The 106,174-nt window shown below is 39.8% G+C and overlaps 12 protein-coding genes across 16 annotated transcripts; 9 read left to right on the top strand and 3 right to left on the bottom strand.

Annotated features, from left to right (window-relative positions):
- Positions 1-5,856: 5,856 nt before the first annotated feature.
- Positions 5,857-12,666, top strand: LOC110058758 (uncharacterized). Its single transcript, XM_020765416.2, has 4 exons — positions 5,857-6,128; positions 6,225-8,107; positions 8,829-10,022; positions 10,617-12,666. Exons 1-4 carry the CDS (start codon positions 6,104-6,106, stop codon positions 11,697-11,699), a joined length of 4,185 nt encoding a protein of 1,394 aa, XP_020621075.2. The 5' UTR covers positions 5,857-6,103; the 3' UTR covers positions 11,700-12,666.
- A 1,494-nt stretch (positions 12,667-14,160) lies between these two features.
- Positions 14,161-32,429, top strand: LOC110058768 (ATP-dependent 6-phosphofructokinase, muscle type-like). Of its 2 annotated transcripts, XM_089271961.1 has the most exons (26): positions 14,161-14,508; positions 15,161-15,274; positions 16,384-16,457; positions 16,874-16,951; positions 17,759-17,860; positions 18,270-18,357; positions 18,846-18,901; positions 19,366-19,475; positions 20,207-20,251; positions 20,779-20,821; positions 21,104-21,169; positions 21,692-21,787; positions 22,089-22,181; positions 23,855-23,980; positions 24,383-24,447; positions 25,088-25,178; positions 25,617-25,763; positions 26,018-26,088; positions 26,598-26,685; positions 27,246-27,398; positions 27,902-28,066; positions 28,457-28,518; positions 29,113-29,224; positions 29,749-29,851; positions 30,624-30,729; positions 31,175-32,429. In XM_089271961.1, the coding sequence occupies exons 1-26, from the start codon at positions 14,469-14,471 to the stop codon at positions 31,290-31,292; spliced, it is 2,412 nt and encodes an 803-aa protein (XP_089128087.1). In that variant the 5' UTR covers positions 14,161-14,468; the 3' UTR covers positions 31,293-32,429. The 2 variants fall into 2 exon arrangements, with proteins under 2 accessions (XP_089128087.1, XP_089128086.1); XM_089271960.1 differs by lacking the exon at positions 14,161-14,508 and having other exon boundaries at positions 14,941-15,274.
- Positions 32,430-32,949: 520 nt separating this feature from the next.
- LOC110058736 (uncharacterized) lies at positions 32,950-40,269 on the top strand. The gene is made up of 5 exons (XM_020765394.2): positions 32,950-33,210; positions 35,135-35,203; positions 35,942-36,202; positions 37,723-38,190; positions 38,808-40,269. The coding sequence occupies exons 1-4, from the start codon at positions 33,058-33,060 to the stop codon at positions 38,167-38,169; spliced, it is 930 nt and encodes a 309-aa protein (XP_020621053.2). The 5' UTR covers positions 32,950-33,057; the 3' UTR covers positions 38,170-38,190; positions 38,808-40,269.
- A 1,928-nt stretch (positions 40,270-42,197) lies between these two features.
- On the top strand, positions 42,198-48,761 carry LOC110058778 (uncharacterized). The gene is made up of 4 exons (XM_020765436.2): positions 42,198-42,441; positions 45,059-45,145; positions 46,030-46,317; positions 46,875-48,761. The coding sequence occupies exons 1-4, from the start codon at positions 42,289-42,291 to the stop codon at positions 46,944-46,946; spliced, it is 600 nt and encodes a 199-aa protein (XP_020621095.1). The 5' UTR covers positions 42,198-42,288; the 3' UTR covers positions 46,947-48,761.
- A 73-nt stretch (positions 48,762-48,834) lies between these two features.
- On the top strand, positions 48,835-57,868 carry LOC110058735 (uromodulin-like). 4 transcript variants are annotated; one of them, XM_089272033.1, is made up of 6 exons: positions 48,835-50,754; positions 53,373-53,698; positions 54,050-54,199; positions 54,875-54,997; positions 55,473-55,607; positions 56,375-57,868. In XM_089272033.1, the coding sequence occupies exons 2-6, from the start codon at positions 53,386-53,388 to the stop codon at positions 56,740-56,742; spliced, it is 1,089 nt and encodes a 362-aa protein (XP_089128159.1). In that variant the 5' UTR covers positions 48,835-50,754; positions 53,373-53,385; the 3' UTR covers positions 56,743-57,868. The 4 variants fall into 4 exon arrangements, with proteins under 4 accessions (XP_089128159.1, XP_089128157.1, XP_089128158.1 ...); XM_089272031.1 differs by having other exon boundaries at positions 48,835-50,777; XM_089272032.1 differs by lacking the exon at positions 48,835-50,754 and adding an exon at positions 50,786-51,410.
- Positions 57,869-60,260: 2,392 nt separating this feature from the next.
- Positions 60,261-67,939, top strand: LOC110058724 (uromodulin-like). Its single transcript, XM_089272119.1, has 6 exons — positions 60,261-60,333; positions 63,274-63,615; positions 63,967-64,116; positions 64,792-64,914; positions 65,390-65,524; positions 66,309-67,939. Exons 2-6 carry the CDS (start codon positions 63,306-63,308, stop codon positions 66,674-66,676), a joined length of 1,086 nt encoding a protein of 361 aa, XP_089128245.1. The 5' UTR covers positions 60,261-60,333; positions 63,274-63,305; the 3' UTR covers positions 66,677-67,939.
- Positions 67,940-74,439: 6,500 nt separating this feature from the next.
- LOC149104269 (uncharacterized) lies at positions 74,440-79,621 on the top strand. Its single transcript, XM_089272068.1, has 3 exons — positions 74,440-75,273; positions 77,700-77,846; positions 78,382-79,621. The coding sequence occupies exons 1-3, from the start codon at positions 74,955-74,957 to the stop codon at positions 78,741-78,743; spliced, it is 828 nt and encodes a 275-aa protein (XP_089128194.1). The 5' UTR covers positions 74,440-74,954; the 3' UTR covers positions 78,744-79,621.
- A 1,166-nt stretch (positions 79,622-80,787) lies between these two features.
- LOC149104268 (uromodulin-like) lies at positions 80,788-87,007 on the top strand. Its single transcript, XM_089272121.1, has 5 exons — positions 80,788-82,323; positions 83,408-83,554; positions 84,681-84,731; positions 85,300-85,386; positions 86,254-87,007. The coding sequence occupies exons 1-5, from the start codon at positions 81,993-81,995 to the stop codon at positions 86,622-86,624; spliced, it is 987 nt and encodes a 328-aa protein (XP_089128247.1). The 5' UTR covers positions 80,788-81,992; the 3' UTR covers positions 86,625-87,007.
- Positions 87,008-89,656: 2,649 nt separating this feature from the next.
- LOC149104267 (uncharacterized) lies at positions 89,657-91,497 on the top strand. Its single transcript, XM_089272203.1, has 2 exons — positions 89,657-90,282; positions 91,280-91,497. The coding sequence occupies exons 1-2, from the start codon at positions 89,952-89,954 to the stop codon at positions 91,495-91,497; spliced, it is 549 nt and encodes a 182-aa protein (XP_089128329.1). The 5' UTR covers positions 89,657-89,951.
- Positions 91,498-92,497: 1,000 nt separating this feature from the next.
- Positions 92,498-92,965, bottom strand: LOC110048244 (uncharacterized). The gene has a single exon (XM_020754036.2). It carries the CDS (start codon positions 92,963-92,965, stop codon positions 92,498-92,500), a length of 468 nt encoding a protein of 155 aa, XP_020609695.2.
- Positions 92,966-93,075: 110 nt separating this feature from the next.
- Positions 93,076-94,412, bottom strand: LOC149104266 (uncharacterized). Its single transcript, XM_089272202.1, has 2 exons — positions 93,836-94,412; positions 93,076-93,494 (listed from the first exon to the last, which is right to left on the bottom strand). Exons 1-2 carry the CDS (start codon positions 94,410-94,412, stop codon positions 93,076-93,078), a joined length of 996 nt encoding a protein of 331 aa, XP_089128328.1.
- Positions 94,413-99,371: 4,959 nt separating this feature from the next.
- Positions 99,372-100,665, bottom strand: LOC149104265 (uncharacterized). The gene has a single exon (XM_089272089.1). It carries the CDS (start codon positions 100,050-100,052, stop codon positions 99,372-99,374), a length of 681 nt encoding a protein of 226 aa, XP_089128215.1. The 5' UTR covers positions 100,053-100,665.
- Between the last annotated feature and the right edge of the window lie 5,509 nt (positions 100,666-106,174).

The following is a 106,174-nucleotide window of genomic DNA, read 5'->3' as shown; positions in this document are numbered from 1 at the left end:
TCGCTGAAAATAGTCGCAATTTAGAACAGACTGTCTGATCCGAGCTGTAACTGACCTCTGTGTATGCTGCCTGCGTGTGAAATAAATTTTGTCTTACAAGTCTACTTGTTTATTTATCGCTCTTTCCTTGACCATCCCTCCCATTAGATTTTGCCGGCGAACAGTTCTCTATGCCATTTAACGAGGTTTTTTTTCCTTTGTTTTGGGAAGAAATCCAAAATAAGTATAAATAAAGTGGACAAGGCTTAAACCTTTGGACAGGGGAAACAAGTAAAAGTAGGATACCCAAATCCCTAGTGATTTGGGTATCCCCTTCTGAAGTGTTGGCTTGCAATCATTTCTTTAATTCAGGGTAGCCAAATCGACCGAAGATAGAAAGGCAAAGCAAACTTGCAAAGTCGAAAGTCAATCAAAAGAGAAAAGGACTAGAAATGCTAAATTGTAAGGGATACCCAAATCCCTAGTGATATGGGTATCCCCTTCTGGAGTGTTTGTTTGTCCTCGTTTCTTTAATTCAGGGTAGCCAAATGAACCGTAGATTAAAAAGGCAAAGCAAACTTTCAAAGACAAAAGGCGTAGAAGGGGGGAAAAGAAAAAAAGAAATGCAAAAAATTAAGGGATACCCAAATCCCTAGTGATATGGGTATCCCCTCCCAGAGTGTTTATTTGTTATTGTTTCTTTAATTCAGGGTAGCCAAATCGACCGAAGATACAAAAACAAAGCAAACTTGCAAAGACGAAAGTCATCCCGATGTGGAAAGGACTAGAAATGCTGAAATGTAAGGGATACCCAAATCCCTAGTGATATGGGTATCCCCTCCCAGTGTGTTTATTTGTTCAAATAAACATATTGGAAGGGGATACCCATATCACTAGGGATTTGGGTATCCCTTACATTTCAGCATTTTGATCTAGTCCTTTCCTTATTAGAATTAATTTCGTCTTTGTAAGTTTGCTTTGCCTTTTAGATTTGGCTACCCTAAATTAAAGAAACAATAAGAAGCAGGCACATTGCAAAGGCAAGTAATAGGAGAGATAATCAAGGAAAGAGCGATAAATAAACAAGTCTGAGACAAGGTTTATTTCAGACCAGACAACATACACAGAGGTCAGTCACAGCTTGAGACCCGCATGTTGCGTGACGGCCGTATCTCAGTGTGCCCGCTCGCATATTGATTTTATTCAATGGCCGAACTATCCGAGGTTTAGAATGCGCCTTTCTTGTTTAAAATGACGTGCATTTCAAAGGTTATCGATAGGCACTAAGCGCATGTTCATACAAGGAGCTTTGGCGCGTGAATACGGTTTTGTATGTCGTTATACTAATGAGGACTAGGATCAGACAGTCTGTTATAAATTGCGACTATTTTCAGCGACGTTATGTGTTTATATCAAGGTTAGGAAAGCTTTTATTTACTGAGACAAAGCTTTGTAAGAATATAACTGGTTTTTGAGCAGAATTATGGATGATTTCACTTGCCCCAGTCTGTGGCATTTAACGCTGTCAGTGTTTTGGGTATCCCTACTGGGGATACCCAAAACACTAGGGATTTGGTTACGGGGGTACCCAAAACACGGGGATACCCAAATCACTGTGACACCGCGTTACCTTATCCAACGGAATGAGCAAGACGGCCACTTTCTACTCCAGGCTCTCCAGGCTCCGGGCTCCGGGCTCCTCCAGGCTCGACTTCCGCCGCTCTCTCGCCGCACCAATCTCTACTCCTGATCTCTACAAAGGTCCCCCCCTTTTTTTGGTTTTTTTTGTTGTTGTTTTCTTGTTTTTGCTTGTATGTTTGTTTGCTTGTTTTTTGTCCCGGTGGACGGTCCGCACATTCACTCTTACTCTGTTATAGGTAAATGCTAGAAAACTAAAAACTAAACATAAAACTAGCAAGAAAAACTGACCGATGCAGGGAATAAATAAAATTGAATTAAGTTAAAATCAAATAAAAATGAACTGAAGAAAATTAAACAAAATAAAAATAAAATGAATATTGAACAGAAGCGAAATAAAAAGTAAAAATTAAAGCAAAAAAAAAATATAGTAAAATGAAATATAATAAAATACAAATGATATTGGAAATCAAATCACAACGCCTTTGATTTTCTATTTCTTTTGGCACATTATTATGAGTGCGTTTCTTTAAGAAAATCCAAGGATTCTTCGGTTCTTTTGACGCACCATGATCCGAGTGAACTTGGATTAATCTGTTTGATAAAGAAAAGCAAACTCCGTTTTCGGATTTAAGAATCCAATCTTGGATTTTCTTAAAGAAACGCACCCTATAAAGTTGACGGGAGCAAGGCAAGCGTGTCGAAGTAAGTTTTTACCTACCGATCGTGACTAAAACATCACACGAGTACATACGAATAACATACGAATGACATACGAGTAATATACGAGTACATACGAGTAACATACAGACACACGTTAACATACAGGTTATATATGGATTTTAAATGTACTTATGTTAAGAGAATAACCCAAATCTGCAAATTTGAAAGAAAGTTAGACTATTTTATCCCTTACTTGAGGAAAGGGAGAAGGGTTCAATTCATTAAATGAAAAAGATTCCCCACCCCCCCCCCCCCCCCCTCCCTCTCCGTAACAGCACACCACACACACACCTAAATTTTACTATCCGATTACTTCGAGGAAAATAATTCTATGAGACATTTGGGCGCGCTAAATCTTGTGTGCAATCATCGCAATCTGCATTTAGTGAACTTGTAAAAAACGTCGTATCATATCTTGTTTGCGTGTGTGGCACGTATATGGCGTAATTAACCGCGCGGCCATGGGCCGAGCGCGGTTCATGGTTTACCCGTGGTTTGTTTTTTCGTCTTGTATGCGACCAGAGCCAAGCTTTCACTCGGCCAAATTTTGAGTCACGCAACCTGTGATGTTTACTCGCCAAAAGCTGTTGAAATATTAATAAATCTCATCTCCGATACTGACTTTCGCGGGAAAAAAATTAAAAACCCAGCGTTCGTCAAAAATTATATTTTTTCAGCAGAAATTTCGCTCGGAACATATACATATTTATATTCGTTTGAATCATCGATGAAATGACCTTTTTCGGATATTTTTTCCTTCGGGATCAACAAAAACCTCCGATTACAAAATCACGCCGAACCCACACGTTGCAAAAAAATCTCTTCGAAACCCTGATTTCGAAGCGATATATCACTTAAGCGTTAATAGCTACCACACATTGGCAGGCGGTAAATCTATTCCTTAACAATCCAGCTTTATCGTGTTAAAATTTCATAGAAATCGAACAAAACCAGAATTAATTAGAATTTTTTGTGACCTCACTCCCTAGACTTGACCTAACAAAGGAAGCCATGGTCGCCCATAGCAACCGAAAAACACGAACATAACAAAGCTGACGTTTCGGCCAAAAAACTCCAGAATTATCGGCTGAGAGCTTAAACTTGAATGGGAACATCTCTTTCGAACTTTTTTCAACTGATTTAGACGAAAGACTGGCCTCGGCGGACTACAAAAAAGACCAAGAGAAAAAACAGAACAAGACAGCAGAAAAAGCCGATAATATTAATTCATCGCGTGGCTTTCGGCACGAAAACGAAAATACAGCTTACTTCTGGATAAATTCAGTCTTAGAAGCCAGCAACTGGTCCCAAATTACTTCCTGTATCCTTACAAATGTCTTGACTTCTATCTCCGAAAGATTTGGCCGCAATTTTTGAGCAAATAAACATTTCGTCGACGGTGACCGCCATTACGTTGGCTTGCATACTAAATAAGCTAACTTGACAAAATTCTCCCGTGGGGGGATATGACGAAAAGAGCTGAAAGATGGCCTATAATTGGCTAATGATGAGATCATCCCACTGTCCAAATGTGGTGAGAATCGAAAGTAACGCCAATTTTCTGTCACGTTTTCAATCTGTGGTCACTGGAGTGACCAAAATCGATACATCGGTCGGGATAGAGTTTTATTATTAAATTATATGACTTGTGTGACTACTTTACTAGCCCTTTACTCGTGGAAAACACCAATTGAATTTAATCATGACTTTTAAGAAAGAAAGCTGTTGTTAATAGTGTTATTATCGTGTCATTTATATCGCTCATGCCCATACATATCCCGAAGAAAGTTCTACAAAGATTAAGACCATTAGGTCATCGGAGATTTGTCAATGGCTACCACTGATGGTGCAATAATACAGTTTGTGTTGATCAAGTGATGTGATGTCTACAGTAAGAAAAGAATCATCAATGACTACTTTGGAATGTGCACTCCGTTCCGACGGTAGTGCTAAGCAAACAGTTAAATTTTAAAAGCGCGGTTATAAGATCTAACAGATCTTCTTGTTATGTATGTGACACACGCGGTCGCGTGCGTTTGCAAAACATGACTCGCGCACATGTAAAAATGTAATGTAACAAGAAAAATGGTACGTTTCGTGTTTATTACCCTCCTGCCATCGTATGTTGCTCCTATGCAATCGTATCGGTAACCAATGTATCCATATGTAACCTGTATGCTGCCGTATTCGTCTGTATGTATCCGTATGTTACTCGTATGTACTCGTATGTTACTCGTATGTATTCGTATGTACTCGAGATAGGGCGGGTCCGATGGAAAACATAGCCCGCCGGAACAGACGATTGAGGGCCGGATAGAGCTTAGAACACCGCGATATATATGATCCGATGACCGCAAATTGCGAGGGCGAGCGTGGAGCACAAGAAAGACGTAACGAAATATAGCGGCATTACTTTGGACCAAGAGAGGATTATTAGAGTAGCATTTCTCCAGGTCTGGCACTGATTTCCCACATAGTATAGTGTAAACAGTTCAAGAAGATGTCACTCTGGTACACTAGCATGTAGCAGCATTCTTTGACACAGCATTAATTATCGATGGAGATAAGACACCTTTCTTTGTTGTCAGACATCAAGATAATGAACACATGAAGACCGCCTACGTCGAGATCCAGAAGAACGTCTGGCTCAAAACAATTTGTACGAAAACATTTTACCCGACTTCAATGAAACATCGCTGTTGGAACAATTTCAAAGCTTAATTTGGGAAGTAAAATAAAAACAAAATCTCACGTTCCAGCTCATAGAAAAGGAAACATACCGCTTTGCTTTTCGGATAGACTCAATACAGGAAACCACCAAAATAGTGATTCTTTGATCTTCTTTTAATCCTTGCCCCACTGCAATTTTTTCAGCAATAATAGAACATCGCTGCTAAGTTTTAGCAGCTACGTCAAAATTCGTGCATCTTGAGAAGGTTAGCTTGAATTTTTCAAGTTCGTCGTTTGTAATCCGTGTTAATCTTCTCCATCCTTAACCATCCTTCTTCCTTTACAATTTATTATTGTCTGTTTCTTGTTTTTCCATCTTAGCTAATACTGTTTCCACTTTGCTTCAATTTAAAGATGATTTTGTTCTTAGCTATAACAACTCAAAATAGTGTGACTGAGCTCTTTTAAACTAGAAAAACAGAAGATAGAATCTCACATTTCAATACAAAAAAACGGAAAAAAATATTTTCCTTTTCGGAAAAAGAGCCACTTAATTAAAAAAAAAAAAACACCAAAATAGTTTGGCATGAATCTTTCTTTGTTTAAAATTCCATGAGACATATGTTGCAATATACGCTGACGTTTTACAAAATGTTTTCTTCTTTTGCGCTTTTACATTATTTTTGTACCTCCTATTACTTCGAATTACTTTTTTTGTGCTTTTACTTTGAGTCCCTCTCAAAAAATACAAAACGTTGATAATTGCGGTTTCTTGAAATATCGTCTGGTATGTTTCCTCGCCCTTTCCTTGTCAATCACTTCAATGCTTTCGCCACAATAAAACTCTTCTCAGTTTACGAAAATATTACAGCCGCTCGCTCCGAAGCCCCCAGGTGACATAGGCTTCAGTGTAGCAGTTTACTGAAGAGAGACTATTTGAAGAGGTAAAAACGCGTTTGTTTTACAGAGGACATCAGAAGTACAGTTTGGATGCCAAAGAAACAACCTTGGACGCGGGACACGTTTCTGAAAAGGCTTTCTATCGACGTAATCGCGGTTCAAGAATCAATGTCAATAGCGCATCAGCTGAACAATGAAAGAATTTTGGATGTTACTTGGTAAGTCAAATATTACTTGTTTCTCGACTAGTTTTGTCTGTGTAGTTGCCTAGAATCTCATTGCCGCTTCATAACAGCTTCACTTCTTATCTCTAGGTTTATTCTTCTACTTTACATGTACAACTACACAGAAAAGCTTCGCAATTGGAGTGACACCTTCGCTGAGAAAGAACAGTTTGAGTGCCTCAACTGATTTTCACGATAATTTAGAAACCCTTGATATAGGTTCTTCTCCATTCCTAAATTTAACACAATCGGCGTCCTTGTTAGAAACGACGAGACTTTCGCTGAGCAGGACGATTATCGCGACAAATAACAAAGCTAATGAGGTTTCCACTGAAATAAAAGAACCGATTGTGCCTTCTTTATCATCAACAATTTTTGTCCCTCACACAAGAACAAATGAAATCGTCAACAAGGTCTTATCTAGGGACGTGTCACCGGAAAAACGTGCGTCGAACTATTCCTCGCTAAATATGCAAAGTGGCTTTTTTAGAGCAACAGAACATAGTTCAGCGATATCGTCAAAGGCCTCTGTTGGAAAACCGGAAATTGCTCTAACTACGTCCGAATTCAGTGGAATTATTTTACCCTCGTGGTCGGTAGATAAGAAATATTTGCCGAATTCTCAAGCAGGAGATAAGTCTAATGGGTACAGCTCTCAAGGAGCTTTGGCGAAATCAGCTTTTTCGAATGGGCTCAACTCCCAGACGGGTCAACTTTCAAACTCAAATTCTATTTTGGGGCGGATTAGCATAGATTACAATGCATCTGCGAGCACTAATGACGGTAGCAGATTGTTTACTAGAGGATCAGTGTCGCTGGTAAAGCTGCCTAGAACGCTTCTCCTTAGCTTGCAAACCATCTGGAAAACCACGGATTTAAATCCCAGAACATTTCAAACAACTCTTTTGTTTTCTGACAAAGCCGACACTTCTGGATCCGGCGCCACACCAACATTCGAGACCAAAACAAGCACATCAATAACTACAAGAAAATTTTCTAGCATTTCTGGAATGTCACAGGCAACTTTGTTGGCTAAAATGACTCAAGACGAAGGTAATATCGCTTCGGCGGCTTTTCTAACGTCGCGTGCAACAACAACAAACCAAAAAGTTGCGAGTTCTCTTATACATTCTGATATTCAAAAGGACAATTCTCTTGTCTCCTCCGTTGTGATGGCTTCACCGTCTTTGTCAGGCAAAGCCAGAGAGGTGCCTTCTCTGTCTCCTTGTGCCGCGATGACAGTTTCAATAACTCCTATGACACATCAAGACGTCCCCAGTAGTGTAAACAGCAAGTTGTCTTCAAGACCTGAAAATGAATTCCGCACATTGACCATCAGTGAAGAAATGGAGAATTCCAGCCAAACGTCTTTCACAACAATGCATAGCTCGAGAATTAGTGCATCGGATTCTCCGACTAGAGACAGTGCTTCGATTTCTCAAGACGAGAGCGCAATTTCTGTACCGCGAGGTATGAGAAGTTCTTCACACACTACTTCTCCTTTCGAAAAGACCACCCGTTTGGCAATATCGAGCTTGCAGGCTCAATCCCTGCAATTAAAAACAAGTGAGGTAAAATTGGAAATGTCTTTCGCAGATTCAGCGAAGTCGTTCATCTCAAGAACTTCTTCTAACGTAAGTCCATCTTTACAAGCGTCTTTGAAAGCCGTAAACATGACATCGTCCTTGAAAGCCGAAGATATGACAGAATTTGTAACCCAGTCTATGGTACAGCCCACAAACTGGATTCCTTTTTCAGCTTCTCAGGAATTTTCAGTGTTGAACACTGACAACAATCGTAAAACATGCGGGATTTCTGGGAGTAGCTCATTACACGAGAAGAGAAGCTCAGCCGTTTCTAACGTCCCCAGCTTCAGCCCTTCCTCTTCGACGCCCCTTGATAAAAGCAAGTTACAGACATCCTCTGCAGTTTCAGCCGCCTCGCCAAAGAGTGAAAACACATCTGGAGTAATTGTAAGTATACTTGTTATTGGTGTTCATGTGTTTATGACTTGAGTGTGGGGGTTAACTTAAGGTAATGTTTGGATGGCGGGAAGTGCTCAAGTGATCGAACTCAGGATTTGTTCTTATTTTTTGTTTCGCTTGACAAAATGTCGGGGAACCCTAAGATGGACTGGCATCCCATGTCTCGGCAGGAGTTCTAGGGGACAGGAATGTTTCCGTGTGTTTATCGAGGCTTTAGCTGATTGGCTAAGCTACTCACTATCTATTCTGTGATAGATAGTGAGTAGCCTAGCAATGTGCGCTTGTTAACAAATTGGCAGCCGCTTATTTGCGTTTTGGAAGTGTCTGTTAAGAGGATTTAGACATAGTTTTGAACGATAAGCAGATTTATACTAAAACGCTCTAAAATTCGCTCTAGATTTCTATGCGTGATAGTTGACTTGGGCCACGCGATATCGCGATAGAAATCTTGAGCTCATTGTCTAATAGTTGAGTATTAGAAACATGAATGTAAGGTTAGGAGAACGAGAAATTTTTGCGGGAACACGAGCTGCAGGCCAGTGTTCAATAGCTCTCACTGGTAGACTGTTCACAGCCTTTTTATTTCTAGCGTCCAGTTCTCACGCGATACCATCCGTGCATTCAACGATCGAATAAAAATACTAGAAAATAGAGGACTGTGAACAGTCTAATCACTGGCGGATCTGAGAGCATTTAATTTTCTTTATAGATTTCTTTACAAGAAGAAAGTGCTACATCTAACAGAGCAGCTAGCACACGGTCGCGCATCGCATTCTACTCAACCCAGACGATATCATCTGTATCTACTGTGAGCAATACTAACGTCTCCACAGAATCCCCAACGACCAACGCGAGGACCTCGAGTCGTATTAAGCTGCCTGGCGTTGCGAGTTCTGTTATGCAGTCCGCGATTCAAAGAGAGACTTCCCTCCAATCCTCGGTTGTAATGGCTTCACCGTCCGTGTCAACCAAGGATAGAGAGATATCTTTGCAGTTTTCTGGTGCCATGACAACAATTTCAACGCCCTCTATAATTCAGTCACCGTTTGCTGGCAGGACAAACAGCAAGTTCTCATCAAGAACTGAAAGTGAATCCCGCCCATCGAAGAGCAGTCATAAAGCGAAGACTTCTTTCCTGATGTCTTTAATAATAGAGCCTAGTACAAGTGACACTGCGACAATTCCTATAGACGAAGGGACCACAACTTCTGTACCGCAAGGAATAAGAAGTTCAGCCGTCGTATCTACTCTTGCTGAAAGGTCTTCTAGTCTGGCAGTATCAAGCTTGCAAACTGAATCGCGGAAAATGACTTTCGCAGATTCAACGAAGACTCCCTCCTCCAGAACTTCTGTCAAAGTAAGAATTTCTGTACTGGCAACTGAAGACCTATCTTCCCTTTCTTTGTCCTCCACGAGAACCGAAGCAATGACGGAATTACACACGCAGTCCCCGGTAAAACCAACAAAGTGGATTCTGTTTTCAGCCTCTGATAAATTTTCGTCATTGAACACTGACAGTTATCATAAAACATGGAGCTCTGGTAGTTCGAGATTCAGTGGACATGAAATTCGCTCCTCCTCCGAAAGTGAGAGCTTGGCCATGACGAGTAAATTAGCTGCAACTTCGGCTTCTTATTCCCAGACCTCGTCACAGATCCCATATGAGGTAATGTCTGCTGCCACTGCTACTAGCGTCGAAACTAGCGTCATCCTCACACGTTTATCCTCGCGCATGAGCAGTCGTCCTATGCCTTCAAACAGAAAATCGGCCGTATCGGAAGATCGCAACTTCAGCACATCCGTGAGTTTCAGTGCGTCAACGCTTCTTGAGAAAAGCAAGTTACAGACTTCCTCATCTGTTCCAGCCACATCACCTAAGAGTAAAATGACATCTGCAGTAATTGTAAGTACATTTACTTGCGTGGGGAGGGGCCGGGTGGAGTGGGTTTAAGCTTTTGAACTCCAGGGTTGTTCTCGCTCTGGATTCACTCCATGTATCATTGCTAAGTTTAATATGCACAACTTTAAGTTACTTTAGTCGGTTCTCAATCAGAATTGCGCACTTGAAGTTTTCGATGGTTTTTTAGTCGTGTTTTTTTTTTTCCGAAACATTTTCATTCGTGTATTACTCCTCTTATTAACCGGATAACAAAGCATACTCGGGAACGTCGTTTCTGTACACACCACCCTGCGCTTGATCCGTAATGCTTTCACCACTCGGGACTATATCCTCTCCACTGCGGCCTTCTCACTCGGTGTATAAGGGGCATATACAAATAGGCACCGGGTAAACCAGACACAATTTTCAGGGGTAATCCCCGATGGTATAGAGTAGCGGTACGTCTTGTAGTCCTTATTAAGAAGGTATCGGGGGATCAGTTCTTCATTTGTATGACCTCTCACTACCCAGCTTTGCATTGGTATATCAATCATAAAAAATTACACAAATTAAACTATAAATACTAGCTCGTGTGTGTGTTTTTAATTGCCTAACCAGGTTCCTGTACCAAAAAGCAGTGCAACATCTTACAAAGCATCTAGTACACAGTTAGGCGTCACAGTCCACCCAACGCAGACCAGATCAACTTCAGCAACTGTGGCTGGCAACATTTCCACAGGACCCCCCACAACCGCGGCCAGTGACACTGGTCATATTAATTTACTTATCGTAGTTGCCATCATCCCGAGCATTATCCTGTGCGCCTTTTTTGCCGCTGTGCTCTTCTTTCGTCGAAGCCGCAAACGAAGAAACAAGGCTGTCTACTCGATAAAGCTGGAATATGCAGACGAAAACAACGGATTCCGTAAAAGATGCGTGAATAGTCGCCTGGATTTGAGCTTAAAAGGAATCCACATCGACTTGGAATTTCCAAACGCATCGAGTGATCGCGAGCGACGCGCAAGTTACGGACGGGAGAGCCCGAGATATTCCCGCGGGTCGACCTTGAGCGAGACACAGATGCGAGAGTTGCAGATTCTGTCGCAAGAATGTAGAGAGAATATGGAATGGATCAGCGAGGTTATTGCTAGAGAAATGGAGGCTTCGATTTGCGGTCGAATTCAGCCTGCTAATCGAGAAAGCGTCTACTCTGTCAAGGAAAAAGAGAATTATGAACCGAGTGAAAAAGTGATCAGAAGGGAATCTTCCAAGAGGGGAAGGGAAAGCGTCAAGTGGAGGGTACCTGTTGTACAGCGTCGCGATTCGGACGATTTTGATCAACGAGATTCCATGTGTACAGATGACACGACACTGTTCCCTGAGGAATGGAAAAAGAGTCATGAAAACTCTGAAAGATCAACGCGTCACAACGATGCTGAAACGCGAAGGAAGAGTGATAAAAAGCCGAATCCAGTGGCGAAGGAAAACGGAGATGAAGCCAAACTAGACAAGGAACTAAGAGTACAACTATCTAATAAAAATCTCGACGAGCTTCAGAGTCAGGATAATGAAAAGAAGGAAAAAGAACTTCACGAAAATATACCGCTCACTATTAATTTGAATGCTAAGAACGACGATTCAGCTCACGTCACCCAAGGGAAGCGCCCGTCCCCTCGACCGCAAAGATCTGAAACATTATGAAACAATCAAAGCGGTTAGAAACGGCATCCGTTTTAATTTTTAAGCTCAAAGTGTGTTTTTTTTTTTTTTTTTTTTTTTTTTTTTTTAAGGTTATAGAGACTTTTATTGTACATAATCACGATGTGTCTTTCAATGCTGGGACCAAGCAGATTGGTATGAAACATTTTGTATCGAAATGTTAATTGAAATATTTGTATCTTTAGCGATCCGGTGGCATAAGTCGGTTTTATTAACTATGTGGCTTAAATTTTTAAAAGTTAAGATACAGTGTGTCGTGGCCTGGGCCGGGCCCCCATCGACCATCCCTAATGTAGACCCGTCTTTAAAGGAGCTACGTCACGGTTTTCGCATCTTAGAAGTTAAGCCTAAATTTTTCAAATTCGTCGTTTGTAATCCATGTTAATCTTGTCAATCCTTAACCATCCTTGTTCTTTTATGTTTTATTGTTATTTCTTTGGTGTTTTTCTATCGTAGTAAGCTGTTATTTTCAGGTTTTCTTCAATTTAAAGGTTATTTGTACATGCATGGCCAAACTACCGTGACTGAGCTCCTTTTAACAGGTGCAATGCCATTGGTGTAAACTTTCTAGGCAGTTAGATCAAGCTATATCCTCGAAGATCCAGGGGCTAGTTGGGACGATGCGATATTTTCGCGCGAAAGTTTACTTCAAAAGCGGAACAGCCCCACTCTTCCGCTCTTGAAGTAAACTTTCAATTGAAAATATCGCTCGCCCGAAAATATCGCATCGTCCCGACTAGCAACCCCTGGGTCTCTGCGAGGATGATCATGCTAAGGTTATGCTTGCCAATTCCAAATGATCAAAACTACCTTTATAAGATAGTAATGATAATAATAACAAAGACGAAAACAATCTGCCGAGTCCATTGTGTTGTCAGGTCACCAAAGTGACTAGAATGAAACCTAGCGTTGCTTTTAATAAAGGTGACTGAATGCTTGTATGTAACAATCTTGGCTCAAGATGTGATATCGAAAACCCGATTAACATCAATTTCGGAATTAGAATCTCGAGCTGTAACCGAGATTGTAGTAATCCGCCTTGTTAAAATGCGTTTATCGCAGGAAATATAATATCACGTTAAACCACAGTTTGGAACAGTGCCTCCCAGTCCCATCTCCTCCCAAGTGCCAGTGCAAATTTATTATATGGCTTGCTCCGTGCTTACCCTACGTGGCATGCTTTTACAGGGGCGGATCTAGGGGGAGGGTGTAGGAGGTGCGGCCCCCCCCCCCCCCCTGAGATGAAGCCTTTTTTTTTCGTATTCGCTTTTAAAATTTGCCATTGCCATTCCTTAGTGGTGCACCTCCTCCTAAGAAAAATCCTGGATACGCCACTGTTTTAGTTAAGTATGTCTTGTGCTAGTGCGCACACCATAATAACCAGGACTGCTCGAAGGTAGCAAAACAACTCAATTGTAGGGAAGACAAATCAAAAATCCTTGACGTGCATGCTAATTTACGTGCAGATGTCTACTCATTCCAATAGTTATGGACTTCTGCACAAAGGCTACGTTCGTAGATGGGTAGAGAAATTTTCCCCTGAAATGTTTACATTCGATATACATACATCAGTCATTAATTTCCTTTTCTCTAAACCTAAGAAACCTGGTCTTGGATCAGGGGAAACTGGTTTTAGGTTTAGAAAAAGGTTGGTTTGGGTCAGATAAAAACTCAAAACTGGCTTTGTTTTGGAAAAAGTGTTCTTTGACTCGAGAACTGAGAGCCGCATTTGTCGTAGAAACCAGTTGAAAAGGCTGCCTTTCGTCATTCAAATGATTGGTTTGGAGTCAAAACAATGCTTGTTGTCCATATACTTTGCAATAAAGCGGTTTTGGGTCGGGAAATCGGTTTCCCTCGCACCAAGCAAGGCGAAACATAAAAGTATAGCCGACACATTAACAGCGGTATGAGAAGACTGGAAAGCGAATCTATTGTCGCTGTTTGCCGATTGGGCGAGCAGCGAGGATTTGAGGAGGCCCCACTCGGCCACTTCAGGTTCCGGCTTTCAGCCAGTCCCTTCTCGGCCCTTCCATCCCCGTTTGGACCCTTCCAGCCGGAGCCTGTTGACAGGCTACTCAGTTATCAGCACTTGATATACATAATATACATACAGCTGTTATCTCTTCTTTTTCCCCTTTTTGTGCTCCTCGTTTTAATGAATAATTAAGAAATATGCATTAGAATTTTAACACGTACCAATGCCTGAATTATTTAAGAGTGCTTTTTTGTTTTCAAATTCACTCCATACATTGAAATTTTTTGTCTAAGGAGAACTTTAGAATTAAATTTGCTACGTTTTAAAGGGAAGAGGGGTTTAAGTGAATACATAAGCTGTGGTATCAGATGACACTTTTAATAAAATGCATAAATAAAATGTATAAATAATTCGCAATGCTTTTGAATTTTTTAACTCGTATGCTAACAATAGAGTTTATTTATGGGATCGAATTTAGATTTGATGTGACTTGCAAGCCAATATTTTACCGAACGACTTCGGGGTCATTATTTTGAATCAAGAACAGGCTTTTTTTATTTGCTTTATGTTCGATTTTTCTGCCACCCTTTATTTGGACGCAAATAATTTGTAGAGCACTTATTGCGAAAAGTCGTGTGACGTTTTTGCAGACAATTCATGCCATTTAGAATTTATTATCAACAAGAGTTTTGCTTATTTCTCAAGTTCACTATTTTATAAACGCCGGGGAAGCGATGCTTAACTTGTAAAGGTCTGATGGTACTTACAAGCAGATCATGCCTCGCGGACGAGTGATGACAGAGGCAAAGCGACAAGGTATGTGGAAAATATTTTCTCGTTTAATATCATCGTTTCCCTTTAGGCATATCGTACTTCGCTATAAATAATCGCTGTGTGTTGTAGAAAATGTGTTGATACATATTATAATATTTCTGCAAAAATCTAGAGAGGAACTTTGCTAGCTGTGGTGTTTCCTTGATTAGCGATTCACTTACGCACCGCCAGCGAAGAAGGCCAACGCAGGAGCTCCTGGCCAGTGACAAGATCGCTCTTAAAAGAAAGCGAACGGAAAGCGGTATAGTCTACGACTGAATTATTTCCAGCGCAAAAAATAACTTCTAGATGTTACAAGGGATACGAAATTCTCTTCAAGCTTAAACACCTGCTCTATCTTCGGAAAACTTCGTGCTACATCGGCGAGACTCGGTGAGGCTCCCGGAGTGAAAGAAGTTCCGCAGAGCAGTTACCATCGCGGGCATTTGGAGTTCCCCCGGCAGTCAGAAAAGGCATGCAGGAGTGCATGTTTCGAGCCGGCCCAGTGTAAATATTAGCTAGAAAATGTCTCAAGTAATTTTATATCTTTTAACTGAGCTGACTAGGAAGCTAAGGGAGCTGATGTTTGCTTCTGGAGCTCAGAAGATGGCTCTTAAGCGCAAAGCTGAGGATACTGAATTCGATTTTCGCCTAGACGAACCAGATGCAAAGAGGGAGGCTTATGGTCGCTCGCGCTTGCCAACTTTGGTGAATGTCGACGGATCCGGTCAGTGTATTGCTGTTTTGACAAGCGGAGGAGATGCACAAGGTATGAATAACACAAGCGATTGTACATTTTAATTGATAGTGTTTTCTGCGCCCGAAATATACAAGCTTAGTATTGTTCGAGCTATACCAGCAAGAAACAGACGCGAGCTTTATAAATACTGTACGGAAAATAAAAACAAGAAATGAATTAGAGAGTGTTTACATTTTGTCTGGCTTTAGGGAAAAATTTACCATTTATTCTAGTTGATGGCTGCTGCGTACGCTGTTTATAACCTTATAGGAAAAAACAACAACAGTTCAGACATATTGTTATTAATTTTTCTGCACCGGTAAAATGACCTCAAGCTAGGGGAACAGCCGGTTTCCAACTCTGGAAGACTGTTGTTTAATTCTTTTGAAAGGAGATCTAATTCGATTGTAATAAGATAATTGGCGTGTTGTTTTAAATCACTTTAGAAGTTATATCCTTTTCTTCTCAATATTGGCTGCCATATTTCTCACTGTTGTGGAAACAGCCATAAATTTCATGATTTATTCATTAATTTAATATAATTATGATAGTGTACATGTACATGTATTTGGAGATCAGTGAGTGCAACTTTCCATATTGTCAAAGCTATAATGTATAGTTAGGAAATTTTTGGACTATCCACATTTCACTAGAGTGGAGATGCAGTCAAGCCCAATGATTGGCATGATGGACTCCAGATAGAGCGACCTGGGACCAAACCCTGGCTGGGGAGAAGGGGGCAGGGTGGTCATTGCATTGTGTTCTTGGGCAAGACACTTTACTCTCAAAGTACCTCTCTCCACCCAGGTGTACAAATAGTTACTGGCAGGGGTTAATCTTGCAGTGGACTAGCAGTACCTTCCCATCTGTAGGGGGGGTTGGGGGGGGGGGGGGGGAGCAGAAATATTCCTAGTCATGTGATTCTACGCAATCTAAGACAAGCTCTGGCTGTACCCTAATCCTAAAGGACCTAAAGAAGTCTGCAGATTGTAGGCTGCATTTGCTGCACAGACACACCTAAATTACTTTAATTAACTGCAGTCAGTGCACTTTATAATATGCTAATTTATTTAGTGCATGGAGTAATAAATTATGTATTGATACTAAGTAAATAGTTAAAGTATACTGTCTTTCTTTAGGGATGAATGCAGCTATCAGAGCAGTGGTACGAATGGGTATTTATGCTGGAGCTAGAGTATTCACTGTTTGGGAGGTGAGATAGATTTATTGTTATTATATATTGAACATGATCCAACTCTTTTTTGATTGCCGGTTTACTGTATACATTTACATGTAATTCTCTAAATCAGTGTGTGCTAGTTCCTGTAGCATGAAGCAACTAGGAGTATTTCTACCCCCCCCCCCCTCCCCGGATGGGATGCTAGTCCATCACAGGGTTACCCCCAGCATTAAATCCACCAGTAACCATTTGCACCCCTGGGTGGAGAGAGGCACTGTGAGAGTAAGGTGTCTTGCCCAAGAACATAACACAATGACCCCAGCCAGGGCTCGAACCCGGACCGCTCGATCCGGAAATGAGTGCACTAACCATGAGGCCACCACACCTCCACATGTACCAGACCATAATGAATTAAACTTTTGTTCCAATCATGTGTTTTACTTATTCAGGGTTACCAGGGTTTGGTAGATGGTGGTGATAACATTAAAGAAGCAAAGTGGGAAGAAATGTCTGGAATCATTGAACTGGTATGAGTTCACCCAAATTTTCTTAAATAGTGTGATGTAAATTTAATTTTTTTTCAGCTTGGCGTATAAAATTGATATGCTAAATCAGTTAATTCAATTCTTTGTAGCATTATCACACTCTCCTAAATAGGTCAGCTACATTGTACATATAATGCAGGGTAGTTTTGGACATCTTGTGGTTTTAATTGTTATTTCATACAAAATCCCTAGTGGAAGAGAGTCTCTCAATAATGCATGTAACAGAGTGCAAAGAAAACCATTTTTTGAGCGTGCCTTTTAGGCAAGCTGTAAACAGATAAAGTACAGTTGTACGGTGTAAGAAAAATTTTGAGGGGCCAGTGAGAATGACTATTGGGCTAACTGTGCTTGGTGACTTCGCCCCTGCCCTCCTTCCCTTTCTGGTAAGTATGAGGTAGGTATCATGGTTCCACTGTTTTTTGCAGTGTGACGGTGCCTGGTGGTTGCTGCTCACAGGGTTGTCATGGTTACCCTACGTGCCCGGCTCTTGTGCTCGAGGCTCCACTATCTTTCCAGGCACCTTCCCCAAGCTCATGTATTGTTGATGAGTTTAACTGATAGTAATATGAGTTTCCATATGAATTTTCTCCAGAAGAAACAAGTGAAGGAGAGAATCCATTCACCCAACTGCTAAACTCCCATAGTCCCAGGCTGTCATGCATGACTCCCTTTGTACATTGTGTGATAGATGGGGGTTGTCCAGTGGAATTTTCTGGGCACTTACCTGTGTGAAACAAAGATCGCTCTTTCATTTGCTTTTTAGTAAATCCTGTATGAACTGAATTTCAGGGGGGAACCGTGATTGGAAGTGCAAGATGCCAGGACTTCAGATGTCGTGCAGGACGGCTGAAAGCTGCTAAGAACATGGTGACTTTAGGAATTACTAACTTGGTAAGTGGTAAATTATTTGCTATAATTACAACAACAACAACAACAACAACAACAATCTTTATTTTGTGCCCAGAAAAATTTTACAATAAAAATAAATACATGCAATGTAAAAAAATAACAATGAAAAACAGAGCACAGCCACTTAGAAATTCTTAGTATATTATATAATTCCTAAAGTGGTTTTGCAAACAACATTGTAGGAACTGAATGCAAATGGCAACAGGTTTTACCTGAGCAAGAAAAAAAGAAGAATGTGTGGAGTGATGGAATCTTCAAAGTTCAAAAGAACATGATTGTGTACATATCCTTTTAATTTCCACTTTCTGTCTGTTGTGTACATGTACACTGTAGGTTGTTATAGCTGGTGGCAGGAGCTGTGTGTAATTTCTACTTTCTTTGTGCTGTGTAGGTTGTTATAGGTGGTGACGGCAGCTTGACAGGTGCTAATCTTTTTAGGCAGGAATGGCAGGGACTGCTGGATGAGCTTGTTAAAACTGGTAAGTTATGATGCAAGAAGTACCCAGCATTTGTTTTACATTATTTTATGCATTTATGAGCAAAAAAAATCACATTTTTTTTCTAAAAAGAAATCTTTAACAGTGGAATAGTAATTCAACATAGTTATAGAGCAGACATAAAAAATATGAAACAAAAAAAGTTTTAAGTAGTAAAGTTTTTGCACTGTGCTAGACATTGCTAAAATTACGTGCATGGGCATGCTATAAACTGTACATGTGCGTATACCATAAAAAAAAGTGTATTACATTACGTACAGTCACACCTCTCCTAATAGACACCTCCTGTAGGAGGACACCTGCCATAAGCTGGCACTTAGTAATGGTCCCAGCCACATACAAGTGCTTTGTTTTTAATGTCCCATAAGTGGACACCTCTCTTAAGCAGACACTTTGCTGATGGAAGGTTTGACTGTGTATATAATTATTAAGAATAGATATTTTAAGCATTAATTGCTTTCTCTTTCCAGGCGAAATTTCTGAGAAAATGGCAAGGGAAAAAAATTTTCTCAACATTGTTGGAATGGTGAGATCCATTTCTCCTTGCACAATTTTAATATTTAGCTTATTAATTGCATAACATATATTAAGCTTACTCAAATGGGGCATGGGGTGGGAGGGGGCTGGGGGCAGACAGTGCTCGTCCTGACTCTAACCTTATGGATCATCTCACATGGCCAGAGATGGGAAGGGTGGCAGGGCTCCTACTACACAATTTCTAAGTTTCATCATCATATCTGTTCAAAAATACTTCAAGTTCTAGATAGTGGTGGTTTTCACCCCTCTCTGCATCCCAACCCATTCTGAACAGGGTTACAGTCAAGAATGTATAGTTTATATTAATTAGTTATAATTTTGATTCATTTGATGTTAGTAGTAGTACAAGTAGATGATTGTAATACATGTACATGTATTATTGTTAAGTCTACCTTTTTGGTCCAGCCCACCTGGTTACCTTTTCTTCACTGACATTGTACATGTATTTTTAAGGTTGGCTCAATTGATAATGATTTCTGTGGCACTGATATGACTATTGGAGCAGACTCAGCACTTCATAGAATCTTTGAAGCAGTTGATGCAATCATGACAACAGCCTCAAGGTGTGTAGTCATTGCAGTTAAAAAAAATTGTGAAATAGTAATTTATTACATACTGTATAATTTCCTGTTGTACATAGCATGCTGTTTATCACTCTAAATTGAAGTCTGTCGTGAATAATATTGTTACTGACAACAAAACTCTGAAAGTTATTCGTCAAGAAATGCTGTAATTCATTAGCATACAGCTACCCCTGTGAGCAAGATTCTGAAATTGATCAAATAGCATGGCAGTGTTGTCATAGGCATAACAAATTTACACAAGGTCAGAAGCCTTCTTTGTAACATGATACATGTAGTATTTCAGCAATTATTTGTAACATACACTGTAGCTGTAAAGTAAGTAAGAAAATTTTGTTAATAGTTACAGATTATAAACGTCACATCAATATAGACACCCTTCACATCTGATACAGAGAACCTTGCAGGTTCAACTAAGAATTTTGCATAAACATTTGGAGTGGAATGATGAAATGTAATTTTTAGTGTTGCTTAAAAATTACTATAAAAATTATGGACATTGTAGAGCAGTTTTCAATTGAGAGCCAGAAAACCAAAACCAAACCAATTACTATACTTACCAATTAGACTACTCAGCCAATCCAAAACCATAGAAAAACCAAATCCAACACCAACTTAATTGCCTAATTACTTTTGGCACTCAAATGGAAACTGCTTTATGACTTAACTATACAATGTAAAATTATTGAGTGACGTCTTGTCTTATCTTGTAGCCACCAGAGGACATTTGTTTTGGAAGTGATGGGAAGACACTGTGGGTATGTTTGATTATACTTCATAGGGTTTTTAAATCCTGTTTACAAGCCATGTAGTGTCTCATTCAAACAGGAAAATATGTTCCTTTTCCAACAAACTTATTTTTTATTCACTTTAGGCTATTCTAGACAAAATTGTCCCTCAAATCATCCTTCCCTACTGATGTAATAGTTCATATAAATTAAATAAATATGGTTTATATTATTTTATACTTAGTGATGTAGGTTTAGCTTCACTTTCTCCTGGTTAGAGTCTTCTCGACCCAAGTTACACATGCGAGTTATATTCATGTGCAGTCATGTAGGCCATAATAATATTTATTAAGTAGCTTTCAAAGCATTTAATATATACAAATTCACCAAAGAACATTAATTTTAAGGTCCAGGGAGTTGATAATTATTTTCATTGGTCAGAATATATTTGTGCCCAAGAAATAGCACAAGAATGATTTAACTGTTTTTTGAGTTTCATGTCATTTGACTTTGTTTTTATAATGGCTTATAACTAAAAATGGTGCTCTTTTCCACAGATATCTGGCTCTTGTTACTGGCTTAGGAGCTGGAGCTGACTATGTAAGTGTGTTTGTTTGATTTCATCACACAAAAAAAGCTAAATAATGAATAAAAAAGGAAGAGGTGTACAATAATTAGAAAGAAAGCATTGTGGGGAGTAGTGGGGAGGGATTGGAGATTCTACTGTGCATGCATTCTACTTCTATAACCGTGAGTACGCAATAAACAAGGTTTAGATCTGTGATTTCACAACAAAGGGCATGTTTAGCAGCTCACGAGGGCTTAGTTACATGAATGAGATGAGCATAAATTGCAATGTTGTTTTGTCACTGTGGACGGCAGGTCTTCATTCCTGAGTGGCCTGTTGAAGAAGGTTGGGAAGACAGAATGTGCAAGCATTTGAAAAAGGTACTAAAATTAATGATCTTTTTCCAATTTCTATTAAAAATGAACTCATTTTACTTAAAGAAGTGCTCATCTAAAAGCACTTGAGAAGTGTTGATATTGGCCCGCCCTAATCTTGATGAGAAGGCTATTCCCATGGCTTTTCTGTACAGATTATAACTAGCATGTACTAGATAGTGTCTGGTAACAAATAGTTCGGTTTAGCCCTCTGCCAATGTTGAGTCTTTCATATTAATTACAATATCCCTCATTTGCTAAGCAGCCTTGTTTCACACTCTCGGGAGCAACAAACTGTAGAGATTGCAAAGATTACAAGTTAAGAATTGCTTGTTAATGAGTGAATCTTGAAATTTAAAAAAAATTACTTAAATGAGTAAATGCTTGACCAACAGATCCTGTTAATATTCATGCAGTGGAATTTTTGTAGCTCAACCAGCATGTGTCAGTAGCAAATTTTGTCTAATCTCCTGCCCCAAACAGATTTAATGAAAGAATAAATATTTAATATTTTCTTCCACAATGCAGGTCAGGGAAAGTGGTCGTCGTCTGTGTGTTGTCATTGTAGCTGAAGGAGCACAAGATGTTGCTGGAAATCCTGTGAAGTCTGATCACATAAGGGAGGTGAGATTATGGAGATTTCAATCTGTTCTTTATTGATCAATGACTGTTAAAATTGCAATGCATAAATTGCTTTTAAGATTAAAGATAGAGTGACCAGAAAATAGATGAGGTCAAGTTTGCGAAAAGTTGAATGTGTTTTAATTTTTATGAACTTAATCATTATCACTGATGTGAGAAACAATCATGTTCTTGATTATACATGTACAGTATAGGTTGTTTGAGAGGCCAAACACACGAATGTAAGATCACTCTGATGTTTGTGTGTATTTTGTTGATGATTTGTTTAACATTTGTTTTGCAGCTAATCGAAACAAATCTTCAACATGACACACGAGTTACTATTCTTGGACATGTTCAGAGGGGTGGAGCTCCGTCAGCATTTGACAGGATCCTGGTAAGTTTAGAGAACACAACCAGCCAAGGTGGGTGATCCAATACATGTGTACCAATAAGAATCAGTGGTAAGTCTCTTCAGCCCAACTGGGTCACACCTCTTGGCATTTAACTCTGGTTTCTATAGCGTGAAGTGACTAGGCTCACACCTTTGGATGTAACTCTGGCTTCTATAGCATGAAGCAAAAGACTCTCACCTCCAGGCATTATCTCTGGTTTCTACAGCATGAAGCGACTGGGTGTATTTCTGCTCCTGTTGGATGGGGTGTTAGTTCATTGCAGGTTAATCCCCAGCAGGCTTTTAACCAGATGGGCCTCCAGGTGTCCCGTGGACAACCACCTATATTAAAGAAAATCGTTTTATTTTTCATATGTTGTCTTATAAATTGTTCATTTGAGCAGGCCTCATAGTACATTTTGGACGGCCACTTTTCAGCCTAGTCCCCAGCATCCTGACAAGTTGGCCCAACAATAACATTTGCTGGTATCCATTTCTACTCCTGGGTGTAGAGATCATGTACTGTGAGAGAAAAGTGTCTTCCATGCATTGATCCCAGCCAGAGTTCAAACCCAAACCACTCAGTGTGGAGTCCAGTACACTAATTGTTATGCCACCATGGCTCACGATAATTATTAGTAGGGAAGATTAATTTGTTGTGAGTTTGTTTAGCAGTTTTCCAGAGGCAGGGTCCAGGGGCCTCACAGTTAGTGCGCTCGCCTACAGATCAAGTGGTCCAGGTTTGAGCCCTGGCCAGGGTTATTGTGTTGTGTTCTTGAGCAATCTGATGCTATACTCACAAAGTACCTCTCTCCACCCAGTACTGGGTGAATGTAAAGCTGTGAGGTCATCCTGCAATGGACTAGCATCTCATCTGGGGAGGAGTACACAGAACTATTCCCAGTTGCTTCATGCTACGGAATCCGAAATGAGTGCCAGCCTGATGGGCCACCTGGCTCATAATGCAGACCTTTTGTTTGGTAGTGGCTTTTCATTATGTCATTAATGTCAGCATCTAGTAGACTAAACCAAACATTCTTAAATTTCAAGCAAAAAGTTTACAAAATTAGTGTAAATGATGTGAAACCTTGAAAGGGTGCTGTATACTGAGTAGCAGGTCAACTGCAATTGAATTACTTCAATCTTCAATCAACCAGGTTAACTAACAACAATTGTGAGAAGTTAAGATATGATATCAATTGTTGATTGTTATACATTGAACTCGCTCTCTCTTTTTTAATTGGCTGAAAACATACAGTGAATTTTCGAAGTCAGCGTCTGTGATGTCATCTAGCTGCAGATTATACAATAATCATGTCAAGGACACTCAAAATCATGGGTAGTCATGTCATGTATGACCTCTGTGCATGGTTTTTAAGGGTAATCATGTAAAGTTTGCGGGCTTTGTGTTGCTTGCTGTCAGTGAAGAAGCAAAAACATGACTTCCCTTTTTTTCGTTCAGTGTATAATAAAACGGTTATTACAGTAGATTTGGTTTTTGTGATATCCAGAATAATCAAGGTCTTGGTAAGGGTTATCAGCCCCTACATTGACCTTGATTATTCTGGATACTACAAAAACCTCATCCAATAATTGGTTAAATATTGTTTTTCATACTCTTCCACTCAGTAGATGTGTACTTTATTTAAGCATTTCTTAACTTGTCTTTTTTACAGTCCTGCCGCATGGGTGCGGAGGCTGCCCTTGCTGTTCTGGATGCCAAACCTGAAACAGCACCATGTGTTATCTGCCTAGATGGCAATAAACTCAGTAAGAGACCATTGATGGAATGCGTAGAAAAGGTATATATGTGCATATTTGTTTGTGTCATCACCAAGTCTGAGTCACTTAGGTCCTCCAATTAACATCGGGCTGTAATGACAGACTAGTCATAGTCCAGCGGCCAAGAGCTGTGGGAGATGAAAGTATCAAATGAAGGTGTTGATTAAGAAATTTTAGGAAATTGGCATGACTTTTCCAGGGAAATCCAAAACAACTGACTTTGGAAGGTGAAGTTCTCAGCAAATCCAGCAACTGAGAAAAAGTGATGTTTCAAGCTCTCATACGACAAAAAGTTGCAATTATAAAAACAAGAACAAGAACACAGATGATTTTGCGTTCATTTTCCGTCTAATGCACCTGCCAGGGAAATGTTTGAATGTTCTGGAAGACAAGTACAAATACATGTTTGTATCAAATGGCAGACTATTGCAGTGAAGGAAGCAACCAAGGCAAAGAACTTTGAGGAAGTAGTCAAACTAAGAGGAAGGTACTTGTAATAACCATTTACTTTTCCTTCTCTATTGTGTGCTCCCACATAAAATTCATTCATTTATCCTCTGCTGAACACCAATTGTTTCATTGAAGTAACTCGCTATGGATCAACTCATATACAGTTCAAGCTTGTAGCATGTTAGCTGCCTTTGTGTGTAGGTATTCGCTCAGCCCTATGGAGCAGCTCCGTAGTTAGGAAGTTTAAAGAAAACCACATTGACAACGGCAACGGGATCGCCACCAAACAAAATGTTTAATGAGCAGTTCAATGGCTGTACGCGTGCGGTATAATTCTTGGTACATTCCTTTGCTGTACTCTGCAAAACAACAGCGTGAAATGGCCAAATTCTGCGTTGTCCGGAGAAAAGAAGCAAGACGGTTACATAATTTTCCGAACTAATTTCTATTTGGAATTTGGCACTGTGTTCCATAATCAATTTCAAGATAGCTTTGGCAAAGACAAACGAACTAAATGACGTTAGAATAGAATATTGCGAGATTCGTTATTAAAGTATAAATTTTTGTGAGAAGAACGATTTTGCAACCTGCATGCAGAGAAAGGGACTTTAAGGCTATTTTTGCATTTAGCTAAGATTACCTTCAGTTAACTGCTGTGTATTTTCTTGTTGCTTCAGAACCTTCAAGAGTAACATAGAGATGTTCAAAGTGCTGAAGGAAGTTGGACCCCCAGCATCCAGCCAGTGTGATGTGTCAGGGTCTTGCAAAGTATGAAATGCATGTACCTAATCTTGTAAACTATTGGAAATCTGGAAGGCTGTTTGACAAAATTAATGATCAATCATCAGTCATTCGCATTTCTTCTAGACAGTGTCAATCAACGCTCTAAATCCAGTTATCGTCACAGTTTAACTTGCATTGCTCACTCCCTCCCTCCCTCCCTCCCTTCCCTCTCCCTCTAGCCCACTCATCTCCCCCCTCTTTGCCCCCTCCTCCAGGCTCAGTCTCCAGCCGTGGGTGTTTTGGTGCACACCGAAACTCCCCCAGCTGGAGATTGAGCCTACCACTCCTCCTCCCCCCTCCGTTCTCTTGTTCCATCCTCTCTTCCTTGCTCCTTCTTTGTCCTGCATCCCTTTTTTTGTGTGTGTCTCCTAATTGGACCCAGACCTCTTTTTGTTTCTTAAATATCTGATTTGTCTTTGCTAGTCTGGCTACACCCTGGCAGTCATTAACATTGGTGCCCCTGCTGGAGGCATGAGCACTGCTGTACGTTCCTTTGTTCGGTTTTCACTCTATCAAGGACATTCAGTACTGGGAATCAGAGATGGTATCAACGGACTCTTGGATGACAGGGTAATACAGTTCAACTCCACTATCTCGAACTCTAAAGCTAAACGAACAGCACTTTAAGATTATTGGAACTCGATATATAGACCTTTGTGAGAAACCTTATATTTTGACATGGTAGTATATAAGTCTTAAGATGAGAGCGTTGTGGCTGCAGCAAGTTTTCTCACCGTTTTAAAACAGTGGAGCTGGACCTTCCTGAAGATTTTGCGTAGCAAAGAATCATACTGTAGCAGTGTTTGCCATTATATTTCAAACAGGTTGAGTTACTGGGATGGCTGCATGTTGACAGCTGGGCGGGCATGGGTGGATCAAAGCTGGGCACTACAAGGTACATAGTACATGAAAGTACAACCGCAGTTCTAATATGAATTATTTCATATATTCTTCACGTACATAGTATAACACGCCAATGTAGTGGAAGTAACCGGTCTGTTAGAGTTCTGTCCTCAAATCTACAATTCTCAGTAGTAGAGTTGTAATAATATAGACGGACATGGTGGAACTTTTGGGGAAATCCAGTGGACACAATAGTTTTCTTAGTTGAACGAAGTTTGGCAAATTGAAATTAGGTTATTGAATAACGTGAAATTTAACTCTTATTTGTTAACAGAGACAACTTCTAGGTATGTTGTGTGAGCGAACTATCAGAATTTTAAAGAAACCGCACAAATGAAGCTTTTAGTTCCAGGTTCCTGCCATAAATTATACAAAACAGTCAAAACAGTAACAACTTAAGTCGCACATATTAGCGACGAGGATTGTTTTCTTAATGTGTTAGTTGCAACATCTTACATGAACTTTATTTTGACTGATTTTCATACTTTTCTGGCTTTTCAGAACATTACCTTCCAAAAACTTACAGAAAGTTGCAGAGCAGTTTACCAAGTACAACTTTCAAGGGCTGCTCGTCATTGGCGGTTTTGAGGTGAGACTTAATCCGAAAGAGTCATATTGAAGTGGGTTTTTTTTTGAGTCCAAGCTTAAAATATAAATCTCCTTTCTTATTGCGGTACATTTCTTTCACTTAGTTCTAAGAACTTGGTGCTTCATCAAAACAATACGCCCTAATAGTTTCTGTATTCTTATCACCTGTCTTCTTGACAAATTTTGAACATTGTAGGAAGTTAGAAGAGTTACTATATAATATGTCGGAGATTTGCGTGATTTGTCGTTTTCGTTGTCCAGTAGAGGCAGCATTTCTCAACTTTTTGTGTATTTTGTTCGTAATGAAAATAACGCCAAACCATAGCTAAAACGCTTTGATATGCCATAAAAGTACCTCTCTTCTAAGCGTGCACTTTCTCTTTTCTCAAGGGTGTCCACTTCTGGAAGGTTCTAAGGGTATTAAGTAAATGCAATTGTGAGCTTTACTATCAACGCTTCTTTAAGCAAATATTCTGAGAGGGATTATTGTATTCTAGCATCATAGCGCTGAACATTACTCGCTGTGACCGTTGTTTTTGTTGTTTGTTTTTTTTCTCCCAGGCCTATCATGCTGTTTTACAACTCGCCGAAGCACGTGAAAAGTTCCCTGCATTCCGTATTCCCATGGTTATCATCCCTGCCACGATCAGTAACAACGTCCCTGGTACAGACCTTAGTCTAGGTGTTGACACAGCTCTTAATGTTATCACCGAGGTAAGTTTACTTCTGTGCAGCAGTTATGGAATGCAATTGCCTCTTACTGCATACAAAAAACTCGAACTTCAAACGTTCAACTCAGTGGTTAGTGGTATGATGCTAACAATGGCCTATGTAGCAAGCTTTATTTGAAACGTGGCTCACTTTAAGTTGTTATTTTCTTGGGTTCTAGCGTTTTCGTTTCGTTTTTTCCCTTTTTTATTGGAGAAAACCTGTTTTCGCTTGGTTGGTTAAACAACTTATTCATGTTTCAGACAAAGTTGTTAGGGATAAAGTTCCCTACGGACGAAAAAAAAGAAAAGAAAAACTTCACTAGTCCCAACCGAATTTAGCGGTTGATCCAGGTAGAACTAGGCCGAACGGTTATCAAATGTTTCAATGGAAAACAGTTGGAGAAGCTTTAACCAAGTTAACTAAAACTGACTGTGGTTCAAACAGTTGGTTCCAACAGACCATGACCGATGTGCAGCACTTTTTTTCTTTTTTTCTTGTCGACACAGAACTGTGATCGCATCAAACAGTCGGCCAGCAGCGCGACAAGACGAGTGTTTGTTGTAGAGTGTATGGGCGGATACTGTGGTTACCTGGCAACAATGAGCGCCTTAGCTGGCGGCGCGGATGCGGCTTATGTCTTTGAGGAAAAACTGACGCTTAAGCATTTGAAGGTAGGTACTATCTTTTACTACCTTAGTGTTGGATTCTCCACCATACCTGAAGCTTGTGGTTCGAGCCCTGGCCGGGAACATTGCGTTGTGTTTTTGAGCAAAACACTTTACTCTCACAGTGCCTCTCTCCACCCGGGTGTATAAATGGGTACCGGCGAACTTAATTCTGGGGGGTAACCCTTGCGATAAACTAGCATTCCCTCCAGGGGGGAGTAGAAATACTCCCAGTCGCTTCATGCTACAGAAACCTCGATAAACTCCGGCCTGATGGGCCACTTGGCTCGCATGCAGACTTTACCTTTATCGCTTGCGAAGAAACGTCTCTCTTGCCAGCTAGCATTTTATTGTTTTCTACCAGTTGAATCACATTTTGCCTGCCTTTTTTTACAGACAAACATCGAACATTTAATAGACAAGATGAAAGGCTCTATAAGGAGGGGACTTATTATAAGGTACGACAAATCCTTCTCTCTCTCTCTTTAAAGCAGCTTCTTAAGAAGCATCGTTTGAACGATCACAGTCAAAGACAAATTGAGATGACATTTATTTGTACTTTGCTGAATTTACAGCGTTAGTATAGGTCAAACCAGCTGAACTGAGCTGATCTGGCTATATAATCGTTTAATGATGCTCATGGAAATCGGATGCTAGGAATTTCCTGGCATTCGTGAAAAAGCTTCACGACAGCACGTAGGGGTGGCGTGGCCGAGTGGTTTAGAGCTGGTTCAAATCCTCCGTCCTACCGCTATCTGGATTTGTTCTTGGTAGTCCCGAGTTCAACTCCTCGACCGCGTTGTGGGAATAGCTAACTGGTCAGCCTCCCACCAGTTGGGATTTTTACAGTAACATCGTAACAGTTTATGTTCTGTTTGCAATATTTGTTTTAGTTATTCAGTGTCACCAATTAGCGCAACAGTGCTAAATACATTTGACACTTTAGTAAAGGTATTTACAATTTAACAGAACAGAACAAAACAAAACAAAGACAACAATATCGCTGGGTCTTGCTATTTTTATTTTCCACTGTGTTTTGTCTTTTTATATAGAAACGAGAAATGCAGCGAAAATTACTCCACTGATTTTATCGCGGCGTTGTACCGTGAAGAAGGCGAAGGACTGTTCACAGTCAGAACCAATGTACTTGGTCATGTACAGCAGGTGAGATTTTAAGCTACCTCTTTACATCTTAATATTTTGCCCTTGGTGTGGTGAACGACCTACTCCTATACCTAATTGGAACGGTTTTCTTTCGTGCTGTGGAATAAAGTGATTTATACCATGCCATAGAAAATACAGCCAATCAGAATACAGGAAAGCCGTTGTATATACATCCAACCTTCCCATCATGCGCCACGCGTATGCCGCATTAAATTTGTTGGCCACTGTATTTTCTACATGCTTGGTATAAAATAGTTATTCGACGCTATCTCGAGGTACACCTTGGAACATCCCACTCTTCGCTTGGGAAACACACGAGCCTTAAGGTGAGTGTGTATACCAAGAAAATACAAAAGTGACAAGTGGAATATTCCTTGGTATACACTCGTAAGTGTTACTTAACTAGTATGTACCATATCCTTTGTTGTTTTAAAGAAAATATACTCATATTTCACATCAGATATGAACTTTAAATCCTGTTGATGCCAGAATATTTTTACGAGTTACCACTGTTTATTCACCAGGGAGGATCGCCGTCACCTTTCGATCGGATCCAGGCCACCCGACAAGCGACGCGGGCTGTAAACTGGCTCACGGAAAAGATTGGTCAGAATATAACTGATGAAGGTAACAGGGCAGTAGATATTTTTTCCCATTGCACTATTAAAACAGCTGAGAAGTCCAGAAACTCAAATCACCCAATCAGAATGTTCTATTTCCTGTGCCCAAGTATTGGGCTGGGAAAATTTAAAAATCGCTCACAAGTCGAGCGGAATATCTTGGTCGACACTTATTTGATAGAAGTGTAAATAAATAAATCACATTATTTAGAGAGGAAGCCACATTAGCCCCCATCCTACTTGGCATGGAATTTGGATGTGTTGGTTTTTGTGGAAGGAGGAAAACCGGAGAATCCGCAGAAAAACCCTCAGAGTAAGGCGAGAACCAACAACAAACTCAACCCACTTATGGCACCGGGCTGGCATAAAACCCGGGCTACATTGGTGGCGAGCGCTCTCACCACTGCGCCATCCCTGCTCCCAGAATATTAGGCGTTGTTATATTTCGTCTCTATCGCACCGCCACGAAAAAAATAAATAAGAACGCCTGATGGCACATTGTTCTTCAGTAGTGCCAGCGTTGCATTCAGTTTTGATTCTACATTTCTAGTGACGTCTGACACGAGCATCCCACAGAAAGAAATTCGGCAACTTAACCAGTATGTTCTATTTCTTGCGTCGTGTGGACCTCCGCATTCAAAAGATTTTTAATATATCTTTTATAGGCTAGCTGAAAAATGTGCGCATGAGCGTGTAACGGAGAGCTTATAACAAGAAGTTTTGGGGGGAGTGTGATCATAACCGATATTTCACGGCATGATATATATTTTCTCTTTAAGGATTAGTTGAAACCTCATCTCCAGACACAGCTTGTCTGCTGGGCATCAAGAAAGCGGACAATCCTTTTACGCCCGTTGAAACATTGAAACTCGTTACAGACTTTCAGTAAGTTTTAAAGTCATTGTTATCCGAAAAGTTCCTCAAAGAATACTGTTTAACTAGCTTTCATTTCAGTGGTCACATGTTAGAGTTTCGTCTACTGATTTTAAGTTAGAACCACAGTCTACAGCACCACATGGCAGTTCTACTCGGTAACTTTCATTTGAATGGTCACACATTACTGAGGGTTTCATCGACGGACTTAAAAGTAAGAACACCGTCTTTAGCATAATAAACAGTACCACATGAAAGTACTGCTCAGTAGCTCTCATTTGAATGGTTACACACTAGAGTTCCATTCACAGATTTGAAAGTTAGAATCAGTTCGTACGACATAATAAACAGTACCACATGAAAACACAGCTAAATGACTTTAATCGGAATGGTCACACAATAGGGTTTCATCCACAAATCTTTGACGACTGGAGTAAGTGTTTTCTGCTCTCCACAGGCATCGCGTTCCCAGAGATCAGTGGTGGTTAGATCTGCGTTCTCTTCAGAAAATCCTGGCCAGATATCACCAAAACTTCGAATACCATAGAGAGGACGACTTGTCGCCTCTCAAGTGAAGCGCTCGTGATGTGCAGGTGTTTCTGTGACGCGTCCTGGCCTGCTGATCACGTGGACTCGTGAACTGGATTGTGATTGCCAAAACGAGGCGCGGTTATAAACAGGCCGTTAAAGTAGACATGAAAATGAAGTAACCGAAGTTAGGATTATTTTAATTTCATTTAACGTGTCTAAAACAAAGATGTGAATATATGTACAAGAAAAAATGGTTCCCTGTGCTGAAGAGTGAAAATTATTCGTTATTATTATTACTATTATTATTATTATTATAGGTATAGTCTACATTGTTCATGGTGAAATATCTTTTGTTGCGCAGTGTTCGCTTAAGTCTTCAAGCCCCAGACCAAAATTTAAATTCACCTTACTCGTAGCAGTATAGTTCTGATTATCTTGTTTGGAGAATTTTGCATTACATGTATGGTTTTGACTTTCTGATTTTGAGAATGAAGGTGTTTCGTTAAGAACGTCTCGATCCCAGGCTCTCTCACCAAAGAAGAAAAGGAGGAAGAGGGCCTGGGATCCAAGCTGTTGAATAATTATTTCTCCTCTCGTCGATGCCAGTAAATATGTTGTTCCCTCTGAATATGTTGATAAGAGAATTGTTGCTGCCTCTTAAATTTTGATCAGTTGATATGGCAACAACTGTAGATTCAATCACATAACCAAACAAAGCTAGGCTGTTTTGTGTCTGTTTTAAAACTTGTGGACGGACGAGTGTGCTTTTGTCATAGATAGTTTCATTGAAAAGGATATACGATTTGTTTGAACTAGATGCGAATAGAATGTGTTAATTACTTCCCTACTGACTCCATTGACTTTCAAAGAAGAGAATAGATAAAGGATGACCACCATGAAGAAAAGAGAAAATATTATATATGAACTTTAGAACAGATGTATAGGATTTAAACTCTTTATCCTTCACAAAGCGTAGACTGTTGTCGTGATAGTGCTGTAGTTGAAAGCTGTTTACAAAGAACTCTAAGCGTGTTAGTGTACCAGAACTAAATTATATTTGACTGCAAGCATGACTAACACGATACATGTGTATAACTGCTAGTGTCAATAAAAGAAAGATAGTAGTACCTTAAAAAAGATGCATTTTGTCCCTAACTGACTTGAAAAAAAAAAAAAAAGAATGATTAACTAGAATGACGAAGCCTACGAGCAGATCAAGCCCATTCCACTGACAGGTCTCTCTGAGGACGAGGTAGCTCTAGCGAGACGTCCGTTTCAGCGCCCAACCCTTTACCGCCAACTTCGTTAGGGAAAAGCACCCTGGGGACAAGGTTGCTTTCCTGCCCCAATTGCACCTTTGGTGGGTCCCGTGTGATCGGCACGTGTCGTTCTCGTCCGACTTCGTGGTTTGGTCGGGCATGAGGCCGCGAACAAGAACTGACCCGCCTCTCAAGCCGCCCTGACCGTCGTTTGTGCCATCAATTTATTGGTACGATTGCCAGAGACTAGCTTCTGTGATAACAACTGTGAAGATTTTACTAGAAAACGATAAGGGTGTTTACGATTTTGAAATTTTACACTTTGTTTGAATACCTGAGCCATGGTGGCCTAGCGCGTATGCGGTGCAGCCATCTTGTTCAATGGACAGGTTAGTGAGCTTACATAACATAGAAGGCAGCCTTTATCCCCCCAGACTACCACGGCCAACTTGAAAATTCAAAATGGCGGCAAAAGGCTGTGGGTTGAATTTAAATATTTATTTATGCAGGAACCTTCTGGTGCTCTGTCAAGGCTTACTCGGAGGGCGTCATGGCGGAGGCAAAAACGTTGAAAATTGCAAGGCTCGTTGCGCTAGCCCACATTGTTGTTGGAATTTTGCTACTGATTTTTGGAATCGTCGATCGTGTCGAAGGCTACTTTTGGACTGGTGAGGGATGTTTTGGTATCTGGTGTGGAATATGGGTAAAATTGCTCTCACTTAATAATTTTGCGTAGCAACATTTGTTTTTTCCGCCTTTGTTGAAAATCATGCTGCATGTCATAGTTAAGTGATCGGCTAGCTTTAATTTTCTGGCCAATATATCTAGGAGCGAATGATCGACCGACGAAATTGTTTAAATTCGCGATGAATCGGACCAAACCATGAATACGGCTATCGCACGTATTAAATTGCAAATTGTCACCTTCGTCGATCAATTCGTTTCTTGTACAAGTTTTTGCATAACTATGGCTTTCGTGACCTTAATGTAAGCTTACATACGCATAGCAGGCAGGGTTCTTTTATTTGGGACCCCGGTTATTAAAAATTTTTCGGCAAGTTTCTTAAGGTCGAATTTGTTCGGAAACATTGTTTTCCATGAACAAGTGATAATATTAATACCTATATGCGATCAATTACTTACCATACATTATTGTTGAACAATCTTTGAACATTTGTATCAGATTACAGTGCTTGCAGTAAAAAGGTGCATCGACCAATACATGTATATACCGGGGTATCAAATATTTCCATATCGTGATACTGAAAGGGGTGGCAAATGGTCCTTCAAAAACTCTGGGTCTCGCAAAATTTTAGTTGAATTTCACGGGTCTCGCAGTCTTGTTTTTTATACAAAGGTGTCTTGGAGTCTTGATTTTTGCAAGGCTAAGGGTCTCGAAGTCCCGATTCATTTGTTTGTTTTTTTAAAATGACGCCAGGAAAATAATAGAGTTTATTGACTGTTGACAGATTTTCAGATCTGATGTCTAGTACAAGGGTTTGCAACAAAAGGCTCCTTTGTAAGACTTTTGTACAAGCTCATTCTAGCTCATCCTCATAGCTCTCAACCAAATCTGGAGCTCAAATTTTAAGTCTGAACATCTCGCGCTCGCACTCAAAACACTTTGAAGTCTTGGTCTCGCAATCTAAAAAGTCAAAATGTCTTGGGCTCGCAAAGAAAAATGCTAGTCTCACCGTCTCGCAAAGCATTTACCATTCACCCCCCCCCCCCCCCTCCTCCCCGTACTGAAGTCATTTACATGGCAGAATCTCAATAACAGCTATTGAAATGCTGGTAGCTTTCTAAAGTAGATGATAGTGGTTGAATTTCACATGTTTATGTTGCTTACTTTGCACTGTTAGGCTAAAAATAACTAAACATGATTCTGTAGTGAGCAGTTTTATATTTATTTTCATATGTGATTTATCTTCGACAGCTAGCAGCACAGAAAATATGATTTTAAATTGTGAAAATTTCATACTCTGGGACAAATTTTCCAGAAAGTAATGGTCCAAAACCTTTAAATTTTCTTTGTATGAAATGTCATGAAACAGTTAGAACGGGGAGTGTTGCAGGGCAGACCATCTAAGTGCAATATGTAAGTGCAAACCCAAAGAGCAAATGTAGAGTGTGAGGAAGAAAAGGAAGAAAAATGAACTGTCTTTAGACACCCCATTGTTAAATAAATGCTCTTCAACCAGTTCTCCTCATGAGCAGTTTTTCTGATTGTTTGTTTTATATTGTGTGACAAAAGAAGTGAGGGATTTCTAAAGTTCAGTTTTCCGAAAGTGAAGCTCAAGAAAAACTGGGTCATGTCTAAAGGCAAATATCCCTGTATAAAGTCAGGTGGGGGCTTAATTGTGTTTATATTATCCTTCAAAAGTTTTTGACAACACACAGGATCTGCTCTGTCTGGGCTGTCTTGAAAATTGGGGAATATCAGAGAGTTTTAACTGTGGCATATTCAGTCACATCAGACATAATGCATTTAGATCAATGGTGTGTGACCAAGAATATTTGATGGATTAAACAATGTACATTATAACAGACACTGGGTTTGTTTGCGATTATACATTACTCATTATGATTATTTGTTTGGTTATAACTTATTCTGGCATGTATTGCAGATGATTATCACTGGATCTGTGGGAATTCCAGCTAGCAGCAGGGAAAGAAACTCATCCAGCCAATCTTTTGTAAGTTGTCACCCTTAATTCTGAGGCAGTGATAGGTTGAAGTCATATGCTTAAAAGTAGCTCCTCAAACTCATTAATAATTCATCAAGTTAAACCAAAGATAATCAAAATGCTTACCGTAAGGATAACCTTAAGGATAAGCTTAATTAGCATAGATTTTGATGATTTTACTTCTCCGTTTACAGGACTTAGTTTTGTTTCAATTGAGAAGATATATCAAACACTCAAGACACTGTTTCATGGGCTATCTAAACACCTTGAATTTCGTCAGAAATACTTTGTTGTGTGTCATATTTTCAACCCTGTTCTCGGTGTTTGGATGTCTTGATGAAAACTGTCCCTCGGGTTTGATAGATTATGTGAAGTTAACTGTTAATGAAGCAAAATGTAAACAGTGATGTTAGCAAAGATTTCTCTATGATTATATTGATGAAGAACAACAGTAGCTCAGTAAGGTAGTCCAGGTTAGTCATTGTAATTAACTTAACTTTGCAGAACTGAAGTGGGGAATTGGAGGCTACATTTTCATAATGTATCATAATAACTTTATGGTTTACATGTAATGTACATGTATGTAGAAACAGGTATACTGAACATGCAGTAGATAATTTTATATTTATGGTTAGATAGCACTTAGAAGGTGATGTTTTTAATTTTTTTTTTTAATTTTTCTTTTTTTTTCCTTCAAAGTTTTGTATTGTGTATTTTTATTAGTTTTATTTTTGTTCCTTTTTGCAGGCTGGAGCGTTTATGGGCTGCGCCATAACATCGGCTGTGTTTGGCAGTGTAATAATTATCTGCTACAGCATCTCCATTGCACAGCATCATTATTATGATTATTGGTATGATTTCAATTATTGGTACAATTATGATGCAGAAATGGCTATAACGGCAATCACCTTGATTCTTGGTATTGTTGAGTTTGCAATTGGAATCTTGGCAGCTGCCCTTTGCTGCTATATCACTTCATGTGAGTGCTGTGGTACCTCACTTGAGCAAGTAAGTGTTTCTTTTTTGGTTTTTCTGTTTCAGACCTTCTGTTTTGGATTTACAGTTGTAACATCATTCAACATTAGTTCGTATAGTGTGATCGTCCGGGTGAGTGAGGGTAGTTCTGAAAAGAGCTGTTGTTGGTGACTGACATTTCGACAACCTGAGCAGAAGTCATCTTCAGAGTCAAGTGAATAGTCTTTGTCAGTTGATGATGTTATAAGTCTGGTCTGTTGAATGTGATTGGTCAGTTTAGCCATGATGGTATTGGCTGAAAGACTCGTATAAAGTTTGTCATCAGTCATTGGTCGGTTTCGATCCGTCTATGTTAGTCAAATAGGTTGGGTTTTGGTCCGTCTATTGTTAGTCAAATTAAGTTGGTCTGTTAGAAGTCATTCAACATGATGATGCACAGCATTAAGTTACAAGATCTACATAATTATAAAGTTTGCCAGCCAACACAGTAAATTAAAATTATCTGTAACATTTTATACAATCATGTACCTTAAGTTTTCAGTAATTTAAGCTTTGTCAGCGTATTAGTCAAGCTTGAGCAAGCCATGGTTTGTATCTTGTTAATACCGCAAAAGGCAAAATGCCCGTGGCAAGATCAAATGAACCAGATACTGTCAATCAGTATGCTGCCAAAGCATCCAAAATAAAAGATACATTTTACTGTACCCAAATATGGCCACAAATCTAGCCAAATCTCCAGGGGTTTCATTAAGGGCTGGGCACCCTGCAAATTGACCAGCTGTGAGGATAATTTTGCCCTGCAGGTTTAACCAGTTAGTGGAAAGTTGCAAATGAATGCAATACCAATTTTCAAAAAAGCTAAAAGAGAAATGAATTGATTGGTATAAGGGAAATGACTTTTGGTACGAGTTTTCAGGAGAGAGATCAGGATTCTACTGTAATTTAGCTCTTATAACTGGGCAGGAGGTTTTTATGGGAGAATCTTGACCGAGGTCGTGAGTACAGACTGAACGCAGTGAGGTCTGTACACATGACCGAGTTCAAGATTCTCCCATACAGTCTGACTAAGCTCAGTTAATAAGATGTTTTACATGGCAAACAAGAACAATTTAATTCGTTTAATGAAGCTGGTTTGTACTAGCTGACATTTTGCTTTCAAATGGCAATGAGCCAAACTTAATTTTGCCATAGTTTGCTCGTTTTCTTTCCTTTTTTTCACATCAGGCTTTTTTGCTCTTACATAAATAAATATTGTTAGAGGAAAATAGTCAATATTTTTTGCATTTTAGTTTGCAACCTTATCACTGCAAAACATTACTGCTGTAGATGCCGGTCTAGATAGGAAAATCTGGACCGCTTTCAAAATCGATTTCAGCCAATCAAATTCGTGAATTCAGTAGTTCTCAGACATTGAGACACAGCCATAATTATAATAAAGTGGCATACTAAACAATGCTACAACAGGACATTGAATTGCAGGCCAGCCAATCTTAACATCAGAACACCCGGAGCTCATCAGTTACATAATATGTTACCTTGCTTTATTTGTTTAGACAACCTCTGTAGTTTATGTGAGCAATCAGGGCGTGGTATCAGGTGGTTATATAATGGGACAAGGCCCTGGTGGTGTTCCTATTGCATTTCCTGTGCAACAAGCTGGAGGTGTTGTTGCTGTTCCAGTGTCCTCATCAGGAGCTGTAGGAGTGCACCCTCAAATGGTCCAAGTGCCCACTGGAGGGGTCATGCATGTAGCTGGCCAGCCACCAATGTACCAAGTACCTGCATCTGGGGCTATGGGAATGCAGCCCCAAATGGTTCAGGTGCCGCCATCTGGGGCTCTGGGAGGTCAACCTCAAATGGTTCAGATGCCTGCATCTGGGACTGCAGGAGGCCCACCTCAAATGACCTATATGCCTTCTGGGGTTGAGGGAGGCGAGTCTCAGTTTGTGAGAGTTACTCCAGATGGACCTGAGAAAGGAGGCCAAGAGCCCTTTGTCTAATACAACACGGCAGAGAAGGAGGTAATCTTCAAGTTGATACTGGTCATTAACAAATCAACTTTTGCTTCTGTGTCAAAACAAATCTTCGTACGAAAAGCTTGAGTTAGGGTTTAGGTTTAACATGTGGAAAATGTTTTTCTGTCATTTGCATGGAAATCAAACTCATTTTCTTCTGAAAAGGTTTACAAGATGACTTGTTGTGAAACAGAGGTAACATAAAAAATTGCTAAGTATGTTTTTCTTGTTTGTTTTTTTTTCTCTTTTAAGTGAGTCGTGTCCGAGCACTGGCTGGGGTCATGGTGGTAAAGATCCTGTGCCAGTGACTCTCTTAGTCTACCAGTGTCTCTCTCTGTTCCGACATACAGTACGTACTGAAATTAAAGTTGATCGAGTTACGTTTGTGGTCACTGTCTTCTAAGGGTTATTTCATTCGGGTGGTGTTGACAGTTGTTACACCCTTTGTAAACAAATTTTAGCACAAATGAAATCACTTCTTTCCGGCAAAAGATACTACTTTGACGTCTATTTGGTGTAAACCTTATTTCTGAGCTAGTGGGGTCTGCAATTGCTTTGCCATTGACTGTCATTGAGGTTTGGAAATGTGGCAGGCTCTAACATCACCATTTCTTTTCTTATAGCATTGTGAAGACTCGCCGAGTTCTCATATATTGCAGTTTAGTGTTTTGTCCTATTCGCACCAAGAAGCACTGCACAAGTGTGGAACAATCTGTATTTATTTAAGGCTTTTTCATAAGGCATTCAATTTTTATCAGCTTCGTCGAAGACGTTATAAAATAGCACAATGAAATGATGGTACACCATGTAAAGAATCTCAACACATAGTATTGGAACTTTTAATGACTGTTCTTACAAGTGTGATGTAAGCTTATATGTAGCAGTGAGTGTTCGTTTAGAAGGGTACTTGTTATGCGACAAAAAAAATCTGGAAACTAGGTACTGGAGTCTTTAATTTTATACGTTGGAGAACTTCTGGGAAACTCCGTCAGTACTGATTAGTACGAATCCTGTGAATATATCTAGTGCCAACAGAGGTTTTAACTTAGAAATTAGATTCCCTTTGCAAATTAAGAACCATTTCGTTGCAGCCTGCAGTTGCTCTGAGGCAGCATCTACACTACGCTGGATAAATTTGAAAACGCAGCTTCATTTCGGTTAAACCTACCGTCCACACTTAGCTTAGCTTATTCCATTCCACCCCCTTTGGAGCATAGGTCCATGGAAACTGCTCGCCATCTCCTTCCGTTTTGGGCCAACTTTTCGATCTCTTTCCAAGTGTAGCCTGCCTTTGACGCCTCATTGTCCACGGTTCTCCTCCAGCTGTTTGTAGGACGACCTTGATTTCTCTTTCCCTGGGGGTTCCACCTCAGTGCATGCCTGGTAATATTTCTGATCGGTGTTGTTAGGGTGTGCCCAATCCAGCCCCACTTGCGCCTTCTAGTCTGGATGTTGATTCGTTCCCGCTCAGTTCTTTCCCACAAATCTTCCTTTCTTATAAGCTGAGGCACCGTCCACACTAAGATCTGTCACAAAAAAGGAACTTTACGAAAACGCTCTTCAAACCGGAAGAATTTTAAAACGCCAGCTTTTCGTTTTCGTGTGGACTAAAAATATATCGAAAACGAAGCTTTTCGAAAACGACGTACATGTAGTCAGCCTAATCCTGTGATTTCCCTGCCCAGTTTTTCTCGAACATAAATCCAAAATGACTGGTGATTGTTGCGTTTTCAAATTTCTCTGGCGTAGTGTTGATCAAAAACAGTTGATGCGTTTTCAGAGTGTAAACGCCGTTTTCAAAATTTTTCCGGCGTACAATGTAGACAATGTAGTGTGGAGGGTGCCTGAAATGGTATCTACAACCGTGCCTTATTTTACAATTGTTTGTCTATTTATTTACAATATTTATCTACTGAGTGAGTGGCTAAACAAATGAGACTTAAAAAGCAATTCCTGTACAGAGTTTGTCAAGTCATCTCAGGAACTAAAAAACCCATATTTATCAGCATTCAACTTACATTGATACATGTATATTTGGGAAAGTCAACTTAAAGTAAATGAAGTAAAACAAAATCTCAGCCGTAAGCCTCGATTTTGTTTGTTTGGTTTTATTTTTATTATTTTTTTTTTGTTTGTTCTTGTCGTGAGAACGTTTTTGTTCCCACATCAGTTATAGAAAATCATCAAACCGCCAGCACCCGAGCCAGGGAAAACAACTATTTTTAAATACCATGCCATAGAAAATACAGCCAATCAGAATACTACAGGAGAGCCATTGTACATTCGACAGTATTACAAAAAACCTTTCCATCGTACGCCACGCATATTTCGCATGATTGTGTTGGCCACTGTAGTTTCTGCGGCATGGTGCGAAATAGTTATACAACGCTCTGGCGTGCTATACCTTGGAATATCCCACTTGTCACTTGTCACTTTTGTTATATGGCTGTCTCACAAGGACTGGGTACTACCGAAGTCACGAATTTGATTGGCTGAAATCGAAGAATGAAGTTCAGCTCATCACCTTTCGCAAGCAAAATGCCGCTTAGTACAAGCCAGTTGCGTTAAACGAATTAAATTGTTCTTGTTTGGCCATATAATAAACATCTTAATAACCGAGCCTAGTCGGTCTGTATGGAAGAATCTTGACCTCAGTCGAGTGTACAGACCTCACTGCGTTCGGTCTGTACTCACGACCTCGGTCAAGATTCTCCCATACAGGTCTCCTGCTCGGTTAATAAGAGCTAAGGCATACACACGAGTCTTAAACGTGTGTATATATTTAGAAAATGTTGGACAGGAAATAAGCCACTCTGATTGGGTGATTTTAGTTTCTAGGTACCGGCTTTGAAAGCTACGCCAAAAATGCAATCGGCGCAGCTTGACTATATTTTTTCACTGAACAATCCCACATTATATTTCTTGTGTAGCTTCTCATTCCTGGTCACCGTCAGTGCCACGCCCTGTGGGCTTTAGGTGGCGGAGTCACGAACTCGGGCTGCCCTCCCTTGTCGGATCTAAGCTAAAGTTCTCCATCTCTTTCCTTCTGAAAAGAGAGAGCGACTAAGGAGGTCCACCGTTGTACGATTGTCTGTACAACGCGCGCAACTTCTTGACCAAGTTGAAAAAATTGGCCACGTGATATAAAAACTAGCAGTAATAGACCAAAATTTAGTTCAGCCGAACACAATAGACCTCAGCACGAGGCTCTAGGGAATAAACCCTACAAACTCTAGTTATTACCCAGAGTCTGGTACTGAGGTCTATTGTTTTAGGCTGAATTTTAATATATCGAAAATGGTCTACTCGCCATTTCCACACTTCCAATAAGACACCTTGTTTGCCCCCAAAATTCTGCATAACCTTTGTTTCCCATTTCTCCTGGGTATTACAGTCGTCCCAGAGAAACTGAAGACAATGCTTATGCAAAATTTTGGGAGGTGTATTATGGGATTGCAATAGACGACGATCGTCTCATGCGCGTGTTCAACGAACAATTTTACGATAACTGCAGAAATTCTCGCGCGCTCATTGGCTAATTTTTATTGTCAATGAGTGGACAGACACATGATTTTGTAATTTATGCGATGCGTCAACGAGCGAGAGCGGACAATTTGACAATTTGTTATCGCAAAAAACAAATTGATATCAGTTTTTAATGCGTCTGTTGTGTTATTGACAATGAATTTCGTCATAACATTGTCAAAGTAGTCTGGGGATCCACTCGGCTATCGCCTCGTGGATGCCAGCTACTTTCAGGACAGACGCGTGAAAAACTGACGTCAATTTAATTTGCTAACGCTTGTAGGGTTTGAAATGCTCCCGCACCGAGTCTGCGCGGGCTGACATCCTTGGCGGCATTTAAGGCATCAGAATGTTGAATCAAACTCCCAGTGTATGAGATATACGGCTCGGGCTTTATTTCACTTTGACCATCCACTCACAGACGAATGAGAGCTCATTAAACTGATCCGCCATTCTTGACCCCACTCCTTTCGCTTGCTTGACAGAAGAGAAGCACTTGTCCCCACCCCTGAGGGGGATCTGAGAGTCAAACAAAAGAGCAGGCAAGGTTGGTTGCGTTTTGATAAACTCTTCTATAAAATGACTCTAACCGTCAAGATCAAACTCCTCCGTGTCTTGTCTATTGTTCAGTGCTGGATAGCACTGTGGTTGATAGTGCTTGGGATTGTGGAACGCGCTCGAATCGATTGGAGACTTTCTGGGCTTGGTATGCCCATCTGGACTGGAGTTTGGGTGAGGATTTATTAAGTCTAAATGCATGTAACGTTAAATATGTGTTAGAACGGGCCTAATTTTTTGAAGATTTAAGTTATGTAAAGTTCTAAACGTTAGCTTAGCCACCCTTGCTACTGTCGGATTTAGTTGCATTTTCCTAGGCTACCTTCGGGTAGCTGAATCGAAAAATAGGCCCAGTTGCCAACAACGTCGAACTTCACATGATACGAACTAAACTGAGCGAATTGAACATGATAGAACGTGTTGGTCGATCTAAATTTGAATGAAGTTCGACGTTTGACCCAACGGTCAAGCTTTACCCGTTTGCATCGACTCAAATTGCAATTTAGTACTTTCGTCTCTGATCATGCAAAAGTGAAGTTCGACGTTTGACCTGAGGGCCTAATAGCTGCATGTGCATAATTACACACCACTGTCCATAAGATAACTGAGTTTGTGCATAGAAAATAACAGTCATTTCCAGACCGAATGGACAGAGGCAGTAGACAGATAGATAGATTCAAAGAGGTGCAGTGTTGTGCAGAATTAACATCGGAACACAATTGTGTTTTATTTTATGATATTTGAATGGTCAATTCCCTCCTTGGGACATGCACACCTTCAGAGAATCATCGTAATAGCGATGTTTCCTGTGACGTCACGCCTAGGTCACCTTAGGTTGTTTATTTCTGTGGTTGGCAAAAACACAACGTGGCTTGATGTTTCTTTCTAAATTAACTGCCTAAGAAAAGGGTTCGTGGAGAGAATGCCGGTGAGCTGCCATGTAATAAATTGTACAAATCGGTTCACAAATCTATTGGGAATAAATTTTTTTACATTTCCTGAAAGTGAACCAAAGCGAACCACTTGGATCAAAACAGTTCGTAGGAAGGATTGGACACCATCCAAGTCCTTTTTATGAAGGGAAACCCACACATCATGCAGTTGATCGTTATTTCTCTGGGACACAATTACTTTCCCTTTAGTGAAGCAGTAAGGGATATTGTCTCCAACTGAATGACACCACAAGGGTTTAACATGGCCACTGATGACAAACTGATACGCTTCAAATGACTTGAAGGATTTTAGACTCTCCTTTATGTAAATACCTGGCATTTCGATTAAATACGTGTACAGATCCCCAAATGTTAAATTTGGCCAAGAACTGGGATTACTTGTCCATCCTTTCAAATTATATAGGTCGGTAAGGCTACTTGCACCTTTGTTGTAGCTTAATTTAAATGATATCGCGATCTTGCAACAGGATCGAGACTTTTTACGTACTTAGAATTGCACGTGGAAGCCATGAAAACAAAACGAAGCCGGCTTTTTGCCAACCACTAAAGTGCGCATGTCTAAGAATGATGTCAATGTTTATAAACAAGAAACATCGCTATTGCATTCATCAAAACAAATATCAGTCCAAGATGACGAATACAACTACTGCAGGCATGTCTCGTGAAGGGAATGAGCCATTCTGCACACATTCCCCTTATTTCCCAATGTCATGTTCAACAAACAGAAAACTCCATAAAATGTTACGGATGGCTATTACTTTAGAAGTGTTGCTACTCCATGCAATAAACAATGAACAGTCCTTTATATTGGAATCACTTGATCCAGTCCCAGTTCCAATGATAATCCAAAAGAGGGGTGGGTTAGGAGAGGAGGGTGGGGAAATTTACATTAAGTCATTTTGCAAGAGAGTACACAACACATGTCAGTATATTTTATGATATATGTCTATGGTTTGGAGATCTATAGATATATAGTGTCAACAGAGATAATTAATGTGAAAATTGACAATTAGTTAAAAGTTAATAATAGAGCATTTTCACATGATGTCATCAAATAAAACATAAGAAATTTGTATCTGTTTACAGCTTTCCAGTTCAATAGCCTCCCTGGTTTGGAAACCAGCACATACTTTTGAATTTCAGCATTATGGTAGTGCGTGACATAAAGTGACGATGGCATTTGTCGAAAAATATGTATTTACATGTATCTCGTGATTTTTATCCATTTAAGATGTTTTAAAAATATTTGGAAAAGTGCTTAATATGTAACTGCTTGTGTGTTCAGTGCAGATAATCAGTGTCCTATGATAACCACTGAAGTAAGTTCCAAATGTTAACACTATTTTCTGGCTGCCATTTTTTACCTTTAATGTAAAATTATAGGGCAAGAGAATGTGCAGAATATGAGCCTGTATTGTGCTGTAGAGTCCTATGTTGTGTTTGTTATGCGCACGCCGTATACAATCAGTATGATTTTCAGATGATGCAGGATATTTCAAAAACTAGTTCCAAGCCAAAATACTAGAAAATAATGTTACTGTGGAACTTAGAATACATGTATATCCCTTGTTCAAGGCTTTAAAATATAATTTGGTGGAAATTTTTATCATTTCTTGTACTTCAGGGCTTAGAAAAGTACTACATCCATGCAACTCACGAAATATATATATAACAACCTTGATCATATTTTGGATCATTGGTTCTGACTATTTTGCAGTTATGAAAATTTAGTCTTGAAAAAGTCTCAGTCTGTGAAGAGAGATAAAATAAAATTATTTTGATATAATGATTAGTTAATTACATGGTGTATCAACATTGATAGTTCTTTTTATCTACAGGTTGCTATCACTGGGTCATTTGGTGTCTTCATTACTTTTAGACATCTTCAAAAGTTGTCCAACACTTTTATCATTCCTCAGCATTTGGTATGTACTGACTAAAATTATCAGGAAAAGCTATGGCTAAAAAGAAAATGGAAAGAATAAAAGTATTAATTTCATTGTTCACTAAATGAGGAAGACCATATATTTGATCTCCATTAATTAAGTACTGCTTTTTAATCTGAATAACTTTGCTGTGGCAACAAACAGAGTCTGCTGTTCAGAGTGCCTCTTTATCCATGAGGAACCCAGAGGAAAAAAGAAAGAAACTATTAAATAATTTGTCCACCCTTCCATGGATCTCTAGAGGCAGTCAGTAGCCAGTCACACAGGACTAACAAAAACAAATGAAAAGGCCAATAACTTTAAAGTTCATAACTTTACAGAAATTTAAGGGGGCTCTGAACTGTACTAGACAAAAATTGATCGAACATAGTATGACAACACCAAGAAATAATTATGAAATTGTCATTGAATTGTATAATAGGGTACATATACGTTAGACGCTTTCAGTGTCACTAAGACAGCAAAGATTTAACTCTGAACTGCAGCTTAGTCAGCTTAATAATTGGCTATTAAATACTTTATAACGGAATGTTAAAGTTGAAATATTTGAATGTAATAGGCAAGCTAAATTCTAGTACAGACCTGGCCACAGATTTTAAGTCATTTAACTGCTTGATTTAATTATATAATGCCATTTATTATTAATTTCACAGGCTATGAAAACAGTGTTGAAGATATCAAGTGTTTTTATCTCGCCAGAGACATTCCAAAGTAGACGATATAAAAATTAAAAGGAATGCCAGTATTTTTTCCTCCACTCTCTTATCTTCCTTTTCTTGCTCTCCTCTCCCTTTTGGTGCAAAGTCTTAAACACGGTTTTCGTAAATTCAGTCATTTAATGCCAGTTTTCATTTATTTTACAGGCCATGACATTTATGGGCTTCTCCCTGACTTGTGGCTTGTTTTGTGCCATAATCATGGTTTTGAATGCATCAGAGTTGTCTGATGCTGGAAAGAAAACATTTAGGATTTATACTGGAAACAATGAAAATTTCCGTGCAGTCAATGTGCCGTTTATTTATGATAGCAAACATAAAGAAGAGCATGCCTTAATTGGCTCCATCTTTGCATTCACTGTGGTGGAACTCATACTGGCAATGTGGTCAGCGGCACTGTGTTTTATTAATGATCGCCAGGCTCCACTTACAAATGTAAGTTAATCAAATGTTAAGTTATTTTTTGTAATACATAGTTTTTTTAATACTGAGCACAGTGTACCATGCCTACACTATTAATGAATTCTGCAACCATGAGGTGTCAAAATTACTTTTTTAGCACTCGCTTACATGATGTATCTTCATCCTGATAGAAATATATTAACTGAAAATTTAAAATTTTTGAGAAGTGAGGAAAGTCGTCCTTGTTTGAGAAAGGTGTATTTTTTTGCTCAGCATTGAGAATGCAAAACTCTGGCTGGTTCCAACTTGAAAATCTGTGATTCACAGACTTCTGTTCTAATTTGGTTCCTAGTGTCATCCAGAAATGGGCACTCTAGGTATGGTTATAAAAAAACAAATCGGCTACAGTCAGAGGACTTGACACAACTCTGTTCAAACAGTCGCCCTTAAGTCAATCCGTCTGTCTGTCCAGCTGTTGGCCCATGTGCCAGCCAGTCAGTCAGTCAGTTGGTCAGTTAGTAAGTCGGTGCAGTCAGTCAGTCAGTCAGACAGTTTGACTGTACTGATCGTAATCCTTTTTTTCCCTTTAGTACGAAGTTCCGTTAATGTCGCCAGATGGTCAAGGGCAAGGTGGAACTAGTGCAGCCGTACTAAGTGCATAGACATGATGCATACAATACGCCAGTAATTTATGTCATTTTTCTTTGTGTACGCGATAATCACCCACACAGGTCGTTGGAAATTCGACTAGAAAAATGTCTTTAAGTTAATGACTGATAAACAATGTTTGTGAAAAGCAAAGGCGTACGGGCCGGTTGGGCGGAGGGGCTGAAGACCCCCCCCCCCCCCCCCCCCCCGCAGTTTCAGAAATAGATGAAATTTTTCGGGCAAAACGCAAAAGATTCAGGCAAATATACTGGAGAGAAAACATTCTAAAAGGTAGTCAAGGTCAGGCTTGTAGGCTGCTTTCTTTGACATTTGCCTTGTCAAAATGGAGTTCAGGTCAAATGATGTAAGGATCTAGGTATTCTGTTTTGAAAACGGCCATAAATCGTTTAAATGTGTATCGTGGCAATACACGAGATGGATATTATTTTCATCAACAAAACAATGGCAAAAGAATCAAAGCAAACGAAAACCAACTGAAGACTTTTTGCAGTGGTTCTGAAAAGAGCCGTTTTAAAATTTTTCTTGAACTTTTCATACGTGAAAGAATTAACTGTTTCTTTTATAATTTTCTGACTTTTCTGACTAGGCCGTCAATCAAAATAAATAGGGTATGCGAGGTCTCAAGTAACTATTTTTGGAATGATAACAGTTTCATTAGACGTGAGCATTGTCAACGTTTTTGTTTTTCTGCGATTTGAGTGCGTTTGTACAACACTGACGCTTTCGGGCATTGTGTAATTTTTTTTCGGGCAATAAGGTCACCGCCCCCCTCAAGTCCGAAAGTGCCCGTACGCCTTTGGTGAAAAGTGGTCCTTGTCTTCTTCTTTTCCTTTGTGTCCCAATACAAATTTGAGCTTTCAAAAGTATATTCTAATTTTCGGAGAAAAAGAAATTGACCGCTCAACAGCCATATGACATGTGACATGCGACATGGGTTATGGGACATGCGACATGCGACATGTGACACGCGACACGCGACACGTGACACGTGACACGTGACATGCGACATATGACATGGGATACTTTGAGTCTTGTAAATTAACATTGAGGATCATATTGTTATACAATCATGTAATTTATGTACTTTATCTTTAACTTAGGTTCACTTTCAGTTATACTCTTCAGGCCAAGTCGCACAAAAGTCTCTTGAGGATTATGTAGAAAAAATATGCTTTCCCCCTTTTTTTTCTTTTTCTATTTTTAATGACATTTGTACTTGTAGAAGTTGTTTATCATGTACAAGTACATGTTTGGGTTTAAATGTTATCGTTTTGTTTTTGATGTCTTTTACCAACAGCAGTGAGAATTATCAGGTTGGCACGAGAAGATACCTTTTGTTCTCTTTGTCTTGTTTTATCCCAGTGGCGTTTTCAGAGCCGGCTTAGGTATAGGGATATATAAAATGTACCCGTTCCCTATTATGGTGACGAAAGGAGCTCAAAATTACATTATTCTGCGAAGTGATTTTGACAAGAAGTCCTGACTGTATATTTTTCACCGCAGGAGACGTTTTATCACTTTTAAATCAAGATGACATTGCATCTCAAAATTTAAGTGTGACAGTATTGTACTGTTGTTCTTATATTTTTATTTTATTAAATAAATATTTTTCTTTGTATTTGTATTTTGTTTTTATGCAAAGCAAAGCTTCAACCAGAATGCCTGTAAAAAGATAAATATTACAATAACTCGTGTGGAGTTCACAGCTGGCTAGGAACATTTGTTTAGGTTTAAGAATATCGGTCATTACACGAGTAGTTTGTAGGGAAGATTGCTTATGATGACAATAAACTCGTTGCGTATTGAGACAGGCGAGTTAAAAGAGTCTCCTTAATACAGGCGCGGTGGCCTCATGGCTAGTGCGCTCGACTCCGGATCGAGTGGTCTGGGTTCAAGCCCTGGCTGGGGACATTGTGTTGTGTTCTTGGGCAAGACATTTTACTCTCACAGTGTCTCTCTCCACCCTGGTGTATAAATGGGTACCGGCGAATTTAATGCTGGTGGGTAACCCTTCGATGGAATAGCGTCCCATCCAGGGGGGAGTAGAAATACTCCTAGCCGCTTCATGCTTCAGAAACCAGCATAAGCTCCGACCTGATGGGCCACTTGGCTCATATGTAGACTTAACCCTACCCTTCCCTTAATTTAATACAGAATGGTTTTTGTCCCTATGCTCTGGCAAGTGCTTGTATTTCAATACTGGTTACTGGACATCGTTGAGGCCCCAACATAGGTTTCGCGGGATACGGGATGACTGGTCATTTAATGACGGGATACGGGTTAAAATTATTTTGGCGCAAGCGGGAGTTTCTCATTTGCGGGATAGTTTAAAAATTGACGGCGGGATGCGGGATGAAAAACAGGTTACGGACGTTTCACGGAGAACTGCGACTCTGACCAGGCGGGATCGGCATAACTGACTGGGGCGAGATTGAGCCAAAAATAGTGGTGGGATGCGGGATTGAAAAAAACCATAAGTTGGAACCTCATCGTTGGATCTTATCTGATATGAATGGAAAGTCAACGCTATGCTTCTAAAGCAAGATTTCATAGGAAATAAACGCTAGGTAGTGCGTGAGCTTTGAGTCATTTCATGTCAACCGATGGCCATTTTCTATTTTTACACCACGTCTAGCCAAAGTAATTGAATCTGCCGCCAGATTTTCCATGAAAATGGAAAATCTAATAGAAAATACCACTCACCGCACGGAAAAGCCAGCTCCGTTACCCCTCCCTACCAAAATATCGAGGAAAATTATTTGATCCGACCATGCCATCCATCTCTAAATCGCACTCAAGAGTTGTCCTGCTTCGGCTTAAAGTTAAAGTATTTCCCAACCAACTAAAATATACGGAAATTTGTGTGGCGCCTCGATGGAGTGATTGTACTTAAAATAAAGAAAAAAAAAACAGCAAAACAAACGAACAATAACACTTAGCCAGCATATGTATTCCTATTTCCATTCGTTGGGGAACTGGAACTTAGTCTGGTTATTCGGTTCGACAGGTGTTGATGAGTCGGTGGCGGACATATTGCATTTTGTTCCTTTAATGGCGGGCAAACATCAAACATCAGGATGGCACTGGAGCTGCACTGAAGGTGACACACACTTTACGCTGCCATCTGATCCTGAACTGTAAAAGGATGCGTAAATTGTCTTTATGAACAGCTTGACAAACTAAACAAGGTCCCACAAGTGTCTACTCGCCCCAGATTTCCTTCCCTTTCTAAAGTGGCTAATAGGCCACGTTCGATATATCAATATTCTAACAAGGCTCCGAGGCTTTCAGGACAAACTTCTATATTTGGTGTTGTTTTCTTGGAAATTGAGAGACAAAAGAAACTTAAAAAATTTACAATTTTGGCCCGAAAGCCTCGGAGCCATGTTAGAATATTGATTTATTGAACGTGGCCTATTGCCAAAATGAATTGTTATATTGTTTAAACATTTGACGTAACTTTTAATAACTTGTACTTTCCATGTAAACATACAGGCTCTAATTTAATTTAGCTGAGAATGAACGCAAACAGATATCTAAGAACAACTGATCGAGTTTCTTGTTATCTCACTGTTTCTTATACTAGCTTGCCACAAGGTTTTTGCCTGTTCAAATGACGAATGTTTTTTCTTCCTGCTCTGTTTGAATAACAGTCACTGAATTTAATTAGTTGAATTGAAAGACAATTTTCACTGCGTCCTAATGCAACCTTTCCGCAGAACGACCGAGAAGAAAATATGAGAGGCCTTCCATTTAACTTGAAGAACATTAAACAAGACTTCCACTCATAGCAGCGACAATGTAAGGCAATTAATTTTGATCAGGTAGGCAGTCCTGATATATCCATAATGTTGTATGGGTTTGATAGTTGGACAAGACGCTTCATTGCTAAAGACTACGCACAACTCCCTATTCAGTACCTGTTAAGTGAATACACGGCTGGCTTGATAGATATTGCACCAATGGTCGAACCTTCAAATAAAGGAACATTATTTCCACATACTTTTAATAGTAAATTAATCCACTGTAGGAGACCGATTCTAAACTCAGTCAGCCGAGGATTTTCAAATAAGAGATTCAGTTATTAATTCATGCAGTTCTGTTTTTAAATATTACCAACATATCTTTAATTAATAAGGGATGACACATGCGGTGAAACAACGTTTAATGCCCTGAATGCTCCGTGCACCCTGCAGACACCTCACAGCAATCCGACCATTGCATCGATTGAACTGTAAAGTGCCATCGGAACAAAATAGTCACGTGGGGTAGTGTCATTAAAATTGACTGATTTGGAATACTCTAAAGGCAGTGTAAGATTGTGATTAATAATAGTAACTGAGCGTTACGTATATACGTCAGTCGCGAACACACTTACATTTCAATTAGGACTTAGCTCGACCAAAAATTATCAGTCTCACAGAAAGCGGAAAACCTGAACGAAAAATACGGGAAAGGTATGTAAATTTAGCAGTTTACATTGTCTAACAGTTTTCTATTTGAAATTACTGACATATTGAAGCAACAGTGAAAAAAATTTGTTCTACATAATGGCGTGAATCTCATTTTCATTCTTAGTTTTGAAATATTTATACGTTTTGTCAAATTTAGAAGCATGAGCCATGTCCACAATTTCATGTTCCATGCTTGGTAGAAACAAATTTTTAACTTCTGTTAAACACGAATTTGCTCTTATTTTGATAGCGTTAGATATTGTTTATCTATAATTTTGCAGCTGCTGGGCTGCTTAGGAAATTTTACACGCACAAGAAAAACGCTGATTTGGGGAACCTTTTTTTACTGCTTCGAAATCTACAACCGTCTTTTTTGTCAAGAGTTGTGGCATAAGCAGCAAAATCCAGCCTTCTAAACGAAACTTAAATTTTATGAAATAATTCAAAATTATTTAAAATTTATTTAACATTAAAACAACACACATTCTAACTTTCCATTAATCTAGACTAAATCAGTAAACAGGAGCAGAACAGAGCAGGAAACTAATTAATATATTCTTAAATAAATCACACAATTTCTAGTTAGCCGTGTTTTGCAAGCGTGTTATTATTCGTCTACATTATAAAATATATGACGAGGCTTAACTGTTACAAAGGACTCTGGTCCTTGAAGAGCACTTAAGAAATGCAGCTAATTGCACTGACACAGTTCTCTGTGGCTTGTAATTTTCAATTTTCCATTGTATTTTTATAATACATCGCTTTAGCTTAATTCTACAGCATTTGCGAAACAAAAGATAACATATTCAACGGGCTTAAAACTAAGCCTTCCCCGAAAATAGTCAGTAAAGTAAAGTTCGTAATGGCTCGAACATGGATTGCATGTTGTTTAGAACGAAAATGTCGAGAATTTGTCTCCCTCTTGAACATGTAGGTGTATATAAAAACAATGCTACACAAGATTAAATTGCTTGTGGGAATCTACTATTAATATATAGGCCACGTTCGATATCTCTTGTATTTTAGCATGCCTCCGGGGCTTTCAGGACAATCTTCTATATTTGGCGTTGTTTTCTTTATATCCAAGCCTCATAGAGAGATAAATGAAAAGAAACTTGAAAAATTTACAATTTTGACTCAAAGCCTCGGAGTCATGTTAGAGTATTAACATATCGAACATAGCCTATCATCTCACGTGAACGTAAGAAGATAAATCACTAGCTATCTAATTGCCACTGGTTTTGGCGCGTAGTTGATTAAAATTTCTTTATTTGCGCAATTTTGTAGAAAATGAAGGTCTCGAACGTGTTTAATTTTTCAAAAATATTGCCATGTTAAAGTATGATAATAGTTAGTATTAGGTAAAGGTAAAGTATGCATAGGAGCCTAGTGGCCCACCAGGCCGGCGCTTATTCCGGTTTCCTTAGCATGTAGCGACCAGGAGTATTTCTACTCCCCCCTGGATGGGATGCTATTCCATTGCAGGGTTACCCCCAGCATTAAATTCGCCGGTACCCATTTATACACGTGGGTGGAGAGAGGCACTGTGCAAGTAAAGTGTCCTGCCCAAGAATACAACACAACGTCCCCGGCCAGGGCGGAGAACCCGGACCGCTCGATCCAGAGACGAGCGCACTAACCATAAGGCCACTGCGCCAGATCTATCATCCCATATCCAAGACAACCTGGTGGAATAATTGTCGAAAAACAATTATTGGGGTCGTTTTTAATAAAACAATTATTCCACTCACGCTTGCCAGATATAAGGTGATGGTGTGTAGCGCCTCGTTGGCTATCTATCATTCCATATCCAAGGCACTCTCGTGGAGTTATTGTTAAAAAAACTTAAGGAAAATTTAAACAGACAAATTAAAAGACCTTTTATGGGTTATAAACAACAACATGAAGTTCACCTCTGAGGGTTCACACTCCAATGTACAATATTTATTCTTTTATCACGTTCAGATATTCTTTGAGTATGAATCTAAATCTGGCCATCACGCTACTTGCAATCATGATATGCCGGGTGTTTTGTAAGCTTGACCCTGCACAGTGTAGAAGCGAATATTCCATCCGCGGTAGGATGCTAAAAGGACACACCTTCATGGAGACGACGACCACAAACTGGCTTAAGTGTGTAGACAAGTGTAACGATGACGTCAGATGTCAAAGCTTCAACTACGTCATCACCCGAGGCATATGTGAATTGAACGACCGCACCAAAGAGGCCAGACCTGGGGATTTTGTTGCAGACAGCGAACGGGTGTATCTCAAACGACTGAGTAAAAGAGGTAATTTCAGCGTCAAGCTCTATCTTTTGTTAGAAGAGCATAAACCCTTTACATAATGGCGCAGTAACAATAGTTATACACCTTAAGCCTCATATTTATGTGAAAAATCCTTTGTTTGGAAACATTCTTACGCGGTTAAGGATGTACAAGGTAGTGTTATTCAAATGTAGGCGCCATTTGTGCAAAGGGTTTATTCATTTCTTATACAAACACGTCCAGGATTACTCAGCATTCCGATGACTGTCGACAGAGCTCGCCGGTTGGTTTTTCAAGAAAACTGACTGAAAAACAATGTGATGTTTCGTTATGAGATCGGAGGGCTGAATCAATAACCTTTCTTTTTTCTTTTAGTTGCACTTGGATCCATTGCGGAGTTGCCAGCTGAATCGTGCGCCGAAATCAAGGCGAGTGAAGGAGAAGATGCAGTCAGCGGTAATTACTGGTTCAGTTCAATTAAACCTGGCGAGGCAGTCTTGGCTCCATGTAACATTTCTACGGAAGGTAAACTTTTTAGACGTTAATTCTTTCAACAAGTACCCCTTCCCGCTATCAAACACCTTGAATTCCGAGTTGTTCCTATCATGAGCGGCTGTACATTGTACTAAGTACTTCATATCGGTGTTTTTCCCTTTTTCTTTCAGGTGGTCTGCCTTGCATGGAAATTAATATCTCTTTTGCTAACCGTCCTTATGGCACCTTTCCGTCTCTTTTTCTTATTGTATAGTATGTTATCTAGTGCTTTGTATTACTTTGAACCATAAATTGCAGTAAAAAACATCGCGCGCTATATCAAACTTTTGCCTACAATTTCATATTTCCTGGTCCACTATAGTTGACTGCGAGTAATCCAAACCGTTCTTGTTCGTTTCAACGTTAAGTCGTTCTTCAAGCAAGAATTATTTTAAGAACCAGAGACAACGAGGCTTTAACTTAAGGTTCGGTCTTAGCGTGCGATATCCGTCTGAGTAATTTAATTTTCTTGTTCGGTGTGAAGTAGAATTCACAAGCAGGAATAACAATTACAATTCTATAGAAAGAAGCATTACGCCAGGTGAAATCCTGCCTTCCTTTTGTTTTGTTTTATTTTAAGAAGGATCAACAGCAGATTCACGTGACTCGCCCAATGGTTCTGTCAGTGATCGATATTCCATGATATTTTTACAACCTTTTGTTTAGACGTAGACGAGTGCAATGCTTCTGTTCCTGTCTGTGACATCAATGCCGAGTGTATCAACATCATTGGTTCATTTATTTGTGCCTGCAAAACTGGTTTCTCTGGGGATGGATTCAGCTGTTCTGGTAAAAAAATTTTCCCTTATTTTCTTGAATAACGTATAATAATTGTCAATCTCAGTAATCGTTTCTTTTCTGGCCTATAACGGTGTGCTCACTATTCCAAACTAAGTATGACTTTTTTTGAGATTAACTAATCCCTTTTCATGCATATGGCAAATTTTGCACCCGGCCTCAATTTAAAACTGAGGTGAAAGACAACATTTATACCCTGTGTACAATTTGTTAGAAGACTCTCTATTAGTACTAACGTTCAACTAAGAGTACCTATAATCAGGAGTTGCCATTGGTATGAAATTTATGCAACTGTGATTCGCTGACTCTTTTTATTGAGGTATTTTTGCCGATATACAGCTCCACAAAAAAAAAAAAAAAAAGACTAAACGAATGACTGTCCCGGAACCTTAACTTTATACATGCATTCGGCTGAGTGATTAAGTTATTTCAGATATTTATCATCCACCGTCTTTCCTTTTTGCAGATATAGATGAGTGCGCCAGCGGTGCTAACGGCTGCATCAGCGGTAAAGCTACATGTTCAAATACAGCTGGATCGTACAATTGTACCTGTAACCATGGTTACACAGGAGATGGCAAAACCAGTTGTTTGTCTCAAGGTAAGTAATGGCACTTGTAGTGGACAGTACTGGTTAAGGAGGGGTCAGAGCCACCTTAAATTTTCGAACTCTTAAGATTTTTAGTGATTATCCAAGCAATGAAGTTCTTCTTGGATTACTCGCTATATGTGTTAAAGGAAATCTTGGATGAAAAGCAGTTCAAGTTCCAAAGTATACCTAATGGGGTTTTAACTTGTTATCTCTGTAATTGGTTCGAATACAAAGTTTTGGTTTTCAGTTTAAATCGCCTGGGCGTCGCCATGTTTAATTCATGGTAATTTATGACGTCACTGCGCGGTCAGAGATCTCAATATGGTTTCTACAGGAGATGATTTTTCGTTGGAACTGTACATACTCATCTGGAATATGAATTATAAACGATTAAAAGCACTTTTATATCTCTAGATTCACGCAATGCTGTATTTAGAAAACGTCCAACCACGAAATGACGTCTTAATTTCCCATCAAGCAGTGCAAAACTAAAAGTGGGGGCGCGGGAAAAATTTGAAAACCTAAAATAGCAGAGGGGAAACGCCCAGCATTCAAAACAGGCAAAGAATTATCGACTGAAAATCGCTGAAACAGTTAAACACAAACACTAACTTGTGATTTTGAACAGAACTGTTGTTCAACCAATATTACCTTTCAATCTAAACTGCTGAGGTAGGCTTAGCTATGAGTAGGCTCCAAATGTCTTAAGACTTAACAATAGCCCCTAAAATCCCAGAGTGCAACTGCACGTAACAACACAAATTTCTTTTTGCTAGAATGTCAGAAATATCAAAGCTTGACAAATGGAGACAGGAAAAACACGTACGGTGCAGTACCGTTGACTTGTGATAACACACTCGGGCCAGGTTGGTTTCGATTCCAAGGAGCCGCCGGAACTAAAATGGCTACCACCTGCGTGCCCATTAGCCACTGTGGGACCCATTCCACCGGCTGGTTAAACGGTACTCATCCTACAGTCGTAGAGGGTCAAGTCACCAGACAGGTCTGCTTTAATTGGAATTCAAACTGTTGTAACTGGTCCATCAATATCCAAGTGCAAAGCTGCGGCGATTTCTTCATTTATAACATCAGTGGAACACCCTCAGTACACCCTTGTCATCTGCGCTACGGTGGCGCTGATTGAAACAAGTATTTAATCCAGTGATGGTTGCAAGCAAAACTCCTCTATTTATAGGCTGTACATAGTGATTTTAATTAATTTCCTTTTGCGTTTATGTCGAGGGCCATTAGTTTATCAGTTTTGACTGTCAAAAGTTACCCTCTCCAATAAAGTCTACTATTAAAGTCTACCATTAAATGACAATTCAATTTTACGAAATATATATTCCCTTAAGTGCGTCTTGAAAAATTCATTCTTAATTTCCCTGTTGCTAACGTTTTCAGCCCTAGAGTCTTCTAAATACTTGTAATTTCTTTTAACTTTTTCATCAAGTAGTTATTTCTGCATAAAATGGCACTGTGAGTCTAATAGTACAAAAAGAGACAAGTAAAATAAGAACAGTGGCGAGGAGGAACAAGAGATTCCATTAAACTTATATGTGATCAGGAATCCACGTGTTGAATGCAAGATTATTGGATTAATTCATATGGATTAGTGTATTTTAAGTTATTTGGGATAAAAAATCTGTCAACTTAACTGCGTTTGACAGTTTTTTAATCAAAAGACTTTCAGATCGGAGTGCAATTAAAAGATCTCAGGGAGGAAGTGCGAATCGACACGATACAGACGTGCTCGCAAACACACCTCGGACCTTCAAAGAAAAGATCCGGGGGGTCACTCCCAGAAAATTGGGCGGGGATGTGCGGCCTGCTTCCCAAAACCCTTACCCTATTTATGACGAAAATCTGTGATTTTCCTTACCCTATTTATGACCTGTAAAAGCATAATGTCAAAATTGATACCCTATTTATGACCAAAACGGCTGAAAAAGCACATCCTTTGGGGCCGCGCACACCTATATAGCCCATATAAGAGAGCACCCTTTCGATAAAAAGACCGGCTGCCAGTAGTCAAAAATGACTTAGTTTTGTTTTTCTTCGCTCCATTGGATTATTAATTAATGTAAATTTATTTCGCTATGCTCTAACAGAACGAAATCCCAGAGGGGGGTTGTATCAACCCCCCACCCCATTGGGGGTATGAGTTAGCTTGTACGTCCGAGGGTTAAACACGAAACAGACTAATCTCGTTAGCTAACGATACATGTTTAGTGTAGTAAGGCAAAGATATGTCTATCAAATTTAGAAAATATTGTTGTAAGTTCTAAAAATTCGTCTCACGTAAATAATGTCTTCCGCGAACCTAGCTGCAGCCTTGCTTGAAGTGAAGGACACTCGAAAGACTTGCAATCAGGACAAAACTAAGAATTAAATTGTGATTTGGTAGGCAGCCCTGACATTTAGTTTCATTTTAATATTTGGAAAAAGTGCCCCGTTGCTGTCTCCATTCTCCAGCCAGTCTCGACCCCAGAGTCTCCCAGATCGGTGACCGTCGTCTTCTTGGCGACCCAACCGCTGACCGAGCCGGGAGACTCTGGGCTCGAGATTGATCTCCAGCTCGTGGAAAGAAAAATTAGAGGGCCATCTTGGCTGACGTCATTGTTCGTATTTTACCTCATTAGCATAAGACTTTGCGTAGGGTGCACCTCGTGTTAAATATAAATTGACTCCAAATAGTTAATGAGCTAGAAAAACTGGTCCAATTTTTAGCTCTTTGGCTGTAATATTAAAGGAGATATTGGTTTTCAAAAACTGCGAAATTTCTGGGCGGCAAAAGCGCTAATGAGTGCATACCTCTTTTAAAAAAATTGAGTTGTTAAACGGCTCGCAACGCACAAAAAATTTCAAATACGTAAGGTTCAAATTTCTTGGGAAAGTTAGTCGTGTTATACCCTTTCAATATTCGAAAATGATATTTTTGTAGCTTGGTCAGAAACTGTTCGCTTATACTAATGTGGGACATACTGTCACCAAAGATCCCTTTATGCCTACTACAACATACGCCCTCATTAAATTAAATGTCAACAGCTACCTCAAGAAAGTTCGGCCAATGATAGAACTATCATGAACGACAACTAATTCGAGATAAAATTAATTAATGGGTACTTTTATCGTGAGAGAATCCGAAACACAGATGCAGGATTGTTCATTAATCGTTCTTGTTTTATGGGTTCTTGCCTCACTGATTAGGCGAAACTTTTTCACTGCTTTGAAGTGTAACTGTGTTTTTGTATGGAATGAGTGGTGTCACTAGCAACAAAATGCAGCTTTCCTAAACTAGATCTAAATTTATATAATAAAAACAAAAGATTCAAAAAACATTCAAACGACAAACAGTCTCCCTTTCCATGAAGTAAAAATTACTCACCCGCTCTAGTTTAATTTAAAATTAAACTAGGGCAGGTGAGTAATTCTTTATGGTTACATGACTTTCCAGTTAGGCACGTTTTTGCAAGCATAAAATCGTCTACATTATGAAATAATTGAGAAAAGCTAAAAAACTGGTCCTTGAAGAACACTTAAAACAACGAAGCAAATAGAACTACAAATTAGGGAAGAATAAAATGTAAGGAGCAATATAGTTTGGGTCTTTCAGTTAAAAATTGAAAACTTTGCCGCTGGCTCAAACGCCTGTCTGGTTATTCCTTTTTCTCTCCCATCAGCAAAACAAAATGAGGTTTGTGGCATACCGTTCTTAGTTCTTGACAAGTTGTCGGCTTCTGAGAAAGTTTTAATTAAACTTAATTTTTTTATTTTCGAGGAGTGTTGACTTTCTTTCTGTACTTTAGGAGTGAGTTTGCGACTGAAGCAGTAATCAATTTTCCCTGCTGGCTTACCGGCCCTTTCCACACATTGCTGACGTTGCGTCCACATCTAGTTTTTGTTATACTTCACTGTAGCTAATTAAGGATATTTTTTGTAGAAAAAGCATTTAAAACTTGCGATAAATTTGGAGACGAAAATGCGTTTTAAATTATTTAACATTTTAGAAATTGCGTCACGTTGCTGGAAAATTATATTGGTTTGGCTAACCTAGTTTGTCAGTTTATAATATTAAAATTTTGAAAAGGGCACCTAACAATGCTGTTTTGCTTTGCTTAAATTGACAGCTGATAGTTCAGAGCAGTAGTGAATAAGCTGTAATAAACGGCAATAAAAAACCGTTAGGCTGTAAAACTTCAAGTCTTAATTTCTTTCAGAATTATCATTGTAAGCAAAGAAAGTTTGAGACGAAAAAGAACTGCATATCCTTAATTAACTGATCAACCAGCGACTTTCTAAGACAAATATAATCTACATCTAAACGCTTGTCTTTTCTAGGAAATTAACATAGTCATCCATCAAGCAGGTGAAAGTATTCAATAATAACCAGACTCGTCTTTTTTAGGAAATTAACATAGTTATCCATCAAACAGGTGAAAGTATTCAGTAATAACCAGACTCTCTATTGTCTCTTCGTCTTTATAGAACGGGAATCTATTCCGGCGCGGGACTGAAGCGCTTGCTTTCAAGGAAACCAGAACATGACAGGTAAACTGAACCTAAATAACATATATTGTTGATACAAAAATTTCTGCCATTATAAATGAATCAGGCATTTTTTTTTTGTTTTTTGGAAATATATATCTACAAGAGCCTTGAGCTAGTCGTCAATTTTTGGAGAGTTTACCAAGAGAGAAAGTCATAGTTTGCACAGAAAAGACAAGACCTTTTGGTAAGTCAACTTTCACTTTTTTCATTTACTGTGTAACTGTACTGTAGTTTTCACGAAAAAGTCGTTCTTACTTTCGATTCAGAGTTAATATTTCTAGCGGTACTGTTTCCTTAATGTTGCCTAACTATTTCGACTGTACACTTCAAAATGATGAATTTTCCTATTTGCAGAAGGCATCGCGAAATATTGTTCAAACTGATTTCGATTTTAACGCTTAAGTTATTAAGAGCATTTTATAGCATGTTAGGTAATAAAGTATGATAAAATTCATCGAAGTAACTGTCTCAGGCTCCGTCAACTTCACGCCAAAGGAATTTAAAAACGGAGGTTTCACTTTGAAAACCCATCAAATGTTCTTTGTCCACACTACGTCGGAGAAATTTACAAACGCAAGAATCGCCTGTCGTGTTGGATTTGTGTTTGAGGAAAACTCGGTCAGGGAAATCAAATGATTATCGTGTCGCCATCGTTTTCGAAAAGCTCCGTTTTCAAATTGTTTTCCGTCCACCTGAGTATTGTCAGGTTTGCAAGGTATACAGATCCTTTTTTGTGTACTCATTATTTCTGATCCCGTGGATCGAGACCCTGGCAAACATGTTATCAGTTTTAGAGAAATGCCAGCTGAAAGAAAACTAAACTGCATAATTTATAAAACGCTTTTTATTGGTAACAGAAAGCTCAAACCGCACAAACAATGTGACTCAATATTGGTACCAAACTATTTATTGCACATCAATATATAGGAAAGATCATATATTTGATACGCGGAGAAAGATATGAAGACATAGATGATCATCTCAGTTATATAACCAACTTAAGCAGCTGTGAAATTAGAGCCTGAAAAAAATTTAGGGCTGAACGGGATTCGAACCCATGACCTCGGCGATACCGGTGCAGTGCTCTACCAACTGAGTTATCAAGCCAACTGAGAGCTAGATTACGAGTAGTCCCTCTTTCGCCTGGTCCGTCGTGCGTGACGCGAAAGAAAACCGCGAGAAAAAAAAATGGCCGCCCGAAATCCTGGGGGCGAGGACCGCCTAAGCCAGGGAGTTTAAATTATGCGTTACTCTCACAATGAAAAAATATGATTGGTTTATGTTAGGAACGTTGACAACTTGTTGTCAACATTCGAGATACGTGTGACGTTTTGTAGGAATGTTTATCTCGCTTTCCGACAGTAGAAAGCTTTGGAACCAGAGGAAATCGAGGCGTTGGAACCGCACTTCGCAAGCCGTGATGTTCTTGCCATTCTGTCAACAGGCTTTGGAGAAATGTTAATTTATCAAGTATTTTGTTTTTTGCCAAGCTTTCCCCCGCGAACCGATTGCGAGCGTGTTAGTGATTTCGCCGCTCAACAGCATCAATGAGCTTAGCCTTGCTGCCGTCCATTTGAAAGATTGAACCGGACTTTCACTTGAAATTAGACATTCACCTGAAACTTTCCGCGACTGTCGGTAAACATTTCACCGCAGTTGGATGATCTCCTATGCGAAATACATAATGTAAATTCTCGGTTGAAACTCTGCGTTTGAAATTTTCGCAGTAACGTTTAGCTTTACACCTAGAGACGCAGCAAAAATCGTTTCAAGACGCCTCTTTCGCCGTCTTCCTTTTAAAACTTCTTTGGCAGTTTCGCTTAACGAACACTGGACGAAGATATACTTCTCACGGCATATTTTTGTCTCGCTACTTGAAGAGTAGAGTAGAGAAATTTCATTCAGGATATCTCCGGGGGTTATTGACAACAGGCGATAATAAGAGGACGTCAAGTTGAGAAATCCTACACCGAAAAATCGCTCGGCCGTGAAATGTCAAACTCCCTGGTTTAGTCGGTAGTCCCTCCTTTCGCGCGCTCCTCGTCCGCCAAGATTTCGTTCAGGCATTTTTTCGCGCGGTCATTTTTTTCGCAGTTTTCTTTCGCGCCACGCACGACGGACTAAGCGAAAGAGGGGCTACTCGTAGTCTGACTGAGAGCTGGTTACATTGTTAGTTCGTAATATACCCGTAGATGGTGAAGAATGCCACAGCTGTTTAAGTTGCGCATATAGCTGCGACACAGGGGACCCGAACACTATATCACCAGGAAAAATAAATGTGCTATTATTTACCTGTGTTCCTGTGTCTTTTTGAGTCTTTTAGAAGAGATTTGAATGAAGCGAAGGCGGTTTACATTTCTGAATATTATCTCGACTGCCGCTTTGTAATTATGACGCTCTGGTTACATCTCAAGTTTATATACTTTCCACAGTTCAAATATATGATCTTTCATCTATTAATGCGCATTCTTGATCATCTACGGGTATATTACGAACTAACCATGTGACCAGCTCCCAGTTGGCTTGATAGCTGAAGGTATAACAGAGGTCATTGGTTCGAATCCCGTTCAGGCCTGATATTTTTTCGGGCTTTAAAATCAATTTCACAGCTTCTTAAGTTGTCTATATAACTGCGATGATCATCTATGTCTTTATAATTATCTTTCTCCGCAGTTCAAATATATGATCTTTTAGGCCTGCATTTGTTTTTTGTTTTTTTCTCAGGCTCTAATTTGACAGCTGCTTAAGTTGTGTATATAACTGCGATGCTCATCTATATCTTCAAAGTATTTATTGAACATTATCAAAGTAGAGTACAACTGTTAGACTTCTTTTGATGTCGAGTTTGATAGTCATACTGACTATGAACAACGCTAATCACGTTTCCAGATCTCTGCGGGCGAAGCCGACGACAAGCGGAGTACCCACAAGAGGTCTGGGAACGAGATTAGAACGGCGCCATAACTTGCACACTTGCGCGCCCTTTAGCGGCTTTAGCTTTGCAGCTTACACAATGGCTGGTCCGCATCCAACAGCTAATCTGCTATGTAGGATGTTCTTATAATAAATCAGGTAAACCTTAATGGTTTTTTTTCCCTGTCGTACATGTGTTGTACGGATTCAGAACCTGGCCAGTGGCTTTGTATATCTTTAAAAATGAACCTGGTCATCAAGCTTCTTATGATTCCCATGATGTGTCAGATGCTTTGTGAACTCAACGCTGAACAGTGTAGAAGCGAATATTCCATCCGCGGTAGGATGCTAAAAGGACACATCTTCATGGAGACGACGACCACAAACTGGTTTAAGTGTGTAGACAAGTGTAACGATGACGTCAGATGTCAAAGCTTCAATTACGTCATCACCCGAGGCATATGTGAATTGAACGACCGCACCAAAGAGGCCAGACCTGGGGATTTTGTTGAGGACAGCGAACGGGTGTATCTCAAACGACTGAGTGAAAGAGGTAACTTCAGCGTCAAGCTCTATCTTTTGTTAGAAGAGCATAAACCCTTTACATAATGGCGCAGTAACAATAGTTATACACCTTAAGCCTCATATTTATATGAAAAATCCTTTGTTTGGAAACATACTTGCGCGGTTAAGGATGTACAAGGTAGTGTTATTCAAATGTAGGCGCCATTTGTGCAAAGGGTTTATTCATTTCTCATACAAACATGTCGAGGATTACTCAGCATTCCGATGACTGTCGACAGAGCTCGCCGGTTGGTTTTTCAAGAAAACTGACTGAAAAACAACGTGTTGTTTCGTTATGAGATCTGAGGGCTGAATCAATAAGCTTTCTTTTTTCTTTTAGTTGCACTTGGATCCATTGCGGAGTTGCCAGCTGAATCGTGCGCCGAAATCAAGGCGAGTGAAGGAGAAGATGCAGTCAGCGGTAATTACTGGTTCAGTTCAATTAAACCTGGCGAGGCAGTCGTGGCTCCATGTAACATTTCTACGGAAGGTAAACTTTTTAGACGTTAATTCTTTCAACAAGTACCCCTTCCCGCTATCAAACACCTTGAATTCCGAGTTGTTCCTATCATGAGCGGCTGTACATTGTACTAAGTACTTCATATCGGTGTTTTTCCCTTTTTCTTTCAGGTGGTCTGCCTTGCATGGAAATTAATATCTCTTTTGCTAACCGTCCTTATGGCACCTTTCCGTCTTTTTTTCTTATTGTATAGTATGTTGTCTAGTACTTTGTATTACTTTGAACCATAAATTGCAGTAAAAAACATCGCGCGCTACATCAAACTTTTGCCTACAATTTCATATTTCCTGGTCCACTATAGTTGACTGCGAGTAATCCAAACCGTTCTTGTTCGTTTCAACGTTAAGTCGTTCTTCAAGCAAGAATTATTTTAAGAACCAGAGACAACGAGGCTTTAACTTAAGGTTCGGTCTTAGCGTGCGTTATCCGTCTGAGTAATTTAATTTTCTTGTTCGGTGTGAAGTAGAATTCACAAGCAGGAATAACAATTACAATTCTATAGAAAGAAGCATTACGCCAGGTGAAATCCTGCCTTCCTTTTGTTTTGTTTTATTTTAAGAAGGATCAACAGCAGATTCACGTGACTCGCCCAATGGTTCTGTCAGTGATCGATATTCCATGATATTTTTTCAACCTTTTGTTTAGACGTAGACGAGTGCGATGCTTCTGTTCCTGTCTGTGACATCAATGCCGAGTGTATCAACATCATTGGTTCATTTATTTGTGCCTGCAAAACTGGTTTCTCTGGGGATGGATTCAGCTGTTCTGGTAAAAAAATTTTCCCTTATTTTCTTGAATAACGTATAATAATTGTCAATCTCAGTAATCGTTTCTTTTCTGGCCTATAACGGTGTGCTCACTATTCCAAACTAAGTATGACTTTTTTTGAGATTAACTAATCCCTTTTCATGCATATGGCAAATTTTGCACCCGGCCTCAATTTAAAACTGAGGTGAAAGACAACATTTATACCCTGTGTACAATTTGTTAGAAGACTCTCTATTAGTACTAACGTTCAACTAAGAGTACCTATAATCAGGAGTTGCCATTGGTATGAAATTTATGCAACTGTGATTCGCTGACTCTTTTTATTGAGGTATTTTTGCCGATATACAGCTCCACAAAAAAAAAAAAAAAAAGACTAAACGAATGACTGTCCCGGAACCTTAACTTTATACATGCATTCGGCTGAGTGATTAAGTTATTTCAGATATTTATCATCCACCGTCTTTCCTTTTTGCAGATATAGATGAGTGCGCCAGCGGTGCTAACGGCTGCATCAGCGGTAAAGCTACATGTTCAAATACAGCTGGATCGTACAATTGTACCTGTAACCATGGTTACACAGGAGATGGCAAAACCAGTTGTTTGTCTCAAGGTAAGTAATGGCACTTGTAGTGGATAGTACTAGTTAAGGAGGTGTCAGAGCCACCTTAAATTTTCGAACTTTTAAGATTTTTAGTGATTATCCAAGCAATGAAATTCTTCTTGTATTACTCGCTATATGTGTTAAAGGAAATCTTGGATGAAAAGCAGGTCAAGTTCCAAAGTATACCTAATGGTTATCTTTAACTGATCCTGGGGTTTTAACTTGATATCTCTGTAAGTGGCTCGAATACGAAGTTTTGGTGTTCAGTTTAAATCGCCTGGGCGTCGCCATGTTTAATTCATGGTAATTTATGACGTCACTGCTCCGTCAGAGATCTCAATATGGTTTCTACAGGAGATGAGTTTTCGTTGTACATACTCATCTGAAATATGAATTATAAACGATTAAAAGCACTTTTATATCTGTAGATTCACGCAACGCCGTATTTAGAAAACGTCCAACCACGATATGACGTCTTAATTTCCCATCAAGCAGTGCAAAACTAAAAATGGGGGCACGGGAAAAATTTGAAAATCTAAACTGAAATAGCAGAGGCAAAACGCCAGCATTGAAAACAGGCAAAGAATTATCGACTGAAAATCGCTGAAACAGTTAAACACACACACTAACTTGTGATTTGAACAGAAATGTTGTTCATCCAAGATTCCCATAAAATCTAAACTGCTGAGGTAGGCTTAGCTTTGAGTACGCTCCAAATGTCTTAAGACTTAACAATAGCCCCTAAAATCCTAGAGTGCAACTGCACGTAACAACACAAATTTCTTTTTGCTAGAATGTCAGAAATATCAAAACTTGACAAATGGAGACAGGAAAAACACATACGGTGCAGTACCGTTGACTTGTGATGACACACTCGGGCCAGGTTGGTTTCGTTTCCAAGGAGCCGCCGGAACTAAAATGGCTACCACCTGCGTGCCTACACATCACTGTGGGACCCATTCCACCGGCTGGTTAAACGGTGCTCATCCTACAGTTGCAGAGGGTCAAGTCACCAGACAGGTCTGCTTTAATTGGAATTCAAACTGTTGTACTTGGTCCATCAATATCCAAGTGCAAAGCTGCGGCGATTTCTTCATTTATAACATCAGTGGAACACCCTCAGTACACCCTTGTCATCTGCGCTACTGTGGCGCTGACTGAAACAAGTATTTAATCTAGTGATGGTTGCAAACAAAACTCCTCTATTTATAGGCTGTACATAGTGATTTTAATTAATTTCCTTTTGCGTTTATGTCGAGGGCCATTAGTTTATCAGTTTTGACTGTTAAAAGTTACCCTCTCCAATAAAGTCTACTATTAAAGTCTACCATTAAATGACAATTCAATTTACGAAATATATATTCCCTTAAGTGCGTCTTGAAAAATTCATTCTTAATTTCCCTGTTGCTAACGTTTTCAGTCCTAGAGTCGTCTAAATACTTGTAATTTCTTTTAACTTTTTCGTCAAGTAGTTATTTCTGCATAAAATGGCACTGTGAGTCTAATAGTACAAAAAGAGACAAACAAATAAGAACAGTGGCGAGGAGGAGCAAGAGATTCCATTAAACTTATATGTGATCAGGAATCCACGTGTTGAATGCAAGATTATTGGATTAATTCATATGGATTAGTGTATTTTAAGTTATTTGGGATAAAAAATCTGTCAACTTAACTGCGTTTGACAGTTTTTTAATCAAAAGACTTTCAGATCGGAGTGCAATTAAAAGATCTCAGGGAGGAAGTGCGAATCGACACGATACAGACGTGCTCGCAAACACACCTCGGACCTTCAAAGAAAAGATCCGGGGGGTCACTCCCAGAAAATTGGGCGGGGATGTGCGGCCTGCTTCCCAAAACCCTTACCTTATTTATGACCAAAATCTGTGATTTTCCTTACCCTATTTATGACCTGTAAAAGCATAATATCAAAATTGATACCCTATTTATGACCAAAACGGCTGAAAAAGCACATCCTTTGGGGCCGCGCACACCTATATAGCCCATATAAGAGAGCACCCTTTCGATAAAAGGACCGGCTGCCAGTAGTCAAAAATGACTTAGTTTTGTTTTTCTTCGCTCCATTGGATTACTAATTAATGTAAATTTATTTCGCTATGCTCTAACAGAACGAAATCCCAGAGGGGTTTGTATCAACCCCCCACCCCACTGGGGGTATGAGTTAGCTTGTACGTCCGAGGGTTAAACACGAAACAGACTAATCTCGTTAGCTAACGATACATGTTTAGTGTAGTAAGGCAAAGATACATATATCAAATTTAGAAAATATTGTTGTAAGTTCTAAAAATTCGTCTCACGTAAATAATGTCTTCCGCGAACCTAGCTGCAGCCTTGCTTGAAGTGAAGGACACTCGAAAGACTTGCAATCAGGAGAAAGCTAAGTATTAAATTGTGATTTGGTAGGCAGCCCTGACATTTAGTTTCATTTTAATATTTGGAAAAAGTGCTCCGTTGCTGTCTCCATTCTCCAGCCAGTCTCGACCCCAGAGTCTCCCAGATCGGTGACCGTCGTCTTCTTGGCGATCCAACCGCTGACCGAGCCGGGAGACTCTGGGCTCGAGATTGATCTCCAACTCGCGGGAAAGAAAAATTAGAGGGCCATCTTGGCTGACGTCATTGTTCGTATTTTGCCTCATTAGCATAAGACTTTGCGTAGGGTGCACCTCATGTTGAATATAAATTGACTCCAAACAGTTAATGAACTAGAAAAACTGGTCCAATTTTTAGCTCTTTGGCTTTAATATTAAAGGAGATACTGGTTTTCAAAAACTGCGAAATTTCTGGCTGGCAAAAGCGCTAATGAGCGCATACTTCTTTTAAAAATTTTGAGTTGTTAAACGGCTCGCAAGGCACAAAAAATATCAAATACGTAAGGTTCAAATTTCTTGGGAAAGTTAATCGTGTTATGCCCTTTCAATATTCGAAAATGATATAAGGCATATGTGAATTGAACGACCGCACCAAAGAGGCCAGACCTGGGGATTTTGTTGCGGACAGCGAACGGGTGTATCTCAAACGACTGAGTAAAGATTTCTTCATTTATTTCATCAGTGGAACACCCTCAGAACACCCTTGTCATCTGCGCTACTGTGGCGCTGATTGAAACAAGTATTAAATCCAGTGATGGTTGTAAGCAAAACTGCTCTACCATATTAAATAACAATTCAGTTTTGCGAAATATATACTCCCTTAAGTGCCTCTTGAAAAATATATCCTTAATTTTCATGTTGCTAACGTTTTCAGTCCTAGAGTCTTATAAATATTTGTAATTTTTTTAAACCATTTTTATCAAGTAGTTATTTCTGCATAAAACCGCACGGTCGATCTAACAGTACAAAAAGAGACAAACAAAATTAAAAAAGTGGCGAGGAGGAACAAGAGATTCCATTAAACTTTTATGTGATCAGGAATCCTCGTGTTAAACGGTGCTCATCCGATCGTTGCAGAGGGTCAAGTCACCAGGCAGGTCTGCTCTAATAGGGCTTCAAACTGTTGTACTTGGTTTATCAACATCCAAGTACAAAGCTGTGGCGATTTCTTCATTTATTTCATCAGTGGAACACCTTCAGTACACCCTTGTAATCTGCGCTACTGTGGCTTTGACTAAAATAAGTTCTGGGTCGTGAAATTAAATCCAGTAATGGTTTCAAGCTTAAAGCTCCTCTGCTATTTTAAATGATAATTTTACGAAATATAAGTTCTGTGTGGGGCATCTCAAAGAGTTCAACTTTTTAATCCTTTAATTAAGCTTATTTGTGATAAATTTGTTACTCTTTAAACTGTCTATTTCTGCATTAAAAGGCGCTGTGCATCCATCGGTGCAACAAATAATACATAAATACATAAATACATGAATAAATAAATAAATAAATAAATAAATAAATGAATAAACAAATAGATAAATAAATAAATAAAATAATGTCGAACAAGAGCAAGAGAATGCGATAAGCTATCCGCGAGTTCAATGCAGCCTTAGATTAGATTTTAAACATAAGAAAATGGACACCAAATTGATGAAACATCAAGACCATAACAACTACAAAAGTCTGCATACGAGCCAAGTGGCCCATCAGGCCGGAGCTTATCCTGGTCTCAGTATCATGAAGCGACTAGGAGTATTTCTACTCCCCCCTGGATGGGATGCTAGTCCATCGCAGGGTTACCCCCAGCATTAAATTCGCCGGTACCCATTTATACACCTGGGTGGAGAGAGGCACTGTGAGAGTAAAGTGTCCTGCCCAAGAACACAACACAATGTCCCCGGCCAGGGCGGAGAACCCGGACCGCTCGATCCGGAGACGAGCGCACTAACCATGAAGCCACCGCGCCTCCCAACAACTACAAAAGAAGAGTAGTATTGGGTGCACCTATACAGACTAACCAATCACATTGGTCCATTTCAATCACGTGATAAAATGCTTCTTTCTGATTGGTTGGTCAGTATAGACGCTCTTTAGTACTTCTAAGAAGGTATGGACAGACAAAAATAGAAGAAGATTAAAACGGATTTCTTTAAGGGTTTTGAAAGAGTACTGTTAGGCTAAACAGTTTTAGAAAGTTAAACTCGTTTGTTTGTCGCCTTTAATTTTAACGCCAGGGAAACAGATTTGATTGCATCGAAGCAATGGTTGTGTCATGTAGATCTTTAGAAGAAGTTTCTTTGTTGACTGATAATGATAGACTTAACTCAACCGAGAAACATTTCCTTTAAGGGAGCTCAGTCACGGTATTTTGGCCACGTACAAACTTATCTTCACATTGAAGGAAACCTGAAAATACTAGTTTACTTAGACAGAAAAGCACCAAAGAGATAATAATAAACCAAAAAGGAACAAGAATGGTTGATGGTGGAGACGTTTAACACGGATTTCAAACGACAGACCGTTGACAAATTTAGGCTAAACTTTCCAAGATGCGTAGACCGTGATGTAGCTCCTTTAACGAATTAATCCATTGAGTAAAGTATAAAATAGATTGTAAATATCTCGAACAGCTTCTTTAGCGGATTGTAAAAATTAAAATGGCTTCGAATCGTCTTGCACATTTTTCTCAGTCTTAGCAATAGTTTTATTTTGACACGCACAACGTGCTAACTACAATTCGATATCAATAAATGGGCGGTCACTGGACTTGTTTTAAGTCAGACCCCCTTGAAGCTAAAATTAAGGGTGTTCACAAGATTATGCTGTTGGTATGCAATGGTAACTTACGAGAGCCGAGTGAACACGTTTCAATGAATGTAGTAAAAAGTCGCCAGAACAGTTTTATGTGCAAAGCTTGTTAACGTTTTTTCACCGATACCTGTAGTTGTCATCCATATAATAAACCGCATTGATAAGAACTGGATCATTGCATATTGCATTTCAGAGGTTTCCATTGGCTTAGCCATCATGGTGTTTGAGCCATTATAACATAGCACGCGCCCTAGTCCTACCTTATTCCTACTGAGCCATCATGAACGAAATCTATATGGACCCACGGCCGTGCGTTTATAACATGACGTGTGCAGTTCCAATTTAGCTGTAAAATTTCCTTCGAGTTTAGTGCAAGTTCCTTTTTTTTTTAAGTTTCGGCAATGTGAAGATTATTTTGAACAATCCAGACCCCTACCTAGAGCCTTTGACTTTTGCCAAGCTAAGATATTCACCTAAACTTGAGTATTTTGATTTTGTTTGTCTACATTTTCATTGAGTATTTTTGACTTTGCTTGCCTACAATTTCATCATAATTAATTCGAAGAAGCGAATATTTCATTGACAAGTTTAGAAACCAGGTTAAGCGGTTTCGTTCAACTGTTGCTTAACTGGTCGTGGCATGTTAGAATCCTAATGATCTTTGTTTTACTTTACCTTGCATTGTGAGACCTTTGTAGTCAGTCTCAAAGAAAACATGTTTTAGCGCCCAAGTTGTTGTCGCCATGTTATAAGAGAATTGGTTCACGCTTTTAGCTGTGCGTATCTCGAGTTATGGATGCACGCGGGAAGTTTGTAGAGCACTGAAGGAGCTAGAGTTGCTCTGGGCTATCGCCTCGAGCAACTCTCACGCTTCTTTCGTGCTCTCCAATCTTCCCGCGTTCATCCATAACTCGACATACGCACGCTAAGCATGAACCAATTCTTTTACTATACAGTGCTCTACAAATATGCTATGCATACGCTTAATTTTTGGGGGCGTTTTATTTTTATTTTATTTTTAATTCGGTTTTCTGTATATTTTTTTGTGTGAAGGCGCGGTTACCTTACGGTTAGCGTGCTCGACTCCAGATCGAGCAGTCCGGGTTCGAGTCCTGGCCGAGGACATTGTGTTGTGTTCTTGGGCAAGACACTTAACTCTCACAGTGCCTCTCTCCACCCAGGTGTACAAATGAGTACCGGCGAATTTAACGCTGGGGGGTAACCCTGCGATGGACTGCATCCCAGTCTAGGAAGGAGTAGAAATACTCCTAGTCGCTTCATGCTACAAAAACCGGGATAAGCTCCGGCCTGATGGGCCACTTGGCTCGTATGCAGATTCTACCTAGCTTTGTGTATTTTGGGGACGATTTTAAATAAAACAATTTTATTTCACTCGCGCTTGTTGAATATGAGATGATTATTTGCGAAAAATCATTATTTTGCGACCAATTTTAAATGAATGAATGAATGAATGAAATGAATGAAATGAATGAATGAATGAATGAATGAATGAATGAGTGAGTGAGTGAGTGAGTGAGTTAGTAAATGAATGAATGAATGAATGAATGCAAGACTATTTTATTTAAGTGTATTTAAGTATTTGAATATTAAAGCGGCTATGTACTCTTCAGTCACAAACAAAATTACATGTCTGTTTTTCGGCCCATCAAGCAGAACTACCCCGCCAAGGCGTTTCATTTTCTGGTCGTAATTTGATCAGTGTTAGAATAATTCATAAGGATCACACAAACATAAATACACAGCGAATATTGTAACTCGCAACTCGTAACTCGTAACTTATTAACTAAATTATGTTAAGGTTTCCACAATTTATGCCCATCATCTTTGTTGTTTTTTAAGGCCGCATATGACCCTTTCAGTGAATGAATTTACTTTCAGTCTGAATTCTAGAGTGGGGGTTATCTTCTAAAGTATTAAATCTCTAACTGTTTTTTTAAGGGGTACTGTGGATTATGAAAATACTTTGTTGGCAAATTTATACAATACTTTCCTCTGTAACAAGACAAAAACCGGTTATGCAATTTCACGACTCGCAGAAAAATTCTAGCTTCAAAGGAACTCATCTTTTTCACCGCTGATTACGCATAAGCTCCATAGCGACGCCTCATGCATGTATCTCCCATCTCTTCAATTTATTTTCACCTGTTCTCCTCCACGTTGAAGGCTTCGAAGTAAAAATGTAAATATCACATTTTGGAACATTCACGGTTTTTTGTAAGACTGTTTTCAACCTCTGCTTCAGTGATCCGTGGGCCACTATTGGAGTGTAACTAAGACAAGACTACGTCTCTCATGTATCAACTCCCGATATTCTATATATACTCCGAAGAATCTCTGAGCACAAAATATAATAGCGGGTTTTGAGCTTCTAAAGACCACCGCTGGAAAATTTATCACAGCATCATTGACTATTAAAAAATGTGATCTGTTTTTCGTAATAATTCACTAGATTTCAGCGAGAGGGCTACAAAACTAAGCACCATTCATAGTAATTGTGCTTGAAGATGGACAATTGTCTAAGCAGAGAAGGTTCATATTTCATAGTCACCTTGTAAAATAAACTATGTTTGTAAAAAGAAAAGGAAAAATAATAATAAAAAAGTAATAACTTCTTGTTGTCGAAGATAACGCCCAACCAAATAATTTTTGGCTTTTTGCCGTATTTGCTTAGTCGCTAATGAATTAGTAATATATTATGCATTTCACATACAACCTGTAACAACGGGGCATCTTGTCCGTGTAGGCTTCATTGTAACCTGGTTTCAATTCAATTAAAAATTCAGCTTAATTCAGAGAGTGCAAACAAGTTTCCATGAGAAAACAGCACGACTTAATTAGTTTCGCTTGGTATTGTAGATGAGTGTTTACTCTTAGAGGAATCTTCACAAACACCTCACGTACGCTGACATGCGCAGTTTAATTCAAGGAAAATTCATATCATGAGACGTTTAAACAACGCAGAGCTATAGGTAGGTCAGATGAATTTTATGATCAAAATGAAATTTAAGTTACAATTTTACAGAGTCTTTTATTTTTTCGTGCTATTTATTCTCCATAGTCGTGTCGAAAGTAACTTTTAAAGTGGAAAAATTACATCACTTATTTTGGTATGGTTCAAATTCATTTCATTTTCTTAAGCAACGAACACAAAGCAAGTAACTGTGTAAAATACGCCAAGCGCGATTTCTCTCTTTAGTACTCAAGCTGGCACGTTTAAGCTCACTAATACTTCAAAACTGTACACACGGTAGAACGATGAAGACAACTGAATTTCGAATTTGCTCATATTATGTTATTTTATTATATTTACCTTGGCGGAGGGGGGAGGGGGGAGAGGGGAGGGGGGGGGGAAGATGGAACAGAATTAGTGGCCCTCTAAAAACTTTGCGAGTCAAGCAACAGAAACAAGCATCTACATTTGCTTGTTTCTTTTAGTCATTAATCTTTAATTCGAAAACGGATTGTACAAGAACATCGCAACGCCAAAAAATGTTTGTAACTCAACACTGTTTATTAGAGTGAGGAAACCAGTTGTAACCAGAGGAATAAAACCGTTAAAAGAACAGAACAATCTGGACAGCGTTGAGCCCTTTGTTCTGAATGGTTAGAATTCAGTGGTCCAGCAACAAACAAACCATAAACCTTAAAAATAACAATTAATAGGGCTTCTTCATCTGAGCCCGATCAATCGGGCTGGCTCGGTTTGCGAGATCTCGCCTCGCCACTCTTTCCTTCATAAAAATTTCGATGTGTTCGTACGAGAAGCCGGGCTGGCCCGGTTACTGAGATCTCGGTAACCGGGATGAAAGTTTTCCCATATGAACACTCCAGCACGGGTGACCGGGACGAAAAGTTTTTGACAAAATAGCTTCGCTTTCGCAACATAGCGGCCAAAATGGCATTGTATGTATTTCCACTCACTTCAAAAAGTATGCGAATTAATGCTATTAGTAAAGTTACAAGAGTCCACAAAGCTACGACAGTCGCGAACGATACAAGTTTATGTTCCACCATTTTGGTTTTGTTTCTTGAATTTCATCCCGGTCGACTGGACTGAAATTTCCCATATAAACAGACCACAAAATTCGTTCCCGTAACCAAGCCAGGGTTACCGGGCTCATATGAAGAGGTCCTTAATTGAGAATAAAAAGAATGATTTCTTATAGACATACCTCTGGAACTTTCCCTACAGGTTCTGTTTCAATGGCCTCCTGACTATTCTGATCATGGGTCAAGAGCTCTGTGGTGCTTTCTCAGTATTCCTTATTCTCTGCCAGACAGTATCTGTAACAGCCGCTCAGACATGTTCAGGGGCAGTTTTATCTGTCTCAGGCATGATGCTAAAGGGACACACCTTCAGCAAGACCAAAGTCAGAAATTGGCCTCAATGTATAAAGGCGTGTAATGATGAGGTCAGGTGTCAAAGCTTAAATTACGCCATCGACGAAGGTGTCTGTGAGTTAAACAAGCGCACCAAGGAAGCAAAACCTGATGATTTTGTCCCGGCTAGACACCGATCTTACATGACACGGTCTAGTCAAAGAGGTATTGTTATGCCATACGTCAGTCTTAGTTTTATGTGATCTAGAAGTAAGTATACAAGCACTAGCGTGACATAAATTCTTAATTTTGGTCAAGATAGCTATGTCACAGTTTGCGCATCTTGAAAAGTTTAGCCCAAATTTTTCAATCTCGTCGTTTGTAATCCGTATTAATCTTCTCCATCCTTAACCATCTTTATTCCTTTATGGTTTATTAGTATGCCTTTGATGTTTTTCTATCTTAGTAAACTATTATTTTCAGGATTCCTTCAATTTAAAGGTAATATTGCATGTTACATGTTACTAAAGTAGTTTAAAATACCGTGACTGAGTTCAAACGGACTGGCACATTACTGCGTAATTGAAGCTGGAAGGGACGCTATAGGCTGGAATCAGGAGCCATAATCGGGGACGGAGACCGTAAGTCTTGGGATCCGCGCGCACCTATGATATGGGACAATTTTTCTATTTTTAGAACAAATTGCGCCATCCTGACGTCATATATCCGCGCGGATTCACGCACATGTCCGGGGCTCTCGCGTGGATGTTGTCACGTTGCGTGATCAAATGGTGAGAGTTGAGAGATTCTCTTGCGTATTTTTCACAGCGATGGCAGGGAATAAGGCAGGGAATACGAACCAAGGCACTTATATGTAGTTTTATGCTCAGAACTAACGGAAAAGGTGGGTTTTTCAGGGTAGAAAACAAGACTTTAATCTCGCGCTGGAAATGAATAATAAGATCTGCTCACGCTAGTTGTAAGCTTACGCGTATGTTTTTGCGTTTGTTCTGACTTAAGAATATAGCAAGAAAACTCTCTACTCTGGTATCGAGTTAATTTGTGAGTTTCTCAGACAATGGTTAATCATAACCAAAACCTGTTTTGATGGTTTCTTATTGTTTCTGCTTGTTTGGTGAGTTTGCAAAAGTTCAGTGAAAGGAAAGTCTGACGCGTACAATTAGCTCATTTGCATAGTGCAGCTCGTGCACTTTCAAGTCCGAGTCGGTGTTTTCAATTGTCAACAAATCTTGACAAAGATTTCTTTCGTTATCTTTTGTGCTGAGATGCTGCAACAAATTTCACGAACGCAAAAAAGGCTACTAACATCATGTGTGTTTCTTCAACATAAGCATAGTGAAGTTTTACACTGCAAAAATGAAAATAGACAAGGAGTTTTGATAACTCGATCAACAAAATCGAAATCATTATTCCAAGTTGATTAAAGAAAGCGTAATCGTAACTTTGGTGATTATTTCTGCTTTATTCACATATTTTCAGCTAAGCTAAATATGTTCTCAAACACTTATCAATCTTAAACACATTTAAAAACTATAGAGCTATTGTTTGAGTTCGATGTACGCTCTCACACGAAAGTGCGATGGAACTTCGGTGCAATTTGTCATGTTTACTGGCTGCACAAAACACACATCGGCGGGCGCTCTCATTTATCGACAACAGAGAATTTACTGGATTTTTGCACGAATAAAACTGAGCAGTATCTACGGACGTAAAGTTATTAAGCCTTGATGAAACATCAAGCGCTGCTTACAATTCAAGCGAAACTCAAACTAGCAATTATTTTGTTTTACTTTTCGCTCGCGATAGACTGACAAATTCCTTGAAAGCGTGTGGTAAGAGGAGCTAGGAAACTATGAAGTCCTGAAGCTCTGCTATATCTAAATATATCTAGCTAGTTTTTTGCTGTGTAATGGAAAAGCTGTTAATCTTCAACATATGTGAAATTTAAAGTGGAGTAATGTACAGCTCATGTAAAAGAAGCATCCGTCGGAACACAACTTGGTCAGCGATATATATAAGCTTAGAGCGGAACATACCTAAATTCGACACTGTCTTACTTCACTCAAACTGGAGCAGCTTACGACGAAAATACTTAAGCAAAATTCCAACAGACGTAAACGCGTTGAGTTGTGGGCCAAAAACATGAAAACTTTCGGGAATTTCGGACGCCATTTCCCCCGCGCGACATCCGCAAAAATCCTCGCAGCATGTACGCGCGTGTGCCGCAGGTGATGGCGCAATTTGTTCTAAAAATAGAATTATTGTCCCATATCATGGGGACAACCCCAATACTTGAAATGGCGCGCGCTTACGGTCTCCGTCCCCGATTATGGCTCCTGCTGGAATCCATGCCCTTCTTCCTTCGGGGGGGGGGGGGGGGGGGGGGGAGAGAAGAAGAGTTCGTTCACCTCTATCCTCGTTGTAATTCGTGGTCTTTTCATGTAACTTGTCGCCTTCGATTTTTTTTAAAACAAAAACACAACTGTTGTGTGTTCTTAAAAATTTAAAACGATAATTGTTAAGGGATAGCCGATGTAAAATTGTGTGGAAGTTACTTTTAGAAATTTTACGCTGTTTTCAGTTGACGTTAAAACGCAATTCCATTCCTGACCATTCAATGTTCATTCTAGCTCCCCTCGGCTCTATATCCGAGTTACCAGCTGAGTCGTGTGATGAGATCAAGGCAAGTGAAGGAGATGATGCGGTCAGCGGTAATCACTGGTTTATGTCAATGATTCCAGGCGAGGTTTTTCAAACTCCATGCAACTTGCCTGAAGGTACTGACGCTCTGTTTGCCTATCAGTAATAACAACAAGCTAAATCTCACGGAATAAATATTACAAAATTTTTCAGGGATGTATAGTAATACCACAGGCTTCATGCTAATCATGTGAGGCCGTTTTTTGGTCGATTAGAACAAAAAGAGACTCAAAGTTAAACGCGATTTTCTATTCAATTCTTTCGTTCTTGTTAAAAAACAAACAAAATTTAAAAAACGCAAAAATAAAGAGACAACAAATTAACAACGGCAAATCAAAAGAAACACAGTAAAAGTAAGAAGATGTTTGATTGACATACACCTCGGATTGGCACGAAAGTTCTGAAAGCTTTGTTAATACTTGTTAATTTGATTGATTGACTGATTCAGTAAGTTATGACATAGATCTAAAATTACCTCAAAAACTAAACGCGACTTTTGCCCATCAAGACATAAGACCTAACGCTATGGGTCTAAGGTAAACTCTTGCGTTTTAAATGCCTGCAAGGTTAGCATCACTCAGTTACTTCAACATTCCAATTTTCTCTCTTAAGAATGCTTAAACTACCAAAATCTGACCAGTGGAGACAGGGCAGTCACATCTAACAATGGTTTGGCATGTGACAACTCACTTGGTCCTGCCTGGTTTCGATTTGTTGGCAATGCAGGAACTATAATGCCCAATGTCTGCGTTTCCCGGAACTATTGTGGGACCCATGCTCCTGGCTGGTTAAACGGTGCTCATCCTACGTTGGAAGAGGGTCAAGTCACAAGGCAGGTCTGCTTCTCTTGGCATAACTGCTGTTCTTGGGCAATTAACATTAAAGTACGAAATTGCGGCGATTACTTCGTGTATTACATCAATGGAACGCCTCGTGAACACCCATGTAACCTTCGCTACTGTGGTACCGTCTAAGCTGCTGTCACGAAAGGGAGGCAGAGAAGAGAGAGCCTGGGAATGAGTTTGAAAAAAATAGATACACTCTTTTTTCTGACGTCACAGTCTAACTTGTCCCAGGTCCTAGTCCACAGCGGTTTCTAATCCAAGCGGAAGTGACGTTTCACGTTTTCAGATAGCTAAAACGCTATGAAAAAACAATTATATCCAAATCTATTTTCCGATTCCTTATCACGATATCGTGTAGACTCCATAAAGCAAATTTAGATTTATTCTTTGTCATGTGACCATAAATCAACCAATAGAAGCTCACATTTATTAGATTCAACTAAACCCTTTAGAACAGGATAATCAACATGTAAAGTAACAGTTACTTTGATATAATAAAGCCTTTTGTTGAAGAGGGTGAAACTTTACACGAAACTAAAATCAAGGCGATTTAATTTTTTTTTTTACACGGTACGTCTAGGTAAACGCAACATTTTTAGCTAAAATGTGCTGTCATGTGTCGCCTTTTTTAACGTAATTCTGTGCATTAAATGAATTAAGCAAATAAAGTAAATAAACAATTAAAAATTGAAAGTACGGTGACAACTATTTTTTCCTTTCGTGTTTTTGCGTGGCTGATATGGGCTGGTCTTTATCTGGTTATCGTTTTAAAAATAGCTTTCAATGTGGGTAGATTAGCGTTGGTCGAGCATTTTCTTTCTTTAAGATATATGCAGCTATCATACAAATTTAAAATGACAAAAATTCATTACCTCCTGTTAGCTACATTCAGGAACATCAAAACGCTGCAGCTGGGGACTCTGAAAAATATCTTATGGGCAGTTACATCTATTCAGCCGGTAATTTAACTTAATTTTGAAAAGTAACTGATCATTTCCCGTATGATACAACCTACAAAGGAAGGCGCTGCAGCTGTCGTGATGTTTTTGGCTTAAGGTGGTATGGTACCCTCAATATGGACCAAAAAGTTTGTTCAAATATGGTAAAGAAAGATCAATTGTGTGCTATTGCACTCAAGAAGAGAAATTAAATTTCTAGAGTTTTACTCAAAATGGTTGCTGTGGAAACCAGCCACAGCCTTTTGAAGTAGTGTTTTATAGTATTGACGCCAACACTTCCTGCTTTTTTACAAAACAAGAATTGACTGTCAAATAAGCATATCATGTAAGTTTCTCTTTTGTTCTGTGATATGAACCTAAGTTTTGACAGTTAACTCTTATTTTCAGTGCTTTTTACAACTTTATTTGGAAATAACCTTATTTTTTACCACACCCAGTAGACAAATCATCTCATGTCACGTGACAGACCTTAAAATGTTACGATTTTTTTGGTTTATATCATCACGACACTATTGGTCTTTGATGAGCCCAAGTTTCAGAAATTCTACTTAAAAACCTTGCAAAGTAGAAATGTTGGCGCGAAGTCAGTCGGTACAAAAGTAAACTTTTGAGAAAAATGCACTTTAACTTTCTTACACGAAGTATTAAGCGTTTAACGAGCCACAAATAGTGGGGGGGGGGGTGCAGATTGGATCTCGGGGGAGGGGGTGCAATGGTTGTTCTATTTTATAAAAAGTTACCGCAGTTGTGGGAAATATTCCTTGTCATAAGGGAAATGAATGAGCCTGTGATGCCAATTTGAGACAAAGCTTTTCACAAATAATTATACCAATCGAGTTGTGCATGTCTTAAAAGTTTTTTCTAAATAGTTTCGTTCATATAAGTTAAAAATAATCTATATTTTTGGTCACGTTCTTATAGTAAACAGTCGTTGCTATGGCCGTTGGCACGTGAAAAAACTTATACCACTGTGTACTTTCCTTAAATTTCACACTCATCTGGAAGGAAATTCGGCAAGATCGTTTCAAAATGTTTCTGACAAGTCCTCAAGGGTCTTAACTCTTGTATTTCCAAGAAATTGAATTTTTCATGAACATCGCCATATTTTAGGGTACCATACCACCTTAAGCAAGTACAACTCTAAAAATGTTAACATTGTCGTGCTAATGCTGCGCCGAACTAAATTCAAGAATTAAATTCGAATTGAGCACGGCAGTAGCGTGACGCAATTAAATTCGAATTAAGCACGGCAGTAGCGTGACGTTTGAAATCACTCAGTTCGGGAGACTGAATTACGTTCGGCACGACTACTTAGCGCGGCAGGCCTTGCCGTTCCGCACGGCAGTAGAGCGTCTTGGACCATGTTGGCCATTGCCACCTTTGCTACAAAAAACTACAAAGTTTGTCGACAATTTTTATTTGCTTTTGTTTGGCTTCAAATTGCTCCTCGTGAGTGCTGATTTCCCCATTCAATCCCCATTCAAGTCTTTATCAAATGGCTGAGAAAAATAATTTACCATGCACGGTGATTGGCTGAGAGAAGGCGAATTTATCGCTGATTCTTAATTTCCACTGCAACACAAACTACTACAGCAGCGCTCGAAATGTTCTCAATCATATCTGAATAAAACTAAAGACTTTGAGTGGATTTTCAAATATCAGTTTAAGCGTAAGTCCTCGATTGCACTCGCATTATATAAAAATTGTAATTATGTCGGCGAGAGACACGTTACCTGGTTCATAATAAGAAACAAATATTAAATGACCTGCAAATCCAGTGAAAGAAGGCGAAATGTTGCAAAAAAAATCCTTAAAATAAATAAATAAAAAACAACAACAACAATAACAACAGATATTTCCACTTCAAACTTTTGGAGTAATGGTTGTTATTCTTGTTGCTTGTCGTTAATTTTAGGTCTAACAGCAGGAGAGCATGCACAAGGAATGATTCCCACCGTTTTTCTTCTTAACCAGTTAGTATTTCTTTAATTCGTCGTTCAAAGCATGTTGGTCGAGCAACTGAGTATGTTTCAATCTTTGTTTAGAAGCCGGGGTAACAATGCAGTAAAGGAGAAAATACAAAACACTGGTAAGTGGACAGGGAAAATATTATATATACCAAAGAAAGAAATTTTTCGTGGAAAAACAAGACAACCCTTATATTGAAATGATTAAAGAGTAACATTTCATCGAATTTTCAATTCGAACTCTATAGGGAAACGACAATAGTTCGAGATCTAGAAATTAGAGATTCGAAATAGCAGACGTGTGTTAAAGGAAAGGTGTTTTACGCGCCTCAAGGTATCGGTGAGTTTGAGATAATCCAGTTGGAGAAATCGACGGTCTCTTGTAATTTGTAAAATTATTATCGTTCTAATGCAGTTTCCTACGGATCCTTTTAGGTCCCTTTCAAGCAGCCATGGACTTGATCGACACTAAGAGCATTATATTATTAGCTATCTGTTTCATGAGTTATGTTTCTCAAGTACATTCAGCATTCATCACTGAGCCTTGTGGAAGCGTGCAACCCATCTACGGCATGGTGCTAAAGCGACACGTCTTTCAGTCCATGAAAACCTCAAACTCTCTCCATTGCTCGAAGGCATGTGACAATGGGATTAGATGTCAAAGCTTTAATTACTTCGTAGCTAACGAAATCTGCGAGTTGAACAACCGAACTAGAGAAGCCAGGCCTGAGGATCTCGTGCAGGACCAAGATGGCTTATATATGAAACGATTCAACAAAAGAGGTAAATATGTTATATTTATACTGACAGAAAGCACCTTTCGTTGCAGAAGTTTGGAGAACGAGGTGTGTTTTGGCAACGTGAACTGATTTTTATTGTTTTCGCTGATAATTCGAGCTCTCATAAACGTTTAAAAATTTTAATGACTAAGAAACAAGAGTATATCAGTCCTATTTATGTGACGTGTTTTAAAACTTAATCAAAAAAAAAAATTCTACCATTTTTCATTATCTTGTTCTGCTATGGTTGATCAGAGAGATTTCGGACCAAAACCTCAGAAAACAAATATAAGCAAACTTTGAATAAAATCAGTAAAAATATTGTTTCAGCAGGTGGCATGGTGTCAGATATGATCTCGCGTAAAGTGCAAACTACAAGTATCTATGGAAATTAAAACTAAGGGCCCCGTAAACACTGCACCGAAAAAAAATTGAAAGCGACGTTTTCACATTGAAAGCGAATCAAATGTTTTCCGTCTACACTACGCCGGAGAAATTTGACAAAGCGAAAGACACCGGTCATTTTGGAGTAGTGTTTGACGAAATCAAACACAGCAGGGCCAATGTAAGTAGTGTAAGTGCTCAAGTTGTAAATAAAATTCCATAAAAAAACAAAAACAAAAACAAACAAACAAACAAACAAACAAAAAAAACACAGCAGGGAGAGAAATCGCGTGTTCATCGCGATGTCCTTGTTTTCAAAAGCTCCATTTTCAAAGTGTTTTCGGTCCACACTAAAACGCAAAGCCGGCGTTTTCAAATTCCTTCGGTTTGAAAAGCGTCTTCGAAAAGCTCCGTTTTCGTGACGAACTGGTGTAGGCCTAAAGCTGCGTTTTCAAAGTTCTCCGGCGTAGTGTGGCCGGGGCCTTGACATACAAAGTTAGAAAGAAATGTCATGAGAATTTGTCGATACTCTTGTCATTATGGTAACCACATAAACATGAAATGATGTGAAAAAATCTTGTCACATTCGTAGTATTTCCAGATAAGTTTAGCGACTTCTCTTCGAAAATACAAATCTATTGAAAAACGTTTGAAGTCCAAAGCAGAATAGGATATTAAAGTTACTATTTTACGACGTCTTTCAGCTCGACTCGGTTCTATCCCTGAACTGCCTGCGGACTCGTGTAAAGAAATCAAGGCAAGCGAAGGTGAAGTAGTCAGTGGCTTCTACTGGTTGGTGTTCGAAAGGCTGAGAGATGCTCTCCAGGTGTTCTGTGATATGCAGACAGAAGGTACATTCTTAAGAACCTTCGGAAATGTAGAATTATCCCACCTACAGCTGCATGGTACAGAGATAAGAGGACACCATTAGTAAGGATAACATCTCGATTCAAAATAATAGTCTGAAATGTCAGCCTTCTGCTCATCCCTTGACCAGGTTAAAACACGAGTGGTGTTGTCATTATCGTTGCTGTAGTTGTTGTCTTTGTTTGTTGAGTTTACTTCCTTCCCGATAGTAGGAAACACTTATTTAAATTAATTACGACTGCATATTAGCTTAATTGACTTGACGGTCATCCTTGACAAGTTAGTAATAGGTGCAATAAAAGGTATGTGTGCTCATCTTGGTTTAATTAGTGTGGCATCAGCGTCGGGCATCTGGGAGTTTCTCTTTGCCTCCTTGTGAACAGATGCTAGTTACACCGGTGGCGTTAAATTCGGCGGTACGTGGAGAGAGGCACACTAGTTGTTTACCTTTTACCCAAAAAATCCAGGAAATCTATGCCAGAGTGTAAATGGTAAGACAAGTTTGGCGCGACCGACTGGAAAATTGCCAAAATAAGGAACGTCTTTAAAGGTAGTTCAAAATTTCCAACTGAAATATCCGAATGGAAAACGTACTTAATGGAAAACGTACTTACTTTGCAATTCTTCGCAAGTTACAGCCGTTATCTTGGAATTATGGTCAGGTCGAACTCATCCTTGGCTCTCTGAGAGAAATGGGGGTTCTTAGCCAACATAGTCAACTGGTCTGCCTCCTGCTAGTTGGGATTGTTAACCGACATGTTATGTTCTTTTGTATCATTTAATTTATCATTTGGTTTCATTGGCCCTGAAAAGCCCCAATGGGGGAGTGGTCAATTAAGATATGTTTTTTATTATATCATGGTAACTGGCCAATCCGGACTTACCACCACAAATATTTGCTTACCATTTGCACAAACCGTTGACGAACCAGTATCTGCGTAAATGGTAAACAACATGGTAAACAACCACTGTGAGAATAAATTGTGTTTCCCAGGAAGACTAGGGCTTTGACTTTGACAACCCTAGCCAGAAGATCACACTATACGAACTACAAAACACAAGTTAATTTTTTCAGACAATTTTTACAGCATTCGTTTTGGTATTATTCAGATATAGACGAGTGTAGTGCTTCTAAACCTGTCTGCCACGCCAGTGCACAATGTCTTAACACTCTGGGCTCATTTAAATGCATCTGTCAAGTCGGATTTACAGGAGGACTTACCATTTGCACTGGTAGGTTATCGTCACGAGAACACGTTGTACAGTTCGTGGCTTGATATAAGCTTTGGTCTTTCCCAGAGTTCAGGGGTAGAGTAGGGTGAGGGGTGGGGGGGGGGGGGGGGGGAGGGTGGAGCTGCTGGTGCAAGTAATTTCATACATATAAATATTTCATTTTCTACACTCGTATTCAGACCTTGCCTATACCTGTTTTCCAGGCCGGTCATTGGCATATCTGTAACGCAAACTCGTCCATTGTCGAATCCAATGGCATATTTCTTGCCTTTGGCTACCTCTCTTACTTTCTGAAGCACGATAAAAGCGTAAATAATGTGTAATGTGTAAATAAAAACGTCCTGATGGCTTCCTTTCCATACCCAGTTCAGATGGAATGAACTAGGTTTTATTTATTAATAATGATTAATAATTTCACCGTTCTGTCTCATGTTACTGCATAATGTAGATACAGATGAATGCGCCAGCGGTGACCATAACTGCCTCACTGGTACAGCTATATGTACAAACACTGTCGGTTCGTACAACTGCTCTTGTAAAGGTGGATACGTGGGAGATGGGACGAGAAGCTGCGTACCGACTGGTGAGTGGTAGTTTGCAAATATCGTTATGATTTGGAAAACAGAAAAAGCTTGGTCAAGATAACCTCCTATAAAGACGTTCTCTGGGCTCGTCACGCGATCTATGAGGACTGCATGACGAGCAATAAGAACGTCTGGGAAGGAGGCCAGGTCAGGGGCGCAAGTAGACCGGTAACTAGATTTTATAGGCAGTTTTTTTTAGACGATAAGGCAATAAATTATCTTTTTCATACGGCGAGATTGTCTTGAATCGAATCCGATGGTTCTGATTGGTTCTTTCATGGTCGGGATTTATAGTTGTGAACTAAAACCAAGCGTTCTGATTGGTTCGTTCTTGGCTATGATTTTGTCAAAGGGGCGGTATCTATTTTATTTCAAGCAAGCATTGTCTGAGTGCCGTGTTATCAATTATTTACAAACCTGGCTCGCTCGAGTCATACTGGGGAAAATATTTTGCCATAACTATTAAAGAAATCTTTTATCGAGCGCTCGGTCTTTCAGCGGTTTCGGTTGTTCTTTAGCTTTATTCAGACAGGGGAGAGGTGCATTTCATGCCCCACAAACTTTGCAGGCAATATTCCAAATTTAATTTTGGTTACTTTTCCTAACATTTATTTGCAAACAATTTGGTAGGACATGCCATTATAATCATATTTTATGGCCTACAGAGAAAGCCGACTTTTGGACCAGCTATAAATCCTCCCAATGCCATTTTCATAGTTATAACGTTGTAAGGGTTATATGATAAGTGCCTCAAGACCCCACTCTCTCCCCCTTCTTGTTCTAGTCAATAAAAAAGCCCGGTTTGAACAGGGTTAAGCCAGTTCCACTAGTTTATTCAAGTTATACGCCTAAATTTTTTTCCCTAGAATGCCAAAGTTATCAAAGCCTTACTGACGGTAACAGGAAAACTACATACAGTGCAGGACTTGCGACATGCGACTATTACGTACTCACACCGGGTTGGTATCGTTTCGAGGGAGCTGCAGGAACAAAGATGGCTACCAGTTGTGTTCCTGTGGGCCACTGTGGAACCCATGCCCCTGGTTGGTTAAACGGTGCTCATCCTACCGTTGCAGAGGGTCAAGTCACCAGACAGGCCTGTTTTCATTACTTCTCAAACTGTTGTGTATGGTCCATCAACATTCAAGTGCGAAACTGCGGCGAATACTTTATTTATCACATCAATCGAACGTCTCCAGAACACACATGCCATCTTCGCTACTGCAGTGCTGATTAAACTAAATAGCACAATACGAAGAGATGTGAATTCAGAAAAATTATCCGACACACTTATAATTACTTCAAGTGAGTTTGAGCTGATACGACTCTATAAAAAAAAACACTCTTGTAAACTATTAGAGTTGGAACGTGGCCTACCATATCAGGCGCTCCATATCAGACCCCAACATACAATACGAGACCCCGACCTACCATATCAGACCCCAACGTACTATATCAGACCCCCATCGTATTTAGTCGGGTTTGATCGTTTTATGTGTCGGGTTTAACTTTATGTTAACTGTTGTGCTAAGTAATACAGTAATTCTTCAGTAGTGTATTGAAATTATTATGAAATATGGCTATTACGAATAACAAACTGCAAGTTCACTGGAAGAGAAAGTCGAAATTGTTGCTACTTCCTTTCTAACCTTTAGACTAAACAGCATCGCGTTTCTTATTACCGTATTCTGGCACTATTTTTTTTTAGGAAATATATAAATTATAAATGCTTTTAAAATATATTTTTGAAGCAAGCATCGGTCCCAGAACGTTCTAAGATAATTATATGCATCACTTTGTTTCAAGTCACGCAACCAGCGTCTTGAAATTTTTCTTGACCTCAAAATGCCTTTGTTATTAGCAGACTTCGCTGACAGATTGGTATCATGTCCGTCTCAGAAGTTATTATCCGATTGCTTCATGTAGTCACGCAATTCTCACACTCGCATATTACTCGTTTAATGTACCGAAGCTTTTCTATACAATAACGTAGACCGACGAGAAGTGTACAACACGTTGATAAAGATCAAGCGTAAGGTGATTTCATAGCATTTCTTTATTGGGATATTTGTATAATTTCACGCCCGAAATTTTTATAGTTATATTCATCGACAGCACTGGAAGGCATCTTTCACTATTTTCAAACACCGATTTAAGCAATGTCTTACAGGTGAAAATATTAAGTCGTCTGTTTAACTGATCGTGGCATATTAGAATCCTAATGACCTTTGTTTGCCTTTACCTTGCATTGTGAGACCTTTGTAGTCAATCTCAACGAAAACATGTTTTAGCGCCCAAGTTGTTTTCGCCATGTTATAAAAGAATTGGTTCACGCTTTTAGCTGTGCGTATATCGAGTTATGGATGCACTTGGGAAGTTTGGAGAGCACTCAAGATGCTATAGTTGCTCTCGGCTATCACCTCGAGCAACTCTTACGCTTGTTTCGTGCTCTCCAAACTTCCCGCGTGCATCCATAACTCGACATACGCTTCTTTATTATACCATGCTCTACAAATATACTATGCGTACGCTTAATTTTTGGGGGCGTTTTTATTTTTATTTTATTTTAATTCGGTTTTCTGTAAATTTTTTTTGTGAAGGCGGGGTTACCTTACGGTTAGCGTGCTCGACTCCAGATCGAGCATTCCGGGTTCGAGTCCTGGCCGAGGACGTTGTGTTGTGTTCTTGGGCAGGACACTTAACTCTCACAGTGCCTCTCTCCACCCAGGTGTACAAATGAGTACCGGCGAACTTAACGCTGGGGGGTAACCCTGCGATTGACTGCATCTCAGTATAGGGAGAAGTAGAAATCGTAGTCGCTTCATGCTACAGAAACCGGGATAAGCTCCGGCCTTATGGACCACTTGGCTCGTATGCAGACTCTACCTAGCTTTGTGTATTTTGGGGGCGCTTTTAAATAAAACAATTTTATTCCACTCGCGCTTGTTGAATATGTGATGTTTATTTGTGAAAAATCATTATTTGCGATCAATTTTAAATAACTGAATGAATGAATGAATGAATGAAATGAATGCAATGGATGCAATGAATGCAATGAATGCAATGAATGCAATGCATACAATGAATTAATGAATGGAAGACTTTATTTTATTTAAGTGTATTTAAGTATTTGAATATTAAAGCGGCTATGTGCTCTTCAGTCATAAACGAAATTACATGTCTGTTTTTCGGCCCATCAAGCAGAACTACCCCGCCAAGGCGTTTCATTTTCTGGTCGTAATTTGGTCAGTGTTAGAATAATTCATAAGGATCACACAAACATAAATACACAGCGAATATTGTAACTCGTAACATGTAACTTATTAGCTAAATTATATAAGGGTTTCCACTATTCATGGCCCAATCATCTTTATTGTTTTTTTAAGGCCGCAGATGACCCTTTCAATGAATGAATTTACTTTCAGTCTGAATTCTAGAGTGGAGGTTATCTTCTAAAGTATTAAATCTCTAACTGATTTTCTAAGGGGTACTGTGGATTATAAAAATACTTTGTTGGCAAATTTATTCAGTACTTTCTTTTGTAACAAGACAAAAACCGATTTTGCAACTTTACATATTTGCTTTTTCGCTAATGAATTAGTAATATATTATGCATTTCATATACAACCTGTAACAAAGGGGCATCTTTTCCAACGCAGAGACAAAGAGTTGTCTTAAAAAAATCCCCGTGTAGGCTTCATTGTAACCTGGTTTCAATTCAATGAAATTCAGTTTAATTCAGAGAGTGCAAACAAGATTCAATGAGAAAACAGCACGACTTAAGTAATTTCGCTTAGTATTTTAGATGAATGTTTAGTCTTCGAGGAATCTTCACAAATACCTCACGTACGCCGACATGCGCAGTCTAATTCAAGGAAAATTCATATCATGAGACGTTTAAACAACGCAGAGCTGTAGGTAAGTCAGATGAATTTTATGATCAAAATGAAATTTAAGTTACACTTTTACAGAGTCTTCTATTTTTTCGTGTTATTTATTCTCCATATGCATAGTCGTGTCGAAAGTAACTTTTAAAGTGGAAAAAGAATATCACTTATTTTGGTATGGTTCAAATTCATTTCATTTTCTTAAGCAACGAACACAAAGTAAGTAACTGTGTAAAATACGCCAAGCGCGATTTCTCTCTTTAGTACTCAAGCTGGCACGTTTAAGTTCACTAATACTTTAAAACTGTACACACGGTAGAACGATGAAGGCAACTGAATTTCGAATTTGCTCATATTATGTTATTTTATTATACTTACTTTGGCGGTGGGGGGAAGGGGTTGGAGATGGTACAGAATCAGTGGCCCTCTAGAAACTTTGCGAGTCAAGCAACAGAAACAAGCATCTACATTTGCTTGTTTCTTTTAGTTCGAGATCAAGAAATTAGGGATTCGAAATAGCAGACGTGTGTTAAAGGAAAGGTGTTTTGCGCGCCTCAAGGTATCGGTGAGTTTGAGATAATCCAGTTGGAGAAATTGACGGTCTCTTGTAATTTGTAAAATTATTATCGTTCTAATGCAGTTTCCTACGCATCATTTTAGGTTCCTTTCAAGCAGCCATGGACTTGATCGACACTAAGAGCATTATATCATTAGCTATCTGTTTCATCAGTTACGTTTCTCAAGTACATTCAGCATTCATCACTGAGCCTTGCGGAAGCGTGCAACCCATCTACGGCATGGTGCTAAAGCGACACGTCTTTCAGTCCATGAAAACCTCAAACTCTCTCCATTGCTCGAAGGCATGTGACAATGGGATTAGATGTCAAAGCTTTAATTACTTCGTAGCTAAAGAAATCTGCGAGTTGAACAACCGAACTAGAGAAGCCAGGCCTGAGGATCTCGTGCAGGACCAAGATGGGTTATATATGAAACGATTCAACAAAAGAGGTAAAATATGTTATATCTATACTGATAGAAAGCACCTTGCCTTGCAGATGTTTGGAGAACGAGATTTGTTTTGGCAGTGTGAACTGTGGGCGACTTTTATTGATTTCGCTAATAGTTCGAGCTCTCATAAACGTTTAAAAATTCCAATGGCTACACTAAGAAACAAGAGTATATTTTCTATTTACGTGACGCGTTTTAAAAAATTAATCAAGAAAGATTTTTACCATTTTTCATTATCTTGTTCTGCTATGGTTGATCAGAGAGATTTCGGACCAAAACCTCAGAAAACAAAAATAAGCAAACTTTGAATAAAATCAGTAGAAAGATTGTTTCAGCAGGTGACATGGTGTCAAATATGATCTCTCGTAAAGTGCAAACTACAATTATCTATGGAAATTAAAACTGAGGGCCCCGTCAACACTGCGGCAAAAAAAAAAATTTTCAGCGGCCTGTTCACACTGAAAGCGAATCAAATGTTTTCCGTTCACACTACGCCGGGAAAAATTTGACAAAGCGAAAGACACCGGTCATTTTGGAGTAGTGTTTGAGGAATTCAAACACAGCAGAGAGGGAAATCGCGTTATTATCGCAATGTCATCGTTTTCAAAGGCTCCGTTTTCGAAGGTAGTGTTTTTGGTCCACACTTAAACGGAAAGCCGGCGTTTTCAAATTCCTCCGGTTTGAAAAGCGTCTTCGAAAAGCTCCGTTTTCGTGACGAACTGGTGTAGGCCTAAAGCTGCGTTTTCAAAGTTCTCCGGCGTAGTGTGGACGGGGCCTTGACATACAAAGTTAGAAAGAAATGTCATGAGAATTTGTCGATACTCTTGTCATTATGGTAACCATGTAAACATGAAATGATGTGAAAAAATCTTGTCACATTCCTAGTATTACCAGATACGTTTAGCGACTTCTCTTCGAAAATACAAATCTATTGAAAAACGTTTGAAGTCCAAAGCAGAATAGGATATTAAAGTTACTATTTTACGACGTCTTTCAGCTCGACTCGGTTCTATCCCTGAACTTCCTGCGGACTCGTGTAAAGAAATCAAGGCAAGCGAAGGTGAAGTAGGCAGTGGCTTCTACTGGTTGCTGAGAGATGCTGTCCAGGTGTTCTGTGATATGCAGACAGAAGGTATATACTTAAGAACCTTCGGAAATATAGAATTATCCTACCTACAGCTGCATGGTACAGAGATAAGAGGACATCATCAGTAAGGATAACATCTCGATTCAAAATAATAGCCTGAAATGTCAGCCTTCTGCTCATCCCTTGACCAGGTTAAAACACGAGTGGTGTTGTCGTTATCGTTGCTGTAGTTGTTGTCTTTGTTTGTTGAGTTTACTTCCTTCCCGATAGTAGGAAACACTTTGTACGGGCCCAGTAAAACGGCGAACACTCGCAGAATTCGACATAGCAATTTAATCCGGTAGTATTACATCGAGACTTGATCTGACTCTTCGAGCAACAGAAAAAACACACACGCAACAAAAACTCACACCCACACCCACTCGCATATACTTTAAATGTTGTACAGTCTCTTGGAACGTCTGATTGCACGCCCATAAGGTGTCCTGTATTTGTCATCTTTGTCGGCTTCTACATCTTCCCCCACCAATGACGAACAGTCGGGAGCGATTTGTGTCTTTGGCATTTCCTTGGGTCTTCCATCTCTTGAACCTTAGCAGCATGCAATGGGACACTTCTTTTGTCGAGAATTTCATCGTTGTACTCCTCTGGTAAGTGCAGTTTCTGCACCGGTCTGTTTATCATTCCTTTCTTGGTTTGGACTCCTACTGTGCGAATTCGTCCATTTTTTCCAGGAAAGGTGTCCACAATCTTCCCAAGTTTCCATTTCCCTCTGGGTATGTTTTCCTCTGATATGAGTACGACATCGTTTTCTTTCAATGGCACTTCTTCCTTGGTCCACTTTCGGCGAACAGTTAAGTCCGACAAATATTCAAGTAACCAACGAGGCCAAAAGTGACTTTGAAGTCGCTGCTGGTACCTAAAGCGCTCCGAGAGAGAAACTTCTGCGTTCCTTGGTGGTACATCAGGTGGACTTCCCAAATCTCTTCCAATGGTTAATAGGGCTGGGGTAATGACTCGTCCATCACGTATGTCATCACCAACATAAGTCAGAGGACGGGAGTTGATAATGGCTTCTATGTCTGTCAGGACAGTCATCATTTCTGTGTAGTTGAGAAAGGTTTTCCCCTACACCTTCCTGAGCAGTTCTTTGAGCTGTCGGCAGACTCTCTCCCAATGACCTCCACGATGATTGGCTCTCTCCGTTATAAATTTCCAGCTTACACCTTCATTGGTTAATTTGTCTTCAACGAAAGTTGGATCTATCTTCATCAGCCGCATTCTTTGAGTCGACGCCTTGAACACCTTCGCTGCTTTATGAAATGTGGTCTGGTTGTCTGAATGAATCACTTTTGCCATCCCACGTCGATTAGCCATACGACGAAAGGCCTGCAGAAAATCTTCTGTCGTCATACTGTTCAACAGTTCCAAATGAACTGCACGAGTATCTTCGCAGATGGAAACGCACACATAGGCCTTTGACGTAGTTGGCTCGGAACCTCCTTTTACTTTAAGATACAGTGGACCTGTAAAGTCCAGACCGATGTTCGTGAATGGTGGTGCTATCTGTACCCTTGCGGCTGGTAACGGTGCCATTTTCTGTTGAACAGACTGTGTCTGCCAACGTTTACACGTGGGACATTTTCTCAAAACTCGCTTTACCTCTCGTCGCCCTTGTGTGAGCCAGAAGCGTTGACGGAGAATGGCTAGAGTCGTCTCTGGACCCGCATGGCAACTTTGACGTGAAGGTGCATGATCAATTTTTCTATGACTGGGTCGCCATGTGGTACTATGATTTGATGCTTGGCTTCTTCTGGAATCTGTGCCAACTGCAGACGTCCACCAACCACAAGTAGCTTCTTGGTTTGATCAAATTGTGAATCCAGCTTAATGATGCGACTCTTCTGATTCACTTGTCCCTTGGTACACAGTTCCTCAATTTCTGGGAGGAAAGCAACTTTTTGTCTGTTTCTCAGCCAAGTGAATTCAGATTCCTTTAATTCCTCCACACACAACTTCCCCTTCTTTGGCTCCCCACGTAAACGTGACCACTTAAGGATCCATGCAGGTACTCGTACCAAACGTTGCCAGGTTTCATATCTTAATGCCAGTGCGGGAATGCTTTCTTGAACCGTTGATAGACAATGTCATTCACGCCAACAGATTCGTTCCTTGCTTCAGTAAGACACTCCTCTGGAATTGCTTTCAACACCTCACTAACAGGCCGGTGACTGCGGAGCTGTTGTAATCAATGCGGACCTTTCCACCACAGCTTGGAGTGTCCGAGTTTAGATGCAGGAATTCCCCTTCTGACCAGGTCTGCAGGATTTTGACTTCCCGGACAAAATCTCCATTGGCTTGGTGCTACTCGTTGGTGAATATCTTGAACTCTGTTTGGAACGAATACTTTCTAATTGGAACTTGGTTTCCTGATCCACGCAAGTGTAATCTGACTATCTGACCGACCATATACGGCGTCCACCACAATTCGGAGAGCTTGGATAACATATTCAAGTAGCTTAGCTGTGATGTATGCTGCAAGAAGCTCCAGTCTTGGCAAACTAATTCGTTTCACCGGTGTTACCCTTGACTTGGCCATAACTAAGTTAGAGATTCTTTTGCCATCCTGATCCTCAGCACAAATGTAGACCGCTGTCCCATAAGCTCTTTCGCTGGCGTCACCAAATCCATGGAGCTCAACTTTGTCAACTGAAGATAGATTTCGTTGTAACCACCTTGGAACTTTGATTTGGTCAACGTTTGCTAGTTCCTGTTTCCAGATCTCCCAAGAGTTCGCGATGTCCGAGTCTAGTGGCTGATCCCAGTCTAGACCTCGAGTCCACAATTCTTGATACAGCAACTTTGGAATCATCAGAAATGGAGTCAGCAAACCCATGGGATCGAAGACTCTCGAGTACAAATTAATCAAACTTCTCTTTGTCTTAGGGTCCTTCTCTGTCAAGATACTGGAAGCATTTGTAAACGTCAGGACATCATCCTTTGTGTTCCAGGAAGTACCCAGTGCTTTTAATGAGTCTGACATTTTTTCGGGCTCAGTGGTCGGCACAAGAGTTGGCGCTCTGTCACGAAGAGGCGTGGTTTTCATAACCTTTTGAGAGTTTGATGCCCATTTTGTCAATTGAAATCCCCCTTTTGAAAGGAGATTGCAAAGTTCATTCCTTAGCTTTACTGCACTGTCATCTTCCGGGGCATAAGTACATCGTCGACGTACATGTTCTCACTCACTTCCTTAGCTGCCGTAGGATGGTCTTCCTCGTGTTCCTTTGCATGCTTTTGTACTGTAGCAATGGAGAGGAAAGGAGAAGGGGCATCTCCGAATGTCACTCGGGTCATGCAATAAACTTCCGGTACGCGATGAGTATGCATATCTCTCCACAGGAATCTGTGACTGTTCTGATCTTGACGTTTGAGCTTGATCTGAAGAAACATTTTCTTGATGTCTGCCATCATACCGATCCGATGGCACCTGAATCTGATTAGAACATGTCCGAGATCTGGCTGAAGTTTTGGACCTTTAAGAAGACAGGAGTTGAGAGACTGCCCATCATACGTTTTAGCGCTGCTATCGAACACGACTCTACACTTCGTGGTAGCTCTATCTTCTCGGAATACACCATGATGAGGGAGGTATCTTATCTTGTCTGCTTTGTAATCTTCTTCATCTATCGGTCGAGCATGGCCATCTTCAATGTATTGGCTCACTGCTTCACAATACGTTCTCGCCTTCTCTGAATCGTTTACCAATCTTCTTTCAGTGGAGACAAGTCTTTGATACGCTTGCCGATAGTTGTAAACGAGAGGTGGATGATCTTTTTTCCAACGAAGACCAACATCATACCGCTCACCATCAAAACGACAGGAACTGTTAAACTGATTAACTGCATCCTCCTCTTCGGCGGTTCTTTGATGCTCCTGATGATTTACGATCCCAATAGCGTCTAGCTCCCAGAAAAAATTTAATTGATCATCGGGACTGTCGATCTTCGTTACAGTGAGCATTGCTGTCATCTCTTCACTCTTCTTAGACCCGGAGACAGGACCACTCAAAAGCCAACCAAGTCTTGATTTAGTTGCAACCGGTGTCCCTGGACGCCCTTTTCGTACATCTTCTTGAACCAACTTGTAGTATTGATCGGCTCCAACCAACAGATCAACCGATGCAGCTTCTCTTGGAAATGTGTCTGCGAGTTGCAGGTTCTTTAGTTGATTACATCTTTTGACTCAACTTCCACAGCTGCGAGGGGAGCACAAACACTGTTTATGGTCCAGGCATTAATCAAAACGGCATGATCATCATCACTCGAGTTAAAGGGCGCTAACTTAAACTTAACTCGGTTCATCTTCTTTCGCTGTTCCTGACCACCAAGTACCTTAATGGTCATAGTGGCGGGCGATCCATAAGGTTTTATCTTAAGACCATTGGCAATAGTTGTTCTCAGGAAAGTCTCTTGTGATCCACGGTCCAGAAGAACTCGGACTGGGCATTCCTTATCTCCATATAGCAATCTTGCACTGGCAGTTGGCAACAGATGTTGCTTGTTTGTAGGCACAAACCCAGAGATCAGAGTGATTGAATGTCCGGTTCATTTGGTTTGGACTTCTGAGAGATGTGTAGCAACTGATGATGTCCTCTTCCACATCCATTAACAGAACATCGTGGCGCTTTACATGTCCTTGAACTGTGCAAAATGCTTCCTGGTTGTAAACAATTAAAGCAAGTTGGAGCGCCTTTACGCTTCATCAGCGTATCCCATCTCTCGTCAGGTGTCTTAGTAAGAGCCGTTGGGTACCTCGAGGTCTTGTGACTCTTTGCGCAAAAACCACACTTCAGCTTTTTGTAATCATGATCAGAGGCACCAACTAGCGATTGGGCTGACATTTTCCCCTCGTCATCAGGATTCTTGAATCTTTTAGCTGTACCGTTCCTCCTACTGTGTTTTGGTAGTCCATCTTTAACGTCGTCGATGGCGTCTTTATTTAGCACATGACCCTCCAAAAATTGAATGAACTTCTTGATGTTGATATCCTTGTCTTGCTCTTCAGTTTCATACTTGGTGAGCTCCAACTCCCATTTCTCCTTTAGCTCACGAGGCAACTTTGTTTCGAAGATAGGCAGCAACACCATAGACAGACTAGGGTTATCATCAGGCTTAAGACCAAGTGACTCCAAACTTCTCATCCTGTTTCGCAATGTGTCGTACAGTTCTCTCAACAATTTTCCATTAGCCTTTTCAGGAATATTCAGATTTAAAATGGACTTGACAAGCTCGTTTGCTAATAAACGTTTCCGTCCAAAACGATTTCGCAAATCTTGAAAGGCTTTGGAGTAGTTGTCATTCGTAACGGAATAGCCTTCGATGCACTTTAATGCCCTGCCAGAAAGGCATGACTTCAGGTGGGTAAACTTCTGAACATTGCTCAATTTTTTGTGTGAATCAACCGAAGCAACGAACGCGTCATGAAACGCTGGTCATTCCAACACATTTCCTGAAAACTTTGGCAGCTGCAAGAGCGGTAATTTCACACCAGTAATATGTTTAGTTATCTCACTCAACGATGCATTGACGCCACTTTTCGCGATGAAATCTTCGGCCATTCCGGAAATCCGTAATATTTGAGAATGAAATTCATCCCACTCTTTGAGAAGTTCGTCCGTCAGTTTCTCTTCTTCAACGTTCGCCAAAACTTCCTCTAATGAGTGTACACAGTCAGATTCGTAATTATTCAGTTTCTTCAGCTAACGCTCAATTCTCGATGGTGCAGCTTCTGCATTCATTAATTTTTCCAATTCGTTGCTTACACCTTTCGCATTTTTCTCCACAAAATTTAATCGTCTTTTGGCAACAACAAATTTTGAACCATACACGAGGGGAACCTGTTCCGTTCCTGTATCGTCGGAAGGCTTGTCCAAAGACCGCATCATTTTCTCCGTAGAATCTTTAATAGCTTCAGTCAACGATTCCCGAAAATTCGTTAAAGATTCCTCGACATATGCTCCCATTTTGTTAACGACGAATTCGATTTCATCAATTCTTTGATCAGACTTTCGCAGCTGGTCGATGCTGGATAAAATTGGCTGGTCCGACTTTTAATCCATATCGTCAATTGTTTCCGAAGCGAGAGATTCTTTCACGTTCGAAGGCGAGCTTTTGACTGTGGACTTTTGCCGAGGCGTCGGTACAGGGGTTCCGTTTACCGATGTAAATTGTACTCCGTAGTACTCGAGAAGTTGTTCTTTCAGGCTTGCTTTCGTTCCGTCTTGTGCTAGTCCAAACGTAAAGCAAAACGTCCTAAAGTCCTCGATGCCCAACCTGTTTACTAATTCCTTCGCTTCAGTGAAATTCTTAGGAATCAAAAATTCTTCTCGACCTTTTCCTGCCATGATCGTATACGTGTTTCGGCCGACGTATTAAACTCCACAAAATAGACAACCTCGCTCTGCTACCAACGTACGGGCCCAGTAAAACGACGAACACTCGCAGAATTCGACATAGCAATTTAATCCGGTAGTATTACATCGAGACTTGATCTGACTCTTCGAGCAGCAGAAAAAACACACACGCAACAAAAACTCACACTCACACCCACTCGCATATAATTTAAATGTTCTACAGTCTCTTGGGACGTCTGATTGCACGCCCATAACGTGTCCTGTATTTGTCATCTTTGTCGGCTTCTACACACTTATTTAAATTAATTACGACTGCATATTAACTTAATTGACTTGACGGACATCCTTGGCAAGTTAGTAATAGGTACGATAAAAGGCACGTGTGCTCATCTTGGTTTAATTAGTGTGGCATCAGCGTCGGGCATCTGGGAGTTTCTCTTTGCCTCCTTGTGAACAGATGCTAGTTACATCGGTGGCGTTAAATTCGGCGGTACGTGGAGAGAGACACACTAGTTGTTTACCATTTACCCAAAAAATCCAGGAAATCTATGCCAGAATGTGAATGGTAAGACAAGTTTCGCTCGATCGACTGGAAAATTGCCAAAATAAGGAACGTTTTTAAAGGTAGTTCAAAATTTCCAACCGAAATATCCGAATAGAAAACGTGCTTAATATTCGCAATTCTTCGCAAGTTCCAGCCGTTACCTTGGAATTATGGTCAGGTCGCACTCATCCTAGGCTCTCTAAATGAAATGGGGGTTTTAGCCAACATAGCCACTGGTCTGCCTCCTGCTGGTTGGGATTTTTAACCATGTTATGTTCATTTGCGTCATCTGTTGCTGCTGCAAGTAATTTAATACATATACATATTTCATTTTCTACACTCGTATTCAGACCTTGCCTATACCTGTTTTCCAGGTCGGTCATTGGCGTATCTGTAACGCAAAACTCGTCCATTGTCGAATCCAATGGCATATTTCTTACCTTTGGCTACCTCTCTTGCTTTCTGAAGCACGATAAAAGCGTAAATAATGTGTAATGTGTAAATAAAAACGTCCTGATGGCTTCCTTTCCATACGCAGTTCAGATGAAATGAACTAAGTTTTATTTCACTGTTCTGTCTCAGTCATGTTACTGCATAATGTAGATATAGATGAATGCGCCAGCGGTGACCATAACTGCCTCACTGGTACAGCTACATGTACAAACACTGTCGGTTCGTACAACTGCTCTTGTAAAAGTGGATACGTGGGAGATGGGACGACAAGCTGCGTACCGACTGGTGAGTGGTAGTTTGCAAATATCGTTATGATTTGGAAAACAGACAAAAGTTGGTCAAGATAACCTCCTATAAAGACGTTCTCTGTGCTCGTCACGCAATCTGTGAGGACTGCGTGACGAGCAATAAGAACGTCTGGGAAGGAGGGCCAAGATCAAGGGCGCCAAGTAGACCGGTAACTAATAATAATAATAATAATAATAATAATAATCTTTATTGAGGAAACTTTTTCACGTACATGTGGTTTTCGAAAAGGACCTCAAAGATTAATACTAATTAATAAAACTAAAAATATGAAATTTATAAAACACTTAAGTTAAAAAATTAAAAACCTGTCTCTTAAAAATATTTAAATTAGCAGAGTCTCGTATTATGTGGCTTAGAGAATTAAAATCATTAACAGCGTGATAGGTGGTTCTTTGTTTACCCCAATTCGTTGTAACGCAGGGGAGTCTAAGATTGACTTTATGTCTAGTGTTATAATTATGCTGATGTTGTTGTATTACTAAAGTCAATTCGTGATTTATAAATCCATTTAGACATTTGTATACATGCACACATCTTCGCTGGAAACGCCTTTTCTCTAATGGTATCCACTTCAGAGTCGCTAATGCATGCGACGCAGATGAATACAGCGGTCGATCTAAAATTGCTTTAGCCGCTTTATTTTGCAAAACTTGTAGGCTAGACATTAAAGTTACATTATGCTTGTCACCCCAAACTAGATCTGCGTACTCGAATAAGGGCATGACAAGACTTTTATAATAAAGAATGCGCGCCCTAAACGGTAATACATGCTTAATGCGCCTAAGTAGGCCAAGCCTTTGGTTAATTTTCCCTGCCATATATTCGACATGATTTGTCCAGGTAAAATCAGACGATATTAAAATTCCAAGATATTTAAAACAAGTAACATCGTTCACACAATGATCAAAAATTGACACAGTTAGAGCAACTTTGCTCTCTAGTTTCCTGTTACTGCCTATGAGCATACATTTGGTTTTTTTCCGGATTCAGTGTTAATTTATGTTCGTTCAGTCATTTCGCCACCGCCAGGAGGTCTTGATTGAGTTTGTCAGTCAGCTCCTAGGAGGAAGACCCATAGTAGTAGATCACCGTATCGTCTGCATAGAGTGACGCTTGACAGGCATCTAGAACGCTTGGCAAATCGTTGATGTAGATGACAAATAGCAGGGGACCCAAGATACTTCCCTGAGGAACCCCGAGGGTGACTGGTAACTCATCAGACAACTCATTCCCACAACATGTGCGCTGTTTCCTGTCAGTGATGTAAGAGCGAAACCACTGAAGCGAATTCTCACATAAACCAATCTCTGAAAGCTTACGTAACAGAATCTCGTGGTCCACAGTGTCGAAGGCCTTGTTTAAATCCAAAAACACGGCCCCACATAGTTTACCTTGTTCCATATTCAATAAGACTTCATCGGCAAATGAAGTCAAAGCAGATACAGTAGAAAACCCCTTTCTGAATCCAAACTGTTTCCTTGTGAGTAGATTGTTCGTAACCAAGTACTGGTACAGCTGTGAATGCACAGCTTTCTCAAGAATTTTACTGAGTGTAGGTAAAATAGAGATAGGTCGATAGCTCGACGCATTTGTCCGGTCGCCCGATTTAAACAAAGCTGTAATTTTGGAGCACTTCCACAATTTAGACTAAATTTTGTAGGCAGTTTTTCCTAGACGATAAGGCAACAAATTGTCTTTTTCATACGGCGAGATTGTCTTGAATCGAATCCGATGGTTCTAATTGGTTCTTTCATGGTCGGGATTTATAGGTGTGAATTAAAACCAAGCGTTCTGATTGGTTCCTTCTTGGTTGAGATTTTGTCAAAGGGACGGTATCTTTTTTATTTCAAACAAGCATGGTCTGAGTGCCGTGTTATCAATTATTTACAAACCTGGCTCGCGCGAGTCATACTGGGGAATATATTGGCCCCCGACTTACTACTTACCTGCTACAACGGATTCCCTACTATGGCCTTCCGGGCTTCGCGCTCGGTCAGTAAGAGGTTAAAATCTTGAAAAAAGTATTCGACTATCAAGAATCAAAATATTTTGCCATAACTATTGAAGAAATCTTTTATCGAGCGCTCGGTCTTTCAGCGGTTTCGGTTGATCTTTAGCTTTATTCAGAGAGGGGAGAGGTGCATTTCATGCCCCACAAACTTTGCAGGCAATACTCTAAATTTAATTTTGGTTACGTTTCCTAACATTTATTCGCGAACAATTTGGTAGGACATGTTATTAGTCATGGATGTTGTGTTTCCATGATAATCATATTTTATGGCCTACAGAGAAAGCCGACTTTTGGACCAGCTATAAATCCTCCCAATGCTATTTTCATAGTTATAACGTTGCAAGGGTTATATGATAAGTGCCTCAAGACCCCACTCTCTCCCCCTTCTTGTCCTAGCAAATAAAAAAGCCCGGTTTGAACAGGGTTAAGCCACTTCGACTACTTTATTCAAGTAAGTAGATGCCGTTGACATTGCTTATGCGCCTAAATTTTTTTCCCTAGAATGCCAGAGTTATCAAAGCCTTACTGACGGTAACAGGAAAATTACATACAGTGCAGGACCTGCGACATGCGACTATTACGTACTCACACCGGGTTGGTATCGTTTCGAGGGAGCTGCAGGAACAAAGATGGCTACCAGTTGTGTTCCTGTGGACCACTGTGGGACCAATGCCCCTGGTTGGTTAAACGGTGCTCATCCTACCGTTGCAGAGGGTCAAGTCACTAGACAGGCCTGTTTTCATTACTTCTCAAACTGTTGTGTATGGTCCATCAACATTCAAGTGCGAAACTGCGGCGAATACTTTATTTATCACATCAATCGAACGCCTCCAGAACACATATGCCAACTTCGCTACTGCAGTGCTGATTAAACTAAATAGCACAATACGAAGAGATGTGAATTCAGAAAAATTATCCGACACACTTATAATTACTTCAAGTGAGTTTGAGCTGATACGACTCTATAAAAAACACTCTTGTAAACTATTAGAGTTGGAACGTGGCCTACCATATCAGGCGCTTCATATCAGACTCCAACATACAATACGAGACCCCGACCTACCATATCAGACCCCAACGTACCATATCACACCCCGATCATATTAGTCGGGTTTGACCGTTTTATGTGTCGGGTTTAACTTTATGTTAACTGTTGTGCTAAGTAATACAGTAATTCTTCAGTAGCGTATTGAAATTATTATAAAAGATGGTTATTACGAATAACAAACTGCAAGTTCACTGGAAGAGAAAGTCGAAATTGTTGCTACTTCCCTTCTAGCCTATAGCCTAAACAGCATCGCGTTTCTTATTACCGTATTCTGGCACTATTTTTTTTAGGAAATATATAAATTATAAATGCTTTTAAAATATATTTTTGAAGCAAGCATCGGTCCCAGAACGTTCTAAGATAATTATATGCATCACTTTGTTTCAAGTCACGCAACGAGCGTCTTGAAATTTTTCTTGACGCAAAATGCCTTTGTTTATTAGCAGACTTCGCTGACAGATTGGTATCATGTCCGTCTCAGAAGTTATTATCCGATTGCTTCATGTAGTCACGCAATTCTCACCCTCGCATATTACTCGTTTAATGTACCGAAGCTTTTCTCTACAATAAGGTAGACCGAAGAGAAGTGTATAACACGTTGATAAAGATCAAGCATAAGGTGATTTTATAGCATTTCTTTATTGGGATATTTGTATAATTTCACGCCCGAAATTTTTATAGTTATATTCATCGACAGCACTGGAAGGCCTCTTTCACTACTTTCAAACACCGATTTAAGCAATGTCTTACAGGTGAAAATAAGTCGTCTGCTTGCAACCAGCGGGTATGGACTCCCATTAAATGATCAATTCCACATTATTATATGTAATTGACTGAAAATTTTAAAATGAAGTTTCATGTTTGGCCTCTCCTTAATTGTAACAAATTCTAATTTCCCCACAGGGACAAACCATTTGCTTATACTTCACTTATCTACTGTAAACTACAAAGACGTAGTTTAAGTTGGGAATATAACAAGTTCAGGAGTCTCGCTCAAATACTAAAATCTCTCGTGTTCCTTTCAATTAATAACCTCATTGGGTTGTTCATCCATTCGGTGGTTCAGCCTCATTCGGTTGTTCCCAATCACTCTCGAGGGGATCCTAATAATTGCCGTACCTACTCGCACAAGACTGTGTACAGTAACCTGGGTGTCCTGCGTCTCCGTCGTAGGAATAGAACGCCAACGCACTGCCTTTTCCCGACCCTCTGAAGCCCGACATGTCTTTGTATTGTCGGTCACATCCCAGACACTCTCGTATGGAGTGGGGCCTGAGATTGTAGGTGTCATGTTCGGGGCCTGAAATTGTAGTCTCCCGCGAAAAGCGTGGGGTCTGACATTGTCGGGGCCTCGCACGAAAAGCGTGGGGTCTGAAATTGTGGGTGTCATGTCGGGGGTCTGATATTGTAGTCTCGCGCGAAAAACGTGATAACTGACATTGTCGGGGCCTGATATTGTAGTCTCACACGAAAAGCGTGGGGTCGGAAATTGTAGGTGTCATGTTCGGTCCCTGAAGTAGTATACAACAGCACTCGACAAGGCATGATTATAGAATGAAGATTTTGTTATTCTCGATCAATTCACGTAATTGTGAGCTAATTTAGTTACTTTTAGAAGAAAAAGCAGCCAAAAAGGCCCAATGCAAAACAAATCTTACACGCAAAAGGTAATCTATCAAAGGAAGAAGATTAAACAATATAGATTTACTAACCAAGAGAGTAATATGAAATGAAATAAAAAGGATCCCCCTTACTTTTCTCACGTTCTTACGTTTGAGAAGTTTCATTGAAATAAACGACTAATAACTTCGCAGCCAGTGTAAACAGAATTATCGAAAAGGCTTCTGAGTACAAAGCATGGTACAGTGTACTTGATCATGACCTGACAAAAAGAACAAAGTGTAGGACTGTAATGATCACTTGACAAGTTAGAGCTCTAAGAGTTGTAAATAGTTAAAGAGTAGTTGATTGCAATAAACGTCTTTGAAAAACATTTGTTCGTTCACTTTCTCGGTCTTGTCTACTTGCATAACTTTAGGCGTTAATGACCCCAGGGAGATTATTTTGCAATAACGAAGAAGCAATGGAAAACTCTATTGTATTTGAACAAACAGAGTTGTTTTGTTCTGTCTAGTACGTTAACAGACCAAATAGAAATCGATTTATTCGCAATCATAGATTTTTATAATGACTGAGGCGTGTAAGGCGCAACCGAGATTCATATAGACTTTGTCCCAAGGCGCTAAAGCCGGTAGTAATCATGTCCAAAGGAAATTTCTTTTCTGCTTAGCGTCTATTTAAAGTGAAAATACAAATTCACAGTCCAAACACGGAAAAGCAATTTCCATGTCGCCTATACATAGTTAATATTTCCCAGGTCGGAAAATTAAGCACACGTAATAGAAATAAAGTATATTTTATTCTATTACTAAATTACCTGCTGAAATGTATTTCTTCCTATTTTATACTCAATAATGGGCCGAATTGGGCAGGGGTTCTTCAGAATGAAGGTTCTTTAACTTGGAAAGCTTGATACCTGGTAGACCACAAAATGCTTCTTTCAGCAAAACTATTTCACTTATAGGAGTGATCAGATTTCTAGCCAGTAAGCGGTAGGTGTTAAATTGTATTCGACGAGCAGAGAGAGTGAGACCCATGTTAAGCTTACTAACATATTCCTAACATTTCACCTCTTTATAATGAAAAAATCACATGACTTCTGTTACTGAAAATAATTCTATTACATCATTCTACCTATTTTCAGATTATGACGTAACACCTCCAATGACACCCTACAACCCTCCATCCTGATGATGTCACTATTCTATATTTAGATTATGATGTCATTTTTGATGACGTCAACCTCTGGGGTATTGTGACATCACTGTGTCCATGTGTCCCGGTCGCAGAACTCTCTGTTGTATACTACTGCCTGATATTGCAGTCTCGCGCGAAAAACGTGAGTTCTGACATTGCCGAGGCCTGATATTGTAATCTCGCACGAAAAACGTGAGGTCTGAGATTGCAGGTGTCATGTTCTGGGCCTGATATTGAAATCTCGCACTAAAAGCGTGGGTTCTGATATTGTACTATCTTATTAAAGTGCGGTATCGGATGTGGATGTTCAAGGTCTGATATTGTAGTTTCGCGCCGAGGCTTGCTGCCCCAGTAGTGTTGCTAATGTTTGGGGCCTGATGTTTGAAATTTCTCGCTGAAGCCTGAGTCCCGCCAATGTGAACGTGATTAGCATGGGTTAGATAGTAGACATATATGAGAGGGGGCTGAGGAGGGGGTTAAACGTCAAGCATAGTGGTCTGAGGTGGAGGGTCTGAGGTTGGGGGTCTGAGATGGTGGCCTGAGATGGGGGCCTGAGATGGGGGGTCTGAGATGGGGGACCTGAGATGGCGAGAACGTTCCAAACCCTGATCCTTGTAAAGCTGAGATCCACTTGGAACAAATCTAATAACCTTAAGAATTTGAACAATGTCGGGTTATTGGTACAGAGCTCATGTGTTTTACATTTTCAAAGTTCACGCGATTTCCGTTTTCTTTTCATGCAGTGTACATTTTAATCAAATTTAATTACACATTATAGGGACGCCGAGTGATAATAAAACAATACATTTCTTGATTTCGTGTAAGCCACACGGCTGCTCCAAAATAAATTTAATAATGTTCTGGACTACGGTTCACTGTTTGTTTTGACTTGTCACGCATTGACAGACATGGGTCGAGTTATCGAGGGTAAAATTATATAGAAAATGACCTAAAGGGTAACAAAAATTGCTTCAAGTTAGCGGAAGGTTCGAGTTATCGAGGTTTCGAGTTGCCGAGGGAAAAATTACAGTAAATGTATGACGGAAATCCAGGGGAAATCGATTTTAGTTCTAGTGGGCGCGAGGTTCGACTAGCGAGGATTCGAGTTATCGGGAGTCGACTGTATCTGTTGCACTGGGAGAGGGGAAGCCTTTAGTAAGATACAAAGCAAGGATCAAATCGGTGAAGATCACAAATATATTGCTTCTTTC

This window comes from Orbicella faveolata, unplaced genomic scaffold, assembly GCF_042242905.1.
Source record: "Orbicella faveolata isolate gen_17 unplaced genomic scaffold, um_ofav_v1 contig_34, whole genome shotgun sequence".
Taxonomy (NCBI): Eukaryota; Metazoa; Cnidaria; class Anthozoa; order Scleractinia; family Merulinidae; genus Orbicella; species Orbicella faveolata.
The sequence above is the reverse complement of the archived record's forward strand: the minus strand, read 5'-3'. Positions and strand labels throughout refer to the sequence as shown.

Bases quoted from the DNA above. Each gene is read 5' to 3' on its own strand.
- LOC110058724 (XM_089272119.1), top strand. From the start codon at position 63,306: ATGAACCTGGTCATCAAGCTTCTTATGATTCCCATGATGTGTCAGATG. The intron at 63,616-63,966 runs GTAACTTCAGCG...TTTTTCTTTTAG, and splicing joins CAAACGACTGAGTGAAAGAG to TTGCACTTGGATCCATTGCG. The intron at 64,117-64,791 runs GTAAACTTTTTA...CCTTTTGTTTAG, and splicing joins ATGTAACATTTCTACGGAAG to ACGTAGACGAGTGCGATGCT.
- LOC110058736 (XM_020765394.2), top strand. From the start codon at position 33,058: ATGGCGGAGGCAAAAACGTTGAAAATTGCAAGGCTCGTTGCGCTAGCC. The intron at 33,211-35,134 runs GTAAAATTGCTC...CATGTATTGCAG, and splicing joins GTATCTGGTGTGGAATATGG to ATGATTATCACTGGATCTGT. The intron at 36,203-37,722 runs GTAAGTGTTTCT...TTATTTGTTTAG, and splicing joins GTGGTACCTCACTTGAGCAA to ACAACCTCTGTAGTTTATGT.
- LOC110058735 (XM_089272030.1), top strand. From the start codon at position 53,341: ATGTACAATATTTATTCTTTTATCACGTTCAGATATTCTTTGAGTATG. The intron at 54,200-54,874 runs GTAAACTTTTTA...CCTTTTGTTTAG, and splicing joins ATGTAACATTTCTACGGAAG to ACGTAGACGAGTGCAATGCT. The intron at 54,998-55,472 runs GTAAAAAAATTT...TCCTTTTTGCAG, and splicing joins GGATGGATTCAGCTGTTCTG to ATATAGATGAGTGCGCCAGC.
- LOC110058778 (XM_020765436.2), top strand. From the start codon at position 42,289: ATGACTCTAACCGTCAAGATCAAACTCCTCCGTGTCTTGTCTATTGTT. The intron at 42,442-45,058 runs GTGAGGATTTAT...TTTTATCTACAG, and splicing joins CCATCTGGACTGGAGTTTGG to GTTGCTATCACTGGGTCATT. The intron at 46,318-46,874 runs GTAAGTTAATCA...TTTTCCCTTTAG, and splicing joins GCCAGGCTCCACTTACAAAT to TACGAAGTTCCGTTAATGTC.
- LOC110058768 (XM_089271960.1), top strand. From the start codon at position 15,031: ATGTCTCAAGTAATTTTATATCTTTTAACTGAGCTGACTAGGAAGCTA. The intron at 21,170-21,691 runs GTACTAAAATTA...TCCACAATGCAG, and splicing joins TGTGCAAGCATTTGAAAAAG to GTCAGGGAAAGTGGTCGTCG. The intron at 25,179-25,616 runs GTATGAAATGCA...TGTCTTTGCTAG, and splicing joins ATGTGTCAGGGTCTTGCAAA to TCTGGCTACACCCTGGCAGT.
- LOC149104267 (XM_089272203.1), top strand. From the start codon at position 89,952: ATGGACTTGATCGACACTAAGAGCATTATATCATTAGCTATCTGTTTC. The intron at 90,283-91,279 runs GTAAAATATGTT...GACGTCTTTCAG, and splicing joins GAAACGATTCAACAAAAGAG to CTCGACTCGGTTCTATCCCT.
- LOC149104265 (XM_089272089.1), bottom strand. From the start codon at position 100,052: ATGCTCATAGGCAGTAACAGGAAACTAGAGAGCAAAGTTGCTCTAACT.
- LOC149104269 (XM_089272068.1), top strand. From the start codon at position 74,955: ATGGGTCAAGAGCTCTGTGGTGCTTTCTCAGTATTCCTTATTCTCTGC. The intron at 75,274-77,699 runs GTATTGTTATGC...TGTTCATTCTAG, and splicing joins GACACGGTCTAGTCAAAGAG to CTCCCCTCGGCTCTATATCC. The intron at 77,847-78,381 runs GTACTGACGCTC...TTCTCTCTTAAG, and splicing joins TCCATGCAACTTGCCTGAAG to AATGCTTAAACTACCAAAAT.
- LOC149104266 (XM_089272202.1), bottom strand. From the start codon at position 94,412: ATGTCAGACTCATTAAAAGCACTGGGTACTTCCTGGAACACAAAGGAT. The intron at 93,495-93,835 runs GTCGGTCAGATA...CAACGGTTCAAG, and splicing joins TGTGGTGGACGCCGTATATG to AAAGCATTCCCGCACTGGCA.
- LOC110048244 (XM_020754036.2), bottom strand. From the start codon at position 92,965: ATGGCACCGTTACCAGCCGCAAGGGTACAGATAGCACCACCATTCACG.
- LOC149104268 (XM_089272121.1), top strand. From the start codon at position 81,993: ATGGACTTGATCGACACTAAGAGCATTATATTATTAGCTATCTGTTTC. The intron at 82,324-83,407 runs GTAAATATGTTA...GACGTCTTTCAG, and splicing joins GAAACGATTCAACAAAAGAG to CTCGACTCGGTTCTATCCCT. The intron at 84,732-85,299 runs GTCTTAACACTC...TCACTGGTACAG, and splicing joins CTGCCACGCCAGTGCACAAT to CTATATGTACAAACACTGTC.
- LOC110058758 (XM_020765416.2), top strand. From the start codon at position 6,104: ATGAAAGAATTTTGGATGTTACTTG. The intron at 8,108-8,828 runs GTAAGTATACTT...TTTTCTTTATAG, and splicing joins AAAACACATCTGGAGTAATT to ATTTCTTTACAAGAAGAAAG. The intron at 10,023-10,616 runs GTAAGTACATTT...TTGCCTAACCAG, and splicing joins AAATGACATCTGCAGTAATT to GTTCCTGTACCAAAAAGCAG.